This window comes from Raphanus sativus, chromosome 9 (assembly GCF_000801105.2).
Source record: "Raphanus sativus cultivar WK10039 chromosome 9, ASM80110v3, whole genome shotgun sequence".
NCBI classification, from domain to species: domain Eukaryota; kingdom Viridiplantae; phylum Streptophyta; class Magnoliopsida; order Brassicales; family Brassicaceae; genus Raphanus; species Raphanus sativus.
Genome location: NC_079519.1, coordinates 24,172,076 through 24,308,215, shown reverse-complemented (window position 1 = coordinate 24,308,215; position 136,140 = coordinate 24,172,076). Strand labels below are relative to the sequence as shown.

The 136,140-nt window shown below is 34.4% G+C and overlaps 19 protein-coding genes, 3 long non-coding RNA genes and 1 pseudogene across 27 annotated transcripts; 8 read left to right on the top strand and 15 right to left on the bottom strand.

The window, feature by feature from the left end:
- Positions 1–2,277: 2,277 nt before the first annotated feature.
- On the top strand, positions 2,278–4,772 carry LOC108827722 (cytochrome P450 86A2). Its single transcript, XM_018601196.2, has 2 exons — positions 2,278–3,109; positions 3,284–4,772. The coding sequence occupies exons 1-2, from the start codon at positions 2,688–2,690 to the stop codon at positions 4,536–4,538; spliced, it is 1,677 nt and encodes a 558-aa protein (XP_018456698.1). The 5' UTR covers positions 2,278–2,687; the 3' UTR covers positions 4,539–4,772.
- Positions 4,773–4,800: 28 nt separating this feature from the next.
- On the bottom strand, positions 4,801–8,193 carry LOC108827723 (ascorbate transporter, chloroplastic). The gene is made up of 13 exons (XM_056993574.1): positions 8,072–8,193; positions 7,889–7,968; positions 7,593–7,661; positions 7,168–7,523; positions 6,956–7,063; positions 6,691–6,846; positions 6,390–6,605; positions 6,088–6,297; positions 5,864–6,001; positions 5,669–5,770; positions 5,391–5,456; positions 5,204–5,288; positions 4,801–5,050 (listed from the first exon to the last, which is right to left on the bottom strand). Exons 2-13 carry the CDS (start codon positions 7,941–7,943, stop codon positions 4,953–4,955), a joined length of 1,659 nt encoding a protein of 552 aa, XP_056849554.1. The 5' UTR covers positions 7,944–7,968; positions 8,072–8,193; the 3' UTR covers positions 4,801–4,952.
- A 1,297-nt stretch (positions 8,194–9,490) lies between these two features.
- On the bottom strand, positions 9,491–12,907 carry LOC108827928 (probable glycerol-3-phosphate acyltransferase 8). The gene is made up of 4 exons (XM_018601448.2): positions 12,361–12,907; positions 11,957–12,269; positions 10,365–10,839; positions 9,491–10,067 (listed from the first exon to the last, which is right to left on the bottom strand). Exons 1-4 carry the CDS (start codon positions 12,675–12,677, stop codon positions 9,670–9,672), a joined length of 1,503 nt encoding a protein of 500 aa, XP_018456950.1. The 5' UTR covers positions 12,678–12,907; the 3' UTR covers positions 9,491–9,669.
- Positions 12,908–17,745: 4,838 nt separating this feature from the next.
- On the bottom strand, positions 17,746–19,311 carry LOC108827929 (probable aquaporin PIP1-4). The gene is made up of 4 exons (XM_018601449.2): positions 18,881–19,311; positions 18,387–18,682; positions 18,154–18,294; positions 17,746–18,056 (listed from the first exon to the last, which is right to left on the bottom strand). The coding sequence occupies exons 1-4, from the start codon at positions 19,206–19,208 to the stop codon at positions 17,961–17,963; spliced, it is 861 nt and encodes a 286-aa protein (XP_018456951.1). The 5' UTR covers positions 19,209–19,311; the 3' UTR covers positions 17,746–17,960.
- An 876-nt stretch (positions 19,312–20,187) lies between these two features.
- LOC130499839 (uncharacterized) lies at positions 20,188–24,458 on the bottom strand. Its single transcript, XR_008938702.1, has 3 exons — positions 24,040–24,458; positions 23,832–23,905; positions 20,188–21,237 (listed from the first exon to the last, which is right to left on the bottom strand). It is a non-coding gene; the product is annotated as an uncharacterized LOC130499839 (long non-coding RNA).
- Positions 24,459–30,371: 5,913 nt separating this feature from the next.
- LOC108826712 (BTB/POZ domain-containing protein At1g01640-like) lies at positions 30,372–31,992 on the bottom strand. Of its 2 annotated transcripts, none has more exons than XM_018600089.2 (3): positions 31,674–31,992; positions 31,080–31,244; positions 30,372–30,979 (listed from the first exon to the last, which is right to left on the bottom strand). In XM_018600089.2, the coding sequence occupies exons 2-3, from the start codon at positions 31,221–31,223 to the stop codon at positions 30,515–30,517; spliced, it is 609 nt and encodes a 202-aa protein (XP_018455591.1). In that variant the 5' UTR covers positions 31,224–31,244; positions 31,674–31,992; the 3' UTR covers positions 30,372–30,514. The 2 variants fall into 2 exon arrangements, with proteins under 2 accessions (XP_018455591.1, XP_056849616.1); XM_056993636.1 differs by lacking the exon at positions 31,674–31,992 and adding an exon at positions 31,416–31,449.
- A 6,209-nt stretch (positions 31,993–38,201) lies between these two features.
- On the bottom strand, positions 38,202–42,175 carry LOC130499836 (uncharacterized). Its single transcript, XM_056994275.1, has 4 exons — positions 39,827–42,175; positions 39,199–39,742; positions 39,023–39,122; positions 38,202–38,944 (listed from the first exon to the last, which is right to left on the bottom strand). The coding sequence occupies exons 1-4, from the start codon at positions 41,955–41,957 to the stop codon at positions 38,264–38,266; spliced, it is 3,456 nt and encodes a 1,151-aa protein (XP_056850255.1). The 5' UTR covers positions 41,958–42,175; the 3' UTR covers positions 38,202–38,263.
- A 6,232-nt stretch (positions 42,176–48,407) lies between these two features.
- Positions 48,408–53,206, top strand: LOC108827941 (uncharacterized). Of its 3 annotated transcripts, XM_056994189.1 has the most exons (8): positions 48,408–48,681; positions 49,010–49,316; positions 49,643–49,843; positions 49,932–50,005; positions 50,102–51,545; positions 51,615–51,745; positions 51,841–52,018; positions 52,105–53,206. In XM_056994189.1, the coding sequence occupies exons 3-8, from the start codon at positions 49,714–49,716 to the stop codon at positions 52,734–52,736; spliced, it is 2,589 nt and encodes an 862-aa protein (XP_056850169.1). In that variant the 5' UTR covers positions 48,408–48,681; positions 49,010–49,316; positions 49,643–49,713; the 3' UTR covers positions 52,737–53,206. The 3 variants fall into 3 exon arrangements, with proteins under 3 accessions (XP_056850169.1, XP_018456970.1, XP_018456969.1); XM_018601468.2 differs by lacking the exon at positions 48,408–48,681 and having other exon boundaries at positions 48,767–49,316; positions 49,643–49,839; positions 49,931–50,005; XM_018601467.2 differs by lacking the exon at positions 48,408–48,681 and having other exon boundaries at positions 48,768–49,316.
- A 1,097-nt stretch (positions 53,207–54,303) lies between these two features.
- On the top strand, positions 54,304–63,608 carry LOC108827266 (mediator of RNA polymerase II transcription subunit 12). Its single transcript, XM_018600645.2, has 13 exons — positions 54,304–54,633; positions 54,972–55,236; positions 55,323–55,382; positions 55,512–55,617; positions 55,815–55,883; positions 55,974–56,027; positions 56,149–56,253; positions 56,531–56,677; positions 56,763–57,107; positions 57,193–59,489; positions 59,592–62,192; positions 62,306–62,621; positions 62,721–63,608. Exons 2-13 carry the CDS (start codon positions 55,118–55,120, stop codon positions 63,168–63,170), a joined length of 6,669 nt encoding a protein of 2,222 aa, XP_018456147.1. The 5' UTR covers positions 54,304–54,633; positions 54,972–55,117; the 3' UTR covers positions 63,171–63,608.
- A 54-nt stretch (positions 63,609–63,662) lies between these two features.
- Positions 63,663–65,955, bottom strand: LOC108825800 (rop guanine nucleotide exchange factor 3). Of its 3 annotated transcripts, none has more exons than XM_018599151.2 (7): positions 65,426–65,955; positions 65,212–65,328; positions 64,961–65,109; positions 64,812–64,886; positions 64,435–64,734; positions 64,004–64,348; positions 63,663–63,897 (listed from the first exon to the last, which is right to left on the bottom strand). In XM_018599151.2, the coding sequence occupies exons 1-7, from the start codon at positions 65,742–65,744 to the stop codon at positions 63,778–63,780; spliced, it is 1,425 nt and encodes a 474-aa protein (XP_018454653.1). In that variant the 5' UTR covers positions 65,745–65,955; the 3' UTR covers positions 63,663–63,777. The 3 variants fall into 3 exon arrangements, with proteins under 3 accessions (XP_018454653.1, XP_018454652.1, XP_056850384.1); XM_018599150.2 differs by having other exon boundaries at positions 64,961–65,115; positions 65,426–65,953; XM_056994404.1 differs by lacking the exon at positions 64,812–64,886 and having other exon boundaries at positions 64,961–65,115; positions 65,426–65,954.
- A 1,732-nt stretch (positions 65,956–67,687) lies between these two features.
- Positions 67,688–69,349, bottom strand: LOC108825072 (uncharacterized). The gene is made up of 6 exons (XM_018598413.1): positions 69,274–69,349; positions 69,112–69,177; positions 68,892–69,030; positions 68,669–68,804; positions 68,482–68,588; positions 67,688–67,784 (listed from the first exon to the last, which is right to left on the bottom strand). The coding sequence occupies exons 1-6, from the start codon at positions 69,347–69,349 to the stop codon at positions 67,688–67,690; spliced, it is 621 nt and encodes a 206-aa protein (XP_018453915.1).
- A 371-nt stretch (positions 69,350–69,720) lies between these two features.
- LOC108827262 (transcription factor MYC1) lies at positions 69,721–73,072 on the bottom strand. The gene is made up of 8 exons (XM_018600638.2): positions 72,674–73,072; positions 72,130–72,432; positions 71,604–71,700; positions 71,462–71,476; positions 71,255–71,311; positions 70,601–71,155; positions 70,109–70,516; positions 69,721–70,017 (listed from the first exon to the last, which is right to left on the bottom strand). Exons 1-8 carry the CDS (start codon positions 72,823–72,825, stop codon positions 69,943–69,945), a joined length of 1,662 nt encoding a protein of 553 aa, XP_018456140.1. The 5' UTR covers positions 72,826–73,072; the 3' UTR covers positions 69,721–69,942.
- Positions 73,073–77,156: 4,084 nt separating this feature from the next.
- On the top strand, positions 77,157–79,697 carry LOC108828448 (beta-amylase 2, chloroplastic). Its single transcript, XM_018602149.2, has 9 exons — positions 77,157–77,492; positions 77,566–77,664; positions 77,741–77,944; positions 78,023–78,217; positions 78,298–78,462; positions 78,540–78,800; positions 78,892–79,110; positions 79,184–79,403; positions 79,483–79,697. The coding sequence occupies exons 1-9, from the start codon at positions 77,268–77,270 to the stop codon at positions 79,539–79,541; spliced, it is 1,647 nt and encodes a 548-aa protein (XP_018457651.1). The 5' UTR covers positions 77,157–77,267; the 3' UTR covers positions 79,542–79,697.
- Positions 79,698–79,847: 150 nt separating this feature from the next.
- On the top strand, positions 79,848–80,771 carry LOC108825071 (uncharacterized). Its single transcript, XM_018598412.2, has 2 exons — positions 79,848–80,066; positions 80,348–80,771. Exons 1-2 carry the CDS (start codon positions 79,913–79,915, stop codon positions 80,566–80,568), a joined length of 375 nt encoding a protein of 124 aa, XP_018453914.1. The 5' UTR covers positions 79,848–79,912; the 3' UTR covers positions 80,569–80,771.
- A 5,380-nt stretch (positions 80,772–86,151) lies between these two features.
- On the bottom strand, positions 86,152–89,146 carry LOC108825070 (digalactosyldiacylglycerol synthase 2, chloroplastic-like; annotated as a pseudogene).
- Positions 89,147–91,298: 2,152 nt separating this feature from the next.
- On the bottom strand, positions 91,299–92,634 carry LOC108824391 (uncharacterized). The gene is made up of 4 exons (XR_001945221.2): positions 92,072–92,634; positions 91,947–91,992; positions 91,599–91,700; positions 91,299–91,498 (listed from the first exon to the last, which is right to left on the bottom strand). It is a non-coding gene; the product is annotated as an uncharacterized LOC108824391 (long non-coding RNA).
- An 11,518-nt stretch (positions 92,635–104,152) lies between these two features.
- Positions 104,153–104,792, top strand: LOC108826923 (uncharacterized). The gene is made up of 3 exons (XR_001945563.2): positions 104,153–104,258; positions 104,336–104,388; positions 104,491–104,792. It is a non-coding gene; the product is annotated as an uncharacterized LOC108826923 (long non-coding RNA).
- Positions 104,793–108,968: 4,176 nt separating this feature from the next.
- On the top strand, positions 108,969–113,283 carry LOC108826472 (serine carboxypeptidase-like 15). Its single transcript, XM_018599849.2, has 13 exons — positions 108,969–109,094; positions 109,178–109,323; positions 109,395–109,471; positions 109,554–109,676; positions 109,778–109,880; positions 111,712–111,749; positions 111,853–111,954; positions 112,045–112,131; positions 112,217–112,372; positions 112,479–112,597; positions 112,694–112,807; positions 112,883–112,928; positions 113,017–113,283. The coding sequence occupies exons 1-13, from the start codon at positions 108,976–108,978 to the stop codon at positions 113,095–113,097; spliced, it is 1,311 nt and encodes a 436-aa protein (XP_018455351.1). The 5' UTR covers positions 108,969–108,975; the 3' UTR covers positions 113,098–113,283.
- A 2,706-nt stretch (positions 113,284–115,989) lies between these two features.
- On the bottom strand, positions 115,990–118,591 carry LOC108823832 (digalactosyldiacylglycerol synthase 2, chloroplastic). The gene is made up of 5 exons (XM_018597114.2): positions 118,231–118,591; positions 117,654–117,960; positions 117,253–117,519; positions 116,824–117,173; positions 115,990–116,706 (listed from the first exon to the last, which is right to left on the bottom strand). The coding sequence occupies exons 2-5, from the start codon at positions 117,942–117,944 to the stop codon at positions 116,190–116,192; spliced, it is 1,425 nt and encodes a 474-aa protein (XP_018452616.1). The 5' UTR covers positions 117,945–117,960; positions 118,231–118,591; the 3' UTR covers positions 115,990–116,189.
- Positions 118,592–118,855: 264 nt separating this feature from the next.
- Positions 118,856–123,037, bottom strand: LOC108828697 (NAD-dependent malic enzyme 2, mitochondrial). The gene is made up of 18 exons (XM_018602456.2): positions 122,674–123,037; positions 122,424–122,520; positions 122,224–122,342; positions 121,859–122,155; positions 121,712–121,772; positions 121,526–121,629; positions 121,315–121,398; positions 121,122–121,228; positions 120,919–121,021; positions 120,519–120,617; positions 120,320–120,385; positions 120,165–120,237; positions 119,995–120,081; positions 119,844–119,898; positions 119,678–119,749; positions 119,524–119,586; positions 119,321–119,435; positions 118,856–119,226 (listed from the first exon to the last, which is right to left on the bottom strand). Exons 1-18 carry the CDS (start codon positions 122,821–122,823, stop codon positions 119,155–119,157), a joined length of 1,824 nt encoding a protein of 607 aa, XP_018457958.2. The 5' UTR covers positions 122,824–123,037; the 3' UTR covers positions 118,856–119,154.
- A 1,068-nt stretch (positions 123,038–124,105) lies between these two features.
- Positions 124,106–125,755, bottom strand: LOC108828346 (uncharacterized). The gene is made up of 3 exons (XM_018602002.2): positions 125,606–125,755; positions 125,208–125,439; positions 124,106–124,393 (listed from the first exon to the last, which is right to left on the bottom strand). Exons 2-3 carry the CDS (start codon positions 125,379–125,381, stop codon positions 124,304–124,306), a joined length of 264 nt encoding a protein of 87 aa, XP_018457504.1. The 5' UTR covers positions 125,382–125,439; positions 125,606–125,755; the 3' UTR covers positions 124,106–124,303.
- Positions 125,734–128,354, top strand: LOC108828341 (putative threonine aspartase). Its single transcript, XM_018601996.2, has 11 exons — positions 125,734–125,739; positions 125,844–126,122; positions 126,220–126,270; positions 126,360–126,480; positions 126,552–126,636; positions 126,718–126,799; positions 126,899–127,150; positions 127,220–127,383; positions 127,489–127,618; positions 127,709–127,813; positions 127,915–128,354. Exons 1-11 carry the CDS (start codon positions 125,734–125,736, stop codon positions 128,002–128,004), a joined length of 1,365 nt encoding a protein of 454 aa, XP_018457498.2. The 3' UTR covers positions 128,005–128,354.
- LOC108828342 (bifunctional protein FolD 4, chloroplastic-like) lies at positions 128,268–129,891 on the bottom strand. The gene is made up of 5 exons (XM_018601998.2): positions 129,548–129,891; positions 129,180–129,472; positions 128,873–129,109; positions 128,626–128,793; positions 128,268–128,555 (listed from the first exon to the last, which is right to left on the bottom strand). Exons 1-5 carry the CDS (start codon positions 129,723–129,725, stop codon positions 128,385–128,387), a joined length of 1,047 nt encoding a protein of 348 aa, XP_018457500.1. The 5' UTR covers positions 129,726–129,891; the 3' UTR covers positions 128,268–128,384.
- Between the last annotated feature and the right edge of the window lie 6,249 nt (positions 129,892–136,140).

Here is a 136,140-nt window from a genome sequence, read left to right as displayed (position 1 = left end):
AGAGAAAAAAAAGCCTAACTTTATATATAAAAAAGTTACATATCTTAGAAAAAAAATTGTTTCAAAATGATATGTTTTTTACATTTTCAATGTATATTTCATTTACTAATTGTAAACTTCAAAAAAATTAATTATACTTATTAGATTTTTATTGACTTAAAATTATGGAAAAAGTAATTACAAAATTTTATGCAAAGTTAATGTATTTTATTAAAATGTGTGAAAAGTCGAATATGTAACATTTTAAAACATAGGAAGTAATAAAATAACTGAATTTGATCAATGAAACCAGTAGATCAAAAGCTCAGTTTTAATTTAACCAAAACAAAATATTTACGTGTATCTTTGAATAATTACTATACAAATAGACCGAGAAACTTACAATCTGCACCAAAAACACACACAAATTCAACGAGAATTTTCTTCGAGCACATGGTTATAATTTTTACTTTTCGGTTAATGGTTTTATGTTTTTGTTCCGCAACATTCTCCACTGACTTCTATTTCGGTTTCTATAATTTTGTCTTAAGGAATATGTCAACTACGATAGTAAATGCTTTTGAAAAGTTAGGTAGGGAAGCAATTAGCACCGAAAATTAAATGCATGATCATGATTTCATCATGTGTATATAATGTACAATGGTATGTAAGAATTACTGGCGTAGTTGGCTAATTTTCGGCTCATTTTAGTTGTCTCACTGAGGAAAAAGAGAGTCAAGTTCGGCAAAAAAAAAAAAAAAAAAAGAGTCAACGCTGAGTTATAAATGCATTTTGCATACTGATTACTGAAGTTGGCAGGCCATGTACTCCTTATCTGACATGTACAGTTGTTCCATTTTGTTACACACCTGTTCACTTTTCGCAATTTACGAGTCATTGTGCTGCAATATAAGAAAAAAATCAAATGTAGTTTATTTTTTTTGACAAAATCAAATGTAGTTTATTGCAGTACGCAGTCTAGAAGACTTATAACAAAAAAAAACATCTTATAAAAATGCATACGGAAGCTAGCAAATATTTTACACAAACTTTATTTCAACCCAAAGGAGCACAACTCAGTATTAACTAAATATATAGTGAAATTCTGAGTTTAACAATGTTCAAAACGTATATTATATCATATATATATATATTATATAAAGTAAGAATAGGTGAAAAGAGGATGCATATCACAAGGTTTTTGCGTTCAGCCCCTTTACAGAGTTATATACTTATATTTGTTGATGCTATTGCTATGGGTGTGATTGTTTACGGTTGCCTATATGCTTAATCTGTATATAGTACTATATATCTGAAGCATATGTTGCATACATTATTTTATATATTTATGATTTGTAGTGTATACAAGTCAGCTCCTTTTGACTTTCACATCTCATGAATGCCATGACATCAATCCTACTCGAGATTTGTGCATGCACATAATTCATAATGTTTTTTTCTACTGCACATCGTTTTTGTTGAATTTCAACAATTTTTTTTGTGGGTGTTAGGAGAAATTTTGTTATATATACTTTGAAACAGCTTAAAATAGTAAAAGTACATAATGTAATCGGCAGGCTATAAACAAAATGCACAAGAAACTGTATTTCTTTCTTGTGGGACTAATCAATTCACTCTTTAAAACTTTCTTCACCATGCAATTAAAAAAGAAGAAGCAAATCAGATCAAAAGAGTCACGAGTTGCTTACCAAATTTCAGAAAAAATAAAAGAAAGCTGATAAACCAAAATGAGAAGATTAAAATTCACGTCTCCTTTTCTCTAGTATGACCTAAACTAAATCAAATTAATTGAGGGGTGAAAAAAAACCACCAGTTTTCAAGAAAACGTGATCATTGGTTTACGATCACTTTACAAAGTCAGACCTAAAATGTGTATTAGTACACGATGTAACCAAATACATTAATTATATCATGCAAACCCTAATGTCATCACCTAATCATACATGTGTTGAGCTCTTCTTACCCTTATTAAATGTGAATTAATAAAATACTGATCAAAAGATTCTCGTTCTTTCTCCTACTTTTTCTTACTCTCATCTATATTTTTCTATGCCTTAGGTTCTCAACTAATCTCATTTAATCTTAGCCCACAGAGAGACACACACAATATTCTATAGATATTAAAATATAGCTGTAACTTACATACATATAGTGTATGTATATATAAATAATTAAGAGTCATTTAATGCATTCATCATTGAATGAGACTTCTCTTCTTCACCTTGCCCCCTCTCTTGTTATATACTCTCAAACTTTTACCAATTCTTTGACTTCAAAATATAAACAGTCTTTAGTTGATCTCCATAACAATAAACCAAAACGAGTTTTTCTCAAGACGTGTCTAAACTTTCAAATCCCATTCAATTAGAGTACACTCTCTCAACCAGTCTCATTAATGAGGGTTGCTGCTTCTGATGGCTAGCAGTAAGAGTTTTTTTCCTCCACTTGTTTTTTCTTCTTAATGCCATCTTCTCTGTCTCTATAAATTTCCCAAGAAAACCATATCCTTTTACACTAAACCTTGATTTATCTATCACCACCAGTTTTGAAAACACCATTCATATTCCTTAAGTTTCCTGAAAAAGGATAATATTATTTTCCAGGAAACAAAAACAACCATTTCCGTATCATTCATTCAATCACAATCTCCAATTACTAGCAGTTTCGAGAGAGAAATACCATCAGATATGGATGTATCCAATACGATGCTGCTTGTAGCGATCGCTGCAGCTTACTGGCTATGGTTCAAGCGGATCTCAAGGTGGCTAAAGGGTCCACGTGTCTGGCCGATATTGGGAAGTCTTCCGGGTCTGATCGAGCAGCGTGACCGTATGCACGACTGGATCACTGAGAACCTCCGTGCGTGTGGCGGAACGTATCAGACATGTATCTGCGCAGTGCCTTTCTTGGCAAAGAAGCAAGGTCTCGTGACGGTCACTGCTGACCCCAAAAACATTGAACACATGCTCAAGACCCGCTTCGATAACTACCCTAAAGGTCCTACGTGGCAAGCCGTTTTTCATGATTTCCTCGGCCAAGGCATCTTCAACTCCGACGGTGACACCTGGCTCTTCCAGCGCAAAACCGCCGCTCTTGAATTCACCACCAGGTAGACGCTTAACCGGAGATTAATTATACTGCAGAATCCATGCATGTGCACGTAACGAATGATTTGATGACATACAATTTTCTTAATTCAATTAACCGGTTTAGTTAGTGGATTTGGTTCGGTATTATTAAATAGTATGAATTGTCGGCTAAATGAATTGGCTTTGTGATTCAGGACGCTGAGGCAAGCCATGGGTAGGTGGGTAAACCGGGGAATCAAGCTCCGGTTCTGTCCGATTCTTGAAACGGCTCAGAACACATGCGAGCCGGTCGACCTCCAGGACTTGGTACTACGGCTTACATTCGACAACATTTGCGGTTTAGCGTTCGGGAAGGACACTCGAACCTGCGCACCAGGCCTTCCAGAGAATGGCTTCGCTTCGGCTTTCGACCGAGCCACCGAAGCTTCTCTCCAGCGGTTTATTCTGCCGGAGTTTCTCTGGAGGATCAAGAAATGGCTTGGGCTCGGCTTAGAAGTCAGCTTGAACCGGAGCCTGGGAGAGATCGAAGGGTATTTGGACGCTGTCATTAACACACGTAAGCAAGAACTGCTGAGTCAGCAAGAGAGTGGGGTCCAGGGACACGACGATCTCCTCTCCCGTTTCATGAAGAAGAAAGATCAAAAAGGCCAGTCGTACAGCGAGGGTTTCCTTCGCCACGTGGCGCTTAATTTCATATTAGCCGGCCGTGACACGTCATCAGTAGCGCTGAGCTGGTTCTTCTGGCTCGTGATAACGCATCCAACGGTGGAGGATAAGATCGTCCGGGAGATATGCTCCGTTCTGATCGAGACACGTGGAAGCGACGTCGCGACCTGGACAGAGGAGCCGTTGGGATTCGACGAGGTGGATCGACTGGTCTACCTGAAGGCGGCGCTCTCGGAGACGCTCAGGCTTTACCCGTCGGTGCCGGAGGACTCGAAGCACGTGGTGAACGACGATATTCTCCCGGACGGGACCTTCGTGCCGGCGGGATCGTCGGTGACGTACTCGATCTACGCGGCGGGGAGGATGAAGACGACGTGGGGAGAGGATTGCCTCGAGTTCAAGCCGGAGAGGTGGATCTCGCCGGAAGATGGAAAGTTCGTGAACCACGATCAGTACAGATTCGTGGCGTTCAACGCCGGCCCGAGGATATGTCTCGGGAAAGATCTGGCGTACCTGCAGATGAAAACGATCGCGGCGGCGGTGTTGCTCCGGCACAGTCTGACGGTGGCGCCGGGACACAAGGTGGAGCAGAAGATGTCGCTGACTTTGTTCATGAAGAGCGGACTCGTGGTGAACGTGCACAAGAGGGATCTGGAAGGGATCATGAAGAGTCTCGTAAGCAAGGAGAGAAACGACGTCGTCGTCGCGGCACTTAACGGGAAATGCAACGGCGTCGTTGGTGGAGGCGTCTCCGTTAATGCGGCTGTGGCTGTTGCGGTTTAGACGTCGCGTCATACAGCTTCCCGGGGTTAAATAATAATAATTATTTTAAATATATATTTTACTAAATACATACATTATTTGCGTTTGGGTTTTGTTATTGTTGGGGGTGGTAAACGTCAAAAGAAATTGGTTTGGTTGTGTGTGATATGATATTTGTAAGGTAATACTTTTGTTTGTTCCTCTGTTGTAAAAGCTTTTACATTTTGACTGTTGTTCTGTTCTGTTCTCCCACCATATTGTAAGCTTTAAAAGTCCCCAAAAAAGTTGAAAAAAACAGATTTTTAACTTCTTGTTACCTTATGAAACAGAGCAGCGAACAACTTCGCATTCTGATCTCACTATCATATCAAATTTAAAGCAGAGAGAAGAAATAAAACACAGATATAAAGCTTTTTCCACACCATTTTGCTGCAGCTAGTCGAGAACTCTCTCTCCGGTTGCGAACAAGTTCCAGACCAGAGTTCCAATTAAATACAGTCCAACTGCTACTTTAAACACATCGTCCCATGAACCTATACATACAGGTCAAAAATGCAAAGTTAATCATAGGGCTGAACCAGAAATAAAGAGCTCTGGAAGTTAAAGAAGCAAGAACTCTGGCTCCACTTGGGATAACATTTGTACATAATCTCTGTGATTGGGAAGAATGTGAATATAGAGTTTACCTCGTTGGAGGATGTAGCCAGTGGCTGCAGTGCCAAAGACACCGGCGAGGACTCCTGCTGTGTTTGAAAGTCCTAATAGTACACCCTGGAATGATCCACGTCGACATAGTTATTGCAGAAAAACATATCATTTTCAAGTTTAAAGGTGTTTGGTGACAAAAGGGGTAGAAACTTAATGTTATCTCACAGCGTAGCGTGGGCCAATGTCTTGATGATTAGAGTAGAGACCCGACTGAGAGAATGCATCAGCGCCCTGTTGGGGACAAGGCAAGTCTTTATGTCAGAGCTGTATTTCACTTTTGTATGGTTCTAAGTGAGACATGTGTCAGACACTGCATTTATGTTATGTTCAATTTATAGTTGTACTCTTAGAAGAATAATCTTGTTGTCGGCAGCTGTACAAGTCTAGAATTGGCATCATAGCTTTTAATACAATACTATGGCTCTTTTATTATGATGCCGTACCTGACTGCATGCCATGCAGAGAACCGCCATTGCTGGAGTTTTGACACGGCTCAGCTGAGTCAGGAAGAAGGCAGGACCAAGAAAACCAATTGATTGCATGATCTGTGACACAGTTGAAGAGTTTATTGATTCAGAGCATCAGAACAACAAGTGTTGTGAAAAGACATGTAATAGTGATCAGATTGTATATCTTGCCTTCCGAACGGATGTAATTGAAAGACCTCTGCTCACGAGAGTATCAGCAATCCAACCTCCAACATTAGCCAATACAGCCATGGTAAACCATGGCAAGACGCATAGGAGCCCTGACTCAGTGAGGTTGAACTTCAAGACCTGGTAAAATTGTGATCAATTGAAATAATTCTTTTTATTTGTTTGTAAAAAGCAATAATAAACCATATGGAAGTTGGACTACATGCCTGATTGTAATATGTGGGCATCCATGTCAAGAGTATGAATGTTCCCCAATTATGGCAGAAGTGGGAAATGATGAGAGCCCAGACAGGGGGCTTAGACAGAATCAGCTTCCATGGAATGACTGTAACAGGTTCCCTTGGTTTGCTCCCTCCCAGTATGATCTTCTTTTCTTCTTCACTCAGATCAGGGTCATCTTTAGGAGAGCTATATGCCTGAGGAGGAAACAAAAACAAAGTGTTTAGAGGTTTTGTAGATATCCGAATCTTTGCTCTATGTCATTAGAGAATAAGAGTTCAGTTCATACATATTTAAGCCATAGCAGAAACCATATACTTCCAAGGGAGCCAAAGGAATAGAAAACTGATGGCCATCCGAACTTGTTGATTAGCATAGGAGAGAATCCAAGTCCTGTAACAGAACCGAGGTACATGCCACTATAGACAAGTGCAAGCGATCTGCTTCTCTCTGAGACAGGGATCCATTTAGAAAGCATGTTGTTCATCGCAGGCATAGCAACACCCTAGGTATATCAAAAGTAGACCAGTGAGAGACAAACGTACAGGTCTGAGGCAAGTTAAGTAAGAGAAAACCGAAGAGGGCCGAACCTCGCCAATGCCCATGAAGGCCCGCACGACAAGTAGAAAGGGGAGACCGAGTTTGGCAGCAATAGGTGTCATGACGGTGGCTATGGACCACCAGACAACACCAAAACCTAAAACCACCTTACCGCCAAACTTATCTGCCCAGATACCTCCCAGAATCTATAGTCAAGAGAGGATAAGCATGGTCCAGGTTAAAACGTTGAATAAAAATTCACCTCTCTCTCTCTCTCTGTCTCTCTCTTTTGAGTTGTGTAAGAACAAGACCGACCTGAGTAAGTAAATAGCCCCAGAAGAAAGAGGACTGAATCAAGCCAACAGTAGCACTGTTCCAGTTATATTGTTGAGACATGGGAAGAATAGCAATGCTCATGTTCACCTGCCACAAAAGCATTTCATCTCATTAAGTAAACAGAAGCAGTAGGAAAAACAAAGAACAGATAAATTCAAAATGTAGAGAAAGTAAGAAAGATATAGACTAACACGGTCCATATTGCAAAGAAGGAAGGAAGCAAAGCACAAGAGGACGATGACCCAGCGCCTAGGGAAGCGCTGCCACCATGGGGATTGTAGATTTCCTTGGACTAAAACAGCTTCAGCAGACCCATCAGCTGATGATGATGACAGTGAGTCTACAACTTCTTCTGTGATATCAGACTCCTCTGATGATTTGTAATAGGGACGAGATGTATTCTTCTTAAACCTAATACTATGATGATGCTCCAAGTTTCCTGGTTGAAGAAAACATCCAAAACTCGTCCTGCGCACCAGTTCACGGTGTAAACTAGCTTGCAGAGATAAAAGTTTCCTTGGTTGATGATGATGATTACGGCACAATGCTACAAATAAAAACAAAAAATTATTTAGCACAAAATTTTGTAATAAAAGAGGCATCACGGGAACAATACCATTAGGGAAGATGACTCTGTTGGAAATCTCAACGCCATGTATACCTCTTTGGTTGTGAAAACCATTTCCTAATAAATCAGAGAAACAATTAGAGAAATTGGGATTGTTGAATAGTGTCTTCTTCACTCTTTGTAGTACAGAGAGAAGAGAAAAATGTACTAAAAACCAAGGCAATGCAAATCCAACTAATAATCATGTAACAAGAGAAATTTGCTAACACTAATCTGATAAACCCTAATAGATTATGATTAAGCTAGTTCTCGCCGCCATGCTCTGAGTTCGTTAATAATATTACCTGAGGCGATGAAGGAAGCCAAGTTCCTGTTTGAGATCAAGCCACCCATAGCCATGCTGCTGCTTTGGTTTTCGGAGAATCTGAAGGAAGAAGTGAGATTAGTTTTTTAAACTGCTTACTCCATAGAAAGCTAGCGGAGTAAACGAAGAAGGAGTGGTATTCGAATAATCTGAGGATAAAAACCAAACAGAGAGGCTATTCGACTGACGAAGCGGGAACTTCCCCTTAGCTAGTGGCCATATGGGGAAGGAGAGGAAAGGAATTTGCCACGTCGTCTCTCTCACATCATCTTCTTCTCGCCGTTCCGAATATTACCCCCTATGTTTGCAATAATAAGACTTTGATTGGTCAAGCTGAGGGGTATAACTGGAAGCTGCGATTGAAAATATCTGAGCCGTTACCGCCGATGATGATGACCTCACAGTCTTAAAAGGTTGTCGAGGAACTTATTCTTACACGTCGCCACTGGGCTTTATTTGGGCTTTACCACTTGATCATTTTGCTTCTGCTGCATCTAATATGATGGTGGTCTTTTAAGATGGCCTAAATTGTTTTTTTTTGTCATCAGCCTTAATTGAATTACTAGAGTTTTACCCAAAAATGTTATATATAGTTCAATAGGTGATATATCAGTGGTAGTAAAATTCTAAACTAATTATTTGAAAACTTGATTTGCAAGGGGTGTACAAAAGGAATATACTAAGTGTATGGAATATATAGCAAAGATTTCTATGGTTAATTTTTTTCACCAATTGTTTTTACACGTTATGGTTAGTAAATAAAATTAGGAATATACTAAAGATGTTGCAATCAATCTTATCCTGGTAATCAGTGATTAGAAAGTATCTTTATATTTTTAATAACAGTGATAGCGTCAATTTACGGATTTATTATGTTGAGTTATTAAGATAGTGAAAGATATTAGGGATAGTTAGTTGATTTATTAACAGTTTTGAATTGATATATCCTATTTAGTTGATATTTTTTAATGAGGTGCAACAAAATTGTTAGAAAATCTATAAATATTAGTTTTCTGTTTGAAAAGAATAAATTAATATTAATTTCGAATCCTGTTATTCAAAATTTATTATATCAGTCAAACCGAATGGTTTTAAAATTGTATCTAATTCATGTAATACATATAATCCCGTTTAATAATGGTAATTACAGTTACATTTTATAGTTATGTATTAGTGCTGGTTTGTAATGCTAATTGAATAAGAATTTGGCACTTTATCTACAATCTCGTTTTATTATATTTTTCAAAACAATTTCATGCTGATATTGGGATTGTGATGATATGAACAATGAGTCCAATTTTAGGTTAAATAATTTATGGTTAGTGAAATACAGATTCACGTCATTTTTGGCTAATCAAAATATTAATGGGCTTTTCTTTGACGTCAAAGGCTTTGTCCAAATATTAGTGAATGTATATAATCAATATCAAGGGCATGAAATGGTAATTATTTAGAAAAAATTAGGGTTGTTTCAACTTTGTACTTCTGTTTTAATAGTTTATAGATTATTATGGTATAAATTATGTTTTTCTTGTGTTAAAGCTTTTCAAAGTTGTAAACCTCTGCTTAAAACACTTTGGTATGCAAATAATATATATATATATATATATATTTAGTTTTTGAGGGGGAGAAAATGTATCAAGTACAATTATACAAAAAAGGTACAATTATACAATACATGTTCAATCAAAAACCTATCCTTTCTCCACCAGAATGATATTAACAAACTCCAGTGATCAGACTTTATAACATTCCTTATCTTCACTTCTTGTTGATAGACTCCACCTTCCCGTCGTTACCTCCCAGCAAAAGATACTTATCCTTGCGAGTAAGTTCCGTGCATTCGAATCCCAATACGTCCCCGATCACTTTTTGCACGTAATTAGCCACTTCGAAAGACGTCTTCCCGCCATCTTTCACTGTCATTTCTTCGGGCAAGCGATCCAAGAAAGTGACCTCGTAGCTCGGTCGTGGGTTCATGAAGAAGAAGTAAGGGTCCCAGAACTTCACACCTCTCACCGTCGTCCCGTGGAACATTCCTTGTTTACAGTTCATCGCCACTGGTACGATCCTGTCGCTTAGCTCCGCAAAAAGAGCGCTGAATCTCAGTAGATACTCTTCTCTGCACGTTGTCCCTTCCGGACATATCACCAAGTCTCCTGTTACCATAACATAACAAAAACGTCCTTAAGCAATTGTATATTGACTTCAGGAAACTCTGAACATTGTCATTAGAATATACATGGGTAAAGTCAAGTGAAACACTGGTTTATGGCTTCCAAATTCTTATAAAAATAATTTACATAAACATAGGTTCCCAAAATTGTTTAAAATATCTATTTTATTAAAATACTTATTGATTATCTATAACCTCCAAAATTGTTTTAAAAGTTCTTAATAAATCGTTTATATCCTCTAAAATCTTTAGAATCAACCATGCAGGCACATGCATTTACCTTTTTCGAGGAGTTTTCTCATGCGGGAAGCGTCAGCGGCACGGTCACGGGTGAGTGCGACAGCAGGAATAGGAGAAAGCATTAAGGAGAGACGAGAGACACTGTAAGTGACGCATGTGATCTTGCGTCGGAGAGCAATGGCCACGATGATGGGGTCAAGTGCTGTACGGTGGTTGAGAACGTAGAGGTTGCCTGGAGTTCCGGGGGAAGGAGGCGGAGGACGGTGGCCACGAATTGTTAAGCGAATTCCGAGCATCTCGTAACTGTAACGGACAACGTATCTGGGCATAGGGAGGTTGAAGTAGACACGGATGATGGAGAGGATGAAGCCGAAGGGAAGCCAAAGGTATGTGATAATGGCGTTTAACGGCGTTGGACGTCGGACTAAACGGCCGTCATGGAAGATTATGCGGTTTTTTAGTCGTTCTTTAGGGATTGTTGTAGCTGACTTGGTCGCATGAACCATGTAACCTTTCTGTTATGATTAATACCAACACTGTGAATAAATGTACAAATGTATTTATAGAAAAAAAATTCAAACGTTATTCATTTCATACATATAACTTTGGTTGTACCATGTTTTTTAATGTACTCATCTATAGCCCTTAAACGTACATGCAAGTGATGAAGTACAAGCAGGGGCGGATCTATATTGGTGAGTACGGGGTCACGTGACCCCTACTAATTATCAAAAACTCACGTTAACGAGTAGCATGAATTTTGGATAGTTCAGTGGTGATTAGTATGCCTCCGTTTAGTCTCGTTTGAGCTGTTTGATTGTTCGTGCTCTAAGGCATTCAGTATGTTTTACTATTAGAAAATAGTATTTTTTCTTTTTTCTTTAAAATACTCCATAAATCATAACTTTGTTTCATTTTTATTAGAGTATTAAAAATTTGGCAAAACAACCTAGGTTTTGTAGACAAATAGAATAATTAAAAATTTAATATAATATCCCAAAATCAATTTTAATTGCGTTAAATGTAATATAATATTATTAAAAATTAAAATTATTTATATTAAAATTATGTAGTATATTTATAATATGGTGCCTCCGATTAAAAAAATTTCTAGATCCGCCACTGGGTACAAGTAGAATATAAAGGATATATTACAAAAGAATGTTAGTAATATTTGTTACAAGAAAAAATAATGTTAGTGATATTTGAATATTGGTTCCTTAAATGGACTGCCCAAAATGTAGGTGGTACTAGTAGGGTGGTTGGTGTAGAAGACAGTTTTATTTTTGTTCAACAAGAAGAAAGTTCAAAAAAAAAACAAAAAAAAAAACAATTCAGGGTCAACATGAAGTGATAGGTTGGGTACATCAATGAACCTTACTTGATTACTACAGAGTTATCTTTCGTTTATTTTTAGTACAAGCTAAACGCATGACATTACGATAATTAAACCAGCTAACGGGTTAACGTAGGCCGTTTACCTTACCTAATGAATGGAAAAAAAACTTAAACACGAAAATAAGCAAGCACACGAATTAGCTACTAATCTAGCCTGTATTCAATATTTTACAACTATGTATACTGAAATGTTTTTTTTGAGCAAAGTATATTGAAATTTTATAAAGCAAATACCTTGCAAATGGACATGAAGTCATGATCGGATGTTCGATCACCGATGCCGAGATCTGGTGATTCATCCCCAAATTCTTTCAAAATGGCTAATCTCTTTAGATCACCAACAAGAACACCAGGCTTCTTCACAAATCCGGTAGCTCTTTTGGTTCGGGGACTGACCGCAATCTCTGTTCCAAGAACTTTATCAGCTCCAAGATAATCCTTCACAAACGCTTCCACCATCACTGTCGGATTAGCCGTCACCACCACTTTCCTTTTACACTTATCAAACACCTCAAAACTGTCTTTCCTCACATCTGCCGCATAAAACCTAACAAATATGAGAATAAAAACTATATATTACATTTCATACATACGGAGATAAAAAAAAGATCAAGAGATATGATTAGTGGAGAACGTACCGTGGAAGAACGGCACGAGAGACGAGTTCGATGTCGCGAACTTTGAGACCAGCAAAGGAGATGAAGATGAGGATCTGTATCCCCAGAGACTCCGAGACGAGTAGGTATGAAAAGATCACCATAGGCAAAGATAGAAGTAGGATTAAGCCACGGAAGAGGCTTCCTGCTTCAACAGCTACAAGCATGAAGTAAGGGAAAGAGCTTCTCGAGAGAAGCAGAGTCCCGTCCAGATCTGCGGCGATCGAACCATACTCTCCTCCTCCACCTCCACATTCCGTTATCGGAGGAAAGTTATGACTTTTTTTCTCCGGCGACATCTTCACTCGTCCTAGTTTAGCTATCTCGTTTAATGAGAAAAGAAAGAGAGGGAACACTTCTTCGTTTTAAATGCAATAGTAATCTATGAAACTACCAATAGGGGCTTATCAGTTTTTCTTTATCACCCCTGCGAGATGAGATTTCATCTAAAAATATATCAGTCGACAATCTTTTTGTAACAAAAAACAACCCTCAAGCTCTTCCTTATCCTTCCAAATCATTATTGTGATCACATATTAATATAGGGTAGCTCAGCAGCTCACCTAAGTAGGATGCCGTAATATTAATACATTGGGTTATGTCAATAACAATGTCACTAGAGCTGGACCCGTCCGACCGGACGGGTAATTATTTTCATTTTTTAATATAAATGAATATTGTTTAAATATCTATTGGTTTATATTTTTTAAATATTTATCATATTTTCAACAATCAAATATAAAAGTTTATATGCTGTAAAAATAGTGACCCGTACCTGTTATTAAACATTTGACAAATTAATATTGACCTATTGATAGTTTGAGTAATACTTCTTGTAACATTAAATTGTTTGCCAAATGTAAAAAGAATATAAATATTTTGATCAGATATGGATAATATGGTAAGATTTAGATACGTTAGAAAAAAATATTTGTTTATAACATTAAACATTGTTTTACAAGTAATTCAAAGATATTTAAATTTAAGTATTAAATTTTCTTGTTGAAAATAATTAATAACAACCAAAATGGTTAAACATTTATTTTAGAATTTTTTGAAAAATATTTAATCTTAGGTGAAATTTAATTATATTAAAATAATATTCAGTTACAAATATTTCATCTTGTTCTATAAGTAGTTTAAATATATTTAAAATCTTAGAATATATAGATTTTATTGTTCAAAATAATTAATGGTAAATTAAACATATATTTTAGGAATATTCATAATATTGTTAAATATCGAATTTAAACTTGAATTTTGTTCAAAATAATTAATGGTATTGTTAACATCGATTTTAAATATGAATATTCCTAAAAATCAGCTCCTTTATTTTAGGAAACATATTAAATACAAAAATTAAGCTGAAAGTAATTTAGGAAAATGTTTAATAAATAGGAAAAGACAATGATTACTTAAATATAAATTCATTTAATTACTTCAGTGGCATGTAATTGTAAATAAAAGTGAAAACTAATGGATATTTTATATAGGTACTTCTCTTTTAATAATATAGATATCCACGAGCAGTAAGTCTAGGTCCCCATTCCGAATTTATTATATGAAAATGACTTTTGTTCTACATAAATTGTTGACTCAGTCGCATACACTATTTTTAGTTTAGTCTTCACGATTATGTAATTCAATTGACAGACATTTTCCAGTTTGCTTCAACCTACCCATGATCTCATTGATCTCGAACAAAACCACATTAGAAATCTCAAAAGTACCGTAGATCACGTGTATCTTGATAGACACCTCAAAGAAACTTCACAGAGCTTAAAGATGTTGAAATAAAGAAAAATATTTTCTCTTTGAAAATTGGCATCCATCATCGCCAGAAACTAAAAAAATTGTAGAATAATCCTAGTTTCGAAAACCCATCAAAACACTTTTAATTAAAAGCATAGTCTACAAATATTTTAGTGGCAGAATCTTGTAAATATTTTTAAAATAGAAGTATGCTTAAAAAAAGAACCTTCTGTTTAGTAGTATAGATAAAAAAATAAAATACCCCTTGTCTAACCTATGCTTCAAACAACATACAATTCAGAAAGATTCCTGTCGTTCAAAAGAAAAGAAGAAAAGAAAAAAGAGAGAAAGATTCCTAATAATCACACTTTTCGCCATAAGCCTCGCAAGAACATTAGCTTCCTTGTTAATTTTCTCCAGCTTCCACTGCCCAAAAAATTTGCAAAGAACCCAAAATCTAATGAGAGATTTATTTGAAAGATTTTTGGGTTTTGGGTTCAGCTTTGTAGATTTCATCCGAATCTTATATATGTCCAGGTCAGGCTCATATATTTTATAAGTTTTGTAAGAACTATTTTTAGATCTGAACTCATTTCATGTTTGGTCAGTTTTGGTTTGAAGATTAAATCTAACTAAAATCAGATTAAAGATTAAAACGAATTAAAATAAATAATGAATCTAAAATTAAAAATAAAAATATTAACTTTTTAAAAATAAAATAACTTTTAAAATTATTATTTCTGTGTATTGTGCAGAAAAATATTTAACCCTTGTTATATGTTAAGTTATTGAGGTTATCAACAGTTGTTCTATGACTTTTTGTCAACTACTCATATACTTAAATAAAGTTTTGCTCTCTATTAACGTGTTTGGTTTACATGAAAATTATTATACCTTTCATCTTAGCCTCGTTTGCTTTGCACAAAGATGTATGCTCATGAGAGTATGGATCAAATTCACTCTCAAAATGATCTTGCAAAAGGCAAAACAGTTTTATCTGAGGTTAAAGCTGGTCAATCGATTGAGTTAGTAGTTATATCCATTAAATCTGAACAGTCAGTCTTGATTCACATCACAAAGATTTACATATCTTTCTGATATTTCTATGAATAATCCTTCTGTCTCAGAATCAGGGTTGTGCCTGAATTTTTTGAGCCTCGAAGCAAAAAAAAACTTTTGGCCCTTTGAAATAACATTTGGTACTGAGAAAGAATCGAACCTGTCAAATCAAAGACCAAAAGATTAATTAGCTCTGAACCAACTAATCTCTTCTCAAATTGGCCCCTAAAATAAATTTAACTACACCGATCCTAAAACACATGTTTGATGGACTTGTATTTAGGAGTTGGCTTCTACTACAACTACAAAATCTAAATGATTTATCATTCATTTAGTCTTTAAGGTTCCACCTCAAGTTAGACATGTCAATTTAGACCAAAACCTGTAGCCCGTTTAACCTTATAAATTATCAGATTTGGACTTGGTTATATAAATCCAAAAATTAAATTTTTGAACTTGCCAATTCAGATTAAATATTTTGGGATGAGACTGGTCCGAAAAACATGAAACTTTAAATAATAATTTAAATAATATCATTATTGCAATTATTGCGGTCGAAGCCAGTCTTAATACATATATTTTTCAATATTCGTAATCTAAACTTTAACAGAGTAAATATGGAAGCTACAAAAGTATTTTATTGTTTGATCATTATAAGAATCATATTCCTCTTTATGTATAGCATGTTTTTTTCCAAAATACAATTTGGAGGACATTTATCTATATGTTTCGGATCTAGATAAGTTTATCTATTTATAAATTGTTTTTTTTGTTCAAACTGAAAGGCTTTCATTAGAAATTTAAAATGAGTTTAGAACCCAAAGGGCCTGCTTAGCTGCTTGGTCGGCCTTAACATTAGCCGATCTAGAAATAAAATTAAAGACAATCGAATTAAATGAGGTAAATAAGCGGTTGATATCATTAAGTATTCCAAAGACTTCGATATTCATCTTCTTCTTGTTGATCAAACTGATGAGCGTCTGTGAATCTGAGAAGATTGCGATGGATTCGAAACCGTGAGAGAGGGCAAAGGTTATGGCCGATCAAACTGCCAAAGTTTCTGCCATTAGAGGCAATGAAACCGAAGTTTCTGTCGCTGCATGCGTTGTTGAGGAGGTCCGATCATCAACTATCCAACCAAGTCTTGCGGTGCCCGTTGAAGAGTTCCAAGCAGCATCAGTGAAGATAGAGCATGGATTAGGGTTTTTAGGGTTTGGTTCGAATCTGATGACCGATTTCACAGGTTTTGGATTTGTGGGAGGTTGCGCCATTCTCCATTCCCTCGCATCGGAGATGGCTTTGAGGATTGTGTCTTCTGGAGAGATAGATCTTTTCGAATATTAGGAGGTTTCTCGATCTCTATAGTGACCAGATGATCCACGCTGAGAGTGTGCCTGCTTCGATTCCACTGGTGGCAATGAAGGAATTTTCCTGACCTTTTTCCATCCTTCCTGGAAGCTGTTCAACGTGATGGGGCTTATAGTGGTTGCTGTCGGAGCAAGATCCCATACCTTAAAAGCGAAAGGACATTGGAACAACAAATGGTTCACTGATTCCATTTGGTTGCATCTAGCACACCGAGAATCGACATGTATGTTTTTTTATTGCAAACTGTTCTCCTACCGGCAAAACTCCTTGTAAGGATTTCCATATGAAGATTTTTATTTTTTCGGCTGTTTTAATGTTCCAGACGCACGGAAGCCATTCAGGTGCGGGATCTTGAGTTAGTTGTGGAGCTACACTCTTATCCTCCGTGATTGTCAGGTAACCTGATCTTGTAGAATACTCTCCCGAGGCGTTCTTTAACCAGACCAATTTATTTTCTGATCTTAGGACACTAGGCTTAATCCTTAAGATTTGTTCCTTATGAAAAGGTAGAACGCGCTCAATCATTTCAGTGTTCCAATAGTTAAACATATAAGTTGTTTAAATATTTTAAGGTTAATGTAAACTTATCTATACTCGACCGGACCAGACTAACCCAATTGACACCTCTATCATAAGCCATTAACTATGCTATGACTGATCTATGATGCACCAATATGACAAGTTAGAATTTGGTATACAAAGAAGGATTGTCTTAATAACCTCTAGTGGAGGATCGTCGAAATCCTCCTAGTCTGGTCCAAAAGAAGCAAGTTCCAGTGCAGCAGCACCTGATCTATGAGTATCTACCTACTTTTGGATAGCTCGTGGATCCAAATGCAAGCTAGACAATTTTCTAAAACGACGTGTAGGTTTTCAGCTGCTTCAGTAGTTCACGTGGAATAATATCTTAGACCTACGGGGATCTCTGATCATGGATCGGTGTCTACGTCTAATACTTATATATATAACAGATATCATATTTAAACAAAAACACATAACAGATAACACATAACAGATATCATATTTAAACAAAAAGAAAACAGTTTATATAGAGCATGAAGTTAGCTAACTGCGTTGTTTTATTTTTGTGTGGATCCAAATGCAAGATCCGAAACTTTGGAATTTTACTGGAATCAAACCTTTGGGAGGCGAGTAAGGTATTGTAAACAAATACGTTAACTGCATAAGAAGTGAAAACAAGATTTATTATAAGAGATGCATACAAAGAAAAGCAGGGAGGAAACAGCATAGAGCAAACTAGTTAATGCTTAAACAAAACAAGCTCATAAGAAACTCACAAAATCCCATATAGAGTAGTAGTACATTGCAAAACAAAAGCTAGATAAGCAAAGAAATTACATAACAGTAAATAAAAAGATTGGATCTCTAGTTCATCATATGGTTCAGTTCTTGCTCTTGAAAGGAATGGCTCTGATGACAATCTGGTGATAGAGTGCTGCTAGAGCTGCTCCAATGAATGGTCCAACCCAGAAAATCCACTGCAATTAATGAATTCAAAAATCTTAATTATTAATATAAGGATGAAGAATAAATGTTTTCAAGTAGTCTTTCTATAGTCTGTGTGTTTGTACTCACCTGGTCGTCCCAGGAGTGTTCCCTGTTGTAGATAATGGCAGCTCCAAGACTTCTAGCTGGATTGATTCCGGTTCCGGTTATCGGAATTGTCGCCAAGTGTACCAAGAACACTGCAAACCCGATTGGGAGTGGTGCCAAAATCTACAATTTTGCCAAAATATGTAAATAAATTAAACAAATACATGTCACTAAACCGGAAAAAAACAACTAAACCGGAGTTGTGGGGTCCTTACCGGGACGTGTGAGTCACGGGCGCTTCTCTTGGCGTCGGTGGCGGAGAAGACCGTGTAGACGAGAACGAAGGTTCCGATGATCTCAGCACCGAGACCAGATCCCTTGGAGTAGCCGGGAGCGACGGTGTTGGCACCGCCACCGAGAGTCTGGTACGGCGTTGGCTGGAAACCCTTGACGACTCCGGCACCACAGATGGCTCCGAGACATTGCATAATCATGTAGAAAACAGCTCTGGTCAGAGACAACTTCCTAGCCAAGAACAGACCGAACGTAACCGCTGGGTTGATGTGTCCACCTGTAACATTAAACACACATAACAATTTTTAAAATTTAGCAAAAAAAAAAGAAAAAAAAAACATTAAACACACAAACATGTGTTACAGAAACAACCTCAAAAGATTCCACAAAGACAAAAACTTTGCTAATTAAAGACATAATCCGTAGATCTAAAACCAAACTACAGTAATCGAAAGATGGAGGAAAGATTTATTACCTGAAATTCCAGCAGTACAGTAGACGAGAGCAAAGATCATGCCACCAAAAGCCCAAGCGATGCCTTGGATTCCAACAGAGGCACACATGTTTGGTGCTCTCTTCACTCCCATGACTGTCAACACTGTGATGTAAAGGAACAGGAAAGTAGCTATGAACTCGGCGATTCCTGCTCTCCAGAAAGACCACGAGCTCAGCTCTCCGGGCTCGAACAGTGGCGCAGGTGGTGGCTCTTTGTAGTCTTTGTCGGACTGAGCTGATGTCCCGATGGGCTGCCTCTCCGGGAACTTGTTAGCTCCAACTCTCACATCTTCTTCTTTGCCTTCCATCTCTCTCTCTCTCTCTTTTTCAGAGTTCTTTCACTCTAGAAAGGTTAAAAAGCGGTGAGCTTTTTACTTCTTCTTTCTTGTTTTGTGTGGAGGTGAGTGTGTGGTGGATAGAGACTGAATTTATAGAGGAAAATAATATTAAAATGCCCTAACGTCTACAACATTATTTTCAATAATCTTTCTTTTTAAGACAAGACATAAAACAAATTCGATAGTATGACAAAAGAATCGTTTTTTCATCAGTGATTAATAGTATAATTGATACCAGTCCTACTCCTAATTATTGTGATCGTTATGAACCCATTTGTTTATGGTTAAGAAATCATAGTTTAGATGTGTTAGCAAACTCACTCTAATCATTTTCAACAGGTGGGTGATACTGGTTATCAACTTATCATATTTGCAAACGTTCTTGCTTGATGGCTAGTTATCTCTTGATAGATATTTGGATTTAAATGGTGATAAAAAAAATGAAGAGCAATATTACATTTTAATATTCCTTAAAAAAATTGCTATTTATGAAAAATAGTTTTTTTTCATTTATATTTACTTTATTATAGAAGACTATAGAAAATAATTTGTCCTTGTTAGTTTTAATAAAAAAATATTATTCTATAATTATCATTCTTACAATTTTACTTCTATTCATTCTTTTTATATTTATTTGAGTAATTCTTGGGTTCACTCCCTAGGGTGAACTTCTAGGTTCACCCACCAATAAGAGTTCACCATTTTGTATTTAATATCTTTTAAAAAAGGAAACAAAATATTGTCATATTTTAAAAATTAAAAAGATAAGAATAAATAAAAAATAAAATTAGTTGGAAACAAAAGAAAGTTTTAAAAATAATTTTAATGCCATCGACAAAATACTAAACCCTAAATACTAAACCCTAAACCCTAAATATTATATCCTAAACCCTTGGGTAAATCTTAAACCCTTGGATAAATCTTAAATTCTAGGGTTTATGATTTATCCAAGGGTTTAAGATTTATCCATGGGTTTAGGGTATAGTATTTAGGGTTTAGGGTTTAGTGTTTTGCTGACGGTACTAAAATTACTTTAAAAAATTCAAGAATTTAGAATTTGTCCAAGGGTTTAGGGTTTACCCAATGGTTTAGGGTTTAGGATTTAGGGTTTAGGGTTTAGCATTTTGCTGATGGTATAAAAAGCTTTTTTAAAAAATAATTTTTTTCAACTACTATTATTTTTATTTTAATTCTTGAGCTTTTATTTTTTAATTTTTTAAAAAACGTAATATAACTTGACAATATTTTATTTCCTTTTCTAAAAAACATTAAATATAAAATGGTGAACTATTATTGGTGGGTGAACCTAGAGGTTCACCCTAGGGAGTGAACCCAAGAATTACTCTATTTATTTCTTGCGTTCATGTGTTTGTGACATTGCCGAAAACAAAATTTATCATAAAAATAGTTTAAAAGGATCAAAATGATCCAAATAGAAATTTTTAAAAAGTAAAGGAATTTTAATAGTTTTTAAAGTTAACTAATTTTAATTTCAAGTTTTTTTATTTTAATTTCAAGTTTAGATTTTAGATATTAGTTTTCAGAGGGGAAATATGATTTAAAATTTTAGATTTAGAATAATAATTTTAAAAGAATTTTTGAATTACAATCAACCAAAAAATCAAGAAAAAATTAAAACATTGAATATCTTTTTCAGAAAAAGTAAATTATGAAACTTTTTTAATCATTTTCTTTTTTATATGTGTTTTTGTCAAAAACATTTTAGGTTCTTTTGGACAGTATCTCTTCTAATTTTTGTTTTCTTGTCATCTAGTCTCTAGTGCCATTCTGTGTTATTTTATTTATGATGGTGATTAGGTGAATATTGAACAATAATTTGGGTTAATAAAATAGTTTGGTAATTTGTGTATTAAATAAAGTTAGATGATGGAGGAGGAGACGGGAGAGGGTTCTGGAACGTACCGAGGTGCTCTCGTAAAAGGACAAAAGTCTGACTCTGACCTGTCTTTTTCTTTTCAGGAAAAGATAATGGGTCCACCTTTTTGGACGGAAACATAAAATCAGTAAAATATGGGCGACCCACTGAAGCCCAATAGTTAAAATGGTAAAAAAATACTAGTATTAACTTTCTGACTCTCCAACGAAATTACTTATTGGACCGTTGGAGAAAAAAATTGACAGCTTTATTAAAAGTCACTACTTGGTCTATAATATCGGGGCCCTGCTGTAAAAAAATTGGCATGCATTGCACGGAAGTAGTTATATTAAATTCTAAAATTAAGATTCCAATTTTGGTGATGACATGTAAAGTCTTGAACAGCTCAGAGGTGAGTGTTGCCTCTCTTGGATCACATGCTTCGTTGCCAACGACAATACTTACCGTCCTCAAATTTTCCAGTTTCAGTTTTAGAAAATTACTAGTGTTCCACCCGTAGTGCGTACGGAAAATGATTAGTTTATTATAGGGAATTCGGCCAAAAAAATCTTGAACTTTTCATGAATTGCCAAAAGAAACATGAACTTTAGGGTTGACAAAAAAAAACACAAACTTTTCATTGACTTTAGAATTAATTAACAATGTTTTCGTTGACTTGCCAATTTAGCACGCCGTCACCAAATTTAACAGAAAAAAATAACATCGTTAAAATTGGTGTTAAGTGAAACGACGTCGTTTTGAAATGAGATAAAACGACGTCGTTTTACATGATTTGAAAATAAAAACAAATAGACCACTGGGTTCGAACCCAGGTTGTTTAGATAAAATAGCAAGGTACTTTACCACTGTGCTAGTGGTACATTCATTGTATGTACTAACACATTTACTTTTATTTGGTATTGAGTTTGAATATTAAAAAAATTATCTAAAAACTTAAAAAGATCTTTAAATTTTCTAAAATTGAAAAATAATTCCGAAAAAGAAAATTTTCATTTTTTCGGATTATAAAAGAAATTTGAAAAAATAAAATAAAAATTCGAAAAAATATTCCAAAAAAAGTTATAAAATATTTCGAATCTGAAAACATATAATCAGAAAAATATATATATATATATATATATATATATATATATATATATAATTTATTACTATTTTTTAAAATGTTTTTATAGTTTCTGATTATATGTTTTCAGATTTGAAATTTTTATCCCTTTTTTTTTTGAAATTTTATTTTTCGAATTTTGTTTTTCAATTTTTCTTTTTATAATTTGAAAAATGAAAAATTTTCTTTTGCCATTTTTTATAAAAAAAAATAAAAAAATATTTTGATAAAAAAATAAAAAAAAATTTGTTTTTAATAAATTCTGATTATTTTCAGATTCGAATTTTTTATAAGTTTTTGATATTTTTCGATTTTTTTTATTTTTCGATTTTTTTCTGAAAAATGAAATTTTTTTTTGGAATTTCTTTTTAAAAATGAAAATGTTGGAAGATTTTTTATTTTTAAGGAAAAATAAAATTTTATTTTTACTTTTAGTTTCAAAATTAATTTTATAAAAAATTTCTTTATTTTCATATTTTTGGAATTTTAAAGACCTTTTAAATTTTTAGAAATTTTTTTTATATTCAAAATCAATACCAAATAAAAGTAAATGTGTTAGTATGTACATTGAATGTACCACTAGCCTAGTGGTAAATTACCTTGCCATTTGATCCAAACAATCTGGGTTCGAAACCCGGTCTCTTCATATTTTTATTTTCAAATAGTCTAAAACGAAACGACGTCGTTTTACTTAACGCCAACAGTTAACGTTATGTTAACGCTGTCTTAACTCTTGTTTAACGGTGTGATAATCTGGTCAGTCAACCGTAAGTTTCTAAATTATTTAAATAAGTCAACAAAAATTTAAGTTTTTATTGGTCAGGCAAGTGTACAGAATTCTTTTGGCAATTTCAGAAAAGTTCAGATTTTTTTTGGCCGAATTCCCGTTTATTATATTAAAACAATGTGTTTTTAGCAAATGTATTGCCATGTTAATGCTTAATACTCAGCATATTGCAATATCTGTAGACAACAAAAAAAAAAAAATATATATATATATACTTAATTTCTATTAGGATAATAGTTACCGTCTCTTATTTTTTAGACGCACTAAGTGATGAATAGTCTTCTTCTAAATTTAATTTAAATTTTTAATTCATTTTATTTGGTTGCAAAATTTGTGTTAGCTTTTTTATGTTTTTCTTACACCAATTATCTTTCCTATATAAAAGAAAATATAAAATCTTATTCTAGTTTCTCTACTTATTATAATGATTTTTATCTAGTAAATAAACCAAGAAATATGTACTTGCTATTCAGGTAAAATTTCAAAAGAACTCGCATAAAGAATGATATTCTAGATATTATCATCATGATTTTTACTTTATCTTTTTTTTTTTGAAACTAAAATGTTTTTCCGCTGCCAGGAATCGAACCCGGATTTCAAGGAGGGGGTGAACAAAAAGAAACAAACACCAATCTGAGAGAAACAATACAAAATACAAAAAGAAACAAACACCAATCTGAGAGAAACAATACAAAATACGATACCTAGAAAAAAATGTTCCTTTCAGAAATCTTTTCCTTGTAGACATAGTTTACTAATATGATACTTTTTACGATAAAAAATTTTAGTAAAATATGATATTTATACCTGTAACTTCAATTTTGTTGATAGTCTTTTTGGGTAGTGTTAGATTCTCTTGATCTCTTTACATCTTTTGAAACCTGCATTGTCAATCATTATCTATTAATTGTAAGATTAACAAAATTTAAGCATACAAAAATAAAGAGACTTTTGAAGAGTAAAATATAGGACAAAGAAAAACTTTGATATATCCATTTTATCTTTTCTGTCTCACATCTTCGTTTTCTCACATCTTCGTTTTGAAAAAGAAGATAACCTTGTGTTTCTGCATATTAATAAGCTTGAGTTTTTGAAGAAAATCATACACGTGAGTGAGTGAGGTTTGATAAATCAAAGCGATGATAGAAGTAGAGAACAGAGTGAGATCCAAAAATATTAAGCAAACACAAATAAAAATATGATGAATAAGTGAATGACAATGTCTCTCAGGGAAGAAGTCTTGCATTGCAAAATCAGGTTTGAGGATTAGAGAAATAGAGAAGATGTGTTATTGTATCAAGATGCAATTATAAAGAAAAGCCTCGTACAAATATAAGTAACAGAATTGGGTAGTTATTTTTAGATTGTTGATCATTGGTGATCGTGGTCTAGAAAGAAAACGGTCGGCGAAGTGGCAAGAAGAAATATTTTTGATTTTATGTGATAAACATTTAACTTTCTCGATTTTGTTTTCAATTTGCTTTTTCTTTAATTTTTTTTCTTTTAATCTACGTGGCAAAATTTTATTGGTCTAGTGACTTGTGCTTTAGTATATAGGGATTTACCGTTGTTTACACAGTATTGTGAAAACGACACCATCGTGAAAGTTTTTAAGGTGGTATATCATTTTTGAAACGCAACCACAATGCACAGTAGTCACTAGTCACATACCAATATGCTTTTGCCACGTTGCAGAAGAGAGACTAATTAAGCCCATTGAACATGTGTTTTGATTTATTGGGACGGTCCCGACCAAAGCCGTAAACATATATATGACATGACACCCTCCCACACTCTTGATGATAGTATTCATAACATATTACACAAAAAGACAATTAACGATTGCTTAATCAATTGTAAGGTTTAAGTTGTTTATTTTTTAATACATAGAAGATATACGTAACATCCCGAATTGTGATATATGAAAAAGATTAAAAAAAATTGATTTGGTTATATGTCACTAAAATGTGTTTACTTTTTCTACCACATATTTAGAATTCCAGAATTAAGTGTGATTAAACTGGAGTGGAATGATGAATAACATATCGGGAAAGAAAGTGATTCACGATAACATGTAATTGAAGCCAAATCATCAAGAAATGTCATGTAGTATTTGCATGATCAGTAAACAAGTCTTTCAGATCTTGAAAAAATAATGTACCACCTGTCAGATGGGACGGAGTCCATGTGCCGAGTACACAGACGTGGATGACCCATTAACCATGAACGATCGGGACGCTACAAGTAGTATCAGAGTTGGTTGTTATTTAAAATCTTTGTTTGTTATATATATATATTTATTTATTTTTGAAAATATGTATTTTTATACTTATAGAAAGTATATAACAAACAAAGATTTCAAATAACATTATGCTGTTATCTAATTAAATATTTAGTTTTTATAGAAGAATTTCGAATGATTGGTTATCTTTTTTTAATATTTTATAAATCACATTTCTTCTTCTTAATCAACCACAATTATTTTAATTGTAAATATGTATAATTGTATTTAGTTTGACTTGTACTGGAAGCAATTTTGTTAATTTTATATAGTTTGACTTATTATGTTAGATTTATAAAAAAAATATATATATATATATATATATATATATATATGTATATATATTCATATCTTTTTATTATTTGATACATTGTTTAACAAATAATAGAATATTCAATATTGATTGGTATCTCACATAGTGGACAATAGGTAAACAAGTCAAAAAAATTTAAGTTCTGAGTTTATGCAGTTAAAGGAAATATAGTCTCAACTTTCATCGTGTATAGATCGAGGAGATTGTTCAGATCTAATTGTGTGGTTCTATTATATCATAAGACTATGTACAATAGTTTCAAGATTCAAAACCCATCATTTCATCTTTCAACATTTCACATCATTTTTTTTTTCCATTTCTTCTTTTAATGTTTCACATCATTTTCCTTCTATTTCATCATTCAACACACATTCAACTTTTATCTACTACAATTATTTTGTTTAATAAAATCTTATACTCTATTTTATAAATTAATTAAAATATTCTATATCCAAATTAAAAAAAATCTCTATTGATAGATAATTTAAAATGATAAATATTTGTATTAATAAAAATAAACTATTTAATTTAGATTATTGGTTTTAAATAACAAAAAGAATCTGAGAATATCAAAATCCTTATAAAAGTGACAAGTGTTGGTCATATTTTTTTTTATTTAACATGCTGAATTTTTCAACACCAATTAATTCATATCATCAAATTTCATTTTTAACATCCTTATTATAGTGATTCAACTGTTAAATCTTTTATTCAATACATCAATTGTATAGTTACTCTAAACTTATGACTACACAAATATTTTTGGCTGGCAAGTAATATATCCTTAACTAAAATTTAATAATATCTTAGATTTGTTTCATGTGTTGTTAGAACACTTCCAATTATAAATTCTGTATAGGATATGTTAGATTAAAAAAATTCAAAAATATAAAAACTATGAAAGAAGAGCAAAGCAGGTTCGCATATGAGAATTTCTGGCGCAATTTTAAGAATCTCATATGGCCAGATGTCCTTTTCCAGTTAGATATACAATTAAAAAAAAGAAATTTAAACAAAACAGATTAAACTAATAACATTTTTGGTTTGAAATATTCAAACAGCTCCTAGTTGTTACCTTCTAAAATAACGATGACATATGTTAAGATCTATTGAAATCGTGTCGATACTTCCTCTCTCTTCAACTGTTCTGTCTTCTCTCTAATATCTGAAAATTTTCATTTGGTTTTAACGTCAGCCGGTTCCAGTTGTTTCCTTAGCACCATAGCTGATTCTTTTTTTATCCCTTGTTTAATTCTCTGTGTGTAGATCGTTGATTTTGACGGTGTTTTATCCGATCGTGTCTTGAAGGTCCAAAACCATATCCTTTCCAAAGCAACCTTCAGTGAGATCTGGTTGTATCATCTTAGATCTGTTACTAGTGAACTGGATCTCTTGATTGACGGTGTCCGGTTTGTAGATCATTTTTATCTCTGTTCCGGCGGCTCATACTCTGGTTAATCTCTGAGAAGCCTCCTTGCTTCTCTTTTGGTGTCGTTGGATGGTCTTAGTCTCTTCAACTTACAATCTGTTATGATTGGTTGGATCTGTACCTTGCATACACGTCAATTGCTTTGTTCTAGTGTTCATCGATGAGTTTGCAAACTTCCGCTCACCTTGTTTGTTCCATTGGATCCGTTCTGGGCTCGATCCATTCCTAGTCTTATCCTTGTGATTAGCTATGGCTGATTTGGTTCGAGTCGCTCTTTGTCTTCTACCTTGAGATTTGATCGGGATGTTGTCATCTTCCGCTGCTTCTTGGCGTTCTGTGGTCGCTTCATAGTTGACTTCCTCTTGTCGTAATAATATTGCCGATCATTGAAGCCTTGTGCTACATTTGTTTGTGCTCTACTATAAGGGGAGTCAGCCATCTTTAAGGATTTGATGACCTTCTATCTTTGGATTTCAAGGTTTTGTTTGCTTTGAAGGCTGTTTGATGATGATCTTTCTATGTTGTGTAAGCATTTTAAAATTAAAGAAACGGGTCCAACTTCCGCTTGTCTTAATTGTTAGGTTTGATGGTGATCATTCAGTCCATATTTTTAAATTCTTTAAATCTAGAAAACTAGTTTTCATATAACTACTTGAAAACAAAAACCGAAATTCAAAATCTTTTAGTTTTGTTTCTTGAAAATAATTTTCCATTTTAATTCTTTATTACAAACATCATTATACATAAGGTATTTTTGTACATATTTATAATACTATTTCTAACTTCATATTTGTTTTTATCTACTAACAAAAACACCTCTAAATTGCAAATTATGTGTTTTGCCGGATTTGCGGATATAATCATTTTTTAAATATTCATGATTACATATATTATCACTTTTAGAAACCATCACAATTCAACTCTATTGTTTTCAACCATGATAGGTAAAATATATTAAATATTTTCATAAAAGACATAATTTTACGAACAAAAATTATCACAATTAAAGATATATTTCATAGTTCTATCTAAAGTTTCAAACCCTTTTTTACTCATTTTTTGAGCTTTATATACTTAATGAGTCAAGATTATTTAATAAAAGGAAATAAGCCTGAAGTGAACCAACATTTATCGGACACGTTGAAATAAAAATTATAATGTGTTTGGTTTGTTTGAGTTTTACAATTTTAGAAATGATTATGTGGACACATATTATTTTATTTTGGACTATAGAAAATTTAAAAAGGGTGATGTTAGGTTTACTATTATATCTACATAAATACATAATATAATTTTGCAATTTAACCTGATTGGAAATCTTGAAACAATTCATCATCATGGTAAAATACATGTATATAATATAATACATATTTTAGTTTTTATATAATAATAATCATCCAAAAAATAAAATATATATTTGCATTATATAATTTAAATATAAAGAAATTTAATTTTATACTATCATTATCCAAATAATAGTATAGTTTGTCTTATTATCCACAATTGATAAAACAGAAAGATAAGTAATTTATAAATAAAATAAATAAATTAGTAAATATAATAAATATAATAAGTTATTAAATAAGGATTATTAACCACCCTAATTTTTAATGTGCAAGCTCGAATGTAAAAAATATTAATCGCAAATAATAGTATCGATAATAATAGTGAGCCTTTGAGCACATATATGTAAGAAAATATAATAATAGTGAGCCTAGGCCGGGGAAAAATAACTAGAACCAAAAAAACCAAAATAAAGTTATCCGAGTCCGAAACCAAACTAGAAAACAAAATACCTTGAACGGTTCCTATCTTAAAATATATACTTAGACCGAACTGGAACTGAATTTATAATCAAATGGGTTTTTGGGTAACCAAAATATAATACATATTTTAAAATATTACTTTTATTAGATTTTATATAACTAAAATATTTAAACTAAATTATAAATCCAAAATTTTTTTTGTTACATTTAAACTAAATATTGAAATTCAGGTTTCATTAGTTATAGTTTTAAAATTAAACAATATTTTTTTATAAATTAAACTTTTAATTTTTTTTAACAAGATAGGTATTTCAAGTATTTTTTGAGTAATTCATATACTTTTTGTTCGGGTAATCCGGGTAGTTTGGTTACTTTTGGATACTTTTAGGTTGATTCGGTAAGAAATTAACCAGACCCAAACCGAACCTGTTATATTTTGGGTATTTACCGGGTTCCGACATAATTATTCTATTCAAACTGAAACCGAACCGATTTTTGGGCAGTTCCTGTTTGGTTACTTGAAGTCCAACATTGAAAAATCCGAAATTTGAATTAACCAAAGCGAAAACCGAATGTAAGAATTTAGTGAGCTTCCGAAGACATATATATAATTAAGGAAATTAACATTTATGCTATCATAACACATATTAATGTATTTAAACTATTACAATATTAGAATGCTATTTTACCTAATAATAAACTAATGTTCACGAATTTTATGCTTTAATATAGTAAAATAAAAAATAAGTCATATAGAAAAATCTAAATTTATCACTAAAAATTAAATTAGTTGAATTAGCCATTACAGAAAATTATGTATATATTTGAGATGAAATTTATGCATTTATACGAGAATCATGACAATTATATTTAGTGTTTTTTTTTTTCATTTTTGAATAATTTTATAAAACATTTTACTTATTTTTGTGATATTATTTTGTATTTTACTATTTCCAAAATAATTATTTTATTATAAATAATATTTAATGTTATTAGTTTAAATATAAAAACCAAAAACTAAAGATCAAAATCTTCTTAAAATTATGTTCATGTTTTTCAGAAAATTAAAATTTACAATAAAATCAAAAAAAATAAAAAATTCATGTTTTATTAATATATGATATCTCAGACCTGTGGAAAAACACAAACTAATTCTTAAAAAAATGCAATCCATAGTTAAATTCTTGCTATGGATATTAAAGAAGCCGAAAATAAGAGTTCATATCCGTGTAGATATTTAGAAGTAATGTAACAAAAAATATAAAAATTAAAAACCAAAAATCAAAAACTACAATTTAAAAACTAAAAGCCATACAAAAAATCATGGTCTAAGCATATCATAAATTACGTAATAATATACTAAAATAATTGAGAAATTAGGCATATACAAATATTTATCTTGATCTCGAAAATAGCAGAGCAAGACATCGCTATGGTCACTTGGTCAGAGAATGAGACGGGATCCGTTTCATGGGAGATTATAGTTAATAGGGTTTAGTAATGAGGGCTATGGGGGTATAACCAATTTATGATAAAGTAGTGCTTGGATTAGTATATTTGAGTAGTTGCTTGGCTATCAAAAGTGATATCTTGTCTATAGACTATAATTTCTCTATAATATTAGCAAAATCACAAATAGTATCAATCATGTATTTAATTTTCTTGTGCAAATCAAACGAGAGCCAGAGTCTATAATTGCCTTTACTTTGGCTTAGATTGTTTCTGGAAGTACGCCTGCACTGCTCTTACACAGGCTTGTAAGATCTCCAGGGTTGTACGAGGGTCCTGATGTGCAAATGATTCAAAACGCTTATGAAAAATCACGTTTATGTCTTTTTTGATAAGGAAATTTATCGCAGCTTCCTTGAGGATTGCATCCGAAGGGATGGTTGAAAGATGGAGGATGTCAATAACGTTTTCAGAGCTCAGAGACGAGATTAATATTTCTCTGCAAATATCTTGGAGGTATTGAATGTCGTACTTGTCCGCAGCGAGATAGAGGGCTCGAACATGTTTGTTGTCACGACTCAATGTACCACTGTAGAAGAATTCAAGGAGAGACTCGAGTTCTCCGTAGCTTAGGTCATGGATAGTGATTGATTTCTCCGGTGAAACTTTGCATTCATCAGTTTCCAACATGCTTCTAAACACTTTTGATTTCACTGCCTGTATAAAGAATGAATTATGATAAATTATTAGGCAACAATATATATTAGTTTTACTTTTATAAAGAGAATTACTTAAAATCTATGTAGATCATGTGTACCAGAACAGCTTTGTGCGTGGGGATGCCTGGTCCATTATCACCAGGTTTGAGGACGAAGTCAGTGTGTATCGCCTCTTTCAATGCCATAACATGATCACTGAGAAAATCTACTCTCTCAAATTTCCTTTTTGTGCTTCCTGCCATGCTTTCTTCTATATATGTATCCTATCCAAATATGAATAAATAAAATATTTGATCAGCCTATTATCAATACTCAAGCAAAGATTTTCAAAATCGGAAGAGATATATATATAGCTCATGTTTCATAAGGAAGAAAAAGTAAAAGAAAAAAAAAAGTGTAGACGATCGAGAGGAAAAGTTGTAGTTTTACAGAACCTGGATAGTTTACTTTGTTGTTGTTGATCTCAAGAGCATGCATATAAATAAATAAGTATATTATATATATATAAATAGAGCTTCAGGTCGACAAACCCATTCCTAATCCTTTTTGGTATTGTAATTTCAGAACCTCCCTTTGTTATTTGGATTTGCTTTAATTTCATAGTTACAATTATTCTAATTTCCTTGTTACAATTATTCTAATTTCTGATTGAATATACATACAAAGAAAACGTAAAAAGAGAGGAGGCACACCTTCGGGTTAGGACTTAGGAAGAATATATCCTCCAAAATGAATTCACAGTCGGAAAATTAAATTGAACAAAATTAATTTGCCACATGTGGAGTAATAGCCTGGGAAACAAGACGAGAGATCTTGATCGCTTTATTGTTTGTTCATTTTAATATCGGCCCGTCACATCACATACTCAGCTCCCTTGAGAGTAGGTAAGTTCGATGCCCATGGTGTGATCAATTCCCAGATATTTTTGGAATCTTATGCTGCTGCAATTTTCTAAAATCATAGCAATAACATATGCTTGGCAAAGTTTAAGCATTATCTTCTCCGTATTGGCGCTTTCGCTTGATGTTCAGTAACCACACACCGTATGCGTGGCAGTCTGGATGGATTTCAGCCCATTTTAGGAGAGAAGAGATAAGACTAATGGGCTAACAAAGACGGCCTGAGATTACGGCCCGGATACGCTCCATCCTTCTTGTTTGCTGGTGGTCTTCGCTTTTCTTTTTAGTGGTGGTCTTCACATGGCATACTTTCTTTTTACAGAAAAAGGGTCAAAAATTCAATTAAAAAAAATACTTTGTAATAACATTCAGGAACCCACTTTCCATTAACCAAATTTAATATGGTCACCAATATCCCAATTAAAGGTTCGCATTTGGGTTGCATTCTTCTAAGTCATTGCAAGTAGCCATTTCTTTTATAATGCATGATAGACCGGACAAAATCCAAACGACTAATTTTTTGAAAGTATATCTACCAGTGTCAGATAAATTGATTGTTCACAATGTAAATTAAATATTCATATCATTTAATCATACAAGAGGGTAAATCTAAGTTGGTAAATTTCAAATTCGGAGTACATATATTTTACCAATCTCATCGTATTACTTGACCATACTTGTATAGTTACAAGTAGTCGTTTTTATCCTTTATTACATTTTTTTATGAAATGTTAAATTTATTGATCACTTCAAGAGAGAAACTGTACAGCTAGGGGTGGGCATTTTACCCGATACCCGAACCTGTACCCGAACCCGACCGAAAAAACCCGAACCGAAACCGAACCGAAGTAGCAAAATACCCGAACGGGTATTGAATTAGAAGAGATTGGATATCCGAACCCGAACGGGTAATACCCGAACCCGAATGGATATCCGAAGATAACCAAACATATGTATACTTAGGTCTATATTCCTAGTTTACTTCTTTAATTTTATTCAAAATGTTTATTTTTATTATGCACATAGTTCAAAATTAGATAATTTATGTATAATTGGAAAAAGATGAATTTTTACTCACTTAAAATGCATGTCAAGATTTTTATTTCATGCATTAACAAAAGTTACATCCAAAATTTAAAAATAATAATCAATTTATTATCTTTTATTTGTAAAATGTTATCTTCAAATTTATTAATCATTCAATTATTAAAAAATAAAAAATCAGTTAAGTGAAATTTATATTTTTTAAATAAAAAAAACCATGAGAAATGAAAAATTTAATTTTTTTTTTCCAAAATCTAAATATCCGAAAATCCGACCCGAAATACCCGAACCTGAACTAAAAATACCCGAACCCGACCCGAAGTAAAGAAATACCCGAACAGGTATTACACTCCTATACCGAAATACCCGAAAATCCGAAATACCCGATCTGAACCCGAACGGGAACCCGAACGCCCACCTCTATGTACATCTATAGTGTTTGTCTAAAGAATAAAAGAATAGAATCAAAAGCCAAGTCAAAAACTCAGAGATTAAACTACACTGTCATGCGCTTCGAACCAGCGAATCATCAGTCCTTGTAGTCGCGGGTTGAGGGCGTACTTGAGGGAAGTGATGCGGTTCCTTATGTCTTGTCTATTAGCCTTGCCAGCTGGTCTACTGATTTGTTTCCGGTACCATGCTTTCTCTCGTTGCGCTCACGCCAGATAGAGTATATCGTGACTTGCAGGGCCAGCCTCAAGAGTATGAAGGTGAGGCGATCATAGGAACCAGTAAGCATGTGCGTTAGTGTCGTGTCCCAGTCTGGAACAGGATCCCTTCCAAATAAATTCCCAGCCACCTTTAGCCAGACCATATATGTGTAAGGACAAGCAAAGTATAGGTGATCTCTGGTCTCATCAGGTTCACCAAGAAAATGCAGTACTGTGGCTGCCCCCAACTGCGAGTGCGGTTACCGATAGATAGTCTGTCCCGAATAGCAAGCCAGGTGATGAATGCGTACCGGGGAACGCCTTGAGAGAACCAGACCAATTTGCTCCAATTCACTCTACTCTTTGTGTGCCTTATCTGATGCCAGGTTTCAGAGGTGATGAATCCTTTATTACATTCATAGGAGATTTGTTTTCATCATACACATAACATTAAAACACTAATACTAAGTAGTTTAACTTAAAACACTAATATTAAGAAAATTGTTATCCTTTTAAAAATAACATTTTAATTAATAATTTAACCAATTATAAAAGTTCATTATTTAATTGATCACAGAATATTCAATAAGCAAAAAATTGTATTAAATACAAAAATTACTTATTTTTCGAAACAAAAGATTTTCTAAAACTATTTATAGTATAAAACATAAAGAGTACATAACACAAATAAATTAACGTAATTAAAAACAAAAGAATACTACAAAAATATTGGAAGTTTAGTATTGATATTTTTGATAGTAATGATTGGAAGAATTTATTTTAAGTTCTTCAGGCTTTTAACATTATATAAACTATAAATTTGTTATGATCTCAAAATTTGGTCATAATCACATATCTAGGGGAGGATTGGAAGGAGCTACAACTTTATATTTTTTTGCTATAGAAATAAATCTGTAGTTTTTTTTTGCTACAATTCTAAATATTTTTGCTGTAAAATTTTACTTGTAGGTTTGACCATTGGCTTTATAATCACTTCTTTTCCCTATTTTTGAAAAATTTAAAAGTCTAACTATTAACTTGATTGTTCAGATGTTCCCGAATGAAACAAAAAACTTGTGTTTTTGATCTTCCCAAACTATCCGGTATATCCAAATATGATCCCGTCCGTCTCTATTTTGAATCCTTAAGATGTTTCTAAATTATTGCCTTGTAATCTTTTCTATCCTGTGACCAATTTATATAGAAGATTTCTCAATATTAATCAGATGGTCTGATAGAGTTTCATATGCCTTTAAGATTATGAGAATGGTTAGACATGTAATTTAGATATATATGATATCTAGTCAATTTGGTTATTATTTGGATATATTGGAATTGTATTTGCTTCTACAAGTTTAAACATAGTATTCTTTTTTTGTTTTAAATCTTTTGTTTTAACCATAATAATTTAGATTGTTTAAGTTACTAATTCTGTGGGTTATATTAAGTTAAACATATTTTTTTCAAGCACAATTACTTTTGATTTTAACTAAACTAAAATTTGATTAGTTTTATTTATTACATTAATTTAGTTTTTCATCTTAAATATGTATATATACGTTTGTAAATTATTTTGTATAATTCTATATTTGTGAAAATTAGTAAAAATCGTAGAAAACTGAAATGACACTACAAGAAAACATATTATTTACCAGGGCGATATTCGTTGTAAATTCGTTGTAAAAGGAAGATTACGACGAATTTACCTCGAAAAGCGATTCGTTGTTAATCGTCCGTCGTAAAAGAAGATTCGTCGTAAACGCCACGTAACGGTTACGAGTTAATGAATTCGTCGTAAAAGAGAAGGAAAGCATTCGTCGTAATGTCCACGTAAACACTCGTTGTAACTAACTCGTAAAGATTCGTCGTAAAGGAGTTGTAAACATTTCGATGTAAAATACACGTAAATGTTCGATGTAAATTCGTTGTAAAATTTACGACGACTTTACATCTCTGTCGTTGTAAACTCGATGTAATAGTTTACATCGTATTTACGAGTACTTCGATGTAAATTCGTCGTAAAGTTTACAACGAATTTACATCGTTATTTTATTTATTATATTATTATATTAATTTCATTTATTATTTTATTTTTATTTATAATAAAATTGGAAATTATAAAAATTAAAATTTCAAATAATAAAAAAACAATTGTTTAGAAAATAAATATTCCATAAATAAAATTTAAGTTTTAATATTTTACAAAACAAAATTATAAAAATAAAAAAATCTACGGGAGAGATACATCATCAAAGTAGTCGGTCCCGCTCGGTCCCTCTCCGCTCATTCCCGCTCCCACTGGATCGGTAGATTCGGGATCCCGTTGTTGCATCCCGAGAGCTTCTCGTCTGGCCGCCAACGCTCTCTGCATGGTCGGGTTCCCCATCGCCATAATATCCAACAGGTTCTCGAGAGAGTCTAAACGCTCCTGCTGGGTATCCAATCGAGCCTGCATCTGAGAAGTCTCTTGGGCCCGTCTAGAAGAGTAAGACGAAGTCGCCCTTGCGACTTCGTTGACAGAACCGATTCCCACCGTCCGGCCCTTCTTTCTTGGAGCGACCTACAAAAAATAATATTAAATAGTTAATATTGTTGAAATAGTAAAATTAATTTAAACTAAAGCTTTTAAATTTTACCTCCTCGAAGATCCTGTCGACCTCTTCCGTCGTCAATTTGACGGGTAATCCATCCGGAGACTGCTGGGTGAGTTGCGTCTCCCGCTCATCAACCCGAGCAGCCACAGTGTTGAAGAGCTTCTCGGATGCAGGATCAACAAAAGTCCCGTCCGGTTTGGCGTGAGTCATCTTGAAGAGGTCGGACAAAGATGGCATGACTCCGGTCTTCTCAAACTACAAAAACCAATAATAAAATATTAAAAATTGAAATTCAAAGTTATTAATAAAATAAATATTACAACTAAAACTTACAGCGTCGAGACGGATCCCGGCATGAGGTTTTTGCCCGGTGGTATGGAGCATAGGCAAATTCCTGTCTTTATCCTTGGTCCTACGGGAAGCGGAGCAGGAGTTGGCCTTCCGGATTGAGCTGGGTAGCTTCCAAAAGGCGATGAGGCCATCCCATACCTCCTTGGTGACCCCAGTGGGCTTCCCGTCATAGCCGTAGATCTCCCACTTATCCTTCCAATCCGAGACCGTGTTGGTAAGGCGAGTCTTCGCCTTTGCCTCGAATTCCTTCTTCACCATTTCGGTGATTCCTAAGGACCAATTCCACCTTTGCTGAAACAAACAAAATTATGAAACCATTAATAAATAATAATTAATAAAAATAATAAATTTAAATATAAAAAAGAAAATTGAAAAATTACCGCAAACTTTTTAAACCAAGTGGTCTTGACGTGATCTGGAGTCAAGCTCCAGTTTGGATAAGCTCCGTCTAGGTATCCCTTCATCGTCTTTGAAACGCTCCGGGAAACACGGTTGTTGGCCCCAAACCTGCAAATTGAACCAACTTGTTAATAAAATATATAAAAATGATTTGAAATTTTTAAATTATAAATTTACTTACCAATAAGTACCCGGCGGTCTATCGGGGTCCAAAACGTCCATACCCTTCCGTCCAGGCGCGGAAAGCAAATCCTCCACTGTATATCTTGCGTATGGTGCATGAGGAGGCACCCGCAAGTCTGGATGAACATCTACTCCTGGAATGGGCTCCTGCGGAGCTTCTGGTGGAGGAGGTGGAGCCATCTGAGCTGCTGGTGGCGGAGCTGGAGCCATGTGAGGTGCGGGAGGAGGACTCCAAACTCTCTGAGATGTCTGAGAGTCCGTAACGGCATCAGAAGATGCTCGGCCGCCGGAAGAAGAAGACGTCCCGGTACCGTCGCCAAACATCTCATGATAAGTCGGTGGTGGTTTTTTCCTAGGAGCCATGATCTACATTATTTAAAAAAAAATAATTAAAAATCACAACACTATTAATTAATTATTTTTTAAAAAATTCTCTATACTAACCACCTAAACTAATTCCCTAAACTAATTCTCTAAACTAATTCCCTATACTAACCACCTAAACTAATTAAAAAAAACTAACTAGAGAGAGAGAGGAGTTACCTTAGAGAGAGAGAGAGATTTGTGAGGAATGAACGAGGAAGCCTCGTTCAGGCGTTGCATATATAAAGAAAACATGTTCCTCGTAAATTCGTCGTAAATTTACGAGGAATATACCAGGCCCGCGTTTTTGGATTTACGACGAAAGTACCAGGCCCGCGTTTTTGGGTTTACGAGGAATATACCAGGCCCGTCTTTCTGTTTACGACGAATTTACGAGGACACGTGCTTTCAGGAATTACGACGAATGTACCAGGCCCGCTTTTTTATTTTACGACGTGTTTACAACGAATCTTTGAAACCACAAATCAAATCCCTAAACCCCGATTCATGGTTTACAACGAAGTTACGACGAACCTAAACTTTACGAGGAAATTACCAGGCCCGCGTTTTTTTTTACAACGAAATTACAACGAAATATGTGAAACCCCGAAAATCAAAATCCCTAAACCCCAAACTTACATATCTATACTTTCATATCTTCTACACATTCAACCTCTTTTTCCAACTGAAACCATAAACTCCAAATTTTTTTTAAATGCATATTATATAAAATAGAATTTGATACACATATGAAAATAAGATCTTCTAATAAAAATCAACATTTGTTACATATTTTACATCATGAAGAATCGTTTGAGTTCTCATCAACATCACTACAATGATCATCATCGCTTCTATCGAACTCATCTTCACGTGCTTCATCCGTCACATCTTCGGGAAGATCTTCATATTGACGGTTATCCGGGTCGATCAAAAGAATTTGATCAGTTTGTTGATCAGGTACCTCAACTTCATTGATTGCATCTTCTTCTTGCAAAGGTGGTTCTTCTCCAGCAACAATCCGTCCACGAGGTGTTATTTTGATAGCAGTTAACCAATTTATCCCAGAACTTCGAAGGCGAGGGTATGGAAGGAAGCTAACTTGTTCGGCTTGGGAAGCTAAGATGAAAGGCTCGAATTTGTTATATCTTCTCCCAGAATGGATATTCACAACACCAAATTTGTTAAACCGAACACCACGGTTCTCCACCGGGTCGAACCACTCGCATTTGAAGAGGACACATTTTAGCTTCAACAACCCTGGAAATTCCACTTCAATAATCTCTTGCAAGATCCCGTAAAAGTCTGTTTCACCTTTCACACATATCCCGTAGTTGCTTGTTGCCCGACGTCTCCCATACTCATATGTATGAAAAGTGAAACCTCGTGTGAAGTACATAGATGATGTGGTGACCTTTGCTACTGGACCTTGGATCAAATCATGAAACCATACAGGATAATATGGATCGTCATAATCAACCTACAAATTAATACATCACTGTTAGAATTTTACATTAATAATAATAGTACCAAAGATTACTTAATATGTTAATATTACCTGTCCTTTTAACCACTTGACAAAGTGCTTATCTTTCCTTGCATCCACCTCGGTTCCGGATATTCCTGGTATTGCTTCTTCAACTTGAGATACAAACAAGCTGCAAATTAAACAAATGCATCATATCATATAATTAATTAACATCATATCATATAATACACACGAATATTATTTACCTTTCAAAAGAACGCATCACAGCATCCTCGCAGTTGAGCAGAATATAAGTGTGGGCACTATGCTTATCCTCATCACTGGACCACCATACTTCTCTCAGTTTACCACCAAACCGTCCAATTTGGCAGAAAATGTCAGGAACACCGTCTACTGCATAAGATTGTGGTACTCCACCATCATCATATCTTCTAGGAACTCTTTTCCTCGTACGAACCGTTGAAGCAAAGTAGTATGATGTGAAGTTAGATGTTTCTGCTGTCAAACTTCCAGCCACAATCGAACCTTCCACCTTTGCAAGATTTCTTGCTTTCCCCTTCAAATGTTTCATAGAGCGCTCATATGGATACATCCATCCATTGTGAACAGGTCCGCGAAGTAATGCTTCGTACGGGAGGTGGACAACTAGATGTTCCATGACGTCAAAAAATGATGGAGGAAATATCTTCCCTAGGTTGCACACTATGATCGGGATGTTCTCATGAAGTTGTTCGATGACTTCTTCCTTGAACGTACGTGTGCTAAGGTCTCTGAAGAAAGCTCCGATCGCTGCATATTGCAAATATAACTCAAATTAGTAACATTTCATAGTGTATATATATATATATATGTATATTATTAATTAATATTTACCTGCAAGTGCTTCATGTACATTTGTTGGAAGGAGCTCAGCAAAAGCGAATGGAAGTAGTCGTTGCATAAACACATGACAATCATGACTCTTCATTCCTGAGAACTTTTGACCTCGTTCAACACATCTTGACAGATTTGAAACGTAACCATCAGGAAACTTCACTTCTGATGCAACCCAGTCAAACAAAGTTGACTTCGCTTCTGATGACAATCGAAAGATGGGAACAGGAACATTTCCATTGCTCTTGATATGTAACTCACTTCTTGAGCAAATATCGGGTAAGTCCATCCTTGACTTTTTGTTATCTTTTGTCTTTCCTGGGACGTTCAGTATTGTATTCATGATGTTTTCAAAAAAGTTCTTCTCTATATGCATCACATCCAGGTTGTGGCGTAAAAGAAGATATTTCCAGTAAGGTAGCTCCCAAAATATACTTTTCTTATGCCAATTGTGAGAAACCCCATACCCATCAGCCATATTACCAGGAACATGCCAGTTTCCTCCTTGCTTCACAGTTTTCTGAGCTCCGTAATAATCAATGTCCTCCTCGATCTGCTGGCCTGTGAGATATGGAGGAGGACTGTCTCTGACAACTTTGTTTTTCCTAAACAATGTCTTATTTCTTCTGTAAGGATGGGCAACAGGAAGAAATCGACGATGACAATCAAACCAACAACTCTTTCTACCATTCTTCAGTTGAAAAGCATCCGTAGATCCATGACAATATGGACAAGATAACCTTCCATGAGTTGTCCAGCCAGACAACATTCCATAAGCAGGAAAGTCACTTATCGTCCACAGCAGAACTGCTCGCATCGTAAAATTGGTTTTCGTGGAACAATCATAAGTTCTTACCCCTTCTGACCACAACTCCTTTAGCTCCTGTATCAGTGGTTGAAGAAATACATCCAACGACCGTTTTGGATGCTTCGGCCCAGGGATTAATATGGTCAAGAATAGAAATTCTTGTTCCATGCACATATCCGGCGGCAGGTTGTACGGCGTAAGAATAACTGGCCACAAAAAATACTGTCTCCCAGACATACCAAATGGACTAAATCCATCGGTGCATAACCCAAGATAGACATTCCGAATATTTTCAGCGAAATCTGGGTATACCTTGTTGAAATGTTTCCACGCCCTTGCATCTGATGGGTGAGCGACCTCGCCATCCTTCTGGACATGTTCAGCATGCCACCTCATCCATGCAGCAGTCCTCTCCGATTGGTATAATCTTTTTAACCTGTCTTTAATGGGTAGGTACCACATCCTTTGGTACGGTACCCTATTCCTCCCACGTCCTTGCGGCTTGAATCGTGGTTTCTTGCAGAATCGACACTCTTCTAACTTCTCATCATCCTTCCAGTAGATCATGCAGTTGTCGATGCAAACATCTATCATCTCCGAAGGCAACCCAAGACTATAAACCAATTTCTGAATCTCATAATAAGATTCAGCTGACACGTTGTCTTCTGGCAAATACTCTTTGAACAACTCCGCCCAAGCATCCATGCAATTCTCAGGTAAATTATGATCCGTTTTAATGTTCATCATCCTAGCTGCTAGAGACAATTTAGAGAGACCTTCTCTACAACCAGTGTAGATTGGTTGATTTGCAGCATCTAACATTTCATAAAACCTTTTTGCATCCAAATTAGGTTCTTCTACATTTCCAGTTTCATGAGCTATTGTAGTAGTTGTTTCTAAAAATGCATCAGTAATCATGTCTTGAACCCTATCATGATCTACCATCTGCTCCTCCTGATGATAACTAGATTCATTATGCAAATGATTCGGTTCTTCACTATTACCAGCAGCTTCAAAATTATTACTACTACTAGCTTCATTTCCACCATAACCCTCCCCATGTTGATACCAAATATAATATTGTGGTGTAAATCCTCTGTTTAGTAAGTGCTTCCATACAGTTTCACTACGAGCAAATTTTGAATTCTTGCATTTCCGACAAGGGCAGAACATCTTACCGCTTTCCTGTGTGATCGGTGTACAGCCCGCCTGGTGCATGAATGTCTCTAGCCCGCTTAGAAATGCATCCGTCACTCTACCGGAATCATCTTTATGCGAATACATCCAACTTCGTAACTCGTAAATATTGAAGCCATCAGCCATTTGTTTTTCTTTTTTCTGGTTTTTTTTCTTTGATTTCGTTTGTGTGTTATTTGAATTGAGAAATGATCATATATATAGACGATTTTCGTAAGTGGTAGGTGAAGGTATAACATGGATTTTACAACGAAAAGTTTTACTTTGCTTTTACATCGTTTTTACATATTATTTACAACGAATTTACAACGAAGTTAGCTTATTTTGAACTCCACTATATGCACGTTTTCACCAAAAATAACGGTTACATGATTCCTCGTAAATGGCTTGTATATTTACAATGAGTTTACGACGAATTGGGCTTTCCACGTAAATCACTCGTAAATTTACAATGATTTTACAACGAAGTTAGTTACTTTAAACCACACTATATGCACGTTTTCACCAAAAGTAACGGTTACATGATTCGTCGTAAATGACTTGTATATTTACAATGAGTTTACGACGAATTGGGCTTTCCACGTAAAAGCCTTGTAAAATTACATTGGGTTTACGACGAAACGTTTTCGTTGTAACTTTACAACGAATTTACGACGAATATTTATTTACTCGTAACATCGTCGTAAACACCATGTAAATTTACGAGGAAATAATTTCCTCGTAACCAGTCGTCGTTATAGACGCGTTTTCTTGTAGTGTGATGATAAATATGAAGTTTTAAAAAGAACGGATATCAATATTTACAAAATATTTTTTTTTGAAATTTTTTAAGTAACGTTATACTTTAGATATATACAATTTAAATTAAAATTTTAAATAATCTTAAGCATCAAATTCATATCGGTTTATGTATTCTTATTATAGGTGAATTGTGTTGTATAAATATATGAAGTTTTAAGATAATAAAACAAATTAATCAAAACTATGTAGATTTTTGAGTGTTTTATGTGAACTTTCCTTTCCATGAAATAATATTATATAAAAATATATTTTCATAAAATATGTTTTTTAAACTTTTTTGTAATTTTTTTTTGTTTTTATTATCTAAATATTTCCTTTTTGTTATACATACTATTCAGAAAAATATAAAAAGGAAAACTAAAATTTTAAAGTTAATATGCATAAATTATGAAAGAGTTTTTAATAATAATATATAATATTTTAAATTAATTATGAATACTTCTGGAAATAGCTACCATAATAATTAACGTGAACGTAACACATAGAAAAAAATGAATTCTCAGATAATAGTATAAAAAAATTTGTTATTTCCAAAAGTAACTTATAATAAATATGAATAATTAAAAATTAAAAATATAACAATTAATTATATAAATTTAAACTATTAGATATTCATCTTTGGAAAAACTAGCACAAAACATACAAAAAATTAGAATCATTTATAAAATTATATAAATTGCGCCAAACATTATGATAAAAGCTACTGGGATGTTGCTTATCCATCTGCTAAAACACATGTTTCCTCTTTTCGGTAGTTAAACAAAATTTAACAATGGTTAGATTTGCTTTTGGCCTAACTTTAATATTTCTATTACACTTAATATATATTTACATATTTAGTTGGTTTTGGATTTATAGGTGACTAGATAAAGTCCATTGACCCTACTAGTTATGGCTATCATGATTAACAACTACTTTTATCCTATCTATCTATACTATTAAAGCAAAATACCTAATAGGTATTTGTCCTTGATTTTTGAAGTTAATTACAATAATATGCCACTACCTATTTCTTTTAAAAAATAAAATTATTTAAATAAATATCCAAAAATATATCACCTATACTTTAAATGCAGAATATCTTCCTTTCCCGTCCTGTTAATCATAATAAGTATCGGACTATTTGATTTTTTTCTTACTCTCAGAAGGATCATGTTCGCTGGTGATGGTGAAGTGAGGAGGGGGCTAGAACAGAGTTTGCGGAGGTGAGTTGTTTTGGCTCCGTCGTCGATGGGTTTCATGAAGAATCAAAAAACAGTCGAATTAGTTTTGCAATCCCCAAAATATTCCACAACTCCGGTGACGTCGAAAATAAGCATCAATTGCTGCCTGAGTGGCCATTGAGACAGAAGAGTTGAGGATGAATCACGACATTGGCTGGAATGAGGTGACCCGAAAGATCCCAGCAGCTGTGATTAGCGGAGGCACCAACGGATCCGGTTAACTAGGTTTTCCTTTGCTTCCGTTTTTCTGGTTTAATTTTATCTGATTTAACCATGTAACCATCAACTAATTCCAGGTTTGGTTTGAAATATTAATTAATTTTTTAAAATAAAGATATTATTATTACGTAAAATGTGTTAGTGCATGTTAATATAGTATGGTATATGACCGTCTAAGGACATGACTGGTTTCCCCGCTACCACCCGCAAACGCAGTTTTTGCGGTTCGTTGCGGGTGTGGGCGTTTCGAAACAATCATAGAAAACACTACAAATCGCTTCAAACCGCTCCGAACCTCTTAAAATCAAAAACGGGTTCCAACTAGCGTTAGCGGTTGCGGACGGTTGCGGGAGGACAAATAATTTTTCTTTAAAAACAAAATAAATAAAAATAATACTAAGAATATCCAATAAATTTTTTAAATTGAAATAATTTAAATTGTAAAATGTATACATATTATATTTAATTTATATTATAAAAATTTCAAACCAAAATATTTACTATAAATTTTTAAAATTTAATAATATGATTTTATAAATATAAATTTTATATTTATTATATTTTTATATAATTTTTATTTTTTTATAATTATATAAAATGTAAATATTGTTAATTTATTATTTAACAGATGTTGCATTTGGTAGTTTACCAGTTATAAGAGTCCCGCAAACGCAACAATTACTAACCACTATACCATTCGTACAAATCTCTAGAAAACGCTTGAAACTGCAACCACCCGCACCCGTAAACTCCCGTACCCGTAAACTCCCGCAACCGCAAACCCAACCGCTGCGGTTAAACCAGTCAGGCCCTAAATTAGTAACCGGTTAGCTATACTTCAATATTGCATGATTTTATTATAACACTGTATTAAAGTTTGTTTTATGAAGGAAAACAATGTATTAGACATCACATAAACATATATGGTTGATGCATAAAAATGTGGTAATATTAAAATATAATAGTCTTGGTTTTGTTTTTAGAAATATTTTTTAAAATATATTTACAAAATCAATACTAGCCACAAAAATGAGAGAGCACTTTGAGAAATCAAATTTTAAGAATAAAATCAAAATCAGAATTTTCTATATATTTATGATAAACAGTAGGGCTGGACAAAAAACCCGGAACTGAAAAATGGAACCGAACCCGATCAAAAAAATAGTACCGAACACGAACCGAAAATCACTAAATATCCGAATGGGTTCAAAATTTTGGTATTCATAGAACCAAAACTGAACCCGACCCGAACCGAAATATTTTGGGTACCTGAATGTATCCGAAATAGATATATATACCGAAATATATTATTATTTTTAGATTTAGTGTATATTAGAAATATCTAAAATATATAAGATATTTTTTTGTTTTTCCAAAATATTTGAAAATATATACAAATAGTCAAAAGTAAATGTCTGAAATAGCTAAACTATAATTAAAACACCAAAACACTTAAACAATCTATTGATTCTCTATCCAAATGTTCAAACAAAACTAATTTATATGTTAAGTTTAGGTATATTGACATTTGTTATTCAAATTTATTTATAATATATTATTTTATTTATATATTTTGAGGAATTTAAAGCATATAATGAATTTAATTTTTAAAAAAAAATAATTTAAATGGTTTATCCCAAAACCCGAACCAAACCCGCAAAGATTCGAACCAAACACGAACCGAAATTTAGAAATACCCGAATAGAGCTGAAATATTTGATCCTGAAAATTCGAAACCCGAATAGATCCGAATCGAACCCGAATGGATACCCGAATGACCATCCCTAATAAACACTAAAACTTGGCAAGTAACTTGATACTATATGTGATATTTCCGAATCTCCGATGACCACTAAAATCAAAACACAATTAAATTTCAGTTAGTTATACATCAATTTAAATTAATTTTGTTCAACTCATATTGACCCAAATTTAAAAATTACATAAAATATTTAAATATTTAAAATAAAAGTAAACCCGCGCTTTGAAAGCGCGGGTCAAAATCTAGTTACCTATTCTAACTTTATTAGATTTCATCCAAATGTTAAATTCAAAGAGGATCAGACAAATCACTTGTTATGCATCAACAATTCATAACACTATTTTACCTTCTTCAAATACAACACCTAATTTTACACTAAAATTATATCTTTGTATTTATATTATTAACTTACAATTTTTTCTTACTTAATATATAATAAATAAATTTACTTTGTAAGTATATCATATAAAAATATACTACAGAAACTTTTAAATAAATTTTTACTATTTTATTATTTTATTTATTTAGTTTACTATTTTATTTTATATTAATTTATTTTACTATTTTATTTTTATCATTGATATTTAGTTCAATATTTATCAAAAAATAAGTGAATAGTTTTTAGTGTAACAAATAATATCACACTAAACTTGATATGATACTATAACTTTATACTAAACTATATATGTGACTTTTCAAGTTGGGTTCATAAAATTTTGGTGTGAAAATTACACTAATAATTTTGGAGTGAAAATTTTGGTGTGGATATTAACTATAATATTTTTGCATTGAGTTGAAAATAACTTTAAACATACATGCAGTAAATTTTACAAAAAAAAATCTAAATATATGTTTGTCATGTGAAACAAATACAATTATTTATTTAATAATAATCCCAAATTATTGGTAACCAAATATATTTGAATAAATAGTATAAACCGTTTAACAAACTTTATTCGATCAGATTGTAGAAAAATATCTGATGGATCTTAAAATCCACTCACAAATTAGGGTTTATGGTTTGTACTAACATATCGAAGAAGTAATAAATGAAGAGACTGTTTTTTTGATGATTTTAAGATGAAAAGTTTACATTATTGATCTTTAAAATTATACAACTGTGATGAACAAACAGTATCGTAATATAAGTGAACACATAAATATGTACGAGACCTGAGATCCCTCTTTTCTTCTTCTTTACCGTTCTTTTATAGTTATTTAGATGAAGATCGTAGCAACGACATGATCTCCGATTCCTTTAAAACTGTCTAATGATCTGACTTTTTCACGTTTTGTATTTGATCAGTCAGATTGGCACTAATTTTATTATGAGCTCAGAATGAGTCTTCATTCTTTTTGGGTCTATCGTTCTCTTATCGGACCTTTGGATCATTGAGTTGGATTCTTGGATCGGGTTTGGAGTACGATGAAACCCACCTCCAGCAAGAGATAATTTGTAGGTGGGTGCATGTGGTATTAATACTGCTAAGATGTTCATCAAAATACATGTATGGTGCATTATGAAAACCTAGCCGTTGTCAGGTCACTAACTTCCTTAATGGGAGCAAGTTTGTGTCCATATCTTATATTGTCGGTCGATAAGTTCCCCACCTCAAAAAAAATGTCACGTTTGTAGCAATGTTCTGATTATATATATTTTTATGTATTTACGTTTGTGCGCGTGCGCATTATCGTCTGCGGGGTCAGTTGATTGGTATGTGCGAGTGTAAGTGTTTATGGGTATGAACACACACATATACTGCAACACATATAACGGTATGGTCCCCGTACCTGAATGCCTAAGTTGCTTCAAAGGAACTCAATGTTACTGATCATGGTCAAAACATATGGTCTCGAATTTTGCTAAGGCCACCGATGTATCAGAAGACAATGCGAGGTAATTATTTCTGCTGGACCATGTTTTCCCTTAAAGTGCTCGGCTTTTTCAGCAAACCCCACAAAAAAACTTTTGCTTAATTAATTTTTTTCAATTACAAGCACTTGATCTGATCTGATCTGATTCTGACACATGTAAGAGCACCCCCATCAAAAGTTCATGGGGGTTCACATGTTTCCCAAAAAAAAAAAAAATTATTAAAATATTGAACAGTGACGAACTCGGTTGGTTGGAGTTCGTCGGGATGAACCCGGGTCGTCACGAGTTCGCCATGTGGCGGCCCTTTAATGATCGGTTTTTTTTTTTTTTTTTTTTTTAGAAAAAAACGAAAAAAGTAAAAAAAAAATAAAAAAAATAAAAAAAAATAAAGTTGTGAACCTGATGAGGATGCTCTAAGAACTCTTTTAGGAGAATGAAAAGACATAGAATCGGAACGTCGTCGTAACGAGATAAAAAAGGGTTGGTCAATGAAATGAAATTAGGAGACTAATCATATCTCAAAACATACGTGTTCTCCTCTCCATTCCATTTCCGTAAGCAGCCGAGACTCTTTGGCATTTCTTTCCCCAACCTCTAACTCTTTATTCGTTAGAAAATGACCCCTATATTTTCACATTTATCTACTAAACCCATAAGGAGACGTCATCTCTCCAGACAGTAAATATTCTTTCCTCACTGCCACATCTCAAATTCAGAGCTTGCAGAAGAAAGAGGAAAGAGAGAGAGAGATCAATTATTTTACTGGGCAGGCGAGTTAATGATGAGAGCTGTTGAAAAAATCTGCAAATACTTTTCTTCTATCTAAAGCTTTTGCCTCTCTCTCTCTCTCTCTCTCTCTCTCTCTCTGTAGAGAGGAGATGGGGCCCATATGAAATCTTATTTTCCAACTGTGTTTCTTCCTTTTCTCCTGTGGAGCTCAAGGACACGACGTTGTTTGGGTCGTAAAAGGTTCCACTTTTTACTTAATTCTCCTCTCTCTCTCTCTCTCTCTCTTTCTTTCACAGCTAATGGTTTTGTCGGTAAAGAAACATAACTTAATCTCTCTTTTTTTTTCCCTTTGTCAAAAGATGCGCACCAAGCGAGAAAGAAAGAAAAATAAATCTTCTTCTCTCTTTTATTCGAGACGTTGAACAATAGAAGCAAAAGCACATCGTTTTGTTTTTTTTTCCCTCTGTTTGGTTGTTGATCAACTGCTTAGATTTTCCGATTCATATTTAAAAGTTTTTCTCTTTGGTTTGATCTATATGAGATTTACGGAAGCTTCTTGGTTTCTCAGACAGAACCTAGAAAAGTTGTCAGATCAAACAATGTGGCTGCCTGCCTGGAGTTTATTAAAGCCTCAAGCTTGAGATCCCTTTTGCTTAGTTGACAACAATATCTTCTCTCTCTCCATAGCCTTGGCTTGAAAGATATCTCTTCTTCTCTATATATTCTACCGTTTTGTCCGGCGATCAAAAGAGAAACCCTGACTGAATCTTGGCACCCAAAGAAAGTTTACTTCCTTCCTCCTGCAACTTGCCAACTCTTTAATGGTTTCCCCTTGAGGGGAGTTTGGAATCTAAGCAAATTCACCAGAATCTAAGGTACTTTGAAAGGGAAAGAAAGGTATCTGATTTTTTGCTCCATAAGTCATGGGACTAGTTTCTGTATATATTAATCTTCTTACTTGCCTTTGGTTACAATGATTCCACACTCCATTAGCTTAACAAGTTAACCCATTTAATTAGATTGTACAAGGAACTGATAGACGATCCTTTACTCCTTTTATGTTATTGCTAGTTTGTTTCTCAAGGATCTGAGGTTGTTACAAGTATTTACTTTATCTATAAGTACAATTTACCTAGACTTCTTTCTGTATGTGGTGTTTAATTAATACTTTTCTTCTTCTTCTTCTTCTGCTTATCTTAAGGCACATCTATAGAGAATAGCTTATTAGTGAAGGAGCATTCAAAACTGAATTTACCATAAGAAAGACAAGCCATGGCCAAGAAAACTCAACGACGTGCAGCTGCTCGGGATCAGTTAGGCTGCATGTGGGGTTTTATGAATATGTTTACTTTCCGCCATGGTCCACTCTCTCCCAAGCTCCTTGTTGACCAAAATCATCATGGTAACCAACCCCTCTTCCCTCTCTCTATACCTGTGATTGTGAATGACTTGTTTTGGTATATAATAACTGGTAATATTATCTGTTTCAGCTGCTGGAAATCATAAGAACAGTGAGCTTGACAAGTCCAACAAATGCAGCAACAAGGCTGCTCAAGACACCCTTGTAAGCTTTTTTTAACCTTACTGAAAAACATCCTTGTCTCTTTTTTCTCTCCCTCTTAAAAAGTCTGTGGGGATTAATATAGTTTCTCCTTGAAAGGTTGGTGAAGAACGAAATGTCACAATTACGATTATAAAGCCAAGTGTGAAGAAACTCATAGCGGAAGAGTTGTTCAATGACAAGGAAATCAAGAAGCAGAGGGAGAATGCTGAAGCAGGACAGTTGTCAGACTCTGAGCTCGAAGGAAGAAGAAGGAAAAACCATAGGAGGAAAAACAAGACCCGCAAGAACAGCTGTGGTAACTTTAGCCATATAATAAACAACACAGCTGACATTGAAGAAAAGCCTCAAGTTCATCACCGCAGACATAAGAAGAGCCATCATGGCCCTGAAAGGAGTCTTGACATTGATAATATGATCGAAGAGTTCTATTCCGAGATTCATCGCAGAAGTACAAGCCGTGCAAAGGATGGGGTGTTGAACCACAAACAAGAAGATTATAAAGAGAAACTGAGGGAGCTGGTCAAGTTTTTGATTAGTCAGAAGCTTTTACATGGGAACCGTCCCAAGGAAAACAGTGAGATCCTTACGTCTAAGGACTTGATGGAAGTGTTTCAGATTCTTGGATCAGATGAGGAACTGTTTCTCAAACTTCTGCAAGATCCAGAGATACTTGTGCCAAGACAGAAAGGAGAAGAAAGATTGAGCTTGTCTGAGATAACAACAGGGGCATCATCAGAACAATCTTCTCTCGCTGATAAGAGATGGTCTAGCAGCTTGTTCAGGAGGAAAGATACGCCACAAGAAGGGACTGATGACAGAGCAACGGAAGCTTCTTTAGACAGGATTTACATTCTGAAGCCTAGCGTTTCAAGTCCAGACACAGGTTGCTCGTCACCTGATTCTCGTCTGATGAGAAACAAACTGCACAACGAGAGAAACAGTTCACATTTCTTTCTCTCTGAGATCAAGAGGAAGCTGAAACAAGCAATCAGAAAGGAGCAGCCTGGAGGAGTCCAGCGTGAGAGAGGGTTTCCTAAAAACGTGCCAACCAAAGATCATTTCTTCCTCGAGCGGATGGCAAGGCCTTCAACATCTCAGAAGAACAGTGATGAAGATAGAAAGCAAAGGGTGTCTAACATTTATACAGAGGCCAAGAAACATCTGTCCGAGATGTTGAACAGTGGAGATCTTGATTCGAATATAACAAGTAGACAGGTTCAAAGAACCTTAGGAAGAATACTCTCTCTTCCTGAGTATTTGTCTCCTCTAAGCAGTCCAGGAAGAAGATGGGAGAAGAGCTCAACTGCACACATGAAGTCTGTTTCAGCGGATTATATAAATGCTGTCAACATCAAGAAAGAAACTCCTGTGAGCCAACCAGAGAATGAAGTAACAAAAAGTTCTGATGCTCAGGATTCTGATCTAAGCAAAGAACCTGACAATGCTGTTGAGTCTCTCCAACCAACAGCAAGTGAATCTTCTGAAAAAAGTGTGGACATTGAGGATGGAACTGTTAAAGAAGATAAAATTTCTGCTGCAGGTAAGAATATTTTCTTCACTCTTTAATTTAGCATACAGAGTTTAATCTAATAACCAGCCACACTTGCAGGTTCTGCAGATGATGTAATGATTACCAATGAGATAGGTATGGTTACAGAGGATGCAAGCTCGACTTTGGTTGGTGACTTATCCAAATTTGAAGCTCAGGAGGAACAGATGGACTCTATAATCTCAAAACAGGCAAGTCATTTTGCTTCAACACTATATTGTTTATCATTGTGTATGTAATATGAAATTAAGAATTAGTGGAAGACTTATAATCGGTTTTGCCACAGACCTCTCATGAAGAGAACCAACCACCACTGGCTTCCTCTGTGGCCTCACCATCCCACTGTTTAGCTAAAAGTGAATCAGCTGCTAATGATATTCCGGAATGGTCAAGCCCAATATCAGTTCTTGAGCCACTCTTCATTGAAGATGACATAAGCCCATCAAAAATAAAATCTCAGTCTGGTAAGTGAAAAAAGATCCTAGCATCTATTACTAAACTTGGTTAGTTCATCATTATGGGCAAGCATTGACTCATCTTTATGACTCAGATGAACCACAGGTGCAACCTTGGTGTATCCACTTCGATGAAAAAGAAGATTCTGCAGCTAAAAGCCGAGAGGATGCTGTGAAATCCATCACAAGTGACAAGGAATTGGTGTTTAAGTATGTGAAAGCTGTGGTGGACGCAGTAGAGTCAGATTTTCAGGAGCTCTATCTGAAGGCGCAATTCTCTGATCAGCTTCTTGAACCGGCACTGATCAGCAATATACCATTCTGTCCAAACCAGCTTTGCCATGACCATGAGCTGCTCTTTGACTGCATCAATGAAGTTATCATGGAGCTCTGCTGTTGCCCTCCATGGGCTTCGTTTGTCACACCGAGAACCAGGGTCTTCTCTACCGTCAAAAGCATCATTCACGAGGTTCAAGAAGCGGTCTACTGGCACCTCTTGCCATTGCCACTCCCTCACGCGTTGGATCAAATAGTTAGGAAAGATATGGCTAAAGCTGGAAACTGGTTAGACATCAGATGTGAGATTGACTGCATTGGCTTTGAAACTAGTGAATTGATTCTAGAGGAATTACTTGAAGAGCTCGCTCTAATCTGCATCAACAACACTGATCAGCACTCTCTTGTTCCAGCTGAACCGAAGATCGATGAGAGCACCCTTGTTTTATAAAAGGTCGTCTCTTCTTAAAGACAAAGCCATTGTTGAGAGACAGCTGCAAGCTCTGAACATAGCCTCACTACTGTCACCATTGCTAACTTCCATTAATGTGTATTACTCAAAAGACAATAAACTTTCAGACTGCTGAGAGAGACATAGAAGAGATAAGACCCTTTCAAGACCAGATGAGAAACAGTTTGTGGTGGGGTCATTGCAGAATCACTTTCAAAGACAGGAGGACCACGGGTCTCTTCCTTCTTTTAGTATATAGGATATGATTTATTTTAGTATGAGTGTGTTTGGGTTTGTGTGTTGAGATGGAGAGAGAGAGATGTGATGTAGTGTGTCTGGGTTTGATTTATTTGTGTAATATTTTCAGAAGTTTGACATATAACAACAATGTATTTATAGGAACATGATCTGGGGGTGACAATCTTAAAGAGTACTTTATTTATTAATGAAAATTTGAAGATATATGCAAAGATTAGTGTGGTTGGTAAGAAGAGTAGATTACAAGTTGATAATGTGTTGTTATAGATTGTAGTCTAAGATTGGCGAGTTGACTTACCGGACGAGAAAGTGGAGTTTTTTTTTTAGTAAGGGGAAAGAAACAGGCATAACGAAAGATTTGTAGATAATTTTATGCAATGGGAGAAATGAAAATTTATGGATCATCATAATATATGTAAGTAAAAGCTTTGGATAATGTTTGGAGTTGTTGCACTTTATGCCCTACCTTAGTGAATACTAGCATTTGTTGTTTGATGTGATATGGTTGTGGACATTAGATAATATCATAGTACACCTGATGAAAGATATGATTTCTAATTTTCTATATGCAAACTAATTAGTATCTCATGAAACTTTATTTCTTCATAATCTTTTAAAAGGAAGTTTTAGATTTAATTCATGCGATATTCAGTTAACCCATTAACATATACTATGAATTAACAAACCGAGAAATTAGAATGAACACAAAACAACAAACACACACACACACAAAGACAAAGATAAAATAATTGTGTTACAAGTTTTAAGAACTTGAAAAACACTAATTATATTGAAAACTTCTAAATGATACAAAAAGCTAATTTAAATCACAAAAACAAAAGACTAGCTGAATAAAGGATTTCTAATTAAGTCCTTTGACCTATGTTCAAAAAGCAAAATTTGATGGATCATAGTTTTACAATTGAAAATGATATATTATTAAATAATAAAAACATTTGTTAGACTTTTTTAATCTAGTATTACTAATATCAAGCAGAAAATAGATAAATATACAACTAACTATATGTTAATGGACTAACAAAAACTATCAGTTTTTAATACTAAGAACAAAAACTAACAGTTGATGAGAAGAAAACACAAGGATTAAAAAGAAACAGTAAAATGTGTGTTGAAAATTTGAAAACAGTTGTTTAATAAAAATCACAAAACTAAAATTAAAGAGTTGAATATAAGTTTTTTTTTTTTGGCAAAAGAAATCAAAGAAGTCGTTGGATCAAAAGATTAAAAGTTGTAATAATAAATAAAAATACAAAATGACAGTAAAGCCCTTGGAGCATAAAGAAAGGAAGAAGCTTGAGGGCAGAGGAGGAGAAAAGGTGTTGTGTTCGTCGTCCCTAACCAGAAGAAGAGTGTGTGTGTGTTAGATGAGATCGGATTCAACCCAACAAGAGTTTTGTTTATTCGATTCTTCTTCTTCCTCGTCCCAATTTCGATTCCCAATCCACAGAATCCAACACAGAAGCTAATTTCCTCTTCGTCAATTGCAAAAACAAAAAAAAAGAGAGTCAAAAAAAGCTGGAGAAAATTCGTGTTCGTCTACAGTAGATTCGTTGCTTCTTCGAGCTTTCTCTCAATCAGGGCCCAATTCTCTGTCAAAACCCTAACTTTCCTTCTATCGGTTAGTTCTCGATTTGAAACCCTAAGTTATTAGTTGGATTTTGATTAGGGTGATTTGGTTTTTTCGAGCTCATATTCTTGCCAAAGGTTGTAGCTTTCTGTCTGCTTATAGACAGTTTGGCTTTCATATGTGGGTGGTCTAGTTTGTTGCTTCATCTTGGGCTCTGAGATCACCTTTTGTTCTTGCGTCCTTTGAATCTAATCTTTAAAACCCACTTAGAAAGCTTACATCTTTGAAGTGAATGCGGTTACCTATTAGCTAGCCACCTGTATCTAGTTAGAGTTGAGCTCTTTTGAAAACGCAATATCATTGAATATATGTTTGCTTTTATGTTTCAGGGTTGCACTGACGTCAGTGCTAAGTTTATGCTGTTAGGAGATATTGCCAGGAAAATATAAACAAGTGCAAGTTCCATGTTATGGTTCTAGAGTGCAGATTGTTCATGTCAGACTCGGAACCAGCAAACCGGTTATAGTTTGGAGATATGCAAAGGTATCATCCTGCAAACTGCACTAGTGCAGTCAATAATAGCGCTGTAGGTGGTGGTGGTTCATCAGGACGATCTGATTCCTCTTCTGTTGGAAACTACTCCCTTAACTCCAGGTATGTCCAACTCTTTTCGTACCCCCCTTTTTATATGTTGATACCACTTTGAAGACGTGTAAATACTTTTTTTTTGTTTACTGCAGGAGGCCACCACCGTTGACACCCTACAAGTTGAAGTGTGAAAAGGACGGTCTCAACTCCCGGTACTTGATTCTGTCTTGTGATTTCACTATTTTGTCTCCACAAGGCTAAGTCCTTTGAACCCTTGGCGACTCTTTTCCATCTTCATTTACTTTCTCAGATAATTTATATTTCTCCAAAAAAATCTGCAGACTTGGACCGCCTGATTTTCATCCTCCAACATCAACTTCTCCCGAAGAGAACCTAACCAAAGAGTATGCTCAGTCTGGATACAAGGAAACTGTTGATGGACTTAAGGTGCGATCGACTGAATTAGTTTAATATGCGTCCTTGTTGTTTGCTAATTTAAAAACGTAGAAAAGCACCTTCGACCCATGTCTACGCTATTTCCCAATAGATGCTCGAAATTAAAGTAGGAATAAGGTTTTACTCAGGCAGAATGTGCATTGGAGTGATGATCTCTAATTGAGGTTCTGTTCCTTTGGTCCTTATAGGAAGCCGAAGAGATTATATTGACTCATGTCCATACTTTTTCCAAGCCTGTTGTCATAAAGTGCAAAGAGGTACGGTGTTAGAGAGTATAGACACTGTTTTCTCCCTTATCGAGTTCATTTGTTTGTTATAGTGAAATTAAATTCAATCCTATCCCGCAGGCTGTCAGAAAGTGTTTTAGAGCTATCAATGAGTCTCGTGCACTGAAGCGCAAGGTAAACCTGAGATTCTGACTCCTTTCCTTTTCAATTAAGCGTGTGCTCTATGTGCAGAATATTAGGGTTGCAGACCCAATCACATTGCCAATACTTTTTAATCTCCCGATTTATATGGCAGGCTGGTCAGGTTTACGGGGTGCCTCTCTCCGGTTCGCTTCTATGTAAGCCTGGATTCCCAGAACAAAGATCATGTGGGGAGGAGACGAAGAAAAAATGGATTGAGGTATTCTGACATATCGCTATCCTTTTATCTAAACTTCTTAGCAGTACTCTTTTGGCCCACGTTTGTTGCTGTACATCTGGTATAATTTCCAATAGATAGTCATGGCCACACTTTACCTATTTACCTAATTTTAATGGTTCTGTGAAATTTTTTTCTGAATATTCAAGTCTTCTTGGTTGTTAATTGTTATGGAATTCTGATAAATTGAAAGCATATGTTTTAAATCTCGCTGAAGTAGAGTATTTAACTGATTCATGCTCTCATTTTTTTTCCTCAGAGTTTATCACAACAGCACAAGCGATTACGCTCTTTGGCTGATAACGTTCCTGGATTTAAGAGAAACACCTTATTTGAAGTCCTCATAAGGAACAATGTTCCGTTACCGAGAGCTACTTGGTTTATAAAAGTGACTTATCTTAACCAGGTACGTTGTTGGGAACAATTTGATTGTCTGTAATTAATAATCTTTTCGGCATTGGAGGATATCAATTTTTGTTTTCAACTTGCAGGTGCGACCTAGTTCCGCGTCTATTTTTTCAGGGACACCTGACAAAACACAAACTACTCGGTGTGAGCAATGGACAAAAGATGTTATTGACTACCTGCAATACCTTTTGAATGAACTTTTGTCACGGAATAATTCATATCCTTCTCAGCAAACTAGAGATAGGTCGCCCCAGATGCTTTATACAGGATCAGTTCAAAAGATAAGTCCAGCATCAGCAAGTCTTTACGGTGAGGAAACATCTCTGCATTTTAAGTGGTGGTATATGGTGCGTCTTCTACAGTGGCACCTTGCTGAGGGGCTTCTTCTTCCTAATCTCATTGTTGATTGGGTTCTCAGACTCTTACAGGTATGGTTCTAGATTAATTTATTGATCCAAGATAATGGTATTCTAGTCTTCAGCTTTTTGATTTCCCTTCTGCTTTTTATTGCAGGAAAAAGAGGTCTTTGAAACTTTGCAGTTGCTACTCCCCATTGTATATGGTGTTTTAGAGAGCATTGTTCTCTCTCAGACATATGTGCAGAATCTTGTAGCTATTGCTGTCCGTTTCATCCAAGAACCTGCTCCTGGTGGATCCGATCTTGTTGATAACTCCCGAAGAGCCTATACTCTCTCTGCTTTAACTGAAATGGTTCGCTACTTGGTATTGGCTGCACCCGACACATTTGTTGCTTCAGATTGCTTTCCACTACCTCCTTCCATAGCAGCATGTGGACCCAATGACGTGAGCTATGCATCAAAAGCATATGAGAATCTGGAAAAGCTGAGAAGTAATTCTGCAGAGATTTCTACCCAATTTCAAGGGAGAGGAGTTGATTCTCGTTTTGAGTTTCTTTCTTTTGATTATACCATTTCAACGGTTCAGAGAACTGCAGATGATTTGGCAAAGATAGCTAGCGCTGGTTATCCTCAACATAACGGGGCTAAAGCTGTTCAGGCATTGGATAAAGCTTTATCGGACGGAGATATCAGAGCTGCTTACTGTTATCTCTTTGAAGACCTCTGCAACGGAGCCGTCGAGGAGACCTGGATTGCTGAAGTCAGTCCATGCTTAAGAACATCGCTTAGATGGATAGGGGCTATTAGCACATCCTTTGTTTGCTCTGTCTTTTTCCTTATTGAATGGGCGACATGTGATTTTAGAGACTTCCGGGATGGTGTGCCTAAAGATATCAAGTTCTCTGGCAGAAAAGATTGTTCTCAGGTGCATTTAGTCATTCAGCTTCTGAAGCAAAAAAGTCTGGGTGGGAAATTTGCAGCTCGCAGAGGAAAGAACCATCACAGCAATTTTCTTGGTGTTTCTAAACCTAACGGGTCGATGGATCCATTTGAAAGTCCGGGAGCGTTACATGATATCATAGTCTGTTGGATTGATCAGCACGAGGTACACAGGGGTGGAGCAAAGCGCTTTCAGTTACTCGTTTTTGAACTTATACGTTCTGGAATCTTTAATCCCATAGCATACGTGAGACAACTCATACTTAGTGGCATGATTGATGTGATTCAACCTGCTGCTGATCCTGAAAGGAGATTGAGACATCATCGCATACTGAAACAGCTACCTGGTTCTTTTGTACATGACATCTTAGAGGAAGCACAACTTTTAGGAGGATATAAGCTTTCTGAGGCTGTGAGAATATATTCAAATGAACGGCGCCTTCTTCTGCGAGAATTGCTTGTTGGTAAACGTAAACATTTCCTGTCAGATCAGAAGTCTAAGAAAAAATCCACTTCATTTCCGTTGGTTGATTTGCCAAGGACGTTTGATGCCATGGGAGATAATGAAGGACTTCGAAAACATACCAAGAGCAGTGTAGATATTAGAGAACTGAAGGAGCGCATAGCAACCGTGTTACAGTTTCCCCGTATGTCCTCCGGCGTGACAAACCCAGTGCCAGATGAATGTCAAAGTAGTGTTAAGGGATCAAGTGGATCTGTGTATAGCAAGGTGGATCAACTAGAAGCTACACCAGGGTGTGAAGACTGTAGAAAATCAAAAAGGCCGAAAATGGATGATGAAAAGAGCTCTTGGAGTTCACCAATTATATCAGATGAAGAAGATAACTGGTGGATCAAAAAGGGATTGAAAACAGTGGAACCTTCTCTGAAGGTTGATCCTCCGCTAGAGTTGACTAAACAAGTACCGAGGGGTAGGCAGAAGATGGGGCGTAAAACACAATCTCTGGCTCAACTACAAGCTACTAGGATTGAAGGTAGCCAGGGCACTTCAACGAGTCTTGTTTGTGATAGTAAAGTAAGCTGTCCTCATCATGGCCTTGGAGTGGAAGGAGAAAACCATTGGGTGGTTGATGTGTTTAGAACTTCTACCCCTGTGGATATTGTATCTGTTGGAAACTCTTTGAAGCAGCTACAGTTTGTTGATAAGCGGTCTATTGCGGTTTGGCTTACAACTGTGGTTCGGCAACTTGTTGAAGAGTCCGAAAAGAGCAGTGTGAGAGTTGGGCAGTTCAACAAAGCTGCTCCAGTTGAAGAGAGTAGGACAACTAGGTGGAAGCTTAGGGCAGACGAGCTATCTGCCATATTATTTCTCATGGATCTCTCTCTGGATTTGGTTTTAGTGGTTAAATTTCTTCTTTGGTTATTGCCAAAGGGCAACAGTAGTCCAAATTTTGCCTTTCAAGGTGGGAGAAACCTTCTGGTTATGCCAAGGGATGTTGAAAACAACACGTATGAAGTAGGGGAAGCTATTCTAGTATCATCACTTAGGAGGTGTGTTTTACTTCCCGTTCTATAAATGACACTAATCATTTTTGTTTTGACGATATATTTCTAAATACTTTATTGGTGCATGTGTGCGATCACTTTTTTCAGGTATGAAAATATTCTACTTTCAGCAGATCTTATTCCTGAGACCATGACAGCTTTGATGGCACGTGCTGCGTCACTTATGTCCAGTAGTGGAAAGATTTCTGGATCAGCTGCCTTAGTTTATGCTCGCTATATTTTGAAAAGATATGGAAGCCTTCCCAGTGTGGTGGAATGGCATAGCAGTTTCAAAGCAACATGTGAAAAGAGACTTCTTTCTGAACTTGATCATACGCGACCAGGAAACAGTGAGTATGGAATTCCCCTTGGGGTTCCAGCAGGAGTAGATAATCCAGATGAGTATTTACGTAAAAAAATCACTCGTCCTTCAAGAGTGGGCTTGACTATGAGAGAAGGTGTGCAACGCAAAGTTGAAGAGGCAACTCAGTATCTCAGAAAACTCATGGGTACTGGTACCATGAAAGCCCCACCTGCTGAGAAGAATGATTACGGGTATCAGGTGGCCCAACAAATTGTAGTTGGGCTAATGGACTGCATTAGACAGACTGGCGGTGCAGCTCAAGAGGGTGATCCCTCTTTGGTTTCTTCTGCGGTTTCTGCAATAATAAACAGTATAGGGATTTCCATGGCGAAGAATTCAGATCTCTCTGTTCATCAGAATCATCCATCTGGCGTAGGTTCATCTAATATCGCACGATATGTTTTGCAAATCCATATAACCTGTCTGTGCCTCTTGAAGGAAGCTCTTGGAGAGCGTCAAAGCCGCGTGTTTGAAATAGCGCTTGCAACAGAAAGTTCCACTGCTCTTTCTGGAGCCTTCGCCCCTGTGAAGGGATCCCGAAGTCAGCATCAGCTATCTCCTGAATCCTATGATTCAAATGCGAACATTACCACAAGTGATATGTCGAATGGTACTGGAAAAATACCGCTGAGCAGAGGAACAAAAGTTACTGCAGCTGTATCTGCACTTGTTATAGGTGCTATCACGCATGGCGTTATAACCCTTGAGAGGATCGTTGGTTTGCTGAGACTAAGGGAGTACTTAGATTTTGTTCAGTTTGTAAGGCGTACAAAATCGAGTTCTAATGGCAGTGCTAGGTCCGTGGGAGCCTCTAAAATGGAAAACCCTGTTGAAGTTTATGTTCATTGGTTCAGACTTCTTGTTGGTAATTGCAAAACTGTTTCGGAAGGGCTTGTCTTGGAGCTTGTGGGAGAATCTTCCGTGGTGGCTGTATCGCGTATGCAGCGCATGCTTCCGCTTAAATTGGTCTTCCCACCAGCGTATTCTATTCTTGCTTTTGTTCTGTGGAGGCCTTTTGTTTCGAATGGCAACTCTAACTCCGGCGTCCATGATGACACTCACCGCCTTTATCAGTCTTTAACAATGGCCTTCCATGATGTGATCAAACACCTTCCTTTCCGAGATGTGTGTTTGAGAGATACTCAGGGACTTTATGAACTGATAGTTGCTGATTCCACAGACGCTGAGTTTGCATCGGTACTGGAGTTGAATGGTTTGGATATGCACCTGAAAGCTGTGGCCTTTGCTCCTCTTCGTGCACGTCTTTTCCTAAATTCATTAATCGATTGTAAGGTGCCATCCTGTGGTTACTCCCACGAAGGAGTTAGTGAAGCAAAAAACCGACACCAGGGAAATGGAACAAGTCTTGTGGACAAGCTCGTATCTGTATTAGACTCCCTTCAACCTGCAAAGTTTCACTGGCAGTGGGTTGAACTCAGGCTGCTTCTAAACGAACAAGCACTTACTGAGAAACTTGAAAATCATGATATGCCGTTGACAGATGCAATACGATCTTCCTGTCCTACCTCCGAGAAGTCTGAAGCCTCTGAGAATGAGAAAAATTTCATTCAAATCCTCCTCACAAGGTTATTAGTGAGACCTGATGCGGTTCCACTTTTCTCGGAAGTGGTTCATCTCTTCGGTAGATCGGTTGAGGAGTCAATGCTGAAGCAAGCTGAATGGTTTCTAGCAGGTCACGATGTTCTTTTTGGACGGAAAACAATCAGACAAAAGCTGATTATAGTAGGTGAAAGCAAAGGACTTCCGACGAAACCTCAGTTTTGGAAACCTTGGGGTTGGTGCAGTAACTCCAGTTCTGATCCTATCATGGGAAACAAGACAGCAGGAGGGAAGAAAAGGAAGTTGGAGACTGTTGCTTCTATGGAAGAAGGAGAAGTGATCGAAGAAGGGTTGGGTTCAAAAAAGTTATTATTAGATGAGAAGAATCGGCTCAGTGTTGGCTTTGGCTATGGGGTTACGACGGAGAGGGCTTTTGTTAAGCTAGTGCTACCATGCATAGATCAAAGCTCTGATGAATCTAGAAGTACCTTTGTGAATGAGTTGGTAAGGCAGTTTAGCAATATTGAGCAGCAGTTAAGTTCTGTTACCAACCGCAGTAGTATAACAAACACTAAACACATGGGAACTGCTTCATCCGGGTCTGAGGTTTCATCAAGTAAAGGAAGTACTCGGAAGGGCCTTCGTGGTGGTAGCCCTAGTTTAGCAAGAAGATCCGCAACAACAAATACTACTGACACCGTGCCACCACCTTCCCCGGCTGCTTTGAGATCTTCTATGTCTTTGCGGTTGCATTTTCTGCTAAGATTACTGCCTGTCATCTGCAGGTACTCAATAGTTTTGTTTTCTCATTCAGTTTAACCGAATTTTGTTGGAAAAGTCATATGAAATATGTTACCTAATCAAAGGCTGAGTTATATTTGGCAATCGTTTTTTTCAGGGAACCGTCGTTTAGGAACACGAGACACACACTTGCGTCTACTATAGTTCGTCTGCTTGGAAGCAGGGTAGTATATGAAGATTCTGCTGTGTGTTCTCCTCGTAATGACTTATCAAAGTCGGAGACCGAATCAACAACAGATCCATCTCTCATGGCAGATCTTTCTAATGAAATCTTATTTGACCGTTTACTGTTTGTACTCCATGGGCTGTTAAGCAATCACCAGCCAAATTGGCTAAAGCCAAGGTCTTGTTCCTCTAATGAATCATCCAAAGACTTTACCTTTTTTGATCGTGATGCAGCAGAGAGCCTACAGGTTTGTCAACAAAATTATAAAAAAATTCTGAAGTCTTCTGTCTTGGACTGAAACTAATGATTCTTGAAGTTGCTGTTTCTTTTATGTCAAATAATGCAGAGTGAGCTTGCGCGGATGCAGTTACCAGAAACCATTAGATGGCGGATTCAAGCAGCGATGCCAACCCTCCTTCCGTCTCTGCGTTGCTCTCTCTCGTGTCAGCCACATTCGGTTCCGCCAACGGCTCTCACACTTGTTCAACCATCGGGATCTTCTGGTCTCAATCAAAGAAACTCCCCTGCCATACCAAAAACCGTAACAGCAGCAGCGCAAGGGAAGTTGAAGCAGACGATGTTGTCACAGTCTCAGCAGCAAGAAGCAGAAAACACGGATGTGGTTGTTGACCCATGGACGCTTTTGGAAGACGGGACGAGCTCAGGTCCATCAAGCAGCAATCCTTCAAACAGCAGTGACATGGGCAATGTTCGAGCCACATGTTGGCTAAAAGGTGCTGTTAGGGTCAGGCGTACTGATCTGACATACATTGGTTCAGTGGATGACGACAGCTGAGAATGAGTATATAGTTTCTTTTGATGATCATCAGAGAGAGAGAGTGAGAGAGCTCTGGGAAGTAGTGACAAGTAAAGAAGCTTTTGGATCTTCGGTGCCCTTAGAAGACTGTATCTCTCATTTTATTGAGGGGGCTCATCATAAGAAGACTGAAACAGGCAAAGTCCATACTTATTGAGAGAGATCTCTATGAGTCTTATCTGTCTGTGGTCTTCAGTTCTCTTTGTATTTTAACTACCACTACTAACTAACCCTTTTTTTGCTTACACCACCCGGACCCAATGTTGGTTCGGAACCCTGTTGTATATAAAATAGGGATTCATCATTCGATAATTAGTTGTCTCAAGTTTCTTGTTCCATTATTATTATTAGTATTGTCTATTCTCTGAAAATATTATTCCCCTTGGAACTTTTTATATTGTAGCTTTCCTTCTTGAATCACTTTTTCTCTCTTCTTATATGAGTGATGGTGAGAAACTTAGCTAACTATTCTTTTTGGGGGAAACTTTATATAAGTAGATTTTACATTGATCTGATCTACAGAAGATGAGAACAGAAGGACAAGAAGAAACATAGAAAAACTCAAGTCAAAAGTAAAAGTAACAACTTATTCACAACCGCTCATGGTTTTGTCTACATAGAGAACATCATCAATCCAAGCAACTATGTTAAAAGCTAACCCTTCAAGTACTCTTGAATAGCTCTCCAACACTGCTTTCCCAACATCCTGCAAACCAAAAAAGAAACGAAAGACAACTTTAGTCTCAATAAAATAACTCTCCAGTTACTGCTTATTTACATCCTGACTTTTTTCTTTCATCAGTTTGTTTTACCTTATTGTACTGAATCTTGCATATATCTAATGATGTCTGAGACAACTCTGGGTAACGCTGTTTCAAACAGAAGAGCAGAGTCTCTGCTCTCTCTGCCATTACATAGTTCTTGTCTGTTCTCTCTGTAGTTGACATAAGATCTTTCACCATGTTCCATGAGTTCTTGGAGTTAATTAGACAAGCTTTGCGTCTCCATGTGTACATTGAAGCTTCTACTCTATCTGCTAACTGCACAGCTTCGTGCTCAGATGCTATGTTCAGACGATCTAAGAGTTTCTCTGGGAAAAACCGACCAGAAGCACTCATGTAGCGGTATATTGAATCACCAACACTACTTTTCCCACACTGAAACATCCAAATGGTTAATAAGCAAAGGGCTCAGAATAAGAATCTTTAAGCAAAATAGTAATAAGAGTGAAACAAAAGAAAACCTTTGGGAGAGTTGACATGTAAGACTCTGGAATCTCCATCTCACTGAGGATGCTACTGTTGATAGCCATGGCAGCTTTGTGTATCTGATTAGTACTCTCTCTCTTGTTCTTGAGTTGTTTTCTTGTTTTATCTGACAAACCTTCTGGAGGAACCAGAGGAACTGGTAACCACCATTTCTCTTCTTTCCTCTGTACTATAACTTTCCTGAACGATCCAGTTGCAGAACGTGCAGATTTCATTGACAGGCTTCCTTCTTCTGCATACCAAAACTCTGTGTTCTGAAAACCATCCAACACTTCCTGTAAACAAAGATCATCAGAAGATGATCTTTTTGATTCATAATCATTTGAATTGATCATTGGATATTTAAATGTACCATAAGCATAGAGTCTAGCTTTCTTAATGCAGGTAAGTTCATATAAATATCTGCTCTTGGTCTACTCTCCATCACCTGATAAAACACTCCATCTTTTACTTCTTTTTCCCCCAAGTTTTCAGACTAATACATATTAGAAGTTTTGTTACCTCAACAGTAGTTCCATTGCTTAGACTTTGACATCTAGGAATGAACTCAACTATGTAATCACATACAGATAAAAGACAATTCATTTCCCTCTTCCACAATGCTCTCTTCTCTGTTTCTAACGGCTCTAGTCTCAGATTCTGGCCAAACACTGTAGCTGCAATCAAACATTTTTTTTTTTTTCACAAAAACGAAAGATGGAATAAATAATTTAGATTTGGTCTGCGACAAGAACATTGGCTGTGTGACTGACCATAAAGATTGGTAATAGCATTAGAGATGGTCACTGCAGTGCAGACTCCTTTACCACTTCCTGACATATCTTCTCCAAGTAGAAGCTTCGCAAATCTTTCCTTCATTGTCTCAAGTTCTGCACAAACCTAGAACACATTTTATTATCTTTTTAAAAATAAAATAAAAAAAGTAGAGAAACACACAGAGACTGAGAGGGAGAAAGTACACAGCACCTGGTTCTGAGATTTCTTGAGCTACAAGATTTTCATCTCTTTGAAGCTCTAAACCTGTAGTGAGATATTTAGAGCTCTTAGATTCAGTGAGGACAGGCCAATCACAGGGAGAAGGTTCACTACAGGAGCTGTTGGTTTCATCTATTTGGTCTGAGAAGCCTGAAGTACTCTCTGAACAAGTTCGAGGATAAACAAAAGAATCCACGCTCATCGTTAAGGAAACCGGAGTCTCTGATGTTGATTGATCATTTGGGTCAATGGATAATTGATGATGATAAACTCTATCTTCGTTTTCATCTGGATTCAATACATTCTCCATCTTCTTTTCTAGCTTTAAAAAAAACTCTCTCTCTTTCTTTGTGTTCTTGATCTGTTTCTTGTGAAGAAGGAACACAGAAACGAATGTAATTATAGCTTTTAATTTTTCGATGTGTTTATCAAGATAAGACTTTAGAATATGAATTTGAAACCAGGAATTTGTTTATGGATAGCGAAATTTCTAGGACCAAAGAACTATAAAGTCAGTAATATATTTTAAGAAAAGAAGCAAAAAGCAGATATAAAAAAAAAAGAACGCATGCAATTTTTATCTTTGAGTTTTGCTGAATATGTAATTCAAATAAAAGAACGTTTAAAGTAAAAAATGAAAGCAACGGTCTTTATATTGATTTTCCCCTTTAAAACTTCTGCATCGATTTGAAGTTTTGAACCGTTTAAAGCAAAAATTCGAACGTACGTTTTACAAAAGAAAAATACAATTGCCTCCGGCTGAATCCGAAACCCTCTCTCCTATGGAAGTTTTCAGGTGGAGAAGCCGGTTATCGGAAAAACGAAGTAATGTGGAAGTGGAATGATTGATCTCTAACTGTGCAGATGTTGAAGTTGGCTTCAACAAGTGATGTTTGTTTAACAATTCGTCTATTTGCTAGTACTATAGTACTTTAAGGCTCTCTTGTTTGCTAATATATTATGGAGTATAATACTCAAACATGCAAACAAATCTTTGATTATTAGATTGTCCAACTAATGATTGCACATTCACCAATGAATTCCTTGTATTTTTTCGTTGTCAATTAACTTTATAGATCAAATTTTACGAATTTAAAGACCTCCAATGTGAATTTCAGTTTTGTTGAATTAGTTGAAATTTTTTTATCTTATGAAAAGATCTTGTTTTAGTGAATGTTCAACGTATATGATATTATATCTGCTGACCTTTATAACTATTCTTTAAAACTCAATGTTGGTTTTAAAAAAAAAGAACTATTCTTGGTCGGTCTTGCAGCGCGTCCACTGGAAATTTTAGTTTATCTTTGTGTCAAACCGTTTATTAAAATGAGACCAACTACCCACATGGCCGGAGTTTAGCTTAGTCCCCATGTAGGCCACACGATCAACCTGCAACTCATAATAGGTGACTAGTTTTATCGATTTGAATTATGTGTACTTACAATTTTTTTTTTTTGGTAAAATTATGTGCACTTATACTTTAGCACATGATAACATAATGTAATGGAGGAGACAATATATATTGCATGGTTCGTGCGTAAGACAGAGACGTGCGTCCCATATTCTCGTTGTAACAAAGCCCACCTAGTATTTAAAATATAGTAGGGCATTTAGATAATGCTAAACTACTTTCACATTTTTGTTTCAACATTCTTTTTTTGATAAAAGGATTTTCATTAATACTAATGTGCCTGGCTAAGGCTGCCAGCCTTTTACAAATTAAAAAGAAAGGGGAGAAGGATCACTTTGATGATAAACAACATTCAGAGAGGAGAATAAGGAGAAACTTCCTATTACGGAGGCTGCCAAATTCGAACATAACTGCTATAGTTTATTTGTTGTCATTATTCAACATATATCAAACATATTCAGGAAAAATTCAGTTTACACTAAAAGCAATGACGACAATGATCACATATGAGTAACACGGTAACACAAACTTTCAGATTATGAATACAAACCTATATTTTGTTATATAAAATTATTGATATTGATCAGTAGCAAAATACTTTATCAAACAACGTAAATAAAAAATATCTTAGAATTTAATTTATTCCCAGAATATGTGTTAGCTAGGATTTTAGATTGGTTGGGAAATTAAATGAAAGTAAGAAAAATGTTACATTGGAAGATATAACTGCACGCCATTTATTAATAGAGATTGAAGGTGAAAAAAATTAAAAGTCATCAATAGTATTTTATTCTTGCCCATTACGCCACCGTGAACGGTTGATAGAGAAACCCTAGCTACGGCTACGGGTAGAAAATTGCTATAGACGACCAAACAAAACAGTAAAGAAGTTCTGCATTGATGGTACCAGCTTGCACTCTTGACCATGCAGCTGTGAACCTATAATGTCTGCACAAACTCAGGAATTAAAGAAACGTGTCATCGCTAGTGACAGCTAATCCAAATAGTGATACTCCCTCCGTTTCGAATTATATGTCGTTTTGGAGCAAAATTTTCGTTTCAAAATAAGTGTCATTTTATGATTTCAATGCAAAATTTATTGACTTTTTAATCTAATCAATTTTTCTATTGGTTGAAATCTAATTAGGTGTATTGGTAATGATGTTTTTATCTAGTAAATATACAAAATTAAATGTTTTATTAATCTGTGTGTCGAAGTCTAGAACGACAAATAAATTGAAACGGAGGGAATATGTGATACTAACTCCTTTTCATAAAGATGCATATTTTTTTAAATACATTTTTTGTTAAATAATAATAATTAATTGTAAATTTTACAAAATATATTGTATTTATTAAATTTTTATTGGTTTAGAACTATAGAAATAGATAATGACAAAAGTATGCATCTATAACTAAAACTTAATAAGTTCTATCAATATGTGTGAAATTTTTAAAACACTGATTGTTTTTCAAATGGAAGAAGTACTAATTAAGATTTATGTGAACAGTGAACCATCAAAATAAAGAAAAAAAAGACAGCTGAAGTGAAGAGTTTTGATGCTAAAACCTGTGATCATTTTAGTTATCTTTTAGTTGATATTTGGTTGTTTTCCGGAAGCAATAGATGAGAAACCTTAACAAAGGGAGTTTTATCAGATTCAGAACTGGAGAAACCATTGGCTCTTCACTGTTTTTACCCTCTATCTTCACTTCCCATGCCTTCTTAATATGGAATTTATCCTACAGAAAATAAATTAAAAAGATCTATGTTATTTCTGTTCTACAGAACTCAAGTTGTCTAAGGATAATTACTGAGTTACCGTTGCAGTGAATCTAAATCCAAGTTTTAGCCCGCCTTTAAATGTACCATCCTCAAGAACAACATTGTATGGAGCTGGTTTAACTTCTATGTATCCTTTGTCACGTCCTTCGGTTATTATCCCTCCAAGATGAACTCTGTACCAAATCACAGTCACATATGGGTGGTATTTTGTCTTAATATTGCTATCCTAAACCACACTTACTTATAAAACAAAAACTTACATGGTTTCACCGACGAATCCACCATCTTTGAAGAGCTCTTTGTCCATGATTCTAACCTTGATGTGGGTCAGCTTCTTCCATTGAGACATTTGGAAATCGAACACAAACTTTTGGTTCCACAACGCGTTGTCATTATCACCTGCTTTCACCACAAATATCTTTAAATGTACGTTCGGTTCAAATCAACAACAAAAGTGTGTCACTAAAACAAAACTTAAACCTTTTGACATTTTGCTTCGGTATTCCTTTGTCCCACATTGTAAAAACACATAATACACAGGACTTCCTGCAACCAAATACTCGAGAAATAAGAGCTACTAAGTTTGATAACTGATTAGATATACAAACATATGAAAAACGTTTTTATCTTTTTTTTAGTCACCAATAAAATTTGTATGTGTGATTCCATGAGCATCAACAAGAAGTACTTCCAGTTTTCCTCTCTTCTTAGGTGCCATCAAGATTCAAATTTAACCAAGAATTTTTTTAAAAAGGGCTTAAAGGAACTGGGGATAATGCAAGTGAAACCTGTAACTTTTATATTGCTCCATAACATTTACTACTTCTTTACAGGCTCTATATGAGTTACAAAGGAGCAGCACAAATAATTTAGTTAAGAAATAATAAACAGTTCTGAATAAATTACATTTTAAGTTACAGTCCTCGGCTGGTAACATTCAATCCGTTTATTAGGACTCAGCAAGAAACTGAAGCGTTACATTGAAAAAAAAACACCCAAATCAACTGAGAATCTTCAGAATAAAAGTGAATCCAAACCATTGATATGTAAGATGATTAGTTCGACATATATAACTAATCAAGAACAATATATAGGTACGTATCTTAATTTATAAAACAGAAGATGACAATGTCTAAGATTCCATGCAACCAGTCTTGGCAAAGATTACAATTACATAGATAGAAACTCGCAAAACTCGATGTAACTAATCCACCAAAGTCCAAAAAACACAATATAACGCTTCATCAAAAGTTTAGGAAATACTATAATACTACTTTTACAAAAATCATTAAGAGATCCTTAAGTGATTTTTCATATAATCGCACCAATGATTCTCCTCAGCTCTCTCTTAATCATCCCTACCGACGCAACTGCAGCCCCACGAAACTGCATGACATCAAAAATAGTACATGTAGGTCAAGAAAACCGAAATGTGTCTCTTCCAGACATGGAGAAGATTGTTTTTCCTAGAACTTACCTTTGCCTTGAGATTAAGTGTGAGGAACCCATTAAGTGTGTGAGATCTAACAGAGAAAGCATCCATGTGAAGTTTGCTAAGAGTTTCCATGATGTCTGCCACTATGTAGTCTCTGTAAGAACATCTTACTTCCATCATAACTTCTGTTTCTTTCAGTTTAACTCTCAAATGAGTCTCATCTCTGAAAATAGTGACTTTTTCGGTTTCTCCTGAGTTTCCATCGATCTTCGTGCTGTTATCATAGTTCCCTGATGTCTCCTCGATCAACACAGAGTCGTTAACGTTAGCGCTCTTTCTTTGTCTCTCTACGAAATTAACTGAGCCCATACAAGATTCTAGCTCTTCTACTCTTTCCTCTAGTTCTTGCAAGTACTTGATTGTGTTGTTCAGTATTGATTCTTTATCAACCTGCAGAGATATTCCAAACAGATTCTTGGTTTCTGATATAGAGCATGAAGCTTGGGAAACATAGTATAGGTTCATTATTATTACCTCGTTGACAGTGGGTACCATAGCTCTAAGGACACTGAACTTTTCGTTCTCTTTACTTCTATCCCAAGGATCATCATCTTGATTCAGACCAAACATCTTACTTGGGGACATTCTCTTTGTGTCTAAAGAATGCATCAAAGGTACGTCTTGCAATATCTTCCTCAGCACATTCTGTGACGACGGCTGGAAATTGCTTTGTTCTTGAAGCAGAATTGAGTTTGGCTGCTCACGTTGCTTCCACCGCAAGAAACTTGAGCCAGTATTAGAAGAAACTTGATCCGGTTGGAGATGATGAACATTTTTATAAGCAGCGTATTTGAGTAGTGTTGAGACAGTTCTTTTGTAATGAACGTCTTCATCAGACGTACCAAATTGAATCTGATGGTTCTCTTGGAGCAATGAGTTTGAGTTTGCATCGCTGATCTTAATTTTCATTTGATCCTTCTCATCATCGCTGTCGTGGTGAGCAGAGAAGTTTAATGAAACGCAATCCGGTTTAGAAGTTTCCAACAAGCAAAATTTGACGTGTTGAAGCAGGCTATGATCTTCTGAAATCTTTTATTATTAACGAATGAAAAATAAATTAAGTTTAAATGAGTTCCTTATGAAGCAAGAAACTAGAGTTAAATACTTTAATATTAAGATAAGAGTTACCAGTTCTGTGACACCAAGCTCAATAACACCGCCCAAGTAAGGGAAACACACAACAGTCTGGAGAAGTCCCACATATATATAAGACATACTTTCTACTTTAGTTCTAACTGAAGTACAAATCTTAATATAACAATTAGGCACTAAAAATTTATTTGCTGACAATTAACAAGAGTAAGCCCAGTTAAAGACTCATTAGGGAGAACATACCTGAATTGATGCGCTCTAAAGAAAAGAAGCCATATGAACAGTCATGAAGAGCAATGCATGTGGAAAGAGAACTAAAATTTAGACTATTCTTTAAGAGATCAAGATTCAATAAGAAGAAATGAAAAAGTTGTAGAAGACTTACTCTTGCTAATAAAGAACGAGAGAAGAGTTTGTTATCTGCGTACTGAGCGTTGCAAAGCCATATGGTCTCACCCGTCGCCAAAGCTCTTCCTGGCAAACTAAACAACCAACCAAAAATAAAATCATTTTAGTCTTGGTCTAGAGAAAGAAAGAAAGAAAAACGTAGTAATATAAAATACTTCAAATGCAAATAAATTGAAATAGTAACCAAAAGGACATAAACAGTACGTAAGAGTCACTCTTATAGTTGTAAAAAAAAAAGAGTCACTCTTGTAATGAAAAATGGAACCCGTGAACTGTCAGGTAATTAACCAACCCCCTTTGACCAAAAGTACATGAAATCTCGAGGTGAGATTTGACCAAAAATGTGGAATCTTTAAAGATTCATGGTCTTAAGACGACAATGAAGGGACATAGTTCAATTCACTTTCATTCCCAGATTAGTACTTTTCCTATATGAATAGTTCGAAAAAGAGCTATTTATATATATTAATTTAATATTTAATAGTGGATGAGAGAGAACAAACCATTGAGAAGGAGAGAAGACATAGGACATGGAGACTAAATAATACCACTCTTCATCAGAGAGATCATCTGGTGACAACATCATACTTGTAGTACCGTTACAATTATGTTCCTCATCATCACCATGGTCATTAACATCATGAGTAGTACTAATAGTAGTATTACTGTCTCCTTCCAGCATGCACAGATAAAGTTTCCTAAGTTGGTTGCTTCTCTGCAACGCATATTTATAATGAGCAGCTTCGTATCTCTTCTTCCTCTTCTTTATATCCCCATTATAACATCCTTCTTCCCACTCCAAAACCCTAAATATATAATATAGCACTGAAATATAAATATATATGTACACTTTTATTAAAAAACACATTATCTATAACAAGCAAAAGGGAAAATATGCAAAGAGAAAGATCAAGATCTATTTTTGCGTATATGACCAAAATAACTTTTTTTCTATAATGCAAAGATCAAGACCAAAATAGCTTATTTTGGTTACAACGCAAACATCATCAAGACCAAAATAACTTACTTTGTTAGATTTATACTTACCCAGATTGAGTAGGTGAAGAGGACCAGAAGATTGCATAGCTCCACTGAACACTTCTCAGAGCTACAGCAAGTTGTTTTCTTAATAAGCTGTTTTTTCTTTTACTTCCTCCTCTTTCTGTTTCGACACCATCAGCCATTATTGCGAGGGACATATTGTAAATGTCTAAAAGAACTGAGTTTAAATCTCTACAACTTAGAAATACAGGTTAATATATAAAAAGAAGGAGACAACCAAAAGGCCAAATTTTATTAAAGAAGTTTGGTATTGAAGCTTTATCTTCTTTTTTTCTCTCTCTTTATTGCTTTCTCTTTCTCAGCTTGGTCGTGAAGGAAATAGACTCAATGTAGAGTACTGTCTTTAAAGTTGAGTACTGTGTCTGAGAGAGAAAGAGAGAGAGAGAGGTTGACTTGGGTCATGATCTTGGTTTTTTGGAGCGACTCATCTTTATACAATACATATGGTAATCGTGTTGGTAGATTCTATTTGGTGAAACCCAAGGTAATATTCTATATATAAAGTGATGCTGAGAAAAATGCAAAATGAAATGTAAAGTTATTCGTTTAAAAATGGTTATTACTAATATGATTTTCTTGCTACGTACATATACGCAATAAAAGATCTATAAACTAATATTTGGTTAGTTTATAAGTATACAAAACAATATTTTTATCAGTTATGTATCAGATCTGTGTAAAATTTATATTTTTATAAGATATTAAGAAATCATTTAAAAAAAATCTATTTAAATATATATTACTCCCTATAATATCATAAATTATATAGATTTATATTATACTGTAACTAATATAATATACTAAAATATTATTTTATTTAAAGTTCAAAATTTTAGAGTTCATTTTTCTTTTAACTCAGTGTATCAATAGTTGTAGTGTCATTCAATTTGTATCCAAAACTTGTGAAGTATTCTAAACATGATGATTGAGCTTTTATGTGTAATTTCTTGCAGATGTATTTTTGAATCTTGAACATTAAAACTAAGGATATTAAATACATAATTTTAGTTAACATATGAATATGTATAATTTCATCTGGATATTCTAATATGTTTGTAATCATCCATCGAACATATATTATATTTTGATTCACAATTACTATAGTAAGAACTGTAAATTAGAAATATTGGGACTATGATACTTTATTAGTTAGATCAAATAATTTATTTATGCTATGAAAGCTTAGTAAATATATCAATAAGTAATTTATAATGTTATAATATAATTCTGATTTTATGTTTGTATATGTACTTGTATCGATAAATTTCTATAAAATTTAACATCATAAAAAAATTATTTTAAGTTTACTCACAAATCAATAAATATTAATTTATCTATTAGTTAATATTTTTATAAATAAATAAAAAATCAGAACCTCAACAAATATTAACTTATAGATGTTTTAGTATGTGTGCAGTCTATATATCTGTTTATACACATTTTAAAGGCTTATATATCAAAAATATCGGTTACAAGAAAACACACATAGAAAGAAAGGGTCACTAAAACACAGGAGAAGCAATATATAGGACAATAATTGATCACGGAAGAAGCATAAAGCAGCCCCGTCGAAACGGAAGCAAGACAGAAACAACTAACACTCTGACCGAAAGCTTCCCAAATCTTAACCAAATTTGGGTCCACTATTTTAAAGTAAGATAGATTTGTTTTGCACCCACTCTCAAAACATTTTGAAAGGTAATGAGTGGGATTTTGGAACCAGAGAGACCATAATGGTAGAGATTGCTTTGTTCATTTCATATGTCATAAATGCTAGCCTGTTAAAAAAAAGGATGATTCCTTGATTCGGGAAAGATCGAGGCCACATAGCATACAAGTGGGCTCAACATCGATCAGTTTTACCGAGAATTCACCCTAACAAGAATGGGATTGACATTTAGTATGAACAAGTGAACAACCATGTAGGCTGTTCCAACAAAAAAATGCCAACTAGAGGTTTTAACATACATGTAAAATAGCAAACTGATCTTGAACTAAACTGAGAGTACTATATATACCTTCTCACCAATTGGCAATTAGCAGGATCGATTGATGAAATGAAGATATAATGCTCGAATCTACAGGTGGCGAGCACCCATCCAAACATGATAGAAGCTTATTTATAATGCCAGTGGAGGGATTCTCAAATCAACAGGTGGTCCTAGAAAATAAATCAGTGGAGCAATGGAATACATAAATTCCATCAGAAATAAATCTCGTCACCTCTTCTTAGCCAGAAGACGGATCTTAAGAAGTCTTTGAAACATATCAAGGAAATTGCATAGTTTCTAATATTCAGTGACCAAAAAAACTTCTAGGAGGTTTATTCAACCTACGCAACAGAACACTACTTTAATCTCTCTCTTTTTAATAGAAAAAACTATATTCAACCTATGCTACTATTACTAACGTAGTACCATAATGTGTTTTAGATTTTTGAATGATGTTTTACGTACGTTGTACTATTATGGTATTGTTAATCATTTCATTTTAGGTCGAGGGGCCGGGAATGTATGGATTTCCGCTTAAAAATTTTAAACTATTAAAAGTTATACTCCATAAGTTACTAATTATTAATACGCATCTCTAGGTTTTTTTGTGTGTGTGTGTGTGTGTTAGTAAATAATACAAGTCAAGTTTTATGATCTTGTTATGTGGGAATTGAACATACGTTTACCTCAAAAAGATGGAACCTCTTGGTTTGTTTTTCATCAATGTAAATAATTAAAAAAAAATTCCATTACTCGTTCTCAAATACTATATGACAAACAGAATGTGCTTACACGTAGTTGCAAAAAAGTGGAATATACTATTGGATAATTAAGATTCCAATTTCTATGTTAGATATAAATGCGCATTTGATCCGAATAATTCCATAATTAGATACTCCTAGGTACTAAGCCGTCGAATTAAAAAATTAGAAACGAATACACAACTGTGCAAGTTTATGAAACCTCAAATAACAATGCTTTATCTATACATCTAGTGTTATTTGTTTATACCAGTATTCAAGAAAGCGATATGCGCTAAGCGGGCGGCGACCTAATGTTTAGCGCCTAGAACGACTAAGCGGACGCCTAGACTATTAGTTAAGCAGTTTAGGCGTTTATAAATTATAGCAATATATTAAATATATGTAATATTTTATACTTAATAATAGTAAAAACTATTATTTATATATGATAAAAATTATTTTCGTAAGAATATATATTACCATATATTAATTATTATAATTTATGAATAAAAATTATATATTATTTATTATTATAATATTGTAATTATTTAGGCGGTTTAAAGAGTAATCGCCACGGTCCTATAACGCTTACCGCCTAAGCGCCGTCTAGGCGGCCGCCTAGACCGTTTTTTTAGAACATTGGTTTATACCTTCACGGTACTAGTATTTTGGAAGAAAGTAAAAGGTAGCATAGAAAAATAAAGTCCCAATAAAGAAGGCAATGAAAGACCAGTTGAGAAAGAGAAAGCTGAAATGAAGGCTAGTATTATTGAGCCATCTCTGTCCACGAATCCCACATTAATTAGCAGTAATGAACCACTTTGTGGTTGCATGCATATTCATTTACGTAACGACAAAACTTTGTGTTTAATTCTACACCTATTAAATTGTCTCTTTCCAACATAACACAACCACATATATATTCTTTTGTGTTTAAAAAAAAAATATTTGAATGGGTGCTTAATAGATTTGAAGAACATGGTCAGTGTCTATATTATTATTGACTGATAAATCAGACTCTGAAACTGTATGATACAAATGGGATCCTTCATCAGATTGTATTCAAGGAAAGCGACAAAAAGGAGAAAGGTAAAAAAAAAACGAAAGCATAGTAACTGAGTGCTGGTGCCAAAGCGAAAACAGTGAAATTCAAAAAAAAAATCAAAGGACACTGATTTTGTTTAAAATGCAGCAACATAGGGAGCATTGATGACGGGCGACACAACTGACATACAGTATTTGTTTTTGCACTATTCTTTTCCACGATAATGCACTATCTTCAGGGATAAGATAATTTTTTTTACATCGTTTATATAAATCATATTTTTCTTTGAAAAATAAAACTTGAAAATTGATATAAACTGGTGCAAATAGTACAGTCAATAAGCCTTTAGTCAAAAAAAAAAGAGTAGTACAGTCAAACAATTATAAAACACAGCAGAATTATAAAACTGCATGGACCAAAGAAAAACTCAAAATAATGTAGAATGAGGAAGCATGTGTTTGACGAGCGCATTAGGCCTTTTTAATACAGAGAGCTGAGAGAGAGAGATTGATTTAAAGGGCCCAATAAGTTTATATCTCCAAAGCCCATTGATAAATTTGACACGCGCGAGGGAGGGTTGTCCGACGTAGGAAATTTGACCGACATAGCGCCACGTGTATGATTAAAAGACAAAAAAAAGAACAAGTTACTCAACGGACGGATCTGAGTGAATCCCCAAACACTCTTTATATGTATTTGTGTGTTTCAAAATTGGATCCATGAAAAAGCATTCACGTGCTTTCAGTTGATTTGCCCCCATATGTAGTCACTAGTCAGTCATCTCTCTGAGTCTGTTAGTTATGGCGATGAGGTTGATTCATAGTCTTGTTGTTACATGTCCAGTGACCGTGAAGCTCGGTGCTCCGGCGAGAGTAGTATCTTCTGCTCGGAGATCGCGCGTTGGAGAATGGCGTGGTGTCTCCTCTGGTGCTAGGCCTTTGGTTTTTGCCAAAGCGAAACAGAGAGGAGAGAGTGTTGGGGAGGAGGAGGATCGAGCTCGTATCGAAGATCATCATCAGCAGCTCGTAAGTAACATTTAGAGTTCGTTCACTCGTTTTTAGTGATCGTAACTTGACTTTTACATTTCCATATGCTTAGGCTGATGATGATGAGGAGGAGGAGGAGGAGCCATTTGTGCGTTTTGAAGAGCGTGATTTTGCCGGCACAGCGTCTGTTCCCGTCTATGTTATGCTACCAGTAAGTCTGTATTCTTGATTTTTCAGATGGATGTGTGTGTTTTTGGTTGAGTAATTTTGAATGAATGATGATGTAGTTGGGAGTGATTGATATGAAATCGGAAGTGGTTGAACCGGAAGAGCTTTTGGATCAGTTGAGAACCCTCAAGTCGGTTAATGTTGATGGTGTAATGGTTGACTGTTGGTGGGGCATTGTCGAGTCTCATACCCCTCAGGTCTATAACTGGAGCGGTTACAAGAAACTCTTTCACATGATACGCCAGCTTGGACTTAAGATACAGGTATTCTCATCAGTTTCCTCTCTCTCTCTCTCTTAAAAGTATTTTAGTGATTAAAAAGTGTTTCATGTTCTTCTTCAGGTTGTTATGTCGTTCCATGAATGCGGAGGCAATGTTGGAGACGATGTGCATATCCAACTCCCCCAGTGGGTAAGAGAGATTGGTCAAACCAATCCTGACATATACTTCACTGACAGGGCAGGCTTGCGTAACTCTGAATGCCTTACTTGGGGTATTGACAAGCAACGTGTTTTAAGAGGAAGGACTGCTCTCGAGGTATTAGTGCCCTTTTCTCTACTCTTATTCCATTTGATAAAATCACTTTCTTTCTCATGATTGAGGGTATCCTTGTGTAGGTTTACTTTGATTACATGCGAAGCTTTCGTGTGGAGTTTGATGAATTCTTTGAGGATAAAATCATCACTGAGATTGAAGTTGGACTAGGTCCATGTGGGGAGCTCAGGTATCCTTCCTATCCTGCTCAGCACGGCTGGAAGTATCCTGGTATTGGTGAATTCCAGGTACTCTTTCTTTTTAAAGAAAACCATATTCAAAATACTTGTTAGTTTACTCACGTGTATCTACTGTCTCTGGGCAGTGTTATGATAAATATTTGATGAAGAGCTTAAAGGAGGCTGCAGAGGTGAGAGGGCACAGCTTTTGGGGCAGAGGACCTGACAACACTGAGTCTTATAACTCAACACCACACGGGACTGGTTTCTTTCGCGATGGAGGTGACTATGACAGCTACTACGGCAGATTCTTTCTTAATTGGTACTCCAGAGTTCTCATTGACCATGGTGATCGTGTTCTTTCTATGGCTAACTTGGCTTTCGAAGGAAACTGCATCGCTGCAAAGGTGAAAACAAAAACAAAGCTCTATCGAGAAAAGTATGTTTTTTCTTTTCCGGCTTCTCTGAATAAAATCGTTTTTCATTTCTGGAGAGTAGCTCTCAGGTATACACTGGTGGTATAAAACAGCTAGTCATGCAGCTGAACTCACTGCTGGATTCTACAACTCCTCAAACCGTGATGGCTACGGTCCAATAGCAGCAATGCTGAAGAAACATGACGCTGCTCTCAACTTCACATGCGTGGAGTTACGAACACTTGCACAACATGAGGATTTTCCAGAGGCACTGGCTGACCCAGAAGGTCTAGTTTGGCAGGTACATTAGTGATTTGGCTCTTATAACTGGTTTAAGTTTGCAAAATCTCCAAGTTCCCACTTTTGGGTTTCAGGTGCTGAATGCAGCATGGGATGCGAATATACCTGTAGCTAGTGAGAATGCTCTTCCTTGTTATGACAGAGAAGGTTACAACAAGATTCTTGAAAACGCAAAGCCACTCAACGACCCTGATGGTCGCCACCTATCTTGTTTCACTTACCTCAGGCTCAACCGTACTCTGCTGGAGTCTCAAAACTTTATAGAGTTCGAGAGATTCGTCAAACGAATGCATGGTATTAACTTCTTTCGCTTTATAATTGCACTCCTAAAGGTGGTATCTTTGTAACGTTGTGTTACTGTAAAAACTTGTAGGTGAAGCTGTTTCGGATCTTGGTTTGCTTCCAAGGGTCAAAGAGACCAAACTGGAGTGAAGCCGTTGGGTGGAGGGAGTCGAAACAAAGTTTTCAGTTGTATCCAAAAATAAGTGAGCTTGTTGTAAAATGAATAATAGTGTACACAACAGTATAAATGTTATGTCCATAAAAAAAAGAATGAGTAGCAAGCAAAAGAAGAGGATAATGTATGAATTGATTCCAGTTTTCTTCTCACTCCCTTGAAGGAGAGAGGGGACACCAAGGGGGATGGTGATATTTGCTAAATAATAACAAAGAAAAAGCAAAAAAAAAAACACTCAAAACGGCGCCATATTGTGGTCAAAAGTATCGTTATGTTAACCACTCACAGCATTTTTTGAAACCTAAATAAAGACGAATCAAATCTCAACGGAGGATTTAAAAATTGAATGGCCGGAGATGCTGAGTGGGAGGTGGAAGAGGAAGGAGAAGTGGAGAAGTTGGAGTCAGATGTCAGGGAGATGTGCAAGAAGATATCAGAGTACAGGCAAACCACCCTAACGGATCCTCTTCCGTCGTTGAAACCCCTCACTATCTCAGCAGGTTCCGTCTTCTCTCTCTCTTTTTGTAAAGTTGGTTGTTTGGTTACTTCCTGGTCAGATCCTATTCACATGTCTTATGACTGTTTGTTGAAAAAATTAATTGATTAGTCTTTTTGTAAGAATGTGCGTAATTGGTTTGTTTTGATAAGTTTTGAGCCTCCAGCAGATGAGCTTGGCTTTGATGATTGAGCTATCAAATACTACCTTCCTCCTCTGTTATATAATCTAATCTGTATGCTGATATTTCGACCAACCTGCCATGTCTTTTTTATAATTCTGCAGAAGCAGAAGTACCTCTTGTGTTGTTGGGAACTGAAGAGCAAGAGTGTGGGCAGAGAAAGATCCAGCTCCACGAAACGGTGTCGAGGAACGCTGCTAACATACCTATACTTGTGAAGAGAATGCGAGAGTGTGTAGAAGAAGGGATTCACAAACTCGATTCTCTCAACAGAAGAACCATTCCCCCTGCTTTCAGAAAAAAACCCAGAATCATCATCCCCTGACTGCTATCTTTTTTCTCCTTGAGGTTTAGCCCCCGCTCACTCTCTCCATTCTATTTTTCTCAAGGTTGATATCTTAACATGTAATCCAAGATTGGGTTTTCGCATCTACATTGATTTCTACTTAACTCTAACCGAGAGACTCTGAGGTTTGAGTTGAGTATTCACATTATGATCTTGAGCTACAAACAAATATTATCATCTTCCTCTTAATTTGCAATAACACAAATATCAATTAGGCTAGGTATCATTATCATACACAATGTTGAAGAACTTTGTTAGCGACTGCAAACCAATTCTAGATATATATATATATTATAACTAGTCTCGATTTCACTAGGAATATGTTTCTAGACCGATCAAATTAGTTTCAGTTAGACCGATCGAACGTTACAAACCACATGAAGAAACCAAAACAAACCAATCGGGTATCCATAGTAGATGATTGATTATTCCTAAACCCTAATTAAAAACTACCTTAACCAAAACGAACGCGTACCGGCGCTCTTATTATCCGGCACGATCCTCGCCGAGAAATTGACAATACCGTTCCTCTTCCCGTACTCGTCCCACAACCTGTAACTCAAACAATGCAGAAACCCCTCCGGCGCATATCCTCCTCCCGTAAAATCCTTCAACGGCACACGTGCCGTTCCCACCTTCTTATCCATCCCACCGCCGGAGACCTGGCAGTAAACACCGACGTACATGAAACTCTCTTTCTTCTCCGCCGGCAACGAAAACTCCGTCTCTAGCTTATCTTCCCACACCGGATAATCCCCACCGACCTCGTCCGCCCTCGTTCTCATAATCCCTCCCCCGCTGCAGTGATCCCCAGCGATTTCGAAGGCCACGAAGGCGTTCTTCTTCACCGGTTTTCTACCGTCGAGGAGAGCCTCCGCCGATATGGATGTGATTTCGAGTTTGCGAGTTGGCGGCATTGCCTTTTCCCCTGACGCTGAAGCTGAAGAAGAGGAGACGAGACTTTCTCGAGGAGGCTTTGGTTTCTCAGCGGAAGAATCAAGAAAGCTTTCACGAGACATACGTGTTAGTTTGTTTGGTGCACAAATATATAAAAAAAATAACAAGGAGCATGTGGTAGTAGTGTGTATATATATAGAGAGAGGGCATCAATAGAGAAAAAAAGTTTTTCCTTTTGAACTTTGTAAGTTAGCAAGGATTAGGAAATTAGGAAATTGATGAGAAATTACGTACCTAGATAGGAGGAATTGCTTCCACCCTTCCTCCTAATTTTTATTTATTTATTTATTTTTATCGGATATATATGCGTATTAATTGTTTTTGTTGGGAAATATTTCATAATGATATATATGCCTACTATGGGTTATAGTTTTATATGGATTGATATCCTGTAAGGCTGTAAAAAGAAAAAAAAATCACGACGTTAAAGTTTACGAAACTTAAATTAGAAACGAAAAGACAAAAATCATAAAAAGATGCAAGTTGCATACATGCCTTTGATAACTAGGAATCATTCAAGCTATCATGTTGGAGATTTTGGACCATTTAGGCTTAATTATCATTCATAATTAAAAAAGAAACATAAATCCTCTCAAATCTTTTAAGATACTGCAAAAATTCTTACTTATGAAATCTTTCAAATGAACTGGTAATGCTTAAAAGATTGAATTTTGGAATAAGCTATAATAATTAACATTAGTTTACTTTTGATTCATTAAACGTAAAATGGGGAAGAGTTTCAGGCTTTCAGCTTAAACACATCGAACTAACCAAGTCAAATAGTAACCATGAACCAAAGCTATATTCAAATAAACGTTAGCACCAGATTCCGGTTCATCACTCCTTGCTAGCAAACCTGACAATTAGATCAAAACAACCAAATATTTTACATAAGAAGAAAAAAAACGAGATAATTATGTGTTACTTACCCGAGTTCAGATAACTTCAGATGGGCTTCAACATAGTCTTTGAGGAAAATATCGTTATCCTGAGATAAAATAGAATCAGTGACAAAGCTATTCAAATATTATATATATATATATGATCAAGCATATTTCTCAATTAAAAGGTAAAACCGAGGATCTTCGAGAAGTGCCTTCTCCCTCCGACATTTTTTGTGGTTTCCATATCTGATTTGGAGTTTTCTTGTACATCGAGTTATTGGCTATCACTGCAGATTCTTTTCATCGACGAATGGTAATGGTAAGTTGTTTCTTATTAGATTTGTTACTTGATTCATTTTTTGATGAATGTTTTTCTTCGAAGGCTAAAAATGGTTTAGTGTTTAAGGTTATGTGGAAGAAGTATTTGACTGATACTGACCAAAAATTACATAGCTCAGCTAGTACCACATCCTTTGGTGTCATAAAAAGAAGAGAATAGTAGTGATTGAATTAATATTAGTGTAAACGACGATGTATGATCATTTGTAATGGATGGTTCCCTTAGCCATATTGTTAATCATAAAAAGATGCAAGTTGCATACATGCCTTTGATAACTAGGAATCATTCAAGCTATCATGTTGGAGATTTTGGACCATTTAGGCTTAATTATCATTCATAATTAAAAAAGAAACATAAATCCTCTCAAATCTTTTAAAATACTGCAAAAATTCTTACTTATGAAATCTTTCAAATGAACTGGTAATGCTTAAAAGATTGAATTTTGGAAGAAGCTATAATAATAAACATTAGTTTACTTTTGATTCATTAAACGTAAAATGGGGAAGAGTTTCAGGCTTTCAGCTTAAACACATCGAACTAACCAAGTCAAATAGTAACCATGAACCAAAGCTATATTCAAATAAACTTGAGCACCAGATTCCAGTTCATCACTCCTTGCTAGCAAACCTGACAATTAGATCAAAACAACCAAAGATTTTACATAAGAAGAAAAAAATGAGATAATTATGTGTTACTTACCCGAGTTCAGATAACTTCAGATGGGCTTCAACATAGTCTTTGAGGAAAACATCGTTATCCTGAGATAAAATAGAATCAGTGACAAAGCTATTCAAATATTATATATATATATATATATGATCAAGCATATTTCTCAATTAAAAGGTAAAACCGAGGATCTTCGAGAAGTGCCTTCTCCCTCCGACATTTTGTCTGTTTTTATATTGTAATTTTGTGTTTCAATAAACATCAAAATTGTGATTCATCCACAACTTATAGAGAAGCCTAAGGAGGAAAGATTAGAAAGTAGAATTACTTGAAATTAAAATTGTCAAACATGAAAAAAATTTGTCAGCGAAATCTGAAATTGATAAAGAACTAGCTATGACACAAGAGAAGTCATCGAGTGAAACATTGTATTAGAAATGGAAACAAATAATAAGTTTGATAGATCTAGTAAGGAAACAACTTATTAGCAGTGATATTAGTTGATGAAAAGAATTTGTCAATCACTCGCTGTGGAAGAAAATTTTGAATCATAGATGGAAATCACAATCAAATACGGAAAGTAGAGAAAGGAAAATAAGATGTTTGTCTCTGCACAATGACTGCACTAAGATTTGGCGGTATGATTAAGATTATGATTTCCTTGAAATGTTTTTGGGTTTCTCAATGGGCACGAGGTCGTGGTACTGGCTGAACTATGCAATTTATCAGCAGTATTATTCAAATCCAAAAAGTTTCTAAAACAAACAATATTTCAAAAATAGAAAAATAAACAATATGGCTAAGGGAACCATCCATTACAAATGATCATACATCGTCGTTTACACTAATATTAATTCAATCACTACTATTCTCTTCTTTTTTATGACACCAAAGGATGTGGTACTAGCTGAGCTATGTAATTTTGGTCAGTATCAGTCAAATACTTCTTCCACATAACCTTAAACACTAAACCATTTTTAGCCTCCGAAGAAAAACATTCATCAAAAAATGAATCAAGTAACAAATCTAATAAGAAACAACTTACCATTACCATTCGTCGATGAAAAGAATCTGCAGTGATAGCCAATAACTCGATGTACAAGAAAACTCCAAATCAGATATGGAAACCACAAAAAATAAGGAAAGGAAACTTCGATTTTACCTGCTTAGTGACACTAAGAATCAGCGGCATTATGGTTTGAAATCTCCGTCTTCGGAGTGTTCTCAATATAAATGAAGACACCAAAAATAAAATCATTTATTTATTTATTTGTTGTTCACATGTTATTAGAATGTTTTTGATATTTTATTTTTGATTTATTTTAAATTTATAAGTTAATTTTATTATTCACATTAGATATTTAATTATTTATTAATTTTAGTTTTGTTATATATTTTTGTTATATATCTAATTTCTAATTACAGTTTGATATATATATATATATATATCTATATATATATATATATATGAAATAATTAAACTATTGCCCCATATTTTCTTGCATTGATTTATGTTAATGTAATGGTTTATGATATAACTATGTTAATATATTTGTTTAAATAGTTTATATTTTATAAATATATTAATTGCATGTTCGAATAACCCATAAAACTTTTTTTTTACCCCTTAAAACTATACTCATAAAAATATCAGACCTGTGTTTGAATATATTTCAGGTATATCAGTTTTGGTAAATAAATATATTTTGGGTATTTGGTACTAAATCATTGCTTTTAGTAGGTATATATGTACATTTGCATTAGAATCAGACCTGTGTTTGAAATCGTGAAATTTAAAGTGGTATTGAGTCGAGAAAGAATGGAAGAACACCCAACAGCTACCTTATCATATTGGAATTGGTGGAATGAGGCTTTATAACATGCTCAGCTGTAAACTGTCTTTCAGAATAGAATTCAAAATTGTCATTTGGTGCCACTTCGTCGCATTCACTACTAGCATCAACAAACTACGACCCACCTGGATATAGATTCACCAGACCCAATGTAAAGATGGCTATCGTGACTATCACAATCCCACTTTTAAACAAAAACAATAGTAAACACTACAGTTTTTGAAGACATGTTCAGACCGACAGCAAACTTATACAGAGCGGCATTTAAAAAAATAATCATAAACTAGCTCAACAGAACAAGCTAATTTCAAAATATCTTACAGTATCTGTGACCAAAAAGTGCTTTCACAAGTCCTTCTTAAAAATTGAAAAAAGAAGCTCCACTAAATCCTTACTGAGAGAAAGCAGACCAGAATGGTGGACAGCAATACCACGTTTTAGTAGTTGCAACATCAGTTCATTGAAAGGTAAAGATATATACTCTTCACTCGAGCACTGAATAGCAGCATTACTGAACACTTTTTTGACAATCTCCTCTTTGTCTGTATTTGAAACCAAGTTTTGATATTTGACAATACGTGCCGTTTGCAGTCCTCTTCTACTGATATCACTTCATGACTACCATTCTTTGTTTTTTTTTTGTCGACAAGAATTTACTCTAACACTACCATTTAAGTCCTCGTTATAAATAATTTGTTGTCGTTTTTACGCCTTTTGTCATCTTAAATCAAGTTTGCATCCGACTTATGACAAAGCTATCAGCACCAGTACAAAGTTACACACCAGTTAAGCATAAACCTTGATAAAAACAAAAGCAAAATCATAGCAAAACCAATATGATATGTGTAACCTAATTGCCATGTCACTATCAAAACATTCCACCAAGCTTTAGAATGATTCGTTAAATACATCAGAGAGAGAGAGAAAAAGACACATAGGTATTTTCAGATAAAATACAACACATTTTTTATACAACAGTCAATCTTGCTTGAGACTATTCCGGGAAGGCGTCTTGAGAGTCAAGCCAAGATCTTTGCACCGCTCTTCATCTGGCTGCAAGCTTCCAGGGATAGCACCAAACGCTGTTCTTGAAGTTTCAAACCCAGACGCCAAGAAATGTATGTACGCAGACATGTCCTCCAAGTTTTTCCCAACACTAATAGAAGATGCCGCAAACAGACTTCTGTTTAGAAGAGGCTCTTATAAACCGTTGCGTAGCAGCTTCCCATGATAGTTCATGCCTCTGTTGCTCTGTTAGTTGTGATGGTTGTTCCCCAAGTGCCTTGAGTGTGGCTCTAACGAAACCTTTTCCATCGTCATAGACTCGCAGTTGGGAAACTGTTTGAAGAACTCGTTTGATGTGTGATCTGCGCATACTACTATTTTTCCCATCGCCAAGGCTTCTGCGGTTGTTGTGCAGACCACGTCTGTTGTGCTGGGGTTGAGAAACACTTTATAGCTGAAAGTAAGTAACAGAAGACATAATAATCACTATAAACAGAACCCAATAGACTGCAATGATAATGCTTCGATTCTATGTTACAAGCATGATGCACAGTCGAGGTTATTAAACTTAAAGACGTACTTGTGAAATAAAGGGTCGGCGTGATCACGTCCAGGGTAAACATTAACCGTCAGGTCGAGTTTTCGGGCTGCTTCTTTGATCTCTTCAGAGTCCTCTCCACTACCATATAAATCTGACCCGGTAAGAACTGATCCAAATAGATCTGATCCGGTAAGAACTGTTTTGTACCCGACTTAAAAATATGTATTTACAAGTACTTTTGGGATCTAAATTTATTTAATCCGAAAGAACCGGAACCGAAATGAACCGACCCCAAGAGACCCAAACCCAGAAAACTCCGACCCAAATAGACCCAAACCGATAATAACTGATTTGTACCCGACCTAAAAACAAGTATATTCAAAAACTATGTTTTTATTCTATTTATATGTATATATATATATAAATTATTTTGATTTATTTGCAATATCTTTTGCGTTATTATTTTATAGCATTTTTAAGTAATATGAGGTTTTAAAATTTAGAGTTTAAAATGTTTTATCTTAGCTATTAATAGTTTAATTTAAATTATTTTTCAAAATTTTAGATATATGATAAATATTGACTAAATATAGTATGTCATGTCTTTTTCAAATCTTAAATACCCAAATACGATCCTGACCCGATATGGACTTGAAAATTACGGGTATTTTACAAGTATTAGAATTATAGATCCGAACTGATCTGGACTCGACAAGACCCGATCAAAAATTGCTTCGACCCTTCCTCCTAATTTTTTTATCGGATATATATGCATATTAATTGTTTTTGTTGTGAAAGATTTCATAAAGATATACTATATAATCTCTTTAAATTAATACTCGATAAATTAATATACACTAAAAATCCCTATAAATTTATATAATTTTATTGTACCAAATTGAATTTTTGGTTCAATTAGTATATCGATAAATTAATAATCTCTATAAATTAATAAAAATTGTAGTTTGGCTGTAGTCCCAACATTATTAATTTATAGCGGTTTCATTGTATATGCCTACTTATGGGTTTTCGTTTTATATGGGTAGTAGATATTGTTAAAAAAAAATCACGACTTTATAGTTGGGAAAACATGATGGTGGAATGTTTTCCGAAACTTAAATTAAAAACGAAAAAGAGGGAAATCATTAAAAGATGTAAATTGCATAAGTAGGGATCAAGCTATCATGTTGTTTTGGTGAGTTGGTATGATTGCTTTGGTTTTGGGTTATATGCTGCCTAGCTTGTTTCTCTTTTATCTTTGTGCGAATCACTTTTCTAAAGAGAGCATTTGGATGAAGGTGTGTTAATAGGCTCTAAAGTTAAATCCACTGAATCCCCTTTGAGTAATCTTGGCAGCTTCCTTATTTTGAAATGGTTTGTAACTTTCAGGGATCATGCAAGTTGCTATGACTGATCAGAACCCAAATGTTTATAACCAGGGAATATGCTACTAAGAAGTTGTGGCATTCTCCTCTCATAAGTGAGCAATTCCACTAATTCTTAATATGAGTTCTAAGGAGCAGCCTTCCTGGCAAGAGCTTGGCAATCGATTTCGGCCCACTTACTGCCTTGATCCCTTTGTGCCTGAACGAAAATCAATTCCGCTTCTCTAATCCCCAAGTTTCTTAATAGTCGGATCTAGATAACTAATTATATACGCCACCTAACATGTAAACAAGAACAAACCTTGAACTCACGGAATTGTTTGCCAATGCGACCATGGATTTGCGTGGAGATTTTGGACTATTTAAACTTAATTATCATTCTCAATAAAAAGCCTTAAACTAATTCACTTAAGACTTCCTAAAATAACAAGAGAAATTTTTGAGCATGGGTAATGAATCAAGGAAATGAATATATTAATGCTTAACAAATTTTTTCCATAGGTCCATATTTCTATTGAGCCGGCTCTGTCTACACTTAAACTAAAAACGAAAAAAGAGAAATCATAAAATGATGTAAGTTGTTGCATACATATATACCTTTGATACTAGCAGGGTAGGAATCAAGCTATCATGTTGGTCTTGATACTATGATTGCTTTGGTTTGGGTTATATGCTGCCTTGTTTCTATTTTTTCTTGTGCGAATCACTTTCCTAAAAAAAGCATGTGGATGAAAGAGTATTAATGGGCTCTAAATTTTAACTCTATTGAATCCCTTGTGAGGACTCTTGGCAGCTTATTTGTTTTCAAATGGTTTGGTATTTTTAGGGATCATGCATGTTGCTATAGATTGATCAGAACCCAACTGATCAGAACCAGAGAATGTGCTACTAAGAAGTTGTGGCCAGTGGCAGATGCAGAGAATCATTTTATCGGAGTCATAAGTAAAATTGCCAATGAATTAGGAGTATATTGTCTACAAACAATAGGGACATATTGAACGTGTTCAATGTTTTTACATTAAATTTTGAAAAGTTGTTGGAGAGACATATGCTCCCCCCCCCTCCCTCTCACACAATGTGGCTCTGTCACTGATTGTGGCAGAATCCTCTTCATAAATGAGCAATTCCAGTAGTTACTAATATTATTCTCCGTCTGCGTGTTTACTCAAAATCTGACAAAAGGTGATCAAATCTATTGAAAAAGTTATATATATAATATATATATATATATATATATATATATATATATAAGCCTTCCAGAGAAGAGCTTGGTAATCGATCTCAGCCCAGTTATTGCCTTAATCTCTTGTGCCTGAACGAAAATCAATTCCTTTTCTCTATTCACGAAGTTTTCTTAATAGACAGGATGTAGATAATTATATGCCACCTAACACGTAAATAATCAGCTTTACCGGAAAAACATGGGCTTCATCCGCCGGTAATCTGGTTTTAGTTTAAATGAATCATTTTTTAGTGTTTGGTAAATAGTTAGTTTCTTCCAGAAGCTGTAATTTTCCCTATTTCAAAATAACCCAATTTACGAACACAGTGATGCCGAGTCCTTACTAATTGTAGGACATTGTAGATTTATTTCGGATTTTTAGTAATTATTAATTAAACATCTCGACTAAAGATTAGTAATGATAAAAACTCTTAATTATATATCTTACAAACAAACCTTCAACTTTGGTTCTGTTAACCTATGTTATCCTTCGTCTAAAAGATCATGATGGAGAATAATAGACTTAAAGAGAATTATAATTGAGGATTTATTTTGTAGGATTTTCAGTTAAAGAAATTTTGTTATGATTCATCTTTTGTTGATGGTTTTAATCACTAAAACTCATTAATTGTTTTAAAAGTTTTGTTATCATTTATGCATTGTTTAAAATTGATTTATAAACATTTGAAATTAATTTATAAATTCGTATACATTACTTTATCAATGTTATAATCGATTTATAAAATTTTATAAATATTTAATATTTTTACAAATGTTTAATAAGGTTTCACAATGATTTTATAAGTTTCTATAACTATTGTTACTTGTTAGGATAAAATAATACAAAAATTATCCATGATATTATTTGAAAAATGAAGTAATAAAATAAATCAAGAACAATAAATCAAAGACATTGTTTTATTGATTAGTAGGGAAACCTTGCATTTATTTTTTGGGTATAAAAAGAAAGTATGAACCGAAGATAGAAACTTGTGAAAAAAGACTAGCATCCTAGGAAAATTAACTTCATGAATTAGTTATCTTCAACAAAACTCAAAACTTAATGTAACTTAGAAATATTTAATTATTTGAAATTTGACAATGAACACACAAATTTTCTTATATCACTATTGTCATATATCAAATAATTTAATGTTTCTGTTTTAAATAGTGTTCATAATTACTACTTTAGAATTTAAAAGGGTTATATTAATAATGGTTTTAGTGATTAATAACTCCTAAATTAAAGATAAATTGTAAAAGAATCCTTTAACTAAAAGTTCTATAAAGCAAACCCTCAACTTTTTAATGCCGTTAATGTTTGTTACCCTTTGTTCAAAATATTTTGACGGAGAGTAACATACATTAAGAAACTAAAGTTCAAGGTTTGTTTTGTAAGATTTTTAGTTGAGAGATATTTTTACAATTCGTTTTTAGTTGATGAGTTTAATTAGCAAAACCCCATTTATTTACCCCAAATAGATTTGAATTTGTTATGTGTTGTATCGTCAAAGCCTTACTAATAAAACAGAGTGAAAGAAATGTGCCAAACATTGCTCCCGGATGATGGAGTCAAAGAAAATGTGTCAAAAATTGCTCCCGGCAGATCGAGTCGGGTTGCATCAAGTGTTTTTTACTCGTTCGGTCATGATCAAAGCCAGCGAAAAAGAAAGTTGAATCAACGTTATTCTTTTTGGGACTAATGAGAAATGCTGCTACCTGTACCAGTTTGAATTCGATCTTAGAAGTAGCAACATGCATGCATCATCTGATGGAGGTTTAATCGGATCCGAGATCGAACCGTTAAAAAGGGGACACGATTCCTAATTATCACCAAAACAGCACCAAACAAAAACTAAGCAATTGCAAACCATACATTAATTTAACCTTCTTTTTAATTTTTCAAAAGCAAGAAGAGCATCATCACTACAGAGATTAACATGAAACTAGAGAAATTAGTATTTTTAGTTTTTGGTTTGCGAAGACCAAGCATCCAGGACTTCCTCTACCATATTTCTCCACAGCGTGCGGCGATATTCATAGAGTTGAATGAGTTCTGTTGAAAAGAAAAAAAAGAGCAAATACAAATTTTTACTTTTGATATCGAGAAAGAAAAACAAACAACAAATAAAATGAGAATGAAATCAAAATAATACGCCAAGTGGTGTAACAGCCATATCCAAGCCCTGCACATGTGAACAGATTAGGGTTCGTAATCTCCGCCAACAGCAAAGTCTTAATCTCAGGAGCGTTCGAAGCTGCAAAAGGAAAGAAGAGAAGATACTTTAAAAATCTAACAATCTGTTAATCAATCTAACAATCTGTTAATCTGACAATCTGTTAATCAAAGCGAGAAAGCTGTTTCAGTTTTCGAATTTGATTCAATCAATGTGGAAAAAAAAAAAAACTTTGATCAGAAAATCGAATAGAAAAGACGAAACAGCTGTTTTGAGAAGACAGAAAAATAACACAGCTATTACATAGATTTGATGAGTAGAAATTACCAGTGCTTGAAGAGAATCTGAGGAGAGAGTCCATCCCTCCACGGCACTGTGAAACAAAATCTCATAAACAAAGAAAACGAAACAACAACGTAAAAAGGAAATTCAGAATCGGATCAGGGATTTACCTTGGCAACTAGGGTTCTCAGATTCGGTGGCATGATTGGGATTAGGGTTCGTCCTCTCTTTCCTTCTGTCTCAGACAGGCGAATATATTGGTCCGCGTCTTTTTTATCGGCTTGTAGTTTTGAGTTTGGACCTTGCCCGACCCCCGGCCTTTTCCACTGGCCCAATATTAGTTTTTTTTTTTTCTGTCAACATTTTCCATTAAAGGAAAGACCCAATGGGCTATTACAAGGGGAATCTCAATGATGCTTACGAAAGAGAAGCATAAACACAAACTCTCCGAATAAAATCGGAACCTTTATTTACTCAATCTGAAATCGGAAACACCATGGAAACCTTGAAGATTCACCCGATTTAAGATTGAAGAACACAACAAAATTCGCCTAGCGATATATATTATCCGCAACGGAAGTAAAAAGTCGACCAGAAGATCGAGTATATACATAAAAAACAAAAGGTTGTGGTGACCGACAACGAAGCCGCTGCCGGTCACCGGACGCGAAAACTGATCGGAAGCTCTAAATGTAGAGAGAGGTTAGTTTGGCCCAATATTAGTTTGCAACTAAACTAATTTATACCCTTGTTAAGTAAAGCTAGAATATTGTCCTCCTCTTTATTTAGGGCCTCACTGATTTCCCCTCTACGAACCGTAAACGCAGCTTTTGCGGTTGACAGTATTTGATGGGATTTCACAAGTCGTTTTAAACTGCTCCGAATTTCTTAAAACTAAAAACTGATTATTGCTAGCGTTTGTGGTTGCGGGTAGTTACATATAGATAGAAAATATAATTAAAAAGATTAAAATTTAAAAATGAAAATATTATAAATATAAATATATACACATTTTATATATTAATTTAAATTCACAAACACTATCATAATTTGTTTTATAAAAAACTTTAAATTAGCTATTCTTTAGAATTTTTTTAAAAAACTATTATATAAATATATAAAGATTAAACATATATAAACCAAACAAAATATTCTTTTAATTTTTTTAATATAATTCTTCAGAAAATTATTAAAATTATAACTTTCAACTAATTTAAAAACTATAAAAATAAACATATATTATTATTATTCATATTATATTAATAATTATTATATTTTATCACAATAGTATGTTTTTATATCTTATAATGTTATAATATACTTATATTGGTAATTTATTATTAAACCGCTACAATATCTCATAATCAAACAGTCACAAATATTTCACAAACGCAACAATTTTTAAACGTTATGTCATTCATACAAAACGCTAAACAACACTTGAAACCGCAACCATTCGCATCTGCAAACTCCCGCACCCGCAAACACAATCGCTGCGTTTGAATTAGTCAGACTCTTAAAGATAGTAATTTGTAATTAACTATTTATATTATTAAAAAAGTACCAAAAAAATACACATTAGTTTTTCAACTTATTTACCCCACTGGAGTTATTAAGTAATCTACCTTTTAGGATTTTTTTGTCTCTTCTTATTTAATTAATATATTTCCAAAATTAAATCTTAACTAAAAAATCATGGAAACAAAATTAATAAGCTTTTAATATTATTTGTCCTTTTCTATTTTAGATATATGTATGTTTGGAAATAACTAATAAAACTAGCTTTAAATAATTAACAAATAACTAGCTTTAAATAATTAACTATGTAATTATATTTTATTATTTATTAGTAATAACTAAAAAACAAAGTCACATAAAAAGAATCATTTATATAATATATAAATATATTATGTTACATATATTTTCATATAATTAATACCCCAATGTAAGTTCAGTATGATAAATGTTGAAAATATAAAATATATAGCACTTTATATTTTTAAAAACATATACAATAATTTCATTATATATTATCATAAATTTTTGATCCATAAAAGATTAAAGTACATTTGTGCTAATATACGAATTATATTCTAAAAAGTATGGATGATACAATTAATGTTTACAAGAAAAAGAAATATAAATTATAATTATTGTGTTTATAAATTTATATTAAACAATTAGTTAATCAGTAAATTTAAAATATATGTATTATCACTTATACAAATAAATATTTATTACAAATTTAGAACATATTCCTAACTATTTTAGCTGATTAAATTTTCAAAAAATCTATATATTTTTGAAAATCTTGTTAACCAAGTTTAAATCCTTATATTCAATATCTTCATAATCTTTAGTATAGTAATAATAGTATTTAGAAAGTTAACCAAGAAGCAGTTAAAATTAAACATTATACTCATAAATCAATTAAGTTGACATGTACAATCAGTCAAGACAGTTATGACTCTTCCTAACGTGATTTAAAAAACATTTTCACAATACATACATCTTCTGTTATTCGAGAGCAGTTTCTACTTTTACGAGGTATTCTGAAATTATAAAAATGTAAAATTTAGACACTTCTCAATCAGCTACATGAGATAGATTCTGATTATGAGATTTTTATCTTAGTTCTACGTTGTGTAGAAAGTGGATTCTACGGAAAATAAAACATGATTTTGGCGAGAGTTATAGAAATTTTTGTTAAGAAAATATTTTTAAAATATTTGTATATTCTAACTTCCCTTAAAACGTGTATATGTAGATTTACCTTATTAAAAACATTTTCTTATTTTTATTAAAAAAATATTTTAAATTTTAACGTTTTTAATGCGTTTGTAGAAAAGTAAAAAAAATTTGCAAAACGTTTTTAATAAAACTTTAATAAAAATAAACTAGAGTTTTGACCAGCACGTTCGTGCATATACTTTTTATTTTACAAAAGTTAACTTTGATATCATCATAAATGTTTTAAATATATCATTTACATTTAGTGTTATATATTGTATAGCTCTATAATTTTATTTTTATGATTCATATTCATCATGATTAATATATAACTCATAAAAAAATATTTAATTACTAAATTTCAAAATTTCTAGTAACATATTTTGTAAATAATACATGAACTAAATGTTAGTTATGTACTATTATATTTTGTATATAATTATTTTTAGATAATATATTGCTTTGAGTTTCAAAATAAACAAAAAGATAATATATAGCTGTAAATAAACGTTTAATATATGTTAATATATTTATTTTTTGAATAAAATATTAATAGTTTATGATGTTTTAACGATGGATGATGAAATTATTTAATTGAAAGCATTTTTAAAAAATAAGTTAATCTACCAATCTAATATATCTTTCATATTTAGTTCATAGAATACCTCTATTTTATAAAAATAACATAATTTTATTTTATTTTGTGATAAAATTTTAATTAACACTTTATAGTAATATTATATTATTAGTTAAGAAATTAATTAATATATTATTTTATAAAAAAATAAAATGTTCGGTAAGATTTTGTTAGATTTTTTATGAGTAGAATTTGTTATAACTAAATGTAAAATTTTAAATTATTGTTAAAACTGAATTATTTTTAATATCTTTATTGATTATTAATATTTCATATAACTATTCAAATATATTACATTAATTAATTAATTAAGTGGTTTGTGCTATGACTTGTCAATCATATATAAAAAATAAAATTCTAAATTAATAGATTAGTTACCAGTATAATGGGAAAATTCTTTAAAAATACACAAACTTTTGAAATTTGTAGATTTTGCACATCGTTTTAGATGGCGTTAACTATATTTAACGGAAGTCTTAATGAAATTATTGTTTATTTAAACACGTGTCTAAATTGTGAAAAGAATATTCTTTAAAAATGCACGAACTAGTTTTCATTTGTTAATAAAATACACGAACTATTTTGGATCATAGTTTAACACACAAACTAATTTCTGTTTTCCATTAAATACACAAATTTTTGAAATTTGCATATTTTATACATCGATTTAGATGACGCCGACTATATTTAACAGAAGATGACATTAGTTTTAATTAAACACTTGGTTAAACTGTGAAAAGTACACTCACTCTCACCCAAAACCTCTCAAATCGATTGATCCCTAATTCAAGATAGTTTCAATTCGAGTTTGGCATCCTAATCTGTTCCGACCTCTTTTATTCAAACTCTGTTCCTTTTCTTCTTCTTTTCGCTTTAATTTTCTTTTATATTGCTTTAAAGTGGAGTCGATTTCACTGTCGTGAAAAAATAAAATTAAACTAGGTAATTTAAAACAAGTTTCTGCTTTTAGAATTAGTTTAGTGTTATGTATTTCTTATTATTATTATCCGATTTGATTATAGTGATAATGGTTCACTCAAAGTTAATTTACACCTGATAAATAAGTTTAGTGTTATGAATTAGGCTGTATATATATTCTTTATACTATGATAAATAAATATGAAATTTTTTCGAAAATAATTTTACACTATGGAAGCGTAATGGAGAAGAAAGCTAACAATATAATCTATTAGGAGGATTTTTAAGAAATTTTTCTTTTACAGTTTAACCATATGTTTAACTAAACACTAATATCGTCTTTACTTATGTTAAACATTGTCAACAACTTAGAGCATCTCCAACCCATCTTTATAACAGAGATCTCTAAAATAGAGGAAAAAATAGAGATGATGTTTTTGCTCCAGTGTATTCTTTTATAATAGAGGAATGCTATATTTGCCTCTATAAATAGAGGAATGCTATTTTTTTCCCCATATTTATAGAGACAAATATAGCATTCCTCTATTTATAGAGACAAATATAGCATTCCTCTATTTATATAGACAAATATAGCATTCCTCTATTATAGACGAACACATTGGAGCAAAAACACCATCTCTATTTTTTCCTCTATTTTAGAGATCTCCATTATAGAGATGAGTTGGAGATGCTCTTATGTTAAACATTTTTGACATCATCTAAATCATGTTAAGCATAGTTGATGTCGTTTAAATCGAAAATCTGCAAATTTCAAAAGTTTGTGTATTTAATGGAAAACAAAATTTAGTTTGTGTGTTAAACGAGTATCCAAAATAGGTTATGTATTTTAATACCAAACTAGATTTTGACCCGCACAACCGTGCGGATATTTATTTTCATGTTTATATATATATATTTGGTTTATTTAATTAGTATATATTTTAAGATTATTTATATATTTAAATGTTAAATCATTATTTCAACTACAATAATTTTATAGTTTGCATGCTGTTAATTAACTAACTATTTCAAATGATCACATATATTTTAAGATTATTTATATATTTAAATGTTAAATCATTATTTCAACTACAATAATTTTATAGTTTGCATGCTGTTAATTAACTAACTATTTCAAATGATCACATATAAATATATATATATATATATAGATATATAGATATATATGTTGCTTCTTATTATGTATGTATTTTATATTTAATTTATTATGATCCCGATCCGTAATTCAAAGTGCTAGATTTCCTTGAAAATTTTGTTTTGTTTATTCAGTTTATATAATAAATTATTGTATATGTAAAAGTTTAAGGAAAGTTAACTTTTTATACATGTATTATATAGTTTATTAATGTTAAACCATCTACCAACATATTATATTTTTAGAATAATTTTTTTATATTTATGAAAATAAAATATACTAACTTATAAATTTAAAATATTTTTTTCATATTTAGTTCAATATAGTAATTTTAATTAAAATGTTTGATTTGTTAGAAATGGCATACTTCAGAATTATTTTGTATTTAATTTACTATAATCCCAACCCATAATTCAAAGTGCTAGATTTTTTTTAGTAATTTGTTTTGTTTATTCAGTTTATATAATAGTTCATTGTATATATAGAATTTTAATATAAGTTAATTTTTATACATGTTATATAATTAAACAGAAATGGATATTGCTTTCCAACAAAATCTTTTTAAAATCTTTGTAAAATGTATTTTTGAAAAGTAATCATTTTAAGTAGCTATTATTATCATTACAATATTTTATATAATTTTATTTTTTTGTTTATAAATCAAAACTAAATTAAATTTAAATTTCTGGTTATATTTTATGACAACTAAAATTTAAATTAATCAATTTTCGAAAATAAATTTTATAAGGATTCTGAAAAGATTCTTCAAAGATTTTGTTAGAATTTTTTTAAATTAATATTTATTTTATCTTAAATAAAAATGGAGATATTAAATGATATTATTTAATATGAAGATTAATAATAGATGAAAATGTAGTGTGACCAAGTCTAGTAAATAGTCCATTTTTTAAAAAATCACACATGAATTAGAAGTGATGACTTATGTTTTAATATAACAGATGAAAACTAAATTGTGTATTTTTAAGGAATTTTTTTTCCACAATTTATGTATGTGTTTAACTAAAAACTAACATCGTTATCACTTCTTTTAAATATAATTAACAGCATTTTTGTATAAAACCTACGAATTTTAAAAGTTTGTGTATTTAACAGACAACAAAATTAGTTCGTGTATTAAATGAAGATCCAAAATAGTTCTTGTATTTTATTAACAAATAAAAATTAGTCCGTGTATTTTTAAAAAAATTTAGTAAAATTCATGAAGGATGGTTGCAACCTAAACCATTGCAAAATAAAACAATATTGACGGTAGATATTTCCCCCTTTCTGAGGAAGAGAGAGGACGAACCCTAAGCATGCCGCCGAGTATGAAAACCCTACTTGCCAAGGTAAATCCACTATCCGATTCTGAATTTTCCCCCTTTTTCGTTCTTGTTTCCTTTCTATTTGCTCTCTGATTGTGAAATTTACTTCCACAGTACCGTGGAGGGATGGGCTCTAACCGCACATTCTCTTCATCAAGTAACTAGGGTCGGCCCGGGCTACGCCCGGGTTTTTGTTTAAATTTTAGTTTTTATTATATATTTTGTATGTTTATTTTCGATATATAAATATTATCTGTTATAAAAATATAAGTAGTTAGACGATTATAAAATTATTCTCAATAATTTATTTTTTCTGTTTTATGAATTTCAAAAAAAAAATATTCAAATATCTGATAATTTTGTTATTGGAAATTATATAAGATGATGACCAAAAATAAATGATCAAATTTTAGTTGTGTTTAGTTGGTGTGACTGTAGAAATATTTCATTTCACTTAATATTTTTTTATATTTCACTTGAGCCAAACCACATATGATAGTTTTCATTCATTTTTTCTTTAGCAATTAAAACTAAAAGAAGTAATGTAGCCCTTTAATTGTTGAGAAATACCCTATGATAACAATAAAAAAGTTTATTGTCACAAATATAGATTCTAAAAATTAAAATGACCAAAATGTTTCATTAAAGATGTAAATATACACTTATATCATTTGATTTAACTAATCTAGATCTTAGAGTTTAAAATTGGGTGGAGATTTGAGATTGAATGTTTAAAACTTTATAAGATAAAAAATAAATTTTAAAAATTTGAAAATGAAAAATTTAAAAGTAGTCTTTTATTTTCGAATTAATTTTTTTTTAAAACGAATTCGAAAACATATAATATGAATTAGGTATGGGCATTCGGATTACCGGTTTGGATTCGGATCGAGTTTTTCAGATTTTAGATATTTCAGAATTAGAAAAAATAGTACCGATCGGATAATTTAAAATGCTAGTTTGGATACGGTTCGATACCTGCAGATCCGGTTCGGATCCGCTTACACCCGAAGTAACCGTAGAAAAGTCGGTTTCAGTTCGGATTTAGCTGTATTTATCAGAACAGACCGAAATGGGTGTTGTTTATCCGACTTCTCTGAATAAACAAATCAATTATAAGAGATTAAGACATATAGATACTATAAATCTGAAACTAAATAAAAGTATACTTGAACTAACTCACAAAAAATAAAAATAAAATCTTGAATAAACTAAAATCTACTTGTGTTAAATGGTCGAAGAACTAAGAATCGCGTATTTTCGGATAGTTGTTCGGATTTCGGGTAATATCTAATCCTACTCGGTACCCGAAATATAAATGAAAGCTTACCCAATCGGATATTAAACCATATCCGGATCTGACCCAAAACCCGATTTTCGGATCGGTACCGGTTTGGATCTTTGGATCTAGAAAATATGTCCATGCCTAATCTGAATCTCTAAAAAAAATTATTATTTATTATTTATTTTATTTATTTGTTTGTATTTATATATTTATGGTATAAAAGTCTGTTCTCTTATTAAATGAGATATTTTAATCATTCTTTTTAATAAAATCTTTTTTTATATGATAAAAACTTAAAATAATGTACTTTAGAGAATAGCCCTTAATTGTTTGAGTGTATCGTCATATTGAGTGAGAGCATTCATTCATATCTCTCTCTCTTTTTTTTTTTATCAAAACATTCATTCCTATCTCATCAACTAATTGAATTTTCATTGTAGGTTAACGGGTTTTTCCATCACCTTTTGACATACCATCTATCGAAGGCTGTTTAAGTCAAAATCCATATGTAAAGCCCATTTAATTTGTACGTTTTGAGCCTGTTTCCGGACAGAGTTTACATCGGAATGATTAAAGAAATGTCAACTTATCATTATCTGATTTTCCTTACTGGCGCACTCTTCCAAATTTTCGTGCATACTGAATTTTTTCAATTCATGTTAACAGGTTTTACAGAGGTTCCTTACCTATGAAGCAATGACGATTATGGCTTCGTTCTAACTCTCATAATACCAGTTATTCTTCCTTTTTTGACATGTCCTCTGTGGTTTGGCAGATACCAAAAATGAAAACACAAAAACCCATTTTCAAACTATCTTCTTCCTTCTCTTCTTTACCTATGTTTTCTTCTCCCCTCCTCTGCTCTGATCTCTGTTTTATGTAAGTCATACAACCATCACCGCTAAGCAATGACCATACCACCTCATCGCGACTCAGCTCTGCCGTCACCATGACCCTACCACAAAATCTCCACTACAACTTTTTTAGACGCACCATGAAAACTTTGGCATTGATTCACTTTTGTTGCTTTCTATAACTTCTGAAGCACCATTTGATGTGGGACTTGTCATCTCCTGCATTAATCTTGCAGATCCTTTTTAAAACATATTATCTCCTACATTTTGTTTCTTCTTCTTAACTGGGATAGCTGAGCAGCAGCATCAGGCTGAGGAAGGAGAAGTAGCTGCAAAAACAAAGAAGAGTATCTTTTAAGCATCCATATTTTTGCTTTTGTGTAAAACAAAGAGAAGTCTTATGTCGAAGAATTTGAACCGGTTTCTTAATGAATGGTGGAAGATATCCAAATATCCTACAGCATAAGACCAAGGTAAGAGCTGAGCAGAAATATCGGCAGCAACTACACTGCAGAAGGAGCCCGAAAACTTCTTGTATCACAAAAAGTCAGATTAAACATGACTCGTGAGATATAATATTAAACGGAACATATGTTTACAATATCAACTCATCACATTTAACAGAGTGTGAACTTCAAGAATACTCTCTATGACTCCAACTTCATCACACACAACTTAATCAGGCAAGTTCATTGCTGCTTCAATCACAGACGATTCTCCTCCAGAACTCTCAAGAATATTGAGTGTGTTTGTTACCTTCTTCTTCTATCGATGAACGAACCGACATCATCACCACCTCTGACCTTCTTTGCAAGCTAAAGCACAGCTCCGACTCCCTAATCAAGAGCGAAGTCACTGAAGAATTGAGAGATGGGGCTTTGCCGGAAGATTTCAGAGATTTGAAAGCCCGCCTTTATTTGTGAATAGTGAAAATTGTGAAGAGAAAAGAATTTTGAGATAGAAGTTTTTATATAAGGTGAAATGATGAGAAGACACAAACATGAGTTTACGAACAGAATCACATTGAGAAAGAAGCATAATCAACAATAATATGAACATGAGTTAAGAACACTTTGAACATGATTTTAAAAACATAATGTCGTAAATAATTGTTTACTATTTGATTATTTTTGTTTGGAAAGGGTAATGAGTTTGCAAACTGGACGTCTTACGTTAGAACAACCAATGACAATAAACTTTCAAAGTAGTGAGACTTATTTATGTAAAATCTAAGAACTATGTTTGGTTTTCGTAAATATGCATTTCGCATCAGTCCGTTGATTTGTTGACTGGGTTTCTTAAACCACTTGTTATGATTTGTTAGGGAGAAGGTCTTTTTGGCAACAGGACGCCTATCTGACAACTGAAAAAGTCTGATATGGTATGAGTTTAAGAAAAACCAGGGAAACCAATGTCATAAAGTTTTGAAGTAGTCGGACTTGACAATGTCTGGAAATGCAACGTAAACGTCATCATGTCTTGTAACTTTGGTTCCCCTTGCTCTTTGGATGTCACTCAGTTGGTACCTTCGTTCAAGAGGACCCATCTTCCTTAACTGGTGACTGCTCCCCTCACCTTCCATTAACAGAGTTGTGACCTGGAGCAGCAGTTTCATCAGCTAGTCCACCTTCAACCGCTTCATCGCCAACACAGCTACCATGATCCACATGGGTTATCTTAACTCAAGGAATGTGGCTCCTTTTGACTGCTCCAGCACCCTTACATATCATTAGCCAGTAACAAAACAATCACATAACTTACTACCAAGTACCAGAGCAGCTAAAGTAAAACAACAACACAACATGTGATTCGGCAAAAACAACACCAAATATATAGAAGGCATAAAGAGAACCAAAATATGGACACTACAAACATCAGTATCTGATATTGATCAAAAGAGACCGAGATTGACGTAGCAAGATATATAAAACACATGACAATAAGTCTGGCATATAATACAAACCTTTGTTTGTTTGGGAACTGGAGACGACAATGTAAATGTCTTCACCACTATCCTAATACATAGCTCGGAAATTTTGTTCTCTGGTTGATTTCTACTTCCATTATGGGGTGTCCTTGTGAAGGATCTGAAGCTGTTTCACCTGAAAGTAAAGATCACACTTTAGAATAAGCATATTTCAACAATTAGATCTATATCACAAAATAAGATTTGAGTTTTATAAAAAACAATGATAGAATAAAAAAGTTCCGTTGTGTCTACATCCACAGTCCAACAACAGTTGCAAAGCAAATAAGTAAAATTCTGATATCCATAAACGCTTGTTAATCTTTTCATCTCATAAAAGCAAAAAAAAATTATTACCATCTAGATATGAATACTACACGATTATTACCAAATTTTGAGGATAATAAGGTTTACCAATGAAACAATTGATTTACCAGGAAATCCACTAAGACCATAAAGATTTGAAAGCCAATGTCAATAGACCCGATATCTCTTGGCCTATTATGTGACACTAATAAACTCATTTGAGAATACAATTTGTTAATAGCTCAAAAAATAACTACCTTCAGAAGTGCAGACATGGACAGTAGCTGCTCCTAGCTAACTCACATGCTCATGGAGTTAAGAACCAAATTTCATTTCTTCAAAAACACGGGTTATCAATTTGAAAGTAATCGAAATCTAAAGCCGTATATGAAGATGAATTAAACTTATGAAGCAATTTACATTGGCAATCAAGAAGGAGCATATCGATGGCCATCAACTGACCTCCGGAGTCAGTTCTGAACGACACACTTGCAGCGGCCGGCCTTCAAGTCGGAGAAGTGAATCTGTGAATTTAGCATTATGGGAAAGCTTGTGTGAGATTTCAGAGATATTCAAACGGTGAGAAGTAGAGGAACATGAGGATAGTCGGAAGGTTTTATATATACTTACTATCAAACTTTGACGGTTTCTCAGAGAAGGTAGCCGGAATAGAAATCGAGCAGACACAAATTGTCAAGCAAACACCAACAACCAAAAAGACACCAACTATAGTTTCGGGAGAGTTAGATATCCATTGCCTGAGAGTTTTTAGACAGAAGATGAAAAGAACGCTGTCAAAACCCTAGATCGAGTTTAGCGTTTAACTACATTGTTGCTCTTAATTCGGTCTGGGTTACATTAAGCCCGTATACAAACCACCGAAGCCCAAATCAATTAAATGAAACGCAGTGCTTTTGATAGATGGGACAGGTGTCGCATCCTGGACACTTGAATTACTGACGTGGATGTCTCCCGTGAGAGAGTGCTTTTCTTTATAGTATTAGATAGTGCTGGTAATTTCTCTGTTTAACCATCAGATATTTAAAACTCTTGTCAATTTATGTATGTAAACCAACATTTTTTTTCCCTCTGGGGTCTGTGATTTTAGGCTCGAATGGAGCAGGACAGATTCCGTGGACCATACGTCGACTTATAGCATTCGGTGTGGGATATGGCCTAGGTATGATGGAAAACACACAAATTTCATTCCTTTTTAGTTTCTCCTCTGGCTTGTAATTTATATTATTTTGGTATCAGGTGTTTTTGTACTTGGAGATAAGGTAGCAGAAGTTGAGGAGGATCGTCAAAAGGTGGTGTAAAAACCAAATAGGAAATTGAATGACACTTTTTTTTTCTTCTTTTTCTCAACATTTATTTGCTTATTCAATTTCATCTCGTTGGTTTTTTTTCAGTATGTGAGGGATGTTTATGGGGAGTCATCGAAAATCGTCGATCTGAGGCAGGAGATGTGGAAATTTTGAGGTCTCTTGCAGAAGTCATTTCAAGTATCGCCGTAACAAATACTGCTGCTATAATTTGTGTCTCTCTCTTGCTTTCTCGAATTTAAGTTGCGGCTCGGTTTGCCCAATTCTTACTACGTAAGTGAACTAAAGTTAATGTTTGAGGAGAAATCTTGTTGCTTAGTGGTGTGAATGAAAGAACATTCATGGATAGTGTTATATGATGATACTAAGGGGTTCTGTTGCTTGCGTAATGTTGAATTGGTTTAATGAACATATAATACAACTGCTATACTTTAAATCGATTGTCTTCCGTATAAGGCACCTAGATGCATGCCTATGGACTCATTGAGGATACAAAAGAGCTCTAGAAACCACAGAATTTGGGTTCGTACCCCAGTGGAGTCGTCTTCTTATCATTGTTACAGTAGAAGTCTGACAAATTAATTTAATCAACAGAAAAAGAAAAGAATTACCTTTAACTCTTCCATTTGTTTGGGTTTATTTTCTCCTTGCATCTTTCTTATTTTGATTTTGTATTTTCTAGTAACCCCCTTTTTTTAATCTTTTGTGATTTTATTTTCCTTTTTCTTATAGTTATTTTCTTGACATATTCTTGTGTCCCAAGCCATCAAACTATCCCTATATATTAAAATACAAGTCACCTATCCAACAAAATTTTGACACATGTAATTTACAATTTAAAAATATTTCAAATGAAAAAAAAATCTTTGATGAAAACTGTTTCTTTCGTAACTCATATTATGTATTCTTTTTATTTATTTTTGTTTTATAAAAAACACATAACATCTCTGCCACTACTTCCATCATCATCTCACGACATTTAAACTGTTATTAATTTTTCTCATAGAATATTTATTTCAGTGTCATAGATTTAAATTCATACTTACTGTACAAAAACGAAAAAGAAGACAAAACAGACACAAATTCAAATGCATATATAGAAAAAGAGATTTTGATAAACGGTAATGCCTCCCCATCTTTTCAATACAAAAAGATCATATTTCTGAACTTTTCTTTGATTGTACAATAGGTTTTACAGCAAAAGATAGATTGAAAACATCATCCAATGAGCAATTTGATACTTCTTTCTCTAAGTTTTAATGTTACAAATTTTCAGAAAAAAATTGTCTCATGGTTGTGGAGATAAAATGAACTGGAGGCGTCAAAGAGGGCAAAATCAGTGAATGCATGGGTTTATGGACACAATTTATGTGAGACTTTTAACATTTTTATCAATTTAAACTCGTTTTGAAAAAAATCAAAATACAACATATACAAAAAATCAAAAATTTTATTATTTGATTAATGTAATTTGATAAATTAATGGTTTACAATAGAAATACTATATAATATAACATTTCATAGTGTTAATGATGAAAGTTTCAATGACATGAAAGTTTGGAGTCTTAACGATGTTATTTGGCTGCACCATAATTCAACTAAGAAGCAGTGCACAATTATGATTATAAAGTAGATAAAAATATGCTAAATTTTACTTTTTTCAGTTTATAAACAATAAATTAATATATTAATGTATAATAATATTTCAAAACTAATTGAAAAATTAATGAAATATTTAAATATAATTTTAAAAATTAAGATCTTGTTAAAATATTTTTCAAACAGACTTGTTAGAATTTTTAAATTAATATATTTATATTTAAAATAAAAAAATATAAAATAATATTATGATTAAAGTAGTCCAACAATTCTATATGAAGAAACATAAACATGATCAGGATTCCAACCGTTTCTGCATTTTCTTTTCATCATCTTGTATTTATTTCTACATCATCCTTATTTTGGCTTATATAACCCGTTGCTTTTCCTACACAAGAAAGAAACTCACCAAACTGTTCAAATGAATATAAAATTTGTAAGACCGCAAAGATGTGATTTTTAAAGCTTTCCTGAACTTAAACTTAACGAAGAACAAGGACAACACAATCAGCAAAGGAAATTGACAAAAGTAGAATTTTAGTGTCTCCTTTCTATGTCTCGTGGTGACATTGATTTTTTTTTCATTTAATTTAAGTAAAGAAATTGTTATTTTTAATGAGAGAATATTTGGCGCTCGTGTAATTTTCATCTAAATATAGCGGTATTATTGATTTTTCTTCTCACTCATAATTTTTTTCATAATAACATTAATAAAATGCTATTAATGTTTACCAAACTTTTTTTTTGGTTTTTCCCCTGTTCTAAAACGCGTTCTGTGCGCCCGCTTAATCGCCGGAAAGACGTGACTCGCTGACCAACCGAGGCGAATTAGACTTATTCGGGCAATTAATCGGCCAGAAGTAAAAAGTCGACTGTTTTGTAGTTTTGAAACTAAAAATTGCATGCTATGCTATAGATTTGATATACTAGGGTGATAACTCATTAGATTATGACCAACAATAATGAAATCGCCCATTTTTTTTTCTTCAGAAAACGGCTGTTGAGTTGCAGAACGAAGGTAGAAGATAGGGACAGTTTTGTCATTTTGCATTCATTAAACCTAAAATTAAAAATAGTCCAAAATGCACTACAACTCATTCGAACCCATGACCCTAAGGCAAACTATCACGACTATGAACACTCGGCCACATTGATTCTCTACATACTCTTCACATAAGCTACTTATTATACATATATGTATTTAAAAAATATAAAATAAACTTAAAACTAGACCCCGCGTAATTTCCGCTTAATCGCCGATTTTACGTTAGGCGCTAGGCCCAACCCCAACGTACGTATAACGTCTAGCGAGTTTTAGAACAGGGGGTTTTTCATAGCACTTACGAAAACTGCTATCATATTCTGCTATTAATACCAGTTTTTCTTGTAGTGATTCTAATGTTAGTTGTGTTTTCCCAGTTTTAATCTCTAGAGATTGTAGGAGTATATGTCTAGAGTTACGGTTAAGGCGGAGGTGATAATATTAAGAAAAGGAAGACAAGCTTCGTCGTTTGTCAGATGGCTGTGGGAACTGGGAAGTCGCGCAGAGAGGCGTTTCGGGCGGAGCAGAAAATTTCTGGAATGCATGCTCTTTTTCTGAAGCGTGGAAAGCTTTCTTTGTCAAACATACACGTGTAATCTCATGCAACGTGTGTATTTCTGTACTCTTTTATTATTTGTGGGTTAATGAAATGAAAAACTCGACAAAAAATAGTTTTAAATACTCCCTCCGTTTTATTTTATTTGTCATTCTAAGATTATGCACACATATTAATAAAACATATGATTTTGTATATTCCCAAAATAAAAACACAATTACCTATACATTTAACCATATTTCAACCAATAGAAAAATGAACTAGAGAATCTTATTAATAAATTTTGCATTGAAATCCTAAAATGACACTTATTTTGAAACGAAAATTTTGCTCCAAAACGACACTTAAATCAAAACGGAGGGAGTACAAGTTACATTCTTAAGGCAACGTCAATTCATTATGGATAATTAAAATGCACCTGATTTTTTATAAAACGTTTTTCTAAGATCATATCCAATGTATTTTGCTATTTTCACTTCTAAAAAGAGGAATTCTATAATAAAAACGAGATATGCTCCAATGTATTTTTCTAAAATAGCAATTTCTTTTTTGTAGAATAAAAAATAGAAAATACTATTTCTTTTTCTATAAATAAAAAAATAGAAATATCTATTATAGAGAAATAAATAGAGGTGAATTAGAATAATTTTACCTTTAAATGTTACTCCCTCTGTTTCAAAATAGATGAAGTTTTAGGATTGTGCACGATTATTAAGAAACTTGTTTTTTAATCTAAAAAGTATAATTAAAATATAAATTAAAAATTGTTTAACCAATCACAAAATAGATTACATTTTATCATTAGTTACATAGTTTTGATAAAGTTAAAAAGTACATTGATATACTAAAACATCAACTATTTTGAAACATCAAAAATTCCCTAAAATATCATCTATTTAGAAACTGAGGGAATATTATAAATGAAAATAGCAATAGATTGGAAATGCTCTGATACTCAATTGAGCTAAAGACAGCTTAGAGATGACAGACGAGAAGTTTTACTATCGATGATTATTCATGTGCCCCCTGATTTTTTTAAAATATAAATGTGGCTTAAATCCAATGTGCAAACTTCAACGCACTTTAAACACGACTCTGTCACTTCTACGTGGTTCACGTTCCCAAGGGTTTATTATTAGACCGTTTGATAAACACCTAATAATGTTAATGCAAATATGATCACAAGAAGGATTTGGGTAGTCCAGCCGCATCTGCCTCTGGCGGTGTCCTTTTAAAAAAAACTATAAATATTCTTCTTGGTTAGTTTACAAAAAAAAAAAAAAAATTCTTCTTTGTTCTCAATTATTATAAGACATGAGTAATTGGGTACTGTGTTCGTCCTACACGAGGTTAACTCAAAAATACAAAGAAAACAATGGGGAACAAGTTGTTGTTGCTTCTGCTTCTTTCTCTTGTGCATGCTTATTCAGGAGAATCTACAGTCAGATATCTTCCTGGTTTCCAAGGCCCTCTTCCTTTCGAGCTTGAAACTGGGTTCTGTTCTTCATCACCTCAACTAGTCTTATAAAATAATGAATGAATCTTATGTTCTGATTTTTTTGACGTATGTCATTCAGGTACATTGGTGTTGGTGAGGCAGATGAAGAACAATTTTTCTACTACTTTATCAAATCTGAGAGAAACCCAAAAGAAGACCCTCTTCTTATCTGGTTAGCCGGAGGACCTGGCTGCTCTTCTATCTCTGGCCTTGTTCTTGAAAATGGTAATATATGTACAGAATATTCTCTCCATGTAAATCTTGATGACTTGGTTTTCAATTTGAGAAAAATGCAGGACCTCTGGCTTTCAGTATTGAGTCTGACAGTGGAAACACCCCATCATTGGTCTCTACTACATATTCATGGACTAAGGTTAACACACTATACATTCATATGACAGAAAACTCTTTGGTCATCTTCAAAGTTTTTGGATGATTGCTTCCTTTGCTATCAGGTGGCGAATATAATCTATTTGGATCAGCCAGTTGGCACTGGCTTCTCTTACTCAAAAAACCGACTTGCTAAAATACAAAGTGACACAAGATCAGCTAAGCGGGTCCATGAGTTTGTTCGTAATGTAAAAGAAAAACTCAAACTGTTTCAAGTGTTTTTTTTAATGTCTTTGTGCATAGACATTTTTTTGTGGTTTGGTTATTGTTGTTGTTGATTCTTGTGCAGTGGCTAGCCAAGCATCCTGAGTATTTCTCCAATCCTTTCTATGTCACCGGGAATTCTTATTCCGGTAAAACGGTTCCAGCTGTTGTTCAAGAAATCTCAATTGGTAATTTTTTTCATATTATTCAATAAAACATTTACCATTTCAATTTTTTTAATTTTTTAACGTTCTAAACCTTTGTCTTACAAACTGTTAATGTCCGTCTATTTTCGATCTTTGCTTATCTATCATAGTATTTTGTACTCTTGGAATATGACTGATTCGAAAAATAGAGAAGAAAATCTTATTCCGTCCGAATTCTTCCATATATATTGAGAAAGATGGTTATTCTTCAGGTGTTAGACACCATCTTCATTAATTGAGAACAGTCCGTCGCGAAAACTACATTAAAGAACTGTAGGGTCTTTATACATTACATCGCCCAGATCAAGGCTTCACACTCTACATAGAGGAAAGAAGCTACGTCGAAGATTCATTGCTCCCATCATAACTTCCGTTGAAAATCCTTTAGAACCACCCTTGCCCAGTATATGTATCTTTCTCTTTCCATGATCCATCAATAAAACAAATTCTGGTATGATCCGAATAATTCCAAGCTGAATTTTGTTGTAATTGTCCATGGTGCCCGACTACCAATGTTTGTGCTTCTTCCCATAGTGTGCTCTCCACTTCGGTTATACGAAGTATTTTCTGTGCATTCCCATTCCTATTTGAGTAAACCTTATTATTCCTATTCTTCCAAATATAGCACATAATCTATGGGAAGTAATTAAAATCCCCTTCTTTTGGAAATCTCCAAAAAATAATCTATATTGGTATACACCGATGAGGCTGGAAATATTCCAGGAGGCGATGGGACCCTGGACAAAGCCCATGTTTGAAGAGTTGGTGGATATTTAAAAAGTACATGATTAGTAGATTCCTCCTCTGCCCCAAAAATACTACAACTTGTGCCGCAATCGATCCCACGGGTCTTTAGATTTTTGGAGACTGGTAGCATAGTCGATAATACTTGCCATAAAAATGTCTCTATTTCAGAGAGCACTTGATTTTCCAAGAAAAGGCCAATAACAATTTAATATTTGTTCCGAAGAGGGTCGGTTTGATAGCCATGTCTGCTTACAACGATTCCGTTCGAAAACCTGATTTTACCGAATATATGCCTGATTCCGTGAAGCTCCACCCATAAGAGGCAGACCTCTGACACCTGCTACCGCCAATCCTCTAATAATTTTAACATCATCATGATGTATGTATGCATTAAGCAAATCTACATTCCAGGTATGATGAACCGGATTGATAAGATGTTCCACCAGTAGCGACAAATTAAGAAATTGAGTAAGATTTTTTGGTTTTGCTGACCTCAGGCGAGGAGCGGGGATCCAAGGATTAACCATACAAAGATGGACTGCCCTGTTCTCACTCTTTTGATTAGCCTTTTAATAACCAAGGATCAATCTGAACAAATATTTCTCCACCCATAAAAAGATGAATAAGATCTCTGATCCTCCAAGAGATCAGTATTTTGAAAATAAAAACCTTTGAGACAAACAATTTAATTTGTCTATTAACCGCCATGATGAAATATTGAAGATTTCTAAAACTCAGTCCTCCCTTGTTATGTGTACAAATCTTATCCCACGAAAACCAATGGATACTTTTTTGTTCCCAGAGGCCACAGCCACCCCACAAAAATCAGATTAGTTATCAAAATTTAAAATATGATATGCTATTTTCAAATTTATGTCTTAAGTTTTATTTAGCTGTTAGGATGAAATCTCTCAACCAATACATTTTCCTTCATTTTGACTATTTATTATCTAAAACAACACTGTAGACGGAATGTTACACGTTTTGTAAATTAAGGATTTAAAATATTGAAAAATTAATTGAGAGATTTCTTCCGATTCACTAAAAGTTCTCACTTTTATCTCAGGAAATGGTCTAGGCTGTAAACCTCAAATAAACCTTCAGGTACATCATAGGGCTTATGCTTGCATCTTACATTATATGTGTATACCTTGTCGAGAGCATCAAGAACTGAGAGTCTTCTACACTTGTTACACCCTCTCTATAGGGTTACGTGCTGGGAAATCCTGTAACAGAAGAAGATCGCGATAAGAACTGGCGCATTCCATATGCTCATGGAATGGGTTTGATCTCTAATGAAATCTACGAGGTACAGACTTACAGTTACATTGATGTTTTCTTCCCTACATCATAACGAAGCAGCCGAGTTGAGAAGCTAACTCAATATTCTTATTTGCAGTCGCTAAGGAGAAGCTGCAGAGAAAATTATGTTAAAGTGGATCCTCTTAACACTGAATGCATGAATCTCCTTGAAGAGTTTGACAAGGTAAACGCACACTGCACACATACTCTGAAATATTACACATATAAAAGGAAGATCACAAACTTTCAGGCTTTGTATTTATATGCAGTGTGTTAATGGATTAGATATGGCATATATTCTAGGACCACAGTACAAAAACCCGTCTAACCCCTATGACACCAGCCCGGATGGGCATCGCTTGACTGTGCAGTCATTCCGCTGGGCCAATGAGGAGAGTGTGCGCAGAGCCCTTCATGTGGAGAAGGTTGTATATGCTATTGATGATTGATGACAAAGTATTAATATAAGATGGTTTAGTAATAATAGAAAGGCTTTTTGATTGATGGTTATAAAACCGTGAGAATTTGCAGGGGAGTATAGGAGAATGGTCTCGATGTCCTCGGAAAATGCCTTACAAATCAGACATTAACAGCAGTGTACCATACCATAAGAACAACAGCATCCAAGGATTTCGATCTCTCATCTTCAGGTCGTCCACAACAACACTTCTTTATTCATATGTTAAGGCTTTATGAGGGTTTTGACAAAAGCTTTTTAATCTTCGCATGATGTTTCTGGTGAACAGTGGTGATCACGACATGATTGTCCCTTTCTTTGCTACTCAAGACTGGATAAGATCGCTCAACTATTCAATTGTTGATGATTGGAGGCCATGGATGGTTCACAATCAAGTTGCTGGGTATTAGGCTTCTTTTTGTCATTTTCATCACATAAAACACATGTTAAACAAACAATCTTTTCTTTTCGGTTGCAGATACACAAGGACTTATGCCAATAAGATGACATTTGCCACTGTTAAAGCAAGTCTACATTTTTCTTATTACATAAATGAAAACATTTATACTTGAGAGAGCGAGTTTCTCAGTGTTTGTGCGTTTGGTCTTATAGGGCGGTGAGCACTCGATAGCGCATAAACAAGAGGAGGACTCGGTTATGTTCAAGAGATGGATTAGTGGCCAACCTCTGTAACAGCTTATCAGCGATTTGATAACAAGATTAAAAAAACTGCAAAATCTTTATATGATGTCTACGTAATTTATTGTAAGTGAGCCCAATGTTATGGGGCGAATTGTATTAGTCAGCGAACATTCAAAAGACTTTGGCAGTACTTGATTTGTGGAGTTCAGCAACTAGGTAAATGGATTCTAGATGAGCTGGTTGATCTTAATAAGAACATGGACGGATTTAAGATTCAGAAGACAATAAACATTTAAGGTTACAATCTTAATTAGCTTTTAAAAATAAACAAATTGGGGACCAAGTAATCTATATATACACGTACAAAATGGTCTTTTAAAATTTGAGAATCAATATAAATGTTTCATCTGGCTATGTCCAAAACCAGATTTAGAAGAAAAAAAACTTACCACGAATAAGTCTGTACAGTATTCGTTTGGACGAGCTCATAAAATCTCACAAACATGATTATAGAGGACTTGTTCAGTTCCCTCTCTTGAATACTTTGAAGGCAATTTCTTGTATGATTCGGCCAAACACTAAATGATAATATTTGGGGTTAATTATTCCTACTTCTTTTTTACATGATTAAATAACGTTCAAGATGCTTAACAAATCAAGATGCATGCATTTTTTAATGTTTGGCCGAATTAAGAAGCAAAACTGAGAATCTTCGAGAAGCGTCTTCTCCTTTCTTCCCTTCGACATTTTGTCTTTTTGCATAGTAATTCTGTGTTTCAATAAACATCAAAATGTGATTCAACCACAACTTATAGAGAAGCCTAAGGACGAAAGATTAGAAAGTGGACTTACTTGAAATAAAAATTGTCAAACATGAAAGAGTTTTGTGTCAGCGAAATCTGAAACTGATAAAGAGCTAGCTATGACAAGAGAGCAGTCATCGAGTGAAACATTGTATTAGAAAAAGAAATAAGTAATAAGTTTAATAGACCTAGTAAGGAAACAACTTATCAGTAGTGGTATTAGTTGATGAAAAGAATTTGCCAATCACTTGCTGTGGAAGAAAATTTCGAATAAGAGATGGAAATCACAACCAAATACGGAAAGCAGAGAAAGGAATCTAAGATATTTGTTGATTTATCTGCACAATGATTGTACTAAGATTTCACGGCATGATTAAGATTAAGATTTACCTTGAAATGTTTTTGGGTTTCTCAATGGGCACGAAAGATTGTGGTACTTGCTGAACTATGCAATTTATCAGCAGTATCGTTCAAATCCAAAAAGTTATTAAAGCAAACAATATTTCAAAAAGAGAAAAATAAACCATTAATGGCTAATGGGAACCAGCCGTTACAAATGATCATATACATCGTCATTTACACTAATATCTTTTCAGTCACTACCATTCTCTTCTTATTTATGTCGTTGGTCACATCATAAACATTGTTGTTCAATTTGTATATCCCCAAAGACACCAACGAGAAAAAAAGAAACAGTTATGACACCAGAGGTCGTGGTACTAGCTGAGCTATGTAATTTCTGGCCAGCATCAGTCAAATACTTCTTCCACATAACTTTAAACCATAAACTATTTTAGGCCCTGAAAAAAAACAATCATCAAAAAAGGAATCAAGTAACAAATCTAACAAGAAACAACTTACCACCATTCATTGGTGAAAAGAATCTGCAGTGATAGCCAATAACTCGATGTACAAGAGAACTCCAAATCAGAGATGGAAACCACAGAAAATAAGGAAAGGAAACTTCGCTTTTATCTGCCCAGTGACCCTAAGAATCAGCGGCATTATGGGTTTAAAATCTCTGTCTTCAGAATGTTCTCAATATAAATGAAGAAACCAAAAATAAAATCACTAATTTATTTATTTGTTGTTCACATGTTATTAGAATGTTTCTGATGTTTTATTTTTAATTTATTTTAAATTTATAAGTTAATTTTATTATTCACATTAGATATTTAAATATTTATTAATTTTAGTTTTGTTATATATCTAATTTCTAAGTACAGTTTGATATATATATATATTGAAATAATTAAACTATTGACCCATATTTTCTTGCATTGATTTATGTTAATGTAATGGTTTATGATATAATTATGTTAATATATTTGTTTAAATAGTTTATATTTTATAATATATTAAATGTATATTCGAATAACCAATAAAACTATACTCGTAAAAATATTAATAATAACATGCTCCATCATCTATCATATATATATAACCTTTACGTGGGTCGTGTCGATGAGTAAGAGAAAGGTTTGTGTCTTGACGATGATCAAAGTCGACGGTGGAGATTTTATAGGTGCTTTTGTCTTTCTCTAGCTAAGCTTTGTGGGTTTTGGAACCAATAGAAGACGTTCATGCTCTCGATCTTACCGTAGAACTCAGCTCAATCCAAAGAAATCTTACGAATCTGACTATGGACACCAAATCAATTGGAAAAGTGTACCTTCTCGCTAGTATGATTTGTATTGAATTGTGGTGTACTGGTTTCTATAGATTTTCAGAATGAGAAGCTCCACTAAATCCTTACTGAGAGGAAGCAGACCAGAATGGTGGACAGCAAAATACCACGTTCAAGTAGTTGCAACATCAGTTCAATGATAGGTAAAGATATATACTCTTCACTCGAGCACTGAATAGCAGCATTACTGAACACTTGTTTGACAATCTCCTCTTTGTCTGCATTTGAAACCAAGTTTTGATATTTGACAATACATGCCGTTTGAAGTCCTCTTTTACTGATATCACTTAATAACTACCATTCTTCGGTTTTTTTTGTATACAAGAATCTACTCTTAACACTAGCATTTACATCCTCGTTATAAATAATTTGTTGTTGTTTTTTCGCTTGTCATCTTAAATCGAGTTTGCATCCGACTTATGGCAAAGCTATCAGCACCAGTACAAAGTTACACACCAGTTAAACATAAACCTTGATAAAAACAAAAGCAAAATCAGAGCAAAACAAATATGATATGTTTAACCTAATTGTCATGTCACTATCAAAACATTCCACCAAGCTATAGAATGATTCGTTAAATACATCAGAGAGAGAGAGAGAAAACGACACATAGGTATTTTCAGGTAAAATACAACACATTTTTTATACAACAGTCAATCTTGCTTGAGACTATTCCGGGAAGGAGTCTTGAGAGTCAACCCAAGATCTTTGCACAACTCTTCATCTGGCTGCAAGCTTCCAGGGATTGCACCAAAAGCTGTTCTTGAAGTTTCAAACCCAGACGCCAAGAAATGTATGTACGCAGACATGTCCTCCAAGTTTTTCCCAACACTAATAGAAGATGAAGCAAACAGACTTCTTTTTGACAAGTTCGAATCAGCTCTTGCTAACCGGTTAAGATCTGAGGCGCTTACAAACCGCTGTGTAGCAGCTTCCCATGATAGTTCATGCCTCTGTTGCTCTGTTAGTTGTGATGGTTGTTCCCCAAGTGCCTTGAGTGTGGCTCTAACGAAACCTTTCCCATCGTCATAGACTCTGCAGTTGGGAAACTGTTTGAAGAACTCGTTTGATGTGTGATCTGCGCATACCACTATTTTTCCCATCGCCAAGGCTTCTGCAGTTGTTGTGCAGACCACGTCTGTTGTGCTGGGGTTGAGAAACACTTTATAGCTGAAACAGAAGACATAATAATCACTATAAACAGAACCCAATAGACTGCAAAGATAATGCTTCGATTCTATGTTACAAGCATGATGTATAGCCGAGGTAATGAAACTAGAGACGTACTTGTGAAATAAAGGGTCGGCGTGATCACGTCCTGGGTAAACATTAACCGTCAAGTCCAGTTTTCGAGCTGCTTCTTTGATCTCTTCAGAGTCCTCTCCACTACCGTATAAATCAACCTCTAACCCAGCAAGTTCCTTTTGGTGTTTCTTAAGTAGTTTAAGAAGCTCCTTGTACCCTTTGCTCCAGACCATCTTACCAATGTAGTACGCCCCTTTAGTGAAGGCCTGCTCCTGGAGCTTCTGCTGTTCTAGTTTTTTCAAACCAATTTCTAGAAACTTGGGGTTGACACCGTGAACGTTGCAGATTATAGAGTTAGGGTATTCTTGAGTCGCATCCGATAATCTAATCACCTGTATCAGTAACATAATTAGCACAAGTCCTGATTCACATCAAAATGTTTCTACTAGTAGGTGTAAAGAAAGATTTTACCTTGTGGCAGTAAATGCCAACGACCCAACTGTTTAAGTACTTGAGGAGAAAAGCTTTGAGACGGCCTTGTTTCTCTCTCTTAACGTATGCCAAGTAGTTAGTGTGGACGATCCCTATGACGAAGTTGAACTTGGTTTTCCATTTTTTGCCATGATGAAACCATGTGAGATGCTCAGGCTCCTCAAGGACAGCAATGTCTGCCTCATCATCAGGGATGGCATCCGATATGTCCCCTACAGGAAGAATACTTCTTTTGTCTGTAGCAAACTGCAATAAGATAATATTTGAATTGAAAAGGACAGTTGGAAGCGAAAGTAAAGAGAGATAATTGTTACCCAAAAAAAAAAAAAAAGTAAAGAGAGATTTTGTTATTAATGATTAACGAGAAAGGATAGTCATACCTTTGCTGGATAGAAACGTATCTCAAAGCCTAACGGGAATGAGACTCTGTCCTCAAGCCAACGACGAACATAAGATTCATGGTGGGAAGGGGAAGTAAAAGTGATGTTATTGGGGTAGACAAGGAGCTGGTGGTTGAGAGTGAGCCAAGGAATGACCAAAGTGACACGTCTTTGACCGTCTTTGGCAAGGTAGGCAGCACGGAAGAGAGGATTTACAGCAGTTCCCGTCATCCACGGAAGACTAGCTGTTGTAAATATTGCAATGTGCTGTTTCTGCTGCTGCTGTTTCATTATCAACCAATGTATCCTGTAAACGAATTAAATATTAAAACTATTACTTAGATATATATATATCCTAATTCCAAAAATCAAACGAGATACACAGCTATGAAGATACGTGATTACATCATTGGATCTAAGCTAAGGATGATTCTTTTAATTTAATCTGGTACTTTCCGACTACAAATATTACTTACTTCCTGTGAATTTCAAATTTAAGTTAACCCGTGCGAGTAATTAACATCAAACATCAACAAAGTTTATCTCGAAATTGAATCGAACCGAAGCCATTCCATACCTGGAGAATTCCAATCGAGAAGAGAATCTTTGGTTTGATCAAAGCAAGCGCAAGCACGTTTTAGGAAAAGCTGGTTCGCGTCGAGCTTGGGGGGTCGGGGAAGAGCAAGGGCGAACGTAAGAGGAGAGAAATAAATTATATATTTAATTAGGGTTTGCGTGACAAAAGGAGAATATTCCGCGGAGCTTTATTCGTCTCTTCGTTGGTTTCCTCAGGTCATTCTTTAAAACTTAAATCAATTCCAGGCTGGTCGCTGAATTGTCCAATCTCTTTCTCCTTTCTCTCTAACATTCCATTCCTCTTTTCCGCCAACGTCAAGGGAGAAAGAAAGAAGAATAAGGAATCAACCAACATGCTTGCGTGTTCCAAAATACGTGCCGTTTTCTTAGCGTTTATGTTTCTGCACCCTTCAAGTCAAAACCGGCGGGCTTGTTGTGTTTTATGGGCTTGGCCCAATTGTTCACGGCTAATTTACTCGCTCCGTTTCTTTCCTACTCTATTTACAAATTTATTTTCCATCCCATCACGAAACTCCGAACCAGGAAAAAAATTGAACCAGAACCGTTTCAGTCTACCCAAATCAAATTCGACTTTATCAAACCGAAATTCGAAAAGCAGAGCAACAGATTCAAAGGAATGTTATTGTCCCAAAAAATGTATAGTGTTATATAATCTTTTCAGACATAATCTTAAGAAATTGGAAAAAATATCGGAAAAAGGACAAGGTACAGGTGACCTAGAGCTAACCCTGTTTCTTGTTCTCTGTCTTTTTAAACATTTGCCATCATGGCTTTTGTAGCATCACATACTGAGAAAAGAAGAAACAATGTTGTTGATCGCAAATAATACAAGGAGGAACTTGTTATGTTTTGTATTTCTGGCTTTTATTATGAGAGCTGAGAGTGTTCAAAGAGCCACTACTGTCTACTTCTCGTGCACGAGAGGGCTGTAAATTGGGAACCACATGTTCCTTGTGATGTAATCCACTGTCTCCTCCTGTTGTTTCAAAAACAAAAGATGCAATTAGATTCAGCCTTCTACTAGTACCTTACTTATCATGCTTAATACAAAGCTCATTTAATTATGATACCTTGGACATGTGACTGAGATCTCTGGGACCAACATCCCCATGTCCTTCTACAATGTCATCAGATACCGCAGCTCTTAGAACAGCCGCCCCTACCTCAGCTGTTATGTGTCGGATGCTGCATTTTTTTTTTGTTAAAAACCAATTCACTTAATACAGCCGTTTAAAGATGTTAATCAACGGATGTCAATGAAAGGGAATAATACTTGTTGATTGAAGGGTAAAGGATGCCTTTTTGAACTTCTTCGTCAGTCATGTAGGACGCAAGGCTGCGTTATAATTTTGAAAAAAATATTATTAATCGTCAGCCTTCACCTACTATATCATACGATGGAAGAGAACCAAATGCAATCTTCTTACCATTCAGCAGCAGCTAGCAGCATCCCATCAGTTACAATACGTGCACCAGACAGAAGAGTCCCTAACCCTATCCTGTAAACCATAATAAGCACATTTGAATGAGCTCAGCTCAACCTATGGATTAAAATGTGATTCATTGAAACAGTTATCAAGAAGGAAAACGAACCCGGGGAATAGGTACATGTTGTTGGCCTGATTCACATGCCCAACATTACCACTCTCTGCAAGTTTAAAGAATTATATGAATATTTTATATCGGATTTTAAACAATTAGAGTTACAAAATCCATAAATGAATCTCTCTCACTATAACATTACCAAGTTGAACGTTTTCAAATGGGCTTCCGCTTCCAAAGACTATGTTTTCTCCGGCGTGCTTAAATGCATCAGCAGCGGTGCACTCGGCTGTCACAAACAGAAAAGGTGTTCAAATTAGATCTTCTTTCAAGGAGTATGTTACATCATTTTGGAAAGACAAAAACACAAACCATTCAAGGTTGGATTCGACATAGCAAAAATGGCGGGCTTGCATGAATCAGATTCTCGCATTGCCTTGAGAACCTTTTGCACAATTCAAACCAGTAAACCATACAAGTCAGCAAAACTGTTAATTAATATACTTGTTGAAATTAGGTTCACCCACTTCTTCATTGAAGATGCCACCCACTCCAGATAAACCAAGAAGAACATGTGGCCTCACTGTCTTCACCTGAACAAAAATTTGTAAACAAGGAACACATGACAATATTATAATGTCTCAAACTTTCAAGGACAGCTGAAGAGAAAGAAGATGAAGTCAAAAAATTGGCCAAGTCAAGAATAAAATAAGGCTTAAGCTTTACCACTTCAACGATACTTGCTCCCTCACGTATCTCAGCTGGATTTTTGGCAAAAGGTACAACTGCTGGGTCAAGTTTTGACCTCTCCGTGGTGACAAGACCCTGAACCCACAATCAGTCGTTTTCATTACATCATTCAAGATCTTACGAGGCAATCAAATAAAAAAACAATATGCTGACCAAAACAAAACTAGTATGGCAAATGGATAACTTTTAAAAAATGTTTTTGACTCCTTCTAGGTAAGCTCTTAGTAGATAGCTTAAAACAACATCCAAAAGCAAGCTCTTAAAAAGATAGTATTGACAGTTTCAAAGTCAATTCCACACGTGGAACTACACAAGCTAATTTATATAGTATCAAACTGATGACGTCACCGTTGAGTATGGGATAACAGAGACTTACATCTTTATCTATCAAGTAGAAGTTTTTCGTTGCTTCAGCGAAGCTGATGCCTGCCATTCTCGCAACCGCCTGTACTGCCGTCTTAGTTACACCGAGCCCGGCACTATGAGGAAAAGAAGATATATTACAATACGAAGATGAGATGAAAGTTACTGCAGAAATATACAGCACAATAATAGTAAAAGACTGGATAATCCAAGTACCTTCCAGCTCCCACCACAACAATCTTTTGGTTCACAAAGTCAGACAAAGGCCGACCTTGGGCTCTTACAGTTCCCAATAGTCCAGCGAGAGCAACACCAGCAGTTCCCTGAGAGATCATAGGCCAACCTTGTTATTAAAGTAAAATAAAAAAAGAGTAGCTACAAAAGTAAGAGCAGCTGATGAGAACATTACCTGGACATCGTCATTGAACATGCAAAACTTCTTCCTATATCTTTCCAAAGTTTCAAAAGCCCATTTCGCTTGGAAATCTTCGAACTATTTTATGATGATAATAACAACCATTTTAGTTATCCTCACCACCACCAAAAGGTAATACCTGAACTAAGATAGAAACTAAGATATATATATATATATATATATATATATATATATATATAAATACCTGAACGACAGCCTTAGGCCAACGTGTGAATGCAGCTTCCATAAATTCATCAACAATCTCAAGGTACTCCTCTCCTTCCAACCTAGGTTGTCTGAGTCCTAAATCTGTAGATACATGAACATGAAGTATCAAATGAAACACATCCATAGAAGTGCATCATATATAGACTAATAAAAAGTAGCTTACAGAGAGGGTTCTGTAGGAGCTTTTGATTATTCGTGCCCACATCCAACATAATTGGCAAAACCTGAAGATGAACAATAAGGAAAATGAAACCTGTGTATTGTAAAGAAAAAAAACACACAAAACAGATGATGTAGAGATGGGACATACTCTCTGTGGATTGATTCCTGCTGCAGCGACATACATGTCAAGCTTACCAATAGGAATCCCAATACCCTGAACTCCAAGGTCTCCTAAGCCAAGGATACGGCTACCATCAGTGATGACAATCATATCAACCTGATGAGCAGGCCAGTTATAGATCATAGACATCATCTCTCCCTTGTCTTTGGCACTGAAGTACATTCCTCGGGGCCTTCTATACAAACCCGAATAGTTCTGACAAACCAGTCCAACCGTGGGTGTGTATATGATTGGGGCGAAATCTTTGATATTATCAATAAGGACCTACAGAGAACAAGAGTCTCAGGGATGATGTCAGGATAGTTAAAAAGAAAGAAAACGTTGTAACTCACTCGGTAGTACAAAGTCTCGTTACGGTCATGCAACCTATTGAGAATCCTCCACTTTGCTAATGACACAACGTTGTCTGGCTGACCTTGCGTGTTCCTCTCTAGCGACCGAAAGGACTCAACTGCCAATTGTATTCATAGGGACCAAGTCTCAGAAAACGAGAATAAGGATGGATCCAAAGGTATTAGATCATGAGACTTACTGAAACGGGCGTATTGCTGCTCAAAGGATATAACACGAGGAGGGAGCAAGCCTCTTAGCCCCAATCTATCTCTCTCAGTCAATGGAAAACCAGTGTCCTGCAAGCAAACATGAACGCAGCAAAAATGAGAAAGACAAATCTAAAAATCACAGAGATTTCAAAGTGTTGTTATAAACTCACTTCCCTAAAGTTTCAACAATCAGGCAATCAAATTGAGGGAATAGATCAGAGGAAAAGACAAGAGAGAAACCTTGTTGAACCATGGATCGTGGAGGATATCCGCACCACGCTTGTGAACGATGCAAGGACCAGGAATCGCCGTTGACAAGCACCGCCGAGATCCGTGAGTTCTTGCCGCAGCCGCAGCCTTGGAGAAGGCAGCAATGTTCCTCCACATCATTCTCACTCTCGAGATCCGATCAACTCAAAACCTCACAGACACCGAATTCGAAAACCGGAATTCGATGGTATGACAAGTTGAACCGTAAGATTAGTAAAAAGTTTTAACTATACACAAAGATTTAGCTTTGATCCCTTCTTATACCTCTTCCACTGTGGAAAGAATATAAGAGAGAGAGAGAGCTGTCTGAGGAGGAGGGAAGATGTCTGAGAACCTGCCCGAGGATTAGTAAGAGCGAAAGGGGTCAGCCAAATTAATAACGCATTTATTTCTTTTGTTTACTTTCTTTTGTCCCTCTTTTTAATTTCTCAAAAAGGAGCATTAAAAAAGAAATTAGTGTAAAGTCAAAAAAGGGAACTTAATATTTAAAGTTGCCCGAAGGAGGATTGGGCAAGAAGGGTATAAACGGAAACACGGTTCTGCATTATTTTCCTCACAATGCCGATTAGAGGTGAAAAGACTTTGACTAACTCACCGTCAGATCACTGACACGTGTTTCTGTGTCATCGTATTTCCGCTTTTACCCATGCGTGTACCTCTGGTAACAAAATATTACGTCTCCCTAAATAAAAAAAAAAATCAAAGAAGAAAAGAAAAAAAAGAAAAAAAAGGAAAGAATAAATCGAGCATTTTAAGAGAGAACCATCCATTAAAACAATATTCGCTGCGGCGGCTTGAGACCGCCAGCTTTTAACTCTAACCACTGCTTCTCTTACTTTCTTTTTCTACCGTTCTTGTCTTAGAATCGAATAACTCCTACATTATTTTGGTAGATCTATAAAGGTAACTGACAGGTTAGTCCCTCGACATTTTCCACATACATATCAGAAGCTCACCAACCAAAAACACGATTTTGAAGATTTTAAATTCGTGTATAACTAGCAGGAAAAACATGTGCACTCTCTCTGATATATTTTACATATTTACAGAAAGTTATTGTTTTTTTGTCCAAACAAAAAGAAAAGAGTTAGTATATTATTTAAATTTCCCATTTTCCAGATAGAAATGTATTGTGTGCCGTCAAATTTTTATAGCCTTAAATCAATTTGCCACAGAACATAAGAATAAAGACCATCCACAGACACCATCAAAATGCAAATTCTAGCTATTCGGCAATCTGGTATAATCATCAATCCAGTCGCATACCTTTTTAATGCAGATTCTTAAAGCATTATTCCGAAAATCGGTTAAAGGTAAAATCGCATAATAATGTTTCAAAAAGAAAAAGAAAAAACTTGGATGGATTCTACCTTAGATAAAACCTGACCCTGATCAAATTGGGTTTCTGAAAAAGACATGAAATGTCTTAATTTGGAAAGATTTCATTTGGTCTAACAACATGGCAAGGCAAAGACAGATTATTATGGTCACAAATACTGTGAAAAATCTAGAAGGGGTTTTGTCATGCTCACATTGTCGTCTGCAAAATAAGAAGAGACCAAGCCAAAGAGAGTTGTCTCAACAGCAAGTAAAACAAGATTTAATGCTCTTTTTCGTAATCGTCCTTGGTTCCAAAGTTCTTGCACCAAATCTGTGAAGGAATTGGACGTACGGGCATGTGCGGCCTTTGCTGTAATAAAAAAAAAACAAGTTTTGTTTTGGTCATGATCATCAAAACAAGAAAGTGGAAACTACGGAATAGCATGGATATATATATACAAGTGCTAGATCCTTGTAACAATTGACTTGAATCAAGAATCAGGCTTCCAAAAAATAAAAAGCCATCGATCAAAACAACAAGTATTCTTTTAAGTCGTAATCATCAAAACAAGAAAGTGAAAACTATGGAGTAGCATGGGCATATATACAAGTGCTAGATCATTGTAACAATTGACTTGAATCAAGAATCAAGCTTCCAAAAAATAAATAGCCATCGATCATTTGCAGCCAAACCACTCTTTCAGACTATGCAAAACTTAAGTTGCAAGAGTTTAAGAAGATTAAATTTCAAAGACGAGCTACAGCAAGAGAAAGAAACCAATAAAATCTCCAAACATAAACATATAACTTAAAGTAGCATGGCAATGAGGCACAAGGTCACAAGCAAACATGACAAATAGGTTACCATTTTGCAGATAATTCTACAATAGATAACAAACGGAACTAGGCAGGAGATAAAGGTTATTAATTTTACTTGCAATTGCAAGTTGCAACACACTATAATGATCTTGTGAAATAGATAAACGCAAAGCTATCTGCTACAATAGATTCGATTCTCACACGTACTGTATAAGATGATGAGAAAACATCCAAACTTGCATGTATTGAATCTCTACTAATAAGCTACAGAAGTTTATCGATCAGTATACATGTTCCCAAAATCATGCTAGACCATACCATTAAACAATCCAACGAAGATATTAATACACGGACAAAGAATAAACCTCGAGCTCGGCAGACTTCATGGCAATGGGGATGCAGACAAGGAAAACGCCAAGCATTGCAAAGGCGGTGTTGCGACGCCAGTGCTTGGGCCTACAGTAAGGCCCACCAGACATGCTCCATACTTTGGCTCTGAAATCGCCGCCTTCTCCTCCTCCTCCTCCAGCTCCTCCCATTTCTTCTTAGATTCGATCCGGTGAATCAGTCCACTAAAATACAGATTCCTTTTTTTTCCTAATTCGATAAAGAAGATGACCAGATCCATTAGTAAAATCAAAGCAAAACCCTAAACTATATCCCGCTAAAAGCAAACTACAAACGAAAATGATGACAGATTCTTCGAATTGAGTATTCTATTAACATGATTCCGGAGTACTTTTAACCAGAGATCGATACTTACCTTAGCGATATCGGAAGGATCGCAAACAAAGAAGAAGATGAGACTAGAGGGTGAATGAAATTGAGTTTTGGCCTTTGTCTGCAATTGATCTGACTACTCAGGGTGTTTTACGTCTTTAGACACCACAAATGACTGTCTGTTGCCCCCTTACCTCGAATCCTATTGTGTTCTTTCTACAGCGTCCCAATGGGTAATATTGTCTTTTCACTACCCGTGAAAGTAGTATTTAAAACAGCAGGATGTTTACATCTATATCATTGGAACGGATAGCAGCAAACCTATTGGATCTTCGAAACGCCACGATGTTAATTTAGGAACGGAGTGTATATCAAGGTTCTTGTATCAAACTTCCGAGAGGTTTCGCCTGAAAGAGATGGCTTGCGACGGAGCAGATAAAAGCCGGCGATTTTTCGTGGCGGTTCACGTCGGTGCCGGATACCACGCGACGGCTAACGAGAAAGCTCTTAGATCCGTCATTAGACGTGCTTGCCTAGCCGCCTCGACTATTCTTCGCCAGGTCCTACTCCACTTGTCTTTTACACAGTCTCGATTGATGTGTGATTGACTGAATGATAGCATACCTTGACTGATGTGTGATCTTTGTTTGAATTTAGGATTCTGGTGGGTGCATAGATGCTGTTTCAGCCGCCATTGAAGTCCTCGAGGTACTTGTACTTCTTGATCATATAGCAGAAATAACTCTGTTGATGTCTGCAATAGCTGCTTCTTGATTTTAATAGCGATGTAAAATTAGGATGATCCGAGCACAAATGCTGGTAGAGGCTCTAATCTGACAGAAGATGGTCATGTGGAATGTGATGCTAGTCTTATGGATGGTGATTCTGGTGTCTTTGGTGCCGTTGGAGCTGTTCCAGGTACTTAACATAACTCTTGTTAACTTGTGTATCAAAGTTACAGTATTTTGGAATATGTAACTGTAGGTCAGGTGTCAGAAATGCCATCAAGATTGCTACTTCATTAGTGAAGGAGCAGATGAGTGGCTCAAGCCTATTAGGCCGTATACCTCCTATGTAAAGAATCACCACCCTTCTTTGTTCTGTCAACCCACCTTTGTGAATCCGTTTCTCTCAAGCATTGAACTTTCTAATCAGGATGTTAGTTGGTGAAGGAGCTAGACGTTGGGCCAAATCCAAACATGTTATTTTGCCTGAAACTCTCACAGAAGCTGATCAGGTTTAGGTTTCCACATTCTCTTTGCTTTACTCTAAATCACCTCACCTGGTTGTTTTATTCCTTGAGAATTATCTTTTAAGTATTCGTATGTTGCAACAGTGGCTGGTTACAGATAGAGCAAGAAACCAATGGAGAAAGTTCAAGAGTATGCTATCAGCGGTAGAGGCAAAGAATAACCTTTCTTCTGAACAACGACAAAGGGAATCTGAGAAGAATGGAATATGTGAGGAAAGACCTTCACCGTGCGCAGAAGTAGATGAGGATAAGATCATGGATACTGTTGGCGTTATTTGTGTTGACAGTGAAGGACGCATTGCTTGTGGATCCTCAAGTGGTGGCATTGCAATGAAGGTAATAACTATCAATTCCTAGTTGTCTTCAGAAGAATTAAAAATTGATTATCATGTATTTGCATTTCAGATTAGTGGGCGTGTAGGTGTAGCAGCAACTTATGGTTCTGGTTGTTGGGCATCCTCTAAAGGACTATTTGGAGCTCCTTGTCTAGTTGGTTGTTGTGTGTCTGGAGCTGGAGAGTATCTTATGAGAGGATTTGCAGCTAAGGAATGTTGTACTTCATTATCACTGTATTATATTTCCCTAAAACCCTTCTTAATAATGGTCATGCTCTTTTTTTGGTGTGGCTTTGAACTTCTGTATCAGAGCTAAGAAGGGTTTTGTTATGCTTTTAGTTCACAGGCTGGTCCAGCATCTGCCGCCATGAAGGTTTTACGTTCTGTAATGCAACAAGAGGGCTCCAAGAGTGGAGTTGCTGACAAAACTGCTGGAATTCTAGTGGTTCAAGCGGATGCTTCTGCAGCTGTAAGCCCAAGAATTAGAAGAACCTTCTCAGTTTTTTCCCATTATTTTGATTGTTAATCTTAACTTTTGCTTGTTCTGATTCCACTCAAGGTCCCTGGAGGTAGGCCGGAGCTAAATGCTGTCGAGATAGCAGCTGCATACTCGTCACTGTCGTTTGGCATAGGATACTATGGAAACTCGATTACGAAGCCAAAGGTTTGCATTTCTTTTTTGGTACCAGCAAAAACATGTCATGGTTAATTGCGGAGTTTGAAATCTAAGTTTCGGACAATTGGTTATGTTGTTTCCTTGAATAGATTTCAATTCTCAGGAAGAAGAGAGGGGAAAATGAAGGGAGAATAAATCATTTTGAAGCCGGGATTGACCTCCGTTCAAGCTGTTGCTGATATAATTTATGCTCTCGGGAATCTGATTATGTAGGAAAACTGAACAATGTGGAGGAAAGTTAGTTTAAGAATTTGTAACATGGGGACAGCACCCTTTCAGTATGTTGACATCCACCCAAAAAAATTATAAATCTTTTGGAAAATTATGTATGTCAAAGACAAGACACACGAAAGCAAGAAGGCGTCTGGTTTTGGAGGCAGTGATGCTTGTTAAATCCCAAAGGCAATTTTCTTCCATTTAGAAAAAAAAATGTTTGGCTTCATACACCGAAAAAGACATTTTATTTCAGATAGCAAACTATTGTATCCGGAGAAAAAGCCTTGCTAATTCAAAAAAAAAAAAAACAAAAGCCAAAGCCATCATCAATCTTCCTACAAGGTCACTCGAAGTTGTGAATTCTCTTGGCCGATATCAAGGTATTGGACAGAAGCATAGCTATGGTCATTGGCCCAACACCACCAGGAACAGGTGTGATGGCTGATGCAATTTTGCAAGCCTCCTCGTAACATACGTCTCCAACCAAACGATAACCACGTGGAGCATTTGGATCCTGCGAGTTTACATCATACGAACGTCAAGCACTTCATTTTGTTTTAATCCATTACTAATTGTTCACTTACATCAACCGGATTGATCCCAACATCAATGATGACTGCGCCAGGTTTAATCCAGCTTCCTCTAACCATGTTTGGTCGCCCAACTGCTGCAATAATGATATCAGCTTCTCGTGTGATTTCTTCAGGGTTCTTGGTTCTTGAGTGGATAATGGAAACAGTTGCATCCTCCCTCTACACCATTTACCAAAAAAATGCGACAATTAATTATCAAATGTCCCAAATGAAAACAAATGCCACTACTATTAATTACCTGCAGTAAGAGAGCAGCTGGCATACCGACAATGTTACTCCTTCCAATAACAACGGCTCTTTTCCCTTTGATCTCAACGTTGTATCTATGCAACAGCTCGATGCATCCCTTAGGAGTACACGGAACGAACAAGGGTTCTCTACCACGCATGGCGAGTCGTCCAATATTTAGCGGGTGGAATCCATCAACATCCTTCTCTATACTAACCGCATTCAAAATGTTCTGCTCATCCATATGCTGCAGCACATAATATACAAAAACATTCAAAACTCTGCTGTAAAACAAAGATACGAAAAGGAAGTTATACCGATGGTAGAGGTAACTGAACAAGTATCCCGTGGATAGATGGATCATCGTTGAAGCAGGAGATGGATTTCAACACCTGTTCTTCAGAGCAATCTTCGGCTAGCTTAACTTCTAACGACTTGATTCCAACGGATTCGCAAGCTTTCTTCTTGTTCCTCACATAAGTCGCCGAATCTTTCCTGTCCCCGACCAGAATCACAGCTAACCCAGGAACCACGCCGATAGATTCCTTCATCCTCGATACTTCGACTGTGACCTCATCTCTAATAGTCTTTGCCACGGCCTTTCCATCAACTGTTGGATCAAAATCAAAATCTTATGGTTTTTGGTTACAGATTCAAAATTCATTTTTTCTCAGACAAGAAATACCTAAAGTGGGAGAGGAAGAGCAGCGAATGGAGAGAGAGCAGGCACGGGCGGACGACGCAGTGCTCCGTAGGGGGAGTTGGCCGACGCACTGACGGAAGAGAATAGCGCTTCTGCGGCTGTTTACGTGCAGGAGACTTGAAGACATGGAGGAGCAATCGGTGAACATCATTGAAGCCATTTTATTACCGGCCAGAGAGAATACTTGTCTGCTCGTCGTGGCTCCCGAACTTAGCTTTAGGGCTTTAGAGGTGAGGACAAGATTTGGGGGTTTTACCTAGTGAGAGAGCACTATTTTGTTGAATTCAGATTTTTATTTTTCATGGCCGGCCGTAACAATAAATATCTAGGGTTGCTAAAGCCACCTCGTCGAATTTTATATACACACAAAAATCAGAAATTCACTTTACTAACCAAAATTCTCTTCTCTCTCCTACTTTCTCTTCCTATCTCTTTCTACTCTCTCTCCCAAAATCTAATTTTCCTTTTTTTAGGTTATTAAGCAAAAAAACCCAAAATTAATTCTCAAGTTTTATTTTTAAGTTGAAAAAAATAACTTGAGACGACTTTCACCGACAATAAAAAGATTTCCACCGAAAGTTAAGAAAACTTCCATGTAGATCTTTTAAAAAAATTTAAATTTCTAACACAATTTGGTCAACCGCAAAACTAACATGTTTATCCTAGAAAATTTACAAGTAAGTATTCTTTATTATTTTCGAGATTTTTTGTTAAAAAAAAGAAAAGTTGGAAGAATTCTAGAAAAGTCATATTTAAAAACAAAAATAGAGTCAATTGTAAAACTAACCTCTACATTGACAAGAAGACTATTTTATAAGTCTTCTCATTATAGTTTTGTGTTTGACTTTGAGTTTTGTATCATTTCTGCAAAAACCTCATTATAATTAAATTTATCCTATATTTAGTTTATTATTCTAATAACTAATATTATATCCAATTTTTCTAATTCTTAATGGAAATAATGATCCAAATAAAAATTATTACAATATTAAAGTTCAGATTAAAGGAAAATAACCATTGAAAATATTTCGTGATATATGAATTATATACTTATGTTAAATATTTTATAAATATTTAATATTAAAAATTCCTATTCCTCAACTAAAATAAATTAATTTATATTTGTAACAAGCATCAAAATCACAGATGAATTTAGGGAAAATCGCATAAAAACAATGAAAGTTCCACATTCAAGCTTTTTATGTGATTTTCCCGATGAATTTATGATAATAATTAATATATCTATAAAATCATAAAAGTTATAAGAAGATATAATTTAAAACGACAATAGTAAATATTATATAAACGACAAAACAAAAATTAATTAAAAATATTAGCAAATATATAAAAGCATGAAAAATATAAAATATAAAAATAACACTAAAATTTTGACAAATAGCAAAATAAAATATAAAAATAATCTAAGAGAATACATACATAATGTTTTTTAATTATTATTTTTGTTTTTTGTCTCACTATTTTTATAATCTAATTTATCGAGAATACATAATGTTGGTTGGCTATTGTTATTTTATTGATGTTTTTATAGGTTATAATTGTTTATAATCATTTCAGTGCCACTCGATTTCTTTGCATTCCACAAATACAGCAAGTGTTTAGTTTCAAATCCAAGTTTTCTAATTTTATTAGTACTATATGAAAGATTTTGATCCAAAATCTACATTCCATAAATAAAACTATGAAACAAAAGAGCATAATTTAATATTTGATTACAAATATGAAATATTGATTTTTATAATTTATAATATTAATTTAAAAATTGTATTTAATTTAATACTTTTCATAAAAATAAAAAACTAGAATTGAAAATTTGTAAGTATATATCTAATCAAGGGGAGAGTTTTCCCCCACCTCTCATTGATTCTCCTCCTATCTATACCTAAATCCATCCTAAACTAAAAAAAAACTACGCTGCAGAAACTATATCCATGTCTATGAAATCCACCACGAAGTCTCAGCTTACCACCGGAAAATCTCCCGTTGCCATGTATTTCAGCGACATCTCACCCGGACGATCTGAGTCACAGCTTCGATTCAAGGTAATCCATTTTTGGAAGGCAAAAAATATAGCCAATGCTGGGGGCTTTCTTGGGTTTAGAGCTCCTACTCATCGATGAACATGTATGAGTTGTAATCTCCAACTTCCATTCCATTGTATTCTAAACCAGCACCCTTAAACCTGAATTATTGACTGGTGATCCAGGTTTTCATATCCATTCCCTACTTCACACAAAAACTCACCGGGGAGAGATAGTCAAATGACAAAGGAAAGCGGTCTTCGGAATGCGCTGGACAGCACGAAAAATGTTTGATGCTTCTTGGGGATTCTTTGGCGACCATGAAACCTCCAAAATTTACCTGAAAAATTTCATCAGTCAATGGCGACCATATCAGCGAAATCCACTGTGAAAGTGTTGCTCAAGTTTTAAATGACGTCTCCCCATGGCTTAGCTGAATTGGAGCTATGTTTCCATTTGATACATTTTTTGGTATGAACAGGTATGAGGAAGGATATAATGTCGATCTGAACTACATTGGTGTTTATATTTTCCTTCTAAAAATTTCCTTGCAGTTTTTAGTTTTTCATCTTTGCCGCACCAGTGGCGGACCACCTTGTTATGAGGGGGTCAACTGACCCATGTGATTCTTGAGAAATTTTGTTTTTATGCTTATAAAGTTTGCATCTGATAGACAATTTAGTATTATGTACATAAGATTGACCCTCATGATCTAAGTCTAAACATTCTATTTGCACCTGTTCACTAAAATTTAAAGTTTGGTCACTTGATTATATGAGTATTGACCCTGGTGATACACAATCCTACCTCCGCCATGAGACTAGAGGCAGAGACACATGTAATCTTCTTACAACGATGATGATACTGGCCAATATTGTAATGTGATCAGTTAAAATTTCAGAAAGCAAACAGGCAGAAAATTTTCAATAAGGAAAGTGTGAGTAAGAATATTAAAAAAACAATTATTTTAAACATTCACAAACAAGTGAAAGCAAATAACGAAGAGACATGTAACAAGTGAAAGCTACCAGTAAACAAGTAGCTCCGTTCTTCGGCTACTCAAGTTAAGTGCCTGAATGTTTCTCAAACAAGTGAAAGCTACCAGTATAGTTATTTTAAAAATATATTAATAAAACTTGGTTCTGATTTAATTATATTTTAATTTTGTTTCACTATATTAATTTTTATTAATTATCTAAAATATAATTATTTTAAATTATTGTTTTGGTGGGAAAATAAAATTTTTCGGTTTTGGCAGAAAATCGATTTTTGCGGTTTTCGCGACAATTTTTTTTTGCGGTTTTGACGGGGTGAGAAAATGCAGTTTTGCGGTTTCGGGGAGAAAACCATTTTTGTGGTTTCGGCGAGAAAACATATTTTGCGGTTTTGACGGGAAAATCATTTTGGCGGGAAAACATGTTTTGGCATGAAAACATGTTTGACGAAAAACATGTATTTACGGTTTTGACGAGAAAGCGAGTTTTGGCGACAAAATGAGTTTTGGCGAGAAAACGCGTTTTTTGGGTTTGGAAAGAAAACGCGTTCGGCGGGAAAACGTGTTTTGTTGTTTTTAGCGAGAAACGCGTTGTGCAATGATGACAAGAAAACAAATTTATACTGTTTTGGCAGAAAAATAAGTTTTGCGGTTTTTTGCGGAAAAAATGAATTTTTGTGTCTTTGGCGAGAAAGTGTGTTGTGCAATTTTGGCAGTCTTGACGGGAAAATGTGTTTTTGTGGTTTTAACGGAAAAATGTGTTTTGGTGAAAATTTGTGTTTCTGACGAGAAAATTGTGTCTTTGGCAGAAAACTGTATATTGTGGTTTTTGGCGGAAAATATGTTTTGTAGTTTTGGTGGGAAAATGTGTTTTAGTAGTTTTGTCATTTTCGTGAATGAAAATGATATTATGTTAAAATTAGTAATTTGTTAATTATATAAGGACATAATAGACATTATATCATTTTGACAGAACAATCTTCATCTAGATGGTTCAATTTGAATCAGCCACCAAATTTTCAAAATTAAGTCTAAATTTTTAAAATTTATCCAAATGAGCCGTCTAAATGACTTGTACTTTCAATGCCTAAACGAACAAAACTCACGTCTCCATCCAGATGAGTCATCTCAATAGAGAAACGAACAGCTCTTTATTATCCACATGACTTAACTAGATCAATACTTGTATTTTATGTTAGTACTAGGTGTGATAACTGCATTTGTAAGCTTTTATCAACTCAAAAACTATTAGAATAAATTATTTTCATGCTTTTGAATAGGGGTGGGCAAAAAACCCAAACCGAACCGAACCGAACCAACCAAACCGAAATTAAACCGAACCAAACCAAACCGTGCTCTTTATGTAATCCAATTGGTTCATGTTTTACTCAATCCGAATGGTTTGGTTTGGTTTGGGTTGAAACCGAGCCAAACCGAACCAAACCGATAATTCAATATATATATATATATATGTATTAATATATTGTAAATTTTAGTTAAAGTTTCGTTTTTCATTTTTTCATAACTTCCATATCTTTAAAAAATTATAAATACGATTCAAATAATACTATTATATATAAAATCATGTAGCATAAGTTTTTATATTCTCACTCTATCGTTTATGAGTTGATTATTTTTTAATAAAAGTATAAAACTGATGCCTTCATATTTTATAATCAACCCGAACTACATCGAACCAAACTACACCATAATAATGTAAACCGAATTAAATTTAAACCAAACCGAACTGAACCGAACCGAATTAAACCCAAACCGAACCCAAACCAAAGCTACTTTGGTTTTAATTGGTTTGAGTTTTGTAAAACCCAAATTACCCAAACCAAACCGAACCCAAACCGAACCCGAAACTAAACCGAAATGCCCACCCCTACTTTTGAATAGACGTAGGACTTATTATCTAGGATTTGGATCCAATCTGAGATCCACTCCGAAAATGTATATCTGGGGTACCCGAATGTAAATCCGAATAGTAAAATCTCGGATCCACTAAAACCGAATCTGGATATGAATATCGAATTTTTGGGTCCTGATATCTGGATTCGGATCTGTATTTTTAAAATATATTAATTTTTAAAATTTATTAATAATTATATTTAATATATTAATATCTATTAATAAAATTAGTCATATATTTTATATTTTAATTTTAATAATAATATATGAATAAATATATTCACAAATTTTGTAAAAAGTATCTAATTTATGCTATATTTTTGTATTTTTTAATTTATTTTGTGGATCAGGATACTCACAGATTTTAGACGGATATCTGATACCTGGAAGACACAAATCTGACGGATACGGATCCGGATACCCCAAATATCCCGGATATTCGGATTCCTCTCTGGCCTATTTTTGAAATATTATTTAATAATTAATTATATATTAAAGTTTTTTATTATATAAAATAAACTTAAAAGCATTCATATATACGTAACTATATACAAATATTTATATTTATTTTAAAAATATTATGATACAAATTTTTTTTGAATAACACAATATATAGTCTTTTTAGATAATGACGATTATCAAATTAATGAAATTTACTTTTTGAATCTTAAAAGTGATTTTATTTATTTGTTACGTTCTCCGTAATTATAGGTTATATTACTTATTTTCATGATTTTAATGATTTTGACCGATATAATCGATTTAATTTATATTATTATTTGAAACTTTATTAAATGAGCAAAAACAATTTTTATGATAAAATGCTAAATATTTTCTGGATCAAATCTTTAGAATCATATTTGTTATATGAGATGTAATATACATCAATTACTTTGAAGAGGTTTTTTTTTTGAATTATACAGAGGTATCCTGGCCCCACAAAAGTGGTCCAGACTAGTCATGTGTTGCCACATGTCGGTCCTTTGTCCCTGGCGATGCCGAAATGTTAATTCCCCAGTGGCCGGGATTCGAACCCAGATGGCGGAACTCACAGCTGTGAACCCTTTACCAACTGAGCTAGAAGCCCCGGTTTTTGAAGAGGTTTTAATTAGTGGAACCTCTATCATATGTAAATATTACATTATATAAGTTTCTAATCTAATTTTTTATTAAAAGTAATAAATATTTCAAAAGTCTAATTTTTAACTTGATAGAGAAAAAAATCATTTCGCAAATAATAATATAATACTTTTGAATTTTTTGCCAAATTTTTAAAAAATTATCACAATAAATGGTTTTTCTCCAAAAATATTTATTTTAAAAGAAAGATGATTTATTTTATCTTATGTGACATATATATGTAGAATCAATTTAATATTAATAACCAAATATAATACAAAAATATATTTAATTAATATTCTAAAGTAATTATAATATAAATTTAACTATTATATTATCGTTATAATTTTTTTTAATATAATAATATATCAACTAAAGTACTAAATTATTATTAAAATAAATAAGTGAATATAAAATATAATTTAATCCTAAAAGTTGGGAGAATATGACAAATCAGAAAATTAAATTCTCAAATAATAGAATAGATTTGAGGATACCTCACACAAATC

What these genes read in the sequence shown, in the direction of transcription:
- LOC108825072 (XM_018598413.1), bottom strand. Translation starts at nt 69,349, where the DNA reads ATGGCACCTAAGAAGAGAGGAAAACTGGAAGTACTTCTTGTTGATGCT. An exon ending in CACACATACAAATTTTATTG is followed by an intron (nt 69,178 to 69,273) that starts GTGACTAAAAAA and finishes ATTTGGTTGCAG; the next exon opens with GAAGTCCTGTGTATTATGTG. An exon ending in ATAAAACTCCCTTTGTTAAG is followed by an intron (nt 67,785 to 68,481) that starts GTTTCTCATCTA and finishes CAGACATTATAG; the next exon opens with GTTCACAGCTGCATGGTCAA.
- LOC108828341 (XM_018601996.2), top strand. An exon ending in TGTTGTACTTCATTATCACT is followed by an intron (nt 127,384 to 127,488) that starts GTATTATATTTC and finishes TTATGCTTTTAG; the next exon opens with TTCACAGGCTGGTCCAGCAT. An exon ending in ACTCGATTACGAAGCCAAAG is followed by an intron (nt 127,814 to 127,914) that starts GTTTGCATTTCT and finishes TTCCTTGAATAG; the next exon opens with ATTTCAATTCTCAGGAAGAA.
- LOC108827928 (XM_018601448.2), bottom strand. Translation starts at nt 12,677, where the DNA reads ATGTCGCCGGAGAAAAAAAGTCATAACTTTCCTCCGATAACGGAATGT. An exon ending in ACTTCATGTCCATTTGCAAG is followed by an intron (nt 10,840 to 11,956) that starts GTATTTGCTTTA and finishes TAATCATAACAG; the next exon opens with AAAGGTTACATGGTTCATGC. An exon ending in GAGAAAACTCCTCGAAAAAG is followed by an intron (nt 10,068 to 10,364) that starts GTAAATGCATGT and finishes TTATGGTAACAG; the next exon opens with GAGACTTGGTGATATGTCCG.
- LOC108827929 (XM_018601449.2), bottom strand. Translation starts at nt 19,208, where the DNA reads ATGGAAGGCAAAGAAGAAGATGTGAGAGTTGGAGCTAACAAGTTCCCG. An exon ending in CCCGTGACTCACACGTCCCG is followed by an intron (nt 18,295 to 18,386) that starts GTAAGGACCCCA and finishes GCAAAATTGTAG; the next exon opens with ATTTTGGCACCACTCCCAAT. An exon ending in AACACTCCTGGGACGACCAG is followed by an intron (nt 18,057 to 18,153) that starts GTGAGTACAAAC and finishes CATTAATTGCAG; the next exon opens with TGGATTTTCTGGGTTGGACC.
- LOC130499836 (XM_056994275.1), bottom strand. Translation starts at nt 41,957, where the DNA reads ATGGCTGATGGCTTCAATATTTACGAGTTACGAAGTTGGATGTATTCG. An exon ending in TGTACATGAAGCACTTGCAG is followed by an intron (nt 39,743 to 39,826) that starts GTAAATATTAAT and finishes TGCAATATGCAG; the next exon opens with CGATCGGAGCTTTCTTCAGA. An exon ending in TCAAGTGGTTAAAAGGACAG is followed by an intron (nt 38,945 to 39,022) that starts GTAATATTAACA and finishes ATTAATTTGTAG; the next exon opens with GTTGATTATGACGATCCATA.
- LOC108828346 (XM_018602002.2), bottom strand. Translation starts at nt 125,381, where the DNA reads ATGGGAGGAGCTGGAGGAGGAGGAGGAGAAGGCGGCGATTTCAGAGCC. An exon ending in TGAAGTCTGCCGAGCTCGAG is followed by an intron (nt 124,394 to 125,207) that starts GTTTATTCTTTG and finishes TTTTTATTACAG; the next exon opens with CAAAGGCCGCACATGCCCGT.
- LOC108827262 (XM_018600638.2), bottom strand. Translation starts at nt 72,825, where the DNA reads ATGTCCCTCGCAATAATGGCTGATGGTGTCGAAACAGAAAGAGGAGGA. An exon ending in AGCTTGGTGTCACAGAACTG is followed by an intron (nt 71,156 to 71,254) that starts GTAACTCTTATC and finishes TAATAATAAAAG; the next exon opens with ATTTCAGAAGATCATAGCCT. An exon ending in CACTTAATCTCAAGGCAAAG is followed by an intron (nt 70,018 to 70,108) that starts GTAAGTTCTAGG and finishes GATGTCATGCAG; the next exon opens with TTTCGTGGGGCTGCAGTTGC.
- LOC108825800 (XM_018599150.2), bottom strand. Translation starts at nt 65,744, where the DNA reads ATGGAGAATGTATTGAATCCAGATGAAAACGAAGATAGAGTTTATCAT. An exon ending in TCAAGAAATCTCAGAACCAG is followed by an intron (nt 65,329 to 65,425) that starts GTGCTGTGTACT and finishes AGGTTTGTGCAG; the next exon opens with AACTTGAGACAATGAAGGAA. An exon ending in AGCTAGACTCTATGCTTATG is followed by an intron (nt 64,735 to 64,811) that starts GTACATTTAAAT and finishes CTTTGTTTACAG; the next exon opens with GAAGTGTTGGATGGTTTTCA.
- LOC108826712 (XM_018600089.2), bottom strand. Translation starts at nt 31,223, where the DNA reads ATGGCAGGAAGCACAAAAAGGAAATTTGAGAGAGTAGATTTTCTCAGT. An exon ending in CCACGCACAAAGCTGTTCTG is followed by an intron (nt 30,980 to 31,079) that starts GTACACATGATC and finishes TTCTTTATACAG; the next exon opens with GCAGTGAAATCAAAAGTGTT.
- LOC108827723 (XM_056993574.1), bottom strand. Translation starts at nt 7,943, where the DNA reads ATGGCTATGGGTGGCTTGATCTCAAACAGGAACTTGGCTTCCTTCATC. An exon ending in GGCTTCCTTCATCGCCTCAG is followed by an intron (nt 7,662 to 7,888) that starts GTAATATTATTA and finishes CTGATTTATTAG; the next exon opens with GAAATGGTTTTCACAACCAA. An exon ending in CCTTCATGGGCATTGGCGAG is followed by an intron (nt 6,606 to 6,690) that starts GTTCGGCCCTCT and finishes TGATATACCTAG; the next exon opens with GGTGTTGCTATGCCTGCGAT.
- LOC108826472 (XM_018599849.2), top strand. Translation starts at nt 108,976, where the DNA reads ATGGGGAACAAGTTGTTGTTGCTTCTGCTTCTTTCTCTTGTGCATGCT. An exon ending in AACCTCAAATAAACCTTCAG is followed by an intron (nt 111,750 to 111,852) that starts GTACATCATAGG and finishes CCCTCTCTATAG; the next exon opens with GGTTACGTGCTGGGAAATCC. An exon ending in TGACATTTGCCACTGTTAAA is followed by an intron (nt 112,929 to 113,016) that starts GCAAGTCTACAT and finishes TTGGTCTTATAG; the next exon opens with GGCGGTGAGCACTCGATAGC.
- LOC108828448 (XM_018602149.2), top strand. Translation starts at nt 77,268, where the DNA reads ATGGCGATGAGGTTGATTCATAGTCTTGTTGTTACATGTCCAGTGACC. An exon ending in AAGATCATCATCAGCAGCTC is followed by an intron (nt 77,493 to 77,565) that starts GTAAGTAACATT and finishes CCATATGCTTAG; the next exon opens with GCTGATGATGATGAGGAGGA. An exon ending in GAGGAAGGACTGCTCTCGAG is followed by an intron (nt 78,218 to 78,297) that starts GTATTAGTGCCC and finishes ATCCTTGTGTAG; the next exon opens with GTTTACTTTGATTACATGCG.
- LOC108823832 (XM_018597114.2), bottom strand. Translation starts at nt 117,944, where the DNA reads ATGAAACAGCAGCAGCAGAAACAGCACATTGCAATATTTACAACAGCT. An exon ending in TACGTTTCTATCCAGCAAAG is followed by an intron (nt 117,520 to 117,653) that starts GTATGACTATCC and finishes ATCTTATTGCAG; the next exon opens with TTTGCTACAGACAAAAGAAG. An exon ending in TTGGCATTTACTGCCACAAG is followed by an intron (nt 117,174 to 117,252) that starts GTAAAATCTTTC and finishes TTACTGATACAG; the next exon opens with GTGATTAGATTATCGGATGC.
- LOC108827266 (XM_018600645.2), top strand. Translation starts at nt 55,118, where the DNA reads ATGCAAAGGTATCATCCTGCAAACTGCACTAGTGCAGTCAATAATAGC. An exon ending in TTGTCATAAAGTGCAAAGAG is followed by an intron (nt 55,884 to 55,973) that starts GTACGGTGTTAG and finishes CCTATCCCGCAG; the next exon opens with GCTGTCAGAAAGTGTTTTAG. An exon ending in CTCGTGCACTGAAGCGCAAG is followed by an intron (nt 56,028 to 56,148) that starts GTAAACCTGAGA and finishes TTTATATGGCAG; the next exon opens with GCTGGTCAGGTTTACGGGGT.
- LOC108828342 (XM_018601998.2), bottom strand. Translation starts at nt 129,725, where the DNA reads ATGGCTTCAATGATGTTCACCGATTGCTCCTCCATGTCTTCAAGTCTC. An exon ending in CAGCTGCTCTCTTACTGCAG is followed by an intron (nt 128,794 to 128,872) that starts GTAATTAATAGT and finishes TAAATGGTGTAG; the next exon opens with AGGGAGGATGCAACTGTTTC. An exon ending in TTGGGATCAATCCGGTTGAT is followed by an intron (nt 128,556 to 128,625) that starts GTAAGTGAACAA and finishes GTAAACTCGCAG; the next exon opens with GATCCAAATGCTCCACGTGG.
- LOC108825071 (XM_018598412.2), top strand. Translation starts at nt 79,913, where the DNA reads ATGGCCGGAGATGCTGAGTGGGAGGTGGAAGAGGAAGGAGAAGTGGAG. An exon ending in ACCCCTCACTATCTCAGCAG is followed by an intron (nt 80,067 to 80,347) that starts GTTCCGTCTTCT and finishes ATAATTCTGCAG; the next exon opens with AAGCAGAAGTACCTCTTGTG.
- LOC108827722 (XM_018601196.2), top strand. Translation starts at nt 2,688, where the DNA reads ATGGATGTATCCAATACGATGCTGCTTGTAGCGATCGCTGCAGCTTAC. An exon ending in GCTCTTGAATTCACCACCAG is followed by an intron (nt 3,110 to 3,283) that starts GTAGACGCTTAA and finishes TTTGTGATTCAG; the next exon opens with GACGCTGAGGCAAGCCATGG.
- LOC108828697 (XM_018602456.2), bottom strand. Translation starts at nt 122,823, where the DNA reads ATGATGTGGAGGAACATTGCTGCCTTCTCCAAGGCTGCGGCTGCGGCA. An exon ending in TGTTCAATGACGATGTCCAG is followed by an intron (nt 121,229 to 121,314) that starts GTAATGTTCTCA and finishes ATGATCTCTCAG; the next exon opens with GGAACTGCTGGTGTTGCTCT. An exon ending in CTTTACCCTTCAATCAACAA is followed by an intron (nt 119,436 to 119,523) that starts GTATTATTCCCT and finishes AAAAAAATGCAG; the next exon opens with CATCCGACACATAACAGCTG.
- LOC108827941 (XM_056994189.1), top strand. Translation starts at nt 49,714, where the DNA reads ATGGCCAAGAAAACTCAACGACGTGCAGCTGCTCGGGATCAGTTAGGC. An exon ending in AGGCTGCTCAAGACACCCTT is followed by an intron (nt 50,006 to 50,101) that starts GTAAGCTTTTTT and finishes TCTCCTTGAAAG; the next exon opens with GTTGGTGAAGAACGAAATGT. An exon ending in AAAAATAAAATCTCAGTCTG is followed by an intron (nt 52,019 to 52,104) that starts GTAAGTGAAAAA and finishes TTTATGACTCAG; the next exon opens with ATGAACCACAGGTGCAACCT.